A 101164-nucleotide genomic window follows, 5' to 3' on the forward strand; every position below is an offset into this window, starting at 1 on the left:
CAAAGGTGAGATCATGTCTTGATGATGCATCAAAAGCAAATCCTGATGACGATGACATCATTAAGACATAATAATGGGTTAATGTCGTCGGTGGAAAAAAGAAAGGACGACTATATGGGCGCAGGAAAACTTACTACCAATTACACTGAAGTACCTGAAAAACACTAGAAGGGTAGGGGGCGTTGAATAGTATTAATGACAAACTTTTCGCAACCCTTCTTATATAACATGTTATCGAGCTTTTCTTTTTAAGTTCTTAAGATGCTCGACTTGATAAATATGTATAAACATTTTGATCTGTTATTCAAAATACTGTAGCATTTATTAAAAACTTAAATTGTTAAAAATAAACATTTAGCTTGGAAGATTCTTATGTTTGGAAAATAAAGCGTGATTGTAGGTTTTCACAAGAGGATTGTTTAGGCAAGAGAAGAGATAATTGAACAAAAGATTTTATACTTGTTCACTCCAATGAGCTACGTCAAGTCTCCGCAGAGGATTCCACTATAATCTTCACACAATTACAAATGAGTATTAGCACCATTGTTGGTACTTAAGAACCCCGCCGAGATTTCCTTTGAGTAGTATTCCGACCGCTCCTAGTACTCAGCCCTAGATTTCCTTTAAGTATTCGCACCACAACTGGTAGTCAGCAACCTTGCTAAGATTAATCAACTCAAACATAGTTCAATTACAAGTATTTTAATTCTCTTCATAATTGCAATCAATGATTGCTTGCAAGATGTTCAGACTATATTTTTTGTAGAGAGGATTTGATTACAATACAAAGTTGTCTAAACACTTGTAGGTGTTTCTCTCTTCTCTCTTACAATAGTAAGAAATATGACAATGAAGCTTGAGTGTATTTCTTTCTCTTTTTCTCTTCTCTTCTCTTTTCTTCAACTTAAATGTATTATTTTTCTTGAGCTCTTTCTCTTGTTTCTCAGGATAAATATCCTATTAAGATATCCTTTTAATTTTCTTTTTGAGAGATCTTCTATTTATAGGCTTCATGGATATTTGTCCATTTGATTGAGCTTGTAGCCTTGATACTCGTGCTTTCACTTTCTTCTTCGTACAACAGCCGTTTGGTAAGTCAACTTGGTAGAGCAGACATGCTTTTTCACTACTTTGCTTGAAGTAGGTTTTACGATCGTTTTAGGTATGACTTCAAGTGAAGAACATTCTATGAACATTCTTAGAGTAAATTGTGCATGTAGTATATATGTAGTTTCTTATCACTTTTGTTGTTTTTGAACGTTGAGCATTTAATGTGATTTAATGCTTACTCAGAACAACAAAGTGCTTTTTGAATTTCTACCGTTAGGTAGCATTCTGCAATTAAGTTTTTTTTCTAAAGGTACCAAACGTATATAGTTACTTCATTGTTATACGAGGTACTAGTTAAGCTTATGGTATCACTAGTCAAGTAAACGCTTCTTTTGGTTTTGTCTCCTTTTAGACAGATAACATTTAACTTGTTTAAGCTTTCTTTTATGTTTTGATTTTGTGTCTTTTAATATGTTTTGTCAGAGGCATCGTCTCGACCTGTTCTCTTTTCTAGACCTACACTGAATACCTTTTTCAGGTATTATGAGCATCAAACATTTGACTTCAACTCTCTTAAATGCTTCAGGCACAATAACCTTTAACCATGTGTCTAGGTGTTTTGACCTAAATATTTTTCTATTTCCTAAGAACCTAAGTGTTTTCCTAAGTTTTTCTATGTTGGGGATTCTGGTTCTAGGTTTTGTGTGTTTGGGATTTAGGTTCTAAGTTTTGTGTTTTCACCCTAAGTTATTTTCTGAATACCTTTTTCAGGTATTATGAGCATCAAGCATTTGGCTTCAACTCTCTTAGACGCTTAAGGCACAATAATGTTTAGTCATGCGTCTGGGTGTTTTGACCTAGATGTTTTTCTATTTCCTAAGAATTTAAGTGTTTTTCTAAGTTTTTCTATGTTGGGGATTCTGGTTCTAGGTTTTGTGTGTTTGAGATTTAGGCTAAGTCTTGTGTTTTCATCCTAAGTTATTTTCTGATTATTATCTCTTTTTAATGTTATTTGATTAAACTTCAAAACATGGGAGCGTTTAGGCGCATAGACGACTTTGTCTTTAACATACACTACTAGAAGAGGTATATTGAAAGATCAACCATCTGCATCCAACAGTTCTGACAACACTGTTGTCCAGCTCAAACAACAATTACAAGCTCATGACCATGAAAAATCCGTTCAGAAATTCGTTGGTAAAAACCATGATCTGGCTCACCTTCTTCCTCTCTCTCATTCGTCTTCTTTCTCAGATTTTCATTTTTTTATCAATGTCCTCCTTCATTCTTAAAGCAAAACAAAAATGCATCTTCTTTCCAAAACCAAAACCAAAATAAAAATCTCAACCTTGGTGCCTTAATTGTTTTAGAAACCCTAAAATTGGAAAAAATTTCCAATCTATTTTTTGAACAACGATCTTTTCTTCATCTCCAACAGCACACCAGGCCACGACCATGCTAATCAAGAAATTCCAACTATGAGATTTTGTTCTTTCTTGTAAGTTTTGAAACACATATGTGGTCAATTCAATATTTGTGCTGCTCCTTCATCATTCCTAAATAACTCCTTGTGTCGCAACAAAGACATTCTCCCTTTATCACATGTGGTGGTTATATGCGCTTGAAAAAGGATATTGTGGCGTGAAATAATGCTCCAAGTGGTGCTCCGAGAGCTTTGAGTTGAGATGGGAGAAGTGTGAGAAGATGGGACTGCCTTACGCGAGAGAGAGAAAAGAAAATGAAGGCCTCACGTGAAAAAGAGAAAGAAATATTGTGGCTCTCGAAAAGAGAGAAAAAGTGGGTAGGAAATTTTCGCATTTTTTTGTCTAATTTACCAACAAATTTTGTTTATCGGTAATGCATATTTCATATTTTTCTGTCGATAAGTGAAATACACATTATCGATAGATTTATCGATGAATTTTTTCGTTGATAATGCAACCGTCGATAAATTTGTAAAATCTGTTGGTAATTTATATTTACTGACATATTTATTTTCGTTAGTTCATCGATGTTTTCATGAATTTTGATAATGCTTTTTTGTGTGCTGTTTTGATTGTGTGTTTCTTTCTTTTATGATAATCACTTATTGATGTGGGGAGAAGAAAAGTAGTTGTTGAAGCATATTTGATAAAGAAATTTGATCTGTGAGATATTTTTCTTGATAGTCTAGTCGATTTTTTAAATTGTTTTCGATATATTTTATTGTTTTCGATATATTTTACATGTCTAAAGTGATAAAATTGAGATGTTATATGACCAATTGTTGATATAAATAAACTTATTTTTATATTAAAATTTTCTTTTGAACTTAAACCTTTTTTTTTACTATTGACATTTAAAAATATTTAATTTCAAATTTTCTTTTTAAAAGTTTTCCCTCTTAAATTTAATATATTACTCTATTAATATTAAAAATATTCGGTCAGTGTAAGTCGTATTAATTAATTTGTCTTTCTTTTATTATTTTAGATTTGACTATTTATATTTAAAAATTTTTATTTTCAGTTCATTTTCTATGTCCGTTTTTCTTCTTATACTTGAGTTATTTATAAAACTCTATTAATGCTAAAAAGCACTCAATCAATATGTCAATTAATTTGTTATTTATTGGTAATTATAACTGCCATAATTTATTCCTCGTTCAAAATAAACATTGTATAAAATTGAGTCAAAGAAAGAAAAATACCAAATAGTTAATATAATAAATGAAAATTTTAAAACAATTAAACATTATCATCAGTGCTTTGGTATCCATAACCCCTATATATATATATTTGCCTATGTCTCTATCTTTTGTTCTAGGAAAACTCCACAACTAAAACTTCACTCTGGTATTTCTCATACCATGAAGCAGTTTCTGCATCTCAGAAATATTAATCATGTAATTCTTTTCTCTTATCTCTAGATTTTCTTAACACAGTTTTTGGGATGCATTTATACACTTTCATTTGGATTCTGATAACTTTTATAGCAAACTTTTTGTTAGTGTTGTTAGTATATATATTTTTCAGATGCATATTGTTCAATCAGATGCTTTAAGTTGAACTGATCTGATGAGTTTGGTGATATATGTGTAGGTCCTTGGTGTGATCTCTTTAATTCTGATATTGGGATCAGTGAATGTGAAGGTAGCAGAAAGTAGGGTTCACAGTGAATTGGGCAAGATTGAATATCCTGCCATCAATTGCAGAAAGCACAGTGCAAGTTTGAAAGATTTTGGAGGAGTTGGTGATGGGAAAACATCAAACACAAAGGTTTTTCAATCTGCAATAAGCAAACTCAGCCAATATGCTTCTGATGGAGGTGCAACACTTATTGTGCCACCAGGAAAATGGCTAACAGGACCCTTTAATCTCACAAGCCATTTCACTCTTTTTCTTCAGAAGGATGCTGTTATTCTTGCTTCTCAGGTATACATAACCTAGATATATATATATATATATATATATATATATATATATATATATATAATATATATATATATATGTATGTATGTATATATATATATATATATATATGTATGTATGTATGCATTCTAATTTATCATGTCTTATTTGTTTCATAATTAAATTTCAATAGATAAAAGAAATTATTTCTTTCAATACCATTTTCTTAAAGTCATCTAATTTAAATTGTCATAATTTTTTTTTGTTGCTGTTTTAGTACATGTCACACATTCCCCTTTTGTTTCTCAAATTATATATAGAATCTTTTAATTTGGTAATAATAATAAAAATTAAATTAAGTTGATATTAAAAGATAGACTTAATACCACTTTAATTTTTATTGACTTTATTCAAGACTTATTTACTTTTTTTTCTCAGTGTAGATGATTTCAATTTTCATAATTTATGTTAAATCAACATCTAAATAGTTAATGATAGATAAACAGTGTGTCACACACGTGTTAATTTATGATTTTTTAAAATTTCTTTTAAATTATTTATTTTAGATTTTTCTTATTTTAAAAAAAATTGGCAAAATTGTCACTTACATTCATCACATTAACAGAACGAATTAGAATGGCCTCATCTTGCTGTGCTACCTTCTTATGGAAGAGGAAGAGATGCTCCTGGTGGAAGATTTAGCAGTCTAATTTTTGGGACTAATCTCACTGATGTTGTAATTACTGGTAATCATTTACACAAACAATATTCTATTATTTAAAGATTGTTAAGTTCTTCTGAAATTACTGGCTAAGTCATTTCTGAATTGGATTTCTTTAAAATTGGTAATTAGGTCAAAATGGTACAATTGATGGACAAGGATCTTATTGGTGGGACAAGTTCCACAAGAATCAGTTGACTCTCACAAGGCCCTACATGATTGAGATCATGTACTCTGATCAAATCCAAATATCAGATCTCACTTTGGTCAATTCCCCAACTTGGTTTGTCCATCCAATTTACAGCAGGTTTGATAAGATTCTCATTTTTTTCTCACCAAATTTCTTAAAACTGCTTATTCTTTTTCCTTCATGTATAGTCTGCATCACTATTCTGATCAAGCTTTACATCTTCAGTAACATAATCGTAAAAGGGCTTACCATTCTTGCCCCAGTGGATTCTCCTAACACAGATGGCATAAACCCAGGTATATATAATTGTTTCTTTTCTGTTCTATACTATGACAAAGACACAGAAACACAACATCTAAGGAATGTGTCAGTTTCGTATGTTGTATATGCAGTGAAAATAAGGGCATTCATGTTGCAAAACTTTGATTAGGTAACAAGCACTATGAAATTGTTGTTAAGTTTTGTGTTCTCCACAGATTCGTGCACAAACACTAGGATTGAAGACTGCTACATTGTTTCTGGTGATGATTGCATTTCGGCAAAAAGCGGGTGGGATGAGTATGGTATTAAATTTGGAAGGCCAACCCAACACTTAGTGATCAGAAGAGTGACTTGTATATCCCCAGACAGTGCCATGGTTGCACTAGGCAGTGAAATGTCTGGTGGAATTGAAGATGTTAGAGTTGAAGATCTCACTGCCATCAACACAGAATCAGCTGTTAGAATCAAAACAGCAGTTGGTAGAGGTGGATTTGTGAAGAACATATTTGTGAGAGGATTGAATCTGAATACCATGAAATATGTATTTTGGATGACTGGTTCTTATGGACAACACCCTGACTCTCACTATGACCCCAAAGCACTTCCTACCATTACCGGAATAAATTTCAAAGATGTTGTTGCCAAGAATGTTACATATTCTGCAAAACTTGAAGGAATCTCCAACGACCCTTTTACTGGAATCTGCATTTCTAATGTGACTATCGAAGTGAGTGCACTGAAGAAGAAGAAGCTTCAATGGAATTGCACTGATGTTGCTGGAGTTACCAATAATGTCACTCCTCCACCTTGTGCATTGCTGCCACAGAAAGATAAAACTGATTGTGCTTTTCCAAATGACAAACTACCCATTGAAGCTGTTCAATTCAAGACATGTTCCTTATAAAACAGCCTTGACAAATCTATTTGAATCTATGTATTACATACAGTAGAAAAATAGAAAATAATGTGTTAGAGAAAAAAAGGGTTCAGTTATTATGAGCTAAAGGTCATTATTTTTTGTTTGAATTTGTGAAGCCCTAAATAATAATTAACGCACCAAAATCCACTCTTTAATCACCATTAAACACGTTTTGACACGTCAAAACCAATCTGCATGCGCCTGCCATGTGTCACTGAGGGAGCGTTCCGGAAAGCTTGGTGGGAAACAAGTGGCATGCAGTGGATTGGACGTTGGTTCTGCGTAGAGGAAGGAAATTTTTACCCTCTGCATGCGCTGTCACTCTACTGTCACGACAGAAGCTTCTAAAACGTTAGTGGAAAACCATGTGGCAGTGCGTGAATGCATGGCTGGCTGGCGAGGAAGAGAAAATAATTTCTCTGATACGCTTCACTTCAATTCAAGCTTTCATCTTCTTCCTCACGAAACCCTAACCATTTTTTTCTCCAACTTCTCTCTAAACCCTTTCCATCTTCTCTCTACGATCACTCACCACCAGCACCTCTGTTTCCATTTCAGAAACCGTAGGATCATTCTCGGAGCTGTAAGCTTTCAGTTGAACCGATCAAGTTTGCATTCTGTGACTGGTGAGTTCTCTTCCCTGGAACGTTCTTCTCTTCTGTTCCTGCAAACCAAAATTCTGGTTGCATGCGTGGGTTAGGGGTCTGATCTGTCTATGGTTTCGTGATATTAGGTTAAGTGGATTTGGTTGTGTAAGTTGCTGGATAGAAATCTGTGAGAGCAAGAGCGAAACCTTAGCATTTGGAAGTCACTGCTGAACCAGGTAAGGGAAGCTTGAGTAATTTGATTTAATACTTGGTTGATGTTTATGACAGTAAGGAAGTGTGTTGGATGTGAATTGTATGAAATATATGAATTTTGAAGTATGCATGTACGTGTATGTTGTACTGGTTGTATATGATGGTAAATGCTTTGAACTGTATGTTTATGATGTTATTGGTTGAACTGTACGCAGAGAAGTAGAAGCATGATTTAGGATATGATTAAATTTTCTGTATGATTTGGAATGTTAATGTTTTGAACTGGATGTTGATGATGATATGTTAGAACTGGAAAATTTTATATTGATGAGATGATAATATGAATTCTGGAATGTATGAGAATTATGGTGGAGAGAAATCGTAAGTTATGAAAATCTGTAAAGTCATTGTAAAACGAGAAGTCTGGAAAAATATTCTGTCTCTGATTGATCAATTACGCTCGTCCTTGTGCGGTCATTTACCGTTCGTCTTCTCTAAATTTGAATTAGAGTTAAATTCTTTCGTTTTGGAAAGGATGCTGTCTTAGAACGAGCGTCCCCATTTGAAATCCTAAATTTAGTGTCAGTACTAAGTGGCGTTCGGTCTTAGACCGAACGTTCGTTCACAAGAATAAATGATTTGCTAGCGTTCGACCTTATGTCGAGCGTGCGTCTTTGCTAGCGTTCGACCTTATGTCGAGCGTACGTCTTTGCTAGCGTTCGACCTTTTGTCGAGCGTTCGTTGTTGATAGCGTTCGACTTTATAATGAGCGTACGTTCTAAATCACGCAAGGTCTCCTATTCAGCACGCGTATAAATAGCGTTCGTCCTGCTTTCTAAATAGCTTTCGTCCTGCTTTCTAAATAGCGTTCGTCCTGCTTTCTAAATAGCTTTCATCCTGCTTTCTAAATAGCGTTCGTCCTGCTTTCTAAATAGCTTTCGTCCTACTTTCGAAATAGCGTTCGTCCTGTTATCCAAATAGCGTCCGTCTATACAGTGAATTAACGTTCGTATTTTAAAGAAGTGTAACTAAGAATGAAAGTATGATGTTGAGGGAATTGTGAAGTATGCGAACCATATTTGAGATGAAGTTGTGAAATTGGAATTTGAACGAGCGTTCCAAGGAGGAACGTCTCTATGAATGATTATGTTGAATGGTAAAGTGTGACCAAGGAAAAATCGCTGATGGCTGATCATCCTGATATTCCGTGAGTGCTCTCCTCATGTAGAGGGAGTAGGTCATGCGTGGGAATGGCAGGAGGCCATTAGGGTTAACCTCGGTTGGCAGCTGATGGGAATGCCAGTTACTACACCAACCGGGTGCATGAACGCCTGCGGTTACTTGGATTCACACAGTCCGGACGGTCTGTCTTAGGGTAGTTGGATGATTTATATTTTGCTTATACGTATTGGTGCATGTCTTGTGTGTTAAATGCTTGTGTTAAAAATTGTATGTGATATGTATGAATTAAATTACCTAAGCTTACCCTTGCACTCTCCTTGTGTTGTCTACTGTTGATGTATGTCCGTCTTGTCAATGCAATGATCATCCGTTGTGGATGTGAGCAGATGGGGAGGCGCCACTTGATGCTATGTTGGAAGAAGAAAATTTGGAGGACGCCAACCTGGTCGAAGTGGAAGTTAAAGCCGAGCAGTAGCTCGCTCGTTCTTAGTAGCTGTTAGTAGTTTTATTAGCGTTTTGGACGTTCGGTTATTGTATTGTAAAACCGTTCGTTTTTAGCTTTCGTTGTTTACTTTGGGGCTCGACTTTGTAATCGCTGGAACTTATAGCCGTTCGGTTTCTGTCTCTTGTTTAGTTGTAAAGACTGATGACTGATTACTGTTAATTGTAATTAATTCTAATTAATGGTAGTTACTATTTATTGGGATGTTACATTTATTGGTATCAGAGCAGTTTTGTTCTATCAAAGGACATGTAGGGTTATGAGCATACTTTGCTTTCGTTGTGTGCTTGTTATGTACTGGATGAGTTATTGCTCATTTAACTTTTGAACAATTCTGACGCTAGTTTTCTGATGAATCAGAGGACGAATGGCGCCTAGACTCCCTCCACCTCCCCAACCGAGTGAGTCCGATACGTCCAGCAGCACTAGGTTGTTGGAAACCGTAGTTGAACGGCTGCATCAACAGAACACCACGTTGCTGGAACAGAACGCCACCCTGATGCAGCAAAACCAAGCTGCTATGCAAGGTTTGGAGGCCTCGCGTGTCAACTCTGAAAACACGCAAAGGCAGTTGATGGAGATCTTGGCTGCAACTAGAGGTGCGCCTGGAGCATCCTCTTCAAACGTTGCCCAACCGAATGCTGAATGGAGTTTGGAGAGTTTCCTTCAGCATCACCCTGCCAAGTTTAGTGGAAAGTGTCTTCCGGACGAAGCTGACCAGTGGCTGAGGGATATGGAAAGGATATTCAATGCCAAGAGGTGTCCAGATGAGAACCGCTTGGCCTACACTGAATACTTGTTAACTGGAGAGGCGAGCCATTGGTGGGCGAGTGCCAGAGCCATTCTGATGGACGCTCAACAGCAGATTACTTGGGAAGTATTTAGAAACAAGTTCTATGAGGAATATTTCCCTGACAGTGTCCGTTTTGCCAAGGAGGTTGAGTTTCTACAGCTCGTCCAAGGAGGAATGTCAGTTTCGGAATATACGAACAAGTTTAAACACTTGATTCGCTTCAATACAATGGCCACTAGTGAGGAGTGGCAGTGCAGAAAATTTGAGAACGGTCTACGCAGTGACCTGAAGGTGGTAATTTCCAGTTTGTGTATCCGAACATTCCCTGCCATGGTTGAGAGGGCTAAGGTGTTGGAGAAGAATTTGGCAGAGGCGGAACGTTTGAAGAAACAACAAACAGTAAGGGGGCCGATTGTCTCGAAGGGGAATGTAAATCAGAGAGGATCCCCTTACGCTCGTCCAGCAGGCAACGCGAGTGGATCCCAAGCCTTGACTACTGTCGGACAGTCTGGACAGTCAAGGAATGTAGCATGTTTTCAGTGTGGAGGACCACATCTTCGGTGGGCTTGTCCTCAACTGAATGGGGGAAAATACTGTACTAAGTGCAGAAGGAATGGGCACTTGGAGAACGAGTGCAGTGTGGGAGGACGTGCGGCAATGAGACCGCCGAACGCTGGGAGAGCTCAACAAGGCAGAGGTGGACGTGCACAAGCTACGGGGAGAGTGTATGCGATTACTGGTGCTGAGGCCGCTCGTTCAGGTACGCTCATCACCAGCACTTGCTTGTTGTTTGGAAAGCCTTGTGGTGTGTTGTATGATTCGGGTGCAACTCATTCCTTCATCTCGAAGGCATGTGTTGAGAAGCTTGGGTTAGTGGAGAGTGAATTACAGTTCGACCTGGTGGTGTCAACCCCAGCGGCTGGTGGGATTAAGACGTCCACAGTTTGTGTGAGATGTCCAATAGAAGTTGAGGGGCGTAGATATAAGGTCAACCTCATTTGCTTACCCCTTCAAGACTTAGAAGTAATTCTGGGGATGGATTGGTTGGCCACCAATCGGATCATCATTGATTGTGGAAATAAGGAGTTGGTCTTTCCAGGAGAGGAGGAGGAAGAATTATCTGTTGATCGTGGTCAGTTGAAGGAGGACATCATGGAAGGAGCGAGCTGTTTTCTGATCCTGACGTATGAAGACAGCGAAATTGAGCGTTCGTCCAATAACGAGAGCAGTGGAGGACGAACGGTAGTAGATGAATTCCCGGATGTCTTTCCGGATGAAGTTCCTGGTCTACCTCCTATCCGTGAGGTCGAGTTCACGATCGACTTGGTGACCACTGCTGCACCCATCTCGGTTCAACCTTATAGGATGGCACCAGCAGAATTGGCTGAGTTAAAAATGCAGATTGAAGAATTGATGGATAAGAAGTTCATCAGGCCAAGTGCTTCACCATGGGGAGCGCCTGTGTTGTTAGTTAAGAAGAAGGATGGCAGCTCTCGACTCTGCATTGATTATAGGCAACTGAATAAGCTGACCATCAAGAACAAGTATCCCCTTCCAAGGATAGACGACCTGCTGGATCAGTTGCAAGGTGCGTGCATATTTTCGAAGATTGATCTACGTTCGGGCTACCACCAGATTAGAGTGAAGGAGGGAGATATTCATAAGACAGCGTTTCGGTCTCGTTATGGTCATTATGAATATGTGGTGATGCCCTTTGGAGTGACGAACGCACCTGCAATCTTCATGGACTACATGAACAGGATTTTCAGACCGTATCTGGACAAATTTGTAGTGGTGTTTATTGATGACATCCTGATCTATTCTAAGAACGTTGAGGAGCATGAAGACCACTTGAGAATTGTCTTGGGCGTGTTGAGGGAGAAAGAATTGTATGCCAAGCGTTCAAAGTGTGAATTCTGGATGAAGGAAATCCAGTTCTTGGGGCACGTCGTTTCTGCAGGAGGGATTGCAGTGGATCCAGCCAAGGTGAAAGCAGTGCTGGATTGGGAGCGCCCACGTTCGGTCACAGAGGTTAGAAGCTTCGTGGGGCTCGCGGGCTACTATAGACGGTTCATTGAGGGATTTTCTAAGATAGCAGCCCCTCTGACTTATCTCACCAGGAAAGATCAGCCGTTTGCATGGACTGATCGTTGTGAGGAGAGTTTCCAGGAATTGAAGAGGAGATTAACGAGCGCCCCAGTGTTGGTCATTCCAGACACGACCAAACCTTTTGAAGTATATTGTGATGCGTCGTTTCAAGGTTTGGGCTGTGTACTGATGCAGGAAAGGAAGGTAGTAGCGTACGCTTCTAGGCAGTTGAAGATCCACGAGAAGAATTACCCCACCCACGACTTGGAGCTGGCAGCAGTCGTGTTTGCATTGAAAATATGGAGACATCATCTGTATGGAGCAACGTTTCAAGTATTTAGTGATCACAAGAGTCTCAAGTATCTCTTTGATCAAAAGGAATTGAATATGAGGCAAAGGAGGTGGCTGGAGTTCTTGAAAGATTATGAGTTCGAGCTGTTATATCATCCTGGAAAAGCAAACGTGGTGGCTGATGCCTTGAGTAGGAAGGCTGTGAGAGTCTCGGCAATGATGGTGAAGGAGCTGAGTTTGGTAGAAAGTTTTAGAGATCTAAGGTTACGGTTCGATTTGGGAGCGAACGTGATTAGATGCTGTAACCTGGTACTTTCCAGTGATGTGTTTGAGCAGATCAGAGTGAAGCAGCGTGAAGATGAGGAATTGACTAAGATATTGAGTGCGCTCGGCACAGATCAGGCTAAAGAATTCAATATTGGTACGGATGGCTTACTGCGCTATATGGATAGAACTTGCGTTCCAAACGATGGTGAGCTGAAGAGGATTATAATGGAGGAAGGACATCATAGCCGTCTTAGCATGCATCCAGGCATGACTAAGATGTATCAGGATCTCCGTTCATCATTCTGGTGGCCTGGAATGAAAAGTGACATTGCACGTTTTGTAGCTTCTTGTTTAACCTGTCAACGTGCAAAGGCGGAACACCAAAGACCAGGTGGATTGCTGCAGCCATTGGAGATTCCAGAATGGAAGTGGGACAGTATTTCTATGGATTTTGTGACCCATCTACCGCGCACAGTCAGAAACCATGACTCGATTTGGGTGATCATAGATAGGTTAACTAAGAGCGCTCACTTCCTAGCAGTTAACTTGAAAATGTCAATGACGAATCTGGCAAAGTTGTACGTGAAGGAGATCGTTCGCTTGCATGGAGTTCCTTCGAGTATCATTTCAGACCGAGACACGAGATTCACGTCTCGTTTTTGGCAATCGTTGCAAGGCGAGTTGGGAAGTCAACTACGAATGAGTTCTGCATATCACCCACAGACGGATGGCCAATCTGAGCGAACCATCCAGACACTTGAGGATTTATTGAGGACGTGCGTCCTAGATCATGTGGGAGTTTGGGATGAAGTTCTGCCGCTCGTTGAATTCACGTACAACAACAGCTTTCAAGCAAGCATAGGGATGGCTCCGTTTGAAGCTCTTTATGGAAGGAAGTGTCGAACACCTTTGTGTTGGTTCCAAGAAGGCGAGAACGTTTTCACTGGACCAGAGTTAATTCAGCAAACAACCGAGAAGGTGAAACTAATTCAAGAACGACTGAAGACGTCTCAAAGCAGGCAGAAATCCTATGCTGATAAGAGGAGAAGACCCTTGGAGTTCGCTGCTGGAGATCACGTGTTTCTCAGATTAAATCCAATCACTGGAGTGGGAAGAGTTCTCCGTCCAAAGAAGCTTTCACCCAAGTTCGTAGGGCCTTATCAGATTCTGAAGAAGATTGGATCAGTTGCGTATGAACTAGCCCTACCACCTCAACTGTCCAACCTGCATCCAGTCTTTCACGTTTCTCAGCTCCGCAGATACATATCTGATCCATCACACGTACTGGAGTTGGAAGACGTTCAGCTTCGTCCAAACCGAACCCTGGAAATGCAACCAGTCCGAGTGGAAGATAGTCGTATCCAGCTCTACAAGGGAAAACAAGTTAATCTGGTGAAGGTGGTGTGGGATGCGAGGACTGGAGACTCAACATGGGAGGTTGAAGAGGCCATGAAGGAGCTGTACCCTCAATTGTTTAACTGGTAAGTTTTAGAATTTTCGAGGACGAAAATTTTTGTAGTTAGGGAGATTGTGAAGCCCTAAATAATTAACGCACCAAAATCCACTCTTTAATCACCATTAAACACGTTTTGACACGTCAAAACCAATCTGCATGCGCCTGCCATGTGTCACTGAGGGAGCGTTCCGGAAAGCTTGGTGGGAAACAAGTGGCATGCAGTGGATTGGACGTTGGTTCTGCGTAGAGGAAGGAAATTTTTACCCTCTGCATGCGCTGTCACTCTACTGTCACGACAGAAGCTTCTAAAACGTTAGTGGAAAACCATGTGGCAGTGCGTGAATGCATGGCTGGCTGGCGAGGAAGAGAAAATAATTTCTCTGATACGCTTCACTTCAATTCAAGCTTTCATCTTCTTCCTCACGAAACCCTAACCATTTTTTTCTCCAACTTCTCTCTAAACCCTTTCCATCTTCTCTCTACGATCACTCACCACCAGCACCTCTGTTTCCATTTCAGAAACCGTAGGATCATTCTCGGAGCTGTAAGCTTTCAGTTGAACCGATCAAGTTTGCATTCTGTGACTGGTGAGTTCTCTTCCCTGGAACGTTCTTCTCTTCTGTTCCTGCAAACCAAAATTCTGGTTGCATGCGTGGGTTAGGGGTCTGATCTGTCTATGGTTTCGTGATATTAGGTTAAGTGGATTTGGTTGTGTAAGTTGCTGGATAGAAATCTGTGAGAGCAAGAGCGAAACCTTAGCATTTGGAAGTCACTGCTGAACCAGGTAAGGGAAGCTTGAGTAATTTGATTTAATACTTGGTTGATGTTTATGACAGTAAGGAAGTGTGTTGGATGTGAATTGTATGAAATATATGAATTTTGAAGTATGCATGTACGTGTATGTTGTACTGGTTGTATATGATGGTAAATGCTTTGAACTGTATGTTTATGATGTTATTGGTTGAACTGTACGCAGAGAAGTAGAAGCATGATTTAGGATATGATTAAATTTTCTGTATGATTTGGAATGTTAATGTTTTGAACTGGATGTTGATGATGATATGTTAGAACTGGAAAATTTTATATTGATGAGATGATAATATGAATTCTGGAATGTATGAGAATTATGGTGGAGAGAAATCGTAAGTTATGAAAATCTGTAAAGTCATTGTAAAACGAGAAGTCTGGAAAAATATTCTGTCTCTGATTGATCAATTACGCTCGTCCTTGTGCGGTCATTTACCGTTCGTCTTCTCTAAATTTGAATTAGAGTTAAATTCTTTCGTTTTGGAAAGGATGCTGTCTTAGAACGAGCGTCCCCATTTGAAATCCTAAATTTAGTGTCAGTACTAAGTGGCGTTCGGTCTTAGACCGAACGTTCGTTCACAAGAATAAATGATTTGCTAGCGTTCGACCTTATGTCGAGCGTGCGTCTTTGCTAGCGTTCGACCTTATGTCGAGCGTACGTCTTTGCTAGCGTTCGACCTTTTGTCGAGCGTTCGTTGTTGATAGCGTTCGACTTTATAATGAGCGTACGTTCTAAATCACGCAAGGTCTCCTATTCAGCACGCGTATAAATAGCGTTCGTCCTGCTTTCTAAATAGCTTTCGTCCTGCTTTCTAAATAGCGTTCGTCCTGCTTTCTAAATAGCTTTCATCCTGCTTTCTAAATAGCGTTCGTCCTGCTTTCTAAATAGCTTTCGTCCTACTTTCGAAATAGCGTTCGTCCTGTTATCCAAATAGCGTCCGTCTATACAGTGAATTAACGTTCGTATTTTAAAGAAGTGTAACTAAGAATGAAAGTATGATGTTGAGGGAATTGTGAAGTATGCGAACCATATTTGAGATGAAGTTGTGAAATTGGAATTTGAACGAGCGTTCCAAGGAGGAACGTCTCTATGAATGATTATGTTGAATGGTAAAGTGTGACCAAGGAAAAATCGCTGATGGCTGATCATCCTGATATTCCGTGAGTGCTCTCCTCATGTAGAGGGAGTAGGTCATGCGTGGGAATGGCAGGAGGCCATTAGGGTTAACCTCGGTTGGCAGCTGATGGGAATGCCAGTTACTACACCAACCGGGTGCATGAACGCCTGCGGTTACTTGGATTCACACAGTCCGGACGGTCTGTCTTAGGGTAGTTGGATGATTTATATTTTGCTTATACGTATTGGTGCATGTCTTGTGTGTTAAATGCTTGTGTTAAAAATTGTATGTGATATGTATGAATTAAATTACCTAAGCTTACCCTTGCACTCTCCTTGTGTTGTCTACTGTTGATGTATGTCCGTCTTGTCAATGCAATGATCATCCGTTGTGGATGTGAGCAGATGGGGAGGCGCCACTTGATGCTATGTTGGAAGAAGAAAATTTGGAGGACGCCAACCTGGTCGAAGTGGAAGTTAAAGCCGAGCAGTAGCTCGCTCGTTCTTAGTAGCTGTTAGTAGTTTTATTAGCGTTTTGGACGTTCGGTTATTGTATTGTAAAACCGTTCGTTTTTAGCTTTCGTTGTTTACTTTGGGGCTCGACTTTGTAATCGCTGGAACTTATAGCCGTTCGGTTTCTGTCTCTTGTTTAGTTGTAAAGACTGATGACTGATTACTGTTAATTGTAATTAATTCTAATTAATGGTAGTTACTATTTATTGGGATGTTACAGAATTATGCTTTTAATACAGAACAAACTATTAATATCAATAGTTGGATCACTAAAAGAAAAAATAAATTATAAAATTTATTACAACAATTTTAATTTCATTAATTTTGTTTGAATTCCGTTAGAACTTAAGATAATTTATATTATATTTAAATTATAGTAATTATTATATGTTTATTAAAGCAAAAATTACCATCAATATGCACAAACTTTGAAGGAACTTATGTTTTTTTCTTTCCAAGTTTAAAATAAAACGTACTTAATTACTTTAACCATTAAGAAAGTTCAAACAAGTTAAAGTTGTGAATTAAGATTATAATTAATTTTTTATTTTACTGAAAGAATTAAATTTTTTGTCTTAAGATTATAACTTTTTTGTTATTATAATAAAAACAAAATATATTAATATTTATTGTACTGAATCAACTATTTACATTATCTTTAATAAAAGATACATGAAGAAGAACAAAATTTCTCACATTTTAAAGTTAAATTGTTTATAAATTAAAATACATAATTAAATGAATTAAACGATTATATTTTCTTTAGCAAGGCAACATTTGTGAATAGTATAATATACAATATATAAGTATTTGTACTTTATAAAATCATTTAAATACTCTTACTTACAGGTATTTTAAGGATGGATTATCAAGGTGATATAATATTAAGAAAATATGAATTCAAAATATATATATATATATATATATATATATATATATAGATAAATTGATACCACTTCCAATCCTATATATTAAAATAATAAAATTTATTGGTCCTAATTCCTCTATGGTGTTTAATTTTATTTTTCTTTTATATATATCTTTAAAATAACTTAATTATCTTATTTAATTATATTTGTTTTCGTTGATAGAAGGATACTTGATAAATATGTTTTGATTTTTTAAATTAATGAATTATGGCATAGCTTAGATAAATCAATGAATGAGTTAATGAATTGATTATTTACCTAATTACTAATTACATAATTAATTATTAATTAATTAGTGTAAAAATGAATTCATAAATCAGTTAATAACTTCATAAATGAAAAAATGTGTATTATAATGATACATTTTACACACTAAAATTTTATGTTTTTTACACTAAACATAGCTTAGAGGAATTAAACTTACACTAAGGGAGTTACTCCCTCCACCACCTCTATCTTTTCCACCACTCCAATTTTTTCTAAATTCCAATTTTACCTTTTTTACTTTTTATTTTATTCAGCCATAAGTCTCCACCCCACTCTCACATTCTCTCTTTCTCTTCATTTTCATTTCCATTAACACACTAGTCTCCACTTCCGTTGTTTCTTCTTTCTTTCTTCTTTCTTTCTTCTTTGCGTTGGTGGTGCGTCATTTGTGATGGTGGTGGTTCGATCCGGTGGTGGTTCGTGCGTTTGATGCCGGAAGGGGAAGAGTTGATGCCACATCGGGTTGTAAAATCGGAAGTAAGATTGTTGTGGTTGTTTGTTGTTGGGGATGTTCTGTATTGAAAAGCGGAACTTGGGTTCTCATTGGATTGTGAATTTGGTGTGAGATTAGTGTGAATTGGAAGATTATGGAGAGGGGGATTGAGAAATGAGCATTGTCTATCATCATGATGATTTGTATGAATCTCTAGTTGTTGCAGGTTTAGTCTCTAATTATATCTTGATGTACTAAGAACTTTAATAATTGTTGTAACTGCTAGGCAAATGCGACAGAAGTTTTGAATACGGGACTCTCACGCTCTATTATGTATACCTTTATTGTATTGCCTTTCTCACCTTTTTCTTTTGTCTTAATTGAAAATAAAAATCTTGCTCCGATTATTCTTCATGTATTGTAAACCATATAAAGGAGAATCGTTTAAGATCCTATGAATAGTGACAACTTGGGAAGCATTTGAAAGGTTAGATCACTCACTAACAAAAACAACAAACACTGATTTGTTGAGCACCCAAGCCTATGTGTCAAAAGGATGTGGTTGATGCAAAGGATGTCCTGCAACAGACGTCCATATGCGTTCACGGACATCCACACGGATGTCCATATGCATTTAAGAATGCAATGCATATTCAAAGCCATTATAGTATTGGACTGTGGGGGTGTTGGTAAAAGTTAAAATCAGAAATTAAACATTACTGAAGGGCAAAGGAGGAATAAGGAGGTGCAGAGAGCTGTCTATGGTGGTAGAGGAAGTAACTCCCTTACACTAAACATAGCTTAGAAAAACATATACAAAATCCAATAAATATGTTTTTTTGTCACTAAACTTTTTGATGTGAAATTAATATTCACTAGTTTTCAAAATTTTGGTATATTTTGATTTATAAACTTTAAAAATGAATGGATATAATCTTATTAATCCAATTATATTAATCTTTTTTTAGTGTCAGACATTTTACAACTGAGCCATAACATATCAAACAGTGTAAACAAATCAAATGCTAACATAAAATGTGTTTAACAGTTCAATAAAGATTTTCATAATTTGGTTAAAATGATGATATTAATTTTTTTAAAAGTTTAGAAACCAAACTATATCAAAGTTTTGGACAATAACAAATTCTAATTTTGTATTAAAGTTCATAAATTAAAAACATATTTAACTTTAAAATATCATAATTATTTAGGTTGTTGTTGGTGTCTATACATTACATGACATGGATATATATATATATATATATATATATATATATATATATATATATATATATATATATATATATATATATATATAAGTTTAAGAAAAATTTAAGCATCAATTTTTTTTCATTTCATTTCAAATTTATTAACAAACATATTTGTTTAAAAAAATGTAATAATTATTATTAATACAATTTCTTTCTAAACCTTTATTCTAGTGTTTGCAATATTACATATATATTAATTTTAATTATACCTAAAACAATTCGAGATCAAGTGAGCACAACAAAGTAATTTTAACTAAATCTAAAATTGTGACAGCTATGCACAAATTTACAAACAAATCCAAAACTGATTATAGTTACGGGATTATCTTGGAAAAAACCTTGACAACAACGCCAAACACTTGTCAAATGTTAATTCAATTTTTAACAAGTACAATATATTCAATTATAGTACAACTGATTTTAGTGTTGGAATGTCTTTTATAAGTGTTCATCTACTTGGATCCCAATGTTAAAGAAGAAAACTCAATAAAATCTTAAGAGAGAGAAATAAGTTAAGGAAAGTGAAGTAACTTAACATATATTTCTTCACCTAACAACCGAAACAAGTTTCAAAAATTTAAACAATTAGTCCATATAAACATGAACATTGGTTTTCAAATAAACGAAAGGCTTCAAATGAAAAAAAAAAAATAAACAAATGCAAAGGATTCACCATAAATTATAATCATTCACCCCTTAAAATCAATCCCTAAAAAAACGTAATGTAATAGGCTGCTATTCTAGGCTCGCTTCGCTTCTTCGAAACAGAAAACACAAATAATTTTTGAACGAAACAAAAGTATAAATAACAGAAAACACAAAACCTTCACAAGTCTTTTAGGTTATGGAATCAAAACCCAAGAAAAGTTTAATGTTGATTAAAGATATAATTTTTGAAGAGACTTTTGTTAGAAGTTTAAGTCAAAGATGTTTTGACAGTTTTATCAGTTAAAATTGTTTGTACTGTTTCATTAACTTTCCTTTTCCTGTTTTGTGTGAACTAAGCTATATAAATACTTTTGTTATTCTTTTTGTACAGTGTTGAATAACAGAACCCTTTTTCTGTATGTTTGTGTGTCCACCTTGTTCTTTTTACAAATTGGTATCAAGAGCTAGGTTCATCTAGACCCTATGTGTGTGAGAAACAGAGAACCCAGTTTCTGTGTATCTTGAAACCACTGTACCGCAACAGAGAAGTAGTGTGTGAGAGTTTCTTCAAAAGGGAGAGTTTCTTGTGATATCAAGAACGAAAGGAGAACCTTAGGCTGGGCAGTGATTTAAGAAAAGATTCAAGAATATGGCTGGAACTGGGAGTATTGTACAAGGTGTGCTACCAATCTTTGAAGGGGAGTTGTTTAATGATTGGAAGATCAAGACGTTGACAATCTTTGGCTTCCAGGACGTGGCAAAGGTGATAGAGTGTGGTCTTGTGGAACCAGGCAGCAAGGTAACTGATGAAGAGAAAAATAATTATAAGTTGTAGCAGAAACTGGAAATCAAAGCAAGGTTTCCGATATATCAGTGTGTGAATTCAAAGATCTTTAATAAGATTTTTAAGGCTGCTACTGCCAAAGAAGTGTGGGAAATGTTGATAAAGATATGGTGATGGAGACAAGAACAAGTTAAGCTGCAAACATTGAGAAGGAGGTGTTAAGAAAATGTTTTAGGAATATTTTATTTTTAATTTTAATTGAGTCAAAGTCTATTGTTTATTTTTATGATTTAGTTAATTTTTTAATTATGGGTTAGAGTAGTGAATTAAAATTAGGATAAAAAGTTAGTGGGTAGTTACTTTTTAAGTTTTAAATATTGGAACAGTTTCTCATTATTTTATAGTGAATAATACAAAAGCATTTTAGCTTCTAAGCGTGCTTACTACTTTTATTCTAAAATCCAACAGGAGGTTTGAATTTCTTACCATGGAAGAGAACAAGACCATTGCTGAATGGCTATGAGAGAAGAATATGGGATTATCTCAAAGAAGAATATGATGGAGATGATCGAATTAAAGGCATGAAGGTGTTGAATCTCGTTAGAAAGTTTGAATTGCAGAAGATGAAGGAATCTGAAACTATTAAGGAGTACTCTGAAAAGCTTCTAAACGTAGCAAACATAATAAGATTGTTTGGTTCTGAATTTAAGAACTCTCGTATTGTTGAAAAAATTCTAGTTATCATACCTAAAAGATTTGAAGCTACATGTTACGATCTAAGGTAGGGGTAATAATAAGGGTTGGAAAGTATATGAGCATAGAGAATATTTAGTATAAGTTAATTAGAGTAAATAAATATAGTATAAGTTAATTAGAGTAAATAAATATAGTATATGTTAATTAGAGTAAATAAATATATATTTAGGGAAATATTCAATATAAGATATTTATAATTAAGGATATATGCTAGGATAATATACGGAGAGATATTTATATTAAATATAGGGATATTTATATTAAATATTAAATATAAGGATATTTATATTAAATGCAGATATATTCTAGATGAATATTTAATAAGAGATGGACGGGAAATAATTAATATAAATAAGGTTAGAGTCCAGGTTTAAAAAGAAGCTTTTGATTATTGAGTTTTGTAACATATATTATTGTCTTGTGAGGGAGGTTATGCTCTCAAAGTAATTGAAGGAGGTTATGCTCCCAATTATTGTTTACCCTTGTTTATTGATATATTACCATCAATAAAAGAGATCCATTCATCCATTGTTATTTGTTTATTGTTCTATTACGTGTGAGAGAGAGTGAAAGGTTGTATTTGGCTAGTTTACAGGTACGTAACACTACCATAACCACCTTAGAAAACACTAAGGATTTTACCAAGATCACCTTGGCAAAGTTGTTGAATTCCTTACAGGCACAAGAACAACGAAGGGTTACGAGAGAAGAAGGATTTCTTGAAGAAGCCTTGCCTGCTAAACATGAAGACAGTTGGAAAAACAAAAAAAGGAACCAACAACCAAATAGAGAAGGTGTTGTGAGAAATGAAAGCAAAGCATGAAGCTCCAAGGGAAAGTATCCTCCTTGCAAGCATTGCAACAAGATGGGTCATCCTCCATTCAAGTGTTGGAGAAGGTCTGGCACTAAATGCAACAAGTGCAATCAACTTGGGCATGAAGCTGTCATATGCAAGAACCAAAATCAGTAGCACGAAGAAGATGCTCAAATTGCAAATGAAGAGAAGGAAGATCAACTTTTTATTGCAACCTGTTTTTCAACCAATGCTTCAAGTGAATCTTGGCTAATTGATAGTGGTTGTACTAACCACATGACCTTTGACAAGGCACTCTTTAAAGATATGAAACCAACTGATGTCACCAAAGTCAGAATAGACAATGGTGATTATATCTCAGTCAAAGGAAAGGGGACATTTGTAATTACAAGCTGTGCAGGCACAAAATGTATTCCATACGTTCTTTTCATTCCAGAAATTGACCAAAATTTGTTAAGTGTTGGTCAATTGATTGAAAGAGGATTTAAAGTTATTTTTGAAGACAAAAATTGCTTAATTAAAGATGCAGTTGGTCAATGTATGTTCAAGGTGAAAATGAAAGGAAAAAACTTTGCTCTAAAACCATTGGAGGAGGAGCAAATTGTATTCTCATTCAAGGAAAATGTGAAAGAAATCTGGCACAAAAGACATCCTCATCATATGTTGGGTGCAAAAAGTTTCTCTTATTTTGTAGCAATGGTTGCAACATTGGTTTTGATCCTTCTCAATGTAGTTGTGGTTTGCCATGGATGCAAAACAATTTCATTCATTAATTAGGAAGGTCAATAGGACTAAGGACATGCTTCTACAAAGTGATGTATTTGCCATCCCATCTAGTTATAATGCTCCTCAGCAGGTTCATATAACAATAGGTGACCATGTGGAAAGGGCCATGATCGTATCATGGATGACCATGGATGAACTAGGAAACAATTTAGTACGTTATTCGAACGTGACGTACGAGGAAGACCTTCTTGACTATGAAAACGAAGAAGAAAAAGAGTATGAAGGTGCTAATAAAATCAACGGTGAAGTTATCAAGAAGGGTTGTGCTGGAATTCATAGTTCAGGATTCAAAGATTTTTTACTGAAGTCGGATTGACACTTCATGGACTTTTGCAATTCCTAAAGTAATAAGGAGTGTTAAGAAAATTCTTTAGGAATGTTTTATTTTTAATTTTAATTGAGTCAAAGTTTGTTCCTTATTTTTAGGATATAGTTAATTTTTTAATTATGGGTTAGAGTAGTGGATTAAAATTAGGATAAAAATGTTAGGGGTAGTTATTTTAAGTTTTAAATATTGGAACAGTTTCTCATTATTTTATAGTCAATAATACAGAAGCATTTTAGCTTCAAGCGTGCTTACTGCTTTTATTCTAAAATCCAACAGGAGGTTTGAATTTCTTACCATGGAAAAGAACAAGACCATTGCTGAATATTTTGATAAAATTCAAGAGTTGGTGAATGTTATGAGAGCGTGCAATGATACTGTGACATATCAAAATGTGGTAAACAAGATCTTGAGGAATCTCCCTCAAAGATTTGATCATGTGGTGGTAACTATCGAAGAAACTAAAGATCTAGAAACATTGGAGATTGAGGCACTCCAACACTCATTATAAACACACGAATACAGAATGAATGAAAGAAAGTTCAGCCAAGAACAAGCGTTGCAGGCTAGAACAAATTACAAAGGAAAGTATAAAGGTGTGAAGAAAGGAAGGAAAGAATCTGAAGGGGCATAAGACTCAAGAAAATGATTCTGGAGAACCTGTGAAGGGAAAGAATCATAGGGCTGCAAATTCCACTGGTGAGAAAAGTTGGAAATTTGATAAGAAAAAATAAGGTGCTACAATTGTCAAAAGCTGGGGCACTTTGCTCATGAATGTTGGGATGGAGAAGGAGCAAAGAACAAGCTGAATAACGAAGCAAATCTTGCACAAGACGAGTCCGATTCAGAGGCAGTGATGTTGATGGCCAAAACAAGCTTGGAAGTAGCAGATGACACATCCTGGTATCTTAATTTTGGATGTTCAACACACATGACTGGTAAGAGAGATTGGTTTGTGAAGATGAGTGAGTCATCCCATGGCAAGATTAGATTTGTTGATAACAACAGCCTATCAGCAGAAGGAATTGGAAAAGTAGTTTTGAGAGCTGATGATGGAAGAGAAATCATGGTGGAGGACGTATTGTATGTACCAGGTTTGAAGGCTAATCATTTTAGCCTGGGACAACTGCTACAGAAGGAGTTTAACATCACTATGAAGGACAATTGCCTAAGTGTGTTTGATCAATACGAGAAACTGATCCTTCAGGCAAATCTGTCACATAATAGAATCTTTCGTGTAGGAATGAGTGCACAGAAACATCAATACTTTGCCACCACAGTAAGCAAAACTGAATGGATTTGGCATCAATAGTTCGGTCATCTAAACTTCAAAGATTTATGTCTGCTGGAAAGTCAGAACATGGTTGAAGGATTCCCAAAATTGGAAATTTCAGAAGATGTGTGCAAAGAGTGTGTGCAGTGCAAGCAAACCAGGAGCTTCAGCAAATTTGTGCCCCAAAAGGTGACAGAAAAGTTGGAATTAGTGCACTCAGATATTTGTGGTCTTATCCAAGTTGAAACCCCTGGTGGGAGCATATATATCATCACTTATATTGATGATCTTTCTAGGAAGATGTGGATAGATTTGCTGAAGAGGAAGAGTGAAGCATTACAGGTGTTCAAAAAGTTTAAAAATTTGGTTGAGAGGCAGAGTGAAAAGGCACTAAAAGTGCTTAGAACCGATGGAGGTGGAGAATACACATCAACAGAATTCTGTGAGTTCTATGGAGCTGCTGGAATTGAACATGAGATCACACCCCCATACACACTTCAGCACAATGGTACAGTTGAGAGAAGAAATAGAACGCTTTTGAACATGGTGAGATCTATGTTGAGAAGCAAAGGTCTAGCAAATTATTTATGGGGAGAGGCTGCACTAACAGCCTCATATCTGTTTAATAGGTCTCCTACAAATAGGCTTAAAGGTGTAACACCTGAAGAGGGACAAAGCCGAATGTTGCACATTTGAGAGTTTCTGGCTCTCTTTGTTTCAAGCATGTACCTGAACAGGAGCGGAGAAAGCTTGATGACAAAGGAGTTGAACTGATTTTGATTGGTTTTCATTCAACAGGTGGATACAAACTACTGGATCAAGAAACCAATCAAGAGCATATCAGCAGAGATGTTGTAATTGATGAAACCTCTGGCTGGACGTGGAAAAACAACAATCAGGAGACACCTCAGTCAACAATTATGCTGGAAGAGGAATGTGCTGCTAGTGTTATAGCATCTGCTTATTAGAATGTTCATGTGAGAAGATCATCTGGAACAGTTCAGAGAGCATCACGTTTGAGGGATTATGAACTGCTACATGAGGTAGATATCACAGCAGAAGGTAATCATATGCAGTTTGATCTGATTGCTAAAGCCAAGCCTTTTAATTTTGATGAAGGCGCAACTGATGAAAATTGTGGAGAGCAATGAAGTAAGAGATAGCTTCCATAGAGAAAAATCAAAACTGGGATTGGTTGATCCTCCGTGTGACAAAAGACCTATTGCTCTAAAATGGGTTTAAAATGTGAAAGGAAATCCAAAAGGAGAGATAGTGAGTTACAAGGCCAGACTTGTAGCCAAGGGGTTTACTAAAACGAAACATGTGTGATAATGCATCAAACCAAATATGCTCAGGAGTTATTAGAAAGACTCAGAATGAAGCAAAGTATATTGTAGCTGAGTATATTGGAGCTTGTTTGGCTGGAAACTGTGTTGCAGGAATTGAAGGTGGATTTCTCAAGCAAAGCCAACTAAGCCAGTAATTGAAGATTTGAAATGAATTTTGAAAGAATCCAAAGGATCCAAAGGACAACACAATATCTAAATCTCAGTCAAATGTTATATGTTAATTAAATCTCAAGCACAGTTACAATATATAAATTAATTTTGTAAGATCGATTTAAACTTAAATTTACCTTTTAATATAATATTAAAATTATGAATAACAAAATTTGTTGTTTGCTTGATATTAATGTACATTATATATTTATCCAATAAAAGCCATTCAACTTAACAACTTACGAGATAAGGAAGTACTTAAAAAACACAACGAATTGCCCTTACAAGCAAAATATATTTCTGGGATGGTCAAATCTAAAACCAATATATCAATTATTTATTCACGTTCTTTTTTCCAATCCCAACTTTGACTTCAGAATGATGTTAAGCTTATTAAAATTCATAAAATACACAGAAAAGTTTCAGTGTTAGATTTAACCAAGGTATAACTACACTTGCTACACTCATCTCCTGGATTATACATTCCACATAAATTTAATTATTACTTTTCGATTCTAAGTTATTATTAATAAACGTATTTTAAAACCATAATTAGTATGAAATACACTAACCACAGTGCACAAAGTAATAAATCTTCGTATATCAATATATTAAGGGTTACAAGAACAAATTCAATGAGCAGAAACAAGGTTTATTGAAGGGAAGTGAAGTTCAACATAATTAACGATCCATTGAGCTTCATTAGTTCTTTGAATTCAAAGCACTCTTGATAGAATCAGCAGCTCCTTGTGCCTTTTCCTGCATTTGTTGTCCAGCCTATACACAACAAAATACACTTACTTTTATCATACATCTTAATTTCTAATTCAACAACCAAACAAAACTCTTTACACTCATATATCAATATGAATATTATTGTAAGTATGGTTTAAACATGAAATTTACAACATATGATTTGATTGGGTAAAATTTTAGAAACAAAACATGGAAGAACCTGTTGCATGGAGTCTTGAGCAGACTGAGCAACATTGCTAGCCTTGTCCATCATGTTGCTAGCCTTTTCCTGCAATACAATACAAAACCTTGTCAATGATTTCTAAATATTGACCACGCAAGAACGTCGACACAGTACAAAGAGAAGAGGTTGAAGGTAGACCTGAGCTTGGCCCTTGGCTTGCCCAGCATTGTAGCTCGCGTTTTGGGAGTCCATCTTTTGTTTTAAATTGTGAATGAAAAATCAAGTGTTGTTAATCAATGTTAATTTTTCTGATGCATATTTTCCCACTCTTTGTTGTAGTTTATATAGTTTCTCAATGCATCGCGTCTTTCAACAAGTGTTTGTTCTTTTCACATTTTCTTGTGTAAATTGTGATTCGCATTTTTCTCCTAAAGCTTGTATTTCCACGGTACATGTCTCATGATCAATAGATATACATGTGTGTGGAGGAGACTCATTCTTCTATCATTTGAATCTCCCATACCTTAGTTTGGACAAGCTTTAATCTTATGTACTAATAATAGGAAAATTTTAATTTGAATACAATATTTAATATAAATAAGGAAAAAAAATATATGTTAAATTAAACTATCCAAGATAGGTATAATTAGTGGTCGAGCTCGTATATGCTTGGTGGTCTTGGTCTTGTTTTGTTTATATATATATATATATATATATATATATATATATATATATATATATATATATATATAACCATACCATCAAATTTTTCATATGAAATAAGGTGATGTGTACAATTTGTCACAAATAAACCATCAAATATATAACCATACCACACTATCATAAACCATACCCACCACCCTTTTGTATTGTGAAAGGAACTTGATGAATGGTAGACTAAGACAACCATAAGACTCAATTTCACACAAAGAGAGAAGAAAATCAAGGAACTTGATGAATGGTAAAATAGGACAACCACAAGACTCAATTTCACACAAAGAGAGGAGAAAATCATAAGGGATAGTAGTCATGATAATCAAACATAGATAACAAGATAAGAACTAAACTTTTTGAATAATCTTGTAAGAAAAATATGCAAAACAAGAATAACCTTGTCAAGAAACATTTATAAATCATCACCTAAAATCATAAAACTAGTGGCTTAATATTTAATATTAATCTTTTTATGTACTTGACTATTTAGATCTATTAAGTACTTTATTATAAGTTCCCTCCAATTTTAATCTAAATTTTACATTGAGCCTCTAACTTTCATAGAATTTGAATTATCTTTTGCAAAATTTTCTTTTGAAAGTACTTAAAGTCACTTGCTTGTATATTGAAATCACTATTTAAATGGTCAAATTAATAAATTCCATTGAAATTTTCTATTACCATCTGAACTTTTGTAAATTACTTAAGGAAATTCGAATTTACACTTTTATATTCTTAACTTCTTGTTCTATTATTAAGTACAATTATCTCGAACTAACACATTTTTTTCTATGCAAAATCAAGTTTTCCAAAAAGTTTAGTTAGGCTAGGATGGTAATATATTGGAAATAATAATAGAAATGAAAAGAGAAGTGTAAGACCCTAGAAAAGTTCACTAAGTAAAATAATAAAAAACATGAGTTAAGCTTAAGTTATAATTTTTTCGATGAGTAAAATGATTAAATAAGTTAAATAATTCATTTGGTTAAAGTACTTTGGTTTTGTAACATATGAAAGGTATTCAATTAAACTCCTACCAATAAATTTTTTTTGGACAATTTCTATAAAAAATTTGGATTATTTTTTAAGTTGGACTTGTTTCTTTGAGCTTTGAAAAAAGTAATAAATGTGAAATAAGACCTAAATTGGTGATAGGATTTTTCTTAAGTATAGACTTTGGGATAGTCTATATTTTTGGGATGGTTTCGTTTGGGATTCGATAGAGTAAAAGGAAATACAAAGTACCATGGATTAGATCAGGAATAACAATCCATGTAGGGAGAGTTAATGGTTTAACTGTTTAGTTGTTTTAATCGTTTTAATTGTTTTAATTTGTTTAAACTTATTTTGTTTATGTGTGACTCTGATGATCGTATTTTTATACGAAAGCAGATGAATGTATAGGTCATGAGGAAGATACACAACACTAAAGAGAGTGGTTAATATCGAGATATACTTGGAATAGTGTTTTAGTCTTAGGTTTTCCTTTCAACAGTGTTTGTGTTTGTAAAACAATGTTTATTTATTTATTTACTTGAGATTTCAAATAAGAGATGAATAAAGTTTTTTTTAATTATGTAATTAGTGTTAATTATAGATTTTAGGAAGCTTTGGGTGTTACATTTTGGTATCAAAGTGTCTAATAATTTAAGAGCGTTTAACATATAATAAGCGCTAAAAGTTATAAGGTTTATAATAGATCATCTAATCGTGATAACATCTAATAATAAGTTAGACCATTTAGGATACATGTAACCTACGTTAAACACTATATATCATAAACACTTAATGTTACTCAAAACAGACATGTGTTACACAATAGTACATGTTTAGGATCGTCTAACAGTTTAATGCATGTACGTTCTAGTACTCTTTTTTATATTGTGTTGTGCTCTCTTTGACAGAAATTATTCCTCTTTATGGAGTCTCAGTCAACCACTTTCATTTCGACCAGCATGGTCTCGACATGAATCTTGTTTTTATACTCCTCAATTGGTCCATGTTTACAAGCAGCATCATGCACAAGTCGGCTATAAAAGGTTTCGACCTTACCATTATGATCATGTAGTGTAGAACTACCTAGGCGTTCAGATTCTTGATCTTCAAATAAACTTTACCGAACCTGCTAATGAAGGTTCATAAAGACTCTCCCTTTTCTTGCCTGACATTGAGAAGTGTTAGGGAAGTGAGATGGTGGTGTCGGCTATTAGCAAACTGCATTATGAAGGACAATGTCAGGGTATCAAAGAAGTCAATGGAGTAGGGGGAAGGTTGGTGAACCACTCCAGAGTAGGTTCTTTCAAGGTCGTTAGGAAGGCCTTGCACATGACATCATCATCAATCAAGTAGAGATTGACTTGTGTGATGTATATGACCACATGTTCATTAGGGTTAGTGTTTCCATCATAACGATCTAGGGTGAGGGCCTTCCACTGCTTAGGGAGCAAAGTCTTTGTGATGTCGTCAATGAAGGGATGTCGATGATTTCCTCCTGGTGTTGAGGAGTTGTTCATTGCTCCTGTAGTCCTAGGGGTATGGTTGTACTAGTTTTCTTCTTCAATTTCATGAAATGAGAGGGAGTCTTCTACACTGAATTTATGTTATCAGGGGTTTCCTTCTCCTTCCCCTTGACAGTTGCTCCTTCAGTCTCAACCCTCTATTTCCTCGACATTTCTTTTCTTAAACTCAGCAAACTTCTGCTGCATTTTTGTCTAGGCCTCTAAGATAGCGGTTATGTTGATCAAGAATGTTCATGCTTCTTTCGCTCCAACCATCATACTTCTCAAGACACCTTAAACCTTCTCCTTACAAAATATAATTCGGCCCCACGGTGGGTGTGAATTGTTCTAACGAGGCCAAATACATTTTGTAAGAGCTCCAACAAACATTCCAAACGCTTCAAGCTTCAAACTCTAGGAGTATTCATCCTCTCCAATGCTTGTCCTCTTCAAGTAGGGTTTGTGCCTGTAGAAGGCACTCCAACACTCAAGTTAGCAAAGTGCGCTAGCAAATAATAAATGCGGTAATTAATAAATGTAATCAACATATCTCGTAAATGTGTTATTTATACTACTTTTCATGAGTCCTTATCTGGACGAGCTCAGGCCACGTGGACTAATTACTTGTTAATATTACATTATTGTAGTTAATTATGAGTTATTGTGACTAATATGTAGTTTAAATAATCTTGTCTTGGTCGAATAAGTAAGGTCAGGTACATGTCGAATTAGTAGACCAACATAAGATTTGATCGTACAATGTCATGCTTAAGGGGACTTGGACATAAACAATACACCAAACATTTTATGATAGTTTATAATAAAAATTCATATAAAGTAGCATTTTTCGAGATAGGTATAGTTTTAATTATTATAGAATGTATTATACTTTATGACAATTATACATATTATCATAAAAAAAGCATTTTTCTCTCTAAATTTTTTTTTTTATTTCATCAATTCTCTGCTTACATAATAAAAAATGCATTTTTCTTTTTAAATTTTATTTATTTATTCAATTTTCTACTTGCGTAACAAATACCTTGTATATAAAATATATTTATATGGCAAAGATTTTTGAACAAAAATTTTAATGATTTAATACATGAATTATAATAAAACTTTACTTAAATATAATGTATTCAAATACATATAAAATTTTTTACTATACAAATTTCTTAATTCAATCAATGATTATTTACAACAAATATTTAAAAGAATAAAGGTTCACTATCCTAAACTTCATGTAACATTTAATTCTTTAACAGGGATACGTAATTGAGTATCTACATAATCAAATATTTATTCAATCAAGAAAAGATAAAACTAATTAATTTTTAAATATTTAAGATATTTGAACTAGTTGCATATTATCTCTTTTTAAGAGTAACTAATGTTTACGGTATGAAACACCCATATATCTATGCTGATCAAAAGTTTAAAAATCAGTCTCCAAATTGACTTAACATGTGTCCTTGGAAACGTAAGTGAAGGAGAAAACTGTGGATCACAATTTGTGCAAGAAAACGTATGAACAACAAACACTTGTTGAAAGATGCAATGCATCGAGAAACTATATAAACTACAATAAAGAGTGGCAAAATATGCATCAGAAAAATTAACATTGAATAACAATACCTAATTTTTCATTCAACATAAGATGGATTCCCAAAACGCAAGCTATAATGCTGGACAAGCCAAGGGCCAAGCTCAGGTCTACCTTCAACCTCTTTATAGCATGTTGATATTCATGCATGCATGCTCTATATTCAGAAAACATTGACATGTTTTTTATGGTATTACAGGAAAAGGCTAGCAACATGATGGACAAGGCTAGTGATGTTGCTCATTCTGCTCAAGACTCCATGCAACAGGTTCTTCTATGCTTTATTTCTCAACTTTTACTCAAATCATGTTGTAACATTCATGTTTAATCCATATTTACAATAACATTTATATTGATATATGAATGCAAAATAAGATGCATGATAAAAGTGAGTGTATTTTGTTGTGTACAGGGTGGGCAACAAATGAAAGAAAAGGCACAAGGAGCTGCTGATTCTATCAAGAGTGCTTTGAATTCAAAGAATTAATGAAACTAAATGGATCGTAATGCTCGACTTTCCTTCCCTTCAATAAACCTTGTTTTGTTCGTCTACATATTTTGTATGTAGAAACAACATTCTTTTTTATTTCATCTTATTTTTATTTGTAGAAGCATCATTCCATTTTATTTCGAATATAATCATTTTCCTTTGATTTGGGTAACCAGATTATTTGATGATCAAATACTCAAGTTATAAATTTGAATCGTTCTAAAGGAGACAATAAGATCTAACCATTTATAATTGATAGTATATACTAGTTCATGCTGAGTTCCTTTCAACAAAAAAACAAGTTTATCTATCAGTTCAATTACTTCTCAATCTTACTATTTGTTTTAAATTCTGTTAGGCAAGCAATTGGATGAATTGAATCATTTTTAACTTAATCAAAATTACAATTTTAACTTAACATAAAAAAATAGTCTTTTAATTATTTTATTCAGTTTGATTTATCTTTTAATAAAAAAAACTCAATTTAGTTTCTTATATTTAAGAACTTTAACGTGAAATTTTCTTCAATTTACACCGAAAGGAGTGAGGTTATGTTTTATTTTTTTTAATTGAAAATTATAATATACTTAATATGAGTTTCTTAAATTAATAAAAAAAAAACTAAGCAATTAAAAGTAGAACTCAGTCACAACAATTATTTTTTTATTTTGTGTTAGACTAATGGTTTTTCTTAAACAGTTTAACATTAATAACCTAATATAACATTTTTCATTGTCTGGTCTTAATGAGATACATTTGTGTTTTTGTCATAATAAATAATATTAAATCATGATAAACTATTATTTTAATTTTTTAATTTTTTAATTTAAGTTTGACAAATGAAACAATTCAGTTGAAAAATAATCATTAGACGATCAAGCTTTAGCTTGTTGAACGTCACTCAAAATTCATATAATATAAAAAGTTTTATTAGTTAAAGATAACACTCAACACATGCTTTCATTATATAGAAGAGACGAATTCTTTTTTGTTTTGTAAACTGTATAAAATATACAAAAGTTGACTTACTGATTTCAATGAAGATTTTAATACAATAAATCAAATATCTTCTAAAAGTTTACTTTTAAATTTGGTATTATCAATATAAATAAATTAAATATTTTCTAAAAGTGTATTTTAAATTTGGTATATAACAAGTGACTGCAAAAAAGAAAGTTATTAGTTAAAAGCTGTCACCAATTGATAAAGATAATTTTTTATAATGATTTAAATGGATTGTTTATATGAATTTTAAAGCTGACGATACAACTAACACAGAAAAATGTTAGTTTTTATGATATAGTTGAATAATAGTTACTGAAAAGTATTGAAATACATATCATTTATACTATAGTTAAAATTTCAGTTGTCTAGAAATTCTACTTTCTAAGATCGATTTGGTTATAATAGTCATAAAAATAGCATTTTCCGGGATATGAATATTTTTACCATCTTAGAATGCATATTTTTTTTTATGAAAGGTATATATATTGTCATATAAAATGCATTTTTCTCTTAAAAATTTTCTTTATTTATTTAATTTCCTATATATTTGTCTAACAAGTATGCATGCTTATCACTTAATATTTACATTTATAATTTTCTAATTGAGACGTGCACAAGTTCAATACAAATAATATAGTATAATTTATGTATTGAAATTGAATATATTTCATAATAAAAAGGCTAACTTATTATTTAGAATATTTAAAAAAATTTACCTTAATCAATCTCAATTAACTCAACATAATAATTCCAATACTATATTAGTGTCTTATTAAACTATTAATTACATAATACCATTTTGCGTCACTGACCCAAGTAGCATCATTGAATGTAAGTCAAATAGTTTCAAAGTTGAATAGATTAATACTAAATATACAAAATTGAGTTCAAAAATAAAGTTTTAATCTTATATATATCAAAAGTCTTGATGAAATGAGATATATAAGAATTGAAGTAAAGTAAACAATAAATTTAGTCTTTTTTTATTATTATTAATTTATGTGTATCATATGAATAATTTAAATATCTTTTAAATTTAATTTTTAGAAAATAATTAAAAAAGGAAACAAAAATAATTTTTCTATTTTGAAGAAATACTAATCCAAGAATATTTTCTTTTATAAAATCTTATTTGACCTTTAAGGACATTTTGCACAGAAAAAGAAAAGGATATATTTTAATTAATCTTATTTGACCTTTAAAGACATTTTGCAATACAAAAACTTCTAAACTTTGTTAAAACTAATAAAGACACAAACTACAAAACATCGATAACATTATGTTACCATATACTTCTTTTTATATTAAAAGGTGAAAAAAGTTGAAAGTTAAAAAGAAAATATTTCTAGCGAGTTAGTATAGCCATTAAATAATTTGACGATAATTTTTTTTTTTTTTACAGTGAAGGGCAACATTCCAAAATTGGCATGAATGTGTTGTTTGAAATGTAAGTGAAGGAGGAAAATTTGAATCTCATTTAGTTTGTGTGGTAAAACATGAGAAGAAGCAAAACACGTTAAAAGTTGCAACACATTGATAAACTATATATAAGTTACACTAGAAAATGAGAAAATGAATAAGTACTAAATTAAACAAATCTTCGTTTTCTATCACAATTTAATACATAAGAATATCGAATATGGACTCTTAAAATGCGAGTTATATTGCTCAACAAGTCAAGCATCAAGCTCAGGTGTATCTTCAATCTCTTCTCTTCGTTGTTTAAAATTGAATATTATTAAAGTACAATTCTAGCTTTAAAAGCTTACTTTATTCAATGTAAACAGAGTATAATTAAACATGGTTGAATATAATTGAACGTTGCTAATTTTATGGAACAGAAAAACTAAGCATTTTATTTCTAGGGAATAATATTTATTAACAAATAACTAAAGGATATGAGTCAAAACGTGGCTGACATTCCTCCCTTAAACTGAACTGTTATTTTAGTAAATACGGTCAGTTTATCTCCTCAATATGACATATACCAAGTCTTTCTCTTAATTACATAAATACTTCCAACTTCAAGACTTTGGTCATGATGTCAACTAGTTGATCCTTAGTTCCGCAGTATACTAATTCAACTTTTCCTTGGTTTGTCAACTCCCGAAGAAAATGAAATTGAACATCAATATGCTTACTTCAACCATGCATGATTGGATTCTTTGAGAGTTTAATTGTTGAGCTCTTATCACAATAAATGATACATTTATTTTGCTTAATCCCCAAATTCTCAAGCACACGCTTCATCCAGATACTCTGAGTAGCACAAGCTATTGCAGAGATATATTCAGCTTCGGTGGTGGAAATGATACCACAGGTTGCTTCTTAGAACTCCAAGCAACCAATCCATTTGACATCTTAAAAACATACCCTAAGGTACTCCTTCGGTCATCACAATCTCCAGCATAGTTATTATCACATAATGCTACCAACTTCTCTCTTCCTTCAATAGTTCCTCTCAAATAGCGTAGGACCCTATTTATTGCTTGTTGATGCATGGCAATTGGTGCTTTCATGAAACGAGCCACTAAACTTACACTATACATTAAGTCTGGCCTAGTGACAGTTAAATACATAAGGCTTCCCACCATTTGCTTATATGTAGTAGCATCAACCTTCAATCCTCTAGCATCCTTTATGAGCTTACACCCTGGAACAATTGGATTTTTTACAGCTGCACAGTTTTGGAAACCAAATCTTTCAAGTATTTGATTAGCATATTTTCTCTAACAAATAAAAATGCCATTTGAAGTATGCGTGACTTCCACACCAAGAAAATATCTCATCCTGCTCAAATCGGTCATCTCAAATTCCTTTTTCATTAAGTTTCTGAATTCTTGGAACAGTTTTTCACTATTTCCTGTATAGATAAGATCATCTACATACAAGTTCACAATAAGAACATCTATTGCTCCTTCTTTCTTTGTAAATAACGTGTGATCACTCGTGCTTCTTTCAAAACCTTCCTTGAGGAAGTATGATTCTATCTTGTTGAACCATGCTCTAGGTGCCTGTCTCAACCCATAGAGAACTTTCTTCAGTTTATACACCTTGTCTTCTTCACCGATTACCTCATATTCCTTTGGTTGTTCCACATACACATCTTCTACTAACTCTCCGTGTAGGAATGCACTTTTGACAACTAGTTGATAAACTGTCGAACCTTGACTGGCTGCAATGGATAAAGTCAATCGAATGGTATCCCATCTTGCCACAGGTGCAAATACTTTAGTGTAATCAATTCTAGTTTCTTGAGAATACCCTTTTGCTACAAGACGGGCCTTGCATTTGTCTACTTTTCCCTTTTTGTTTATCTTCATCTTAAATACCCACTTCACACCAACTTTCTTTGCTCTTGTCGGTAATGTTGTTAGTTCCCACGTTCCATTTTTGTTGATCGCTGATATCTCATTCTCCATTGCATCCCTCCATATCTGACTTTTGGATGCTTCCTCAAAGGTAGTGGGATCAATTGAATCATATGATGTGAACATGGCAAGTTGTTGCATCTCTTGAGTGAGTTGTTCCACTTCCTATGCCATTCCTTCTTCGTCTTCTTCTTCTGACAGTCCAGCTCCAGATTCATAGTCCCTCATCCATACTGATGGTTGTCTTCTCCTTTCTGGGAGTTTGGTTCTTTCATCTTCTGTACTTTCTTCTGCATGCTTATTATCTTGATTTGTCATTGTTGAATCTTTATTTCCCTTACTTTCTTCCTCTTCTTCACACTTTATTTCAAGAGAATTAGCTCCTTCTGACTTCTTCCAGTCCCACTTTTTCATTTCATCAAAAACTACAGGCTAATAATAATTCTCTTTGTTTCTGGATCATACATTCGGAAAGCTTTGGACTCTTCACTGACTCCCATATGTACACACTTGATGCTTTTTTCATCCAGCTTCTTCCTTGTAGCATCAGGAACGTGAACATATCATATGCATCTAAACACCTTGAGATGTGTGACTGAAGGTTTTCTCTCTTTCCAAGCTTCTTTAGGTGTCATATTTGGAAGGACTGAGGTTGGGCATCTATTCAGAATATGAGTGGCCAGGTTTGCTACTTCAGGCCAATATTTCTTTGGAACATCTTGTGCTATGAGCATGCATCTCACCATATTCATCAAGGTTCAGTTTCTTCTTTCTGCCACTCCATTCTGTTGTAGTGAGTAAGGCGCAGTGAGTTGTCTTGTGATTCCATTATTACTACAATAGTCATTGAATTATGATGAGTTGAACTCTCCTCCTCTATCAGTGCGCAAACAGGCTATGTTGTATCCTGTTGCTTTTTCAATCAATGATTTAAACCTTTTGAATGTATCAAAGGCTTCATGCTTGGCATATAAGAAATAAGACCATATTTTTTGACTATAATCATCTATAAAGGTAAGGATATACCTTTTATGACTGTGAGATTTAGGAGTAATTGGACCACATATATCTGAATGAATGAGTTATAGAGGTTTAGAAGCTCTCCAAGTGCTTTTCTGTGGAAAGGAAAGTCGTTGTTGTTTTCCAGTCATACATATGGAGCACAACTTGGATTGATTCCTCAATATTGGCAGGCCTTGAACCATCTTCCTGTGTGCAAGAGTCTGTAGTCCTTTCATGTTCAGGTGACCAAACCTCTGATGTCACAAGCTTGTAATATTTTCAGAAGTTACATTTAAACATGTTGCCTTTGATATATTAGTATCAACAACAGCGATAGATGCCATAAGCACAAACATACGATTTGCAGATATCATAGTTCGTATAATTAGACCTTCAGTATCATGATAAATGCTACAACATCCATTCTTAATTAGTATAGACAAATTTCATTCTTGAAGCTGACCAATGCTAAGCAAATTTGTTTTGAGATCAGGAATGTAAAATACCTCTATGATGGTCACAATTCGTCCTTCTAATTTCATTCGAACATTGCCTTTTCCCATGACATTCAATTTGAAGTCATTTCCTAGTTTAACACTATGTCTGAATATCAAGTTCAATGAACCATTTCTTGTCTCCACTCATGTGATTGCTACATCCAGAGTCCAGAAACCACATTTCATCTTGTTTGACTCCTTGCATTTCCACATATGACATAAGTAACATCTTCTTTCCTTCATCCAACTCTGTGTGTTTTGCACAGTTGGCATATGTGGGACATTCATATTGAAAATGTCCCAGTTTGTGACATCGATAACACTCAATTGTAGATTTATCAAAAGCTCTACCTCTGCCTCTTCCTCTACCTCTGTATCTGCCCCGTCCTCTACCTCTATTACTGAGATGTTCAGTAACTTGTGGAGCAGAGTAGTCTCTTGTGACTTTCAATGCTTGTTCAGTTATTTCCTGCCTTTTTATCTTATGTTCATGTATAAGTAATGAACTCTACAACTCATCTACCGTCATTTCATGGATGTCCTTGAATTCTTCGATTGAGCATACAATATAATTGTATTTGTCAGATAATGTACGCAAAATCTTTTCAACAATGTGTCCATCCTCCATGGTCTCTCCTGCTCCTCTCATGTCATTTGCAATGATCATGACTCTAGAAATGTAATCATTCACGCATTCACTGTTTTGTATTTCTAGAATTTCAAACTCCCTTCGAAGTCGTTGAAGTTGTGCGTGTTGAACTCGAGCATTCCCTTGATACTTTTGCTTCATTGAATCCCAAAGTGCTTTGGAGGTAGCTTTGTTGGTGATGGTTTTCAAAATATTCTTGTCAATGGATTGAAACAGATAGTTCTTTGCTTGTAGATTGTTCAGTTTCTGCTCTTCCAGAATTCTACGTTTTGCTCTTGTGAGTGACTCTAGTATTTTGGGTTCTTCATAACCTTGCTCCACCACGCTCCAATATTCCTTGGATCTCAGCAAATTTTCCATTAGCATGGACCGACGATCATAGTCTCCATCAAACTTTGGAATGCTAATGAAGCTATTGTCGTCAGCCATATGTTTCTACTCACCTCTTTTCTCTCGTGTTTTGCTAATATATGTATCAGGCCCGTGAGTGAGCTCTGATACTAGTGTTTAAAATTGAATATTATCAAAGCACAATTCTATCTTTAAAAGCTTACTTTATTCAATGTAGTAAATGGCTTTATATAGCCAATACAGTAACTGATATAAAAGAAAGAGATACCACGTAAATAGAGCATAACTAAACATGGTTGAACATAATTTAACGTGGCTAATTTTATGGAACAGAAAAACTAAGCATCCTATTTCTAGGGGATAATATTTATTAAAAAATAACTAAAAGGATTAAGTCAAAATGTGGCTGACATTCCTCCCTTAAACTGAACTGTTATTTTAGTAAATACAGTCAGTTTATCTCCTCAATATGGCATATATAACGTATTGATGTTAAAGCATGTTTGATATTCAGAAAACATTGACAAGTTTTTTTATGATATCACACATGATGAACAATCTTTACAAAAATTATTGGAATTATCGCCATAACTTTACAAACATAAATAAATTTAAACTATCGATAGATTTTATAGACGAATTTTAAAATTTTAATTACCGACAGATTTATTACTAACAGACATAATACATATTTTATATATCGACAATTTTTTTCCGTCGATGAAATATGTCTTAAATGAAATATGTATTATCGACAAAATAAATTGTTAATAAAATTTGTCGATAAAAAAAGTGGCAAATTTCTCGCTCAAATCTCGTGTTTAATGTCTAAACATAAAATCATTTCTTGATCTTCTCCCACATCACACAACCCATCAACATTGGAACCTAGGTCAAGCCTCTTCATCTTCATTTCCTTTTCATGCCCAAACCATAGGACCACTGAGCTACCTTGTTAATCGAGACACCACATGCATTCTCCACTACCTTAGCCTTTTTTAATATAACCAACATTTTACCACACGAGTACAACATAGAGAAGAAAAAGCAGACAAAAGAAGAGGAAGAAAAGGAAAAGTGGAGTGAGTGTGATCATGGTGGCTCTATCGGTGTCATTGGACCTTGAGATGGCATGGAAAAGATGGTCGCAACTTGGAATGCAGAGTTTTCTATGTCATATGAGCACCAAAATCAAAATAGAGAATGAATGTGTTGTATTTGGTGAAGTGTTTGTCAATGAACAACTTGGGTAGCGAGGCTCCTAGTCGAATGAGTGGCTTGGTGAATGTAAGGTTCAATTGTCACATGATTTGGTTGTGAAGGTGTGGCAAAGGTTTAAGTATGCTAGGAAGCCGACTTTTCAGTTCTTTTGTTGGGCGAGCAAAAGGCATGGGTTTGATCATGATTTAAGAACTTATAATTACATAATGAGTGTTCTTGGGAGGACTTCACAGTTTTAGATAGTAGTGGTTGAGATACCAATTGACTGAGTTGCCAACTAGGTGAGTTGTCGATTGGCCAAGCTGTTGAATGGTCCAGTAACTGAACAACTGAGTTGCCGACTACCTGAGTTGTCGACTAGCTGAGTTGCTCACTGGTCAAGCTGCTGACTAGTCAAGCTGCCGACTAACCCAGCTAGCGAATTGCCAAGCTGTCGACTGACCAAACTACCAACCAAGCTCCTAAATTGGCTGAGCTTGAGAAGATTGGTGTTTACTAAAGGATTTTTCCTTTGGTAGTTATCATGGATTTTTCCTTCGGTTATCGACAATTTTTTCCTTCAGTAATCATTGATGGATATAAAATTTTGTCTAGCTGCTACTCGGCCGACCTATTGAGCTATCATGCTTCTAAGAAGTTAAGATTGGGCTATCAAGCTTCTGTGTCGTTAAGTTGTGGGGCTTTGAGAGTTGTGCTGATTAGGGCCATGTAGAATGGTCAAAACTCGAGCAACAAAGGAGAAGCTCCAGAATTTGGGGAAACTTGGCCAGAGAAAGATTTTCTCTACAGGTTCCCAAATAGAGCTAAGTTAGGGTTGTAAATTACCACATCGGCAAATAAAATAGAAACAAAGTTTTCTATGCCAGCAACACACTCTCACACAAAAAGCAGACAAAAGGGAGATTAAAGGTCGACCTTTATCGATTTGGCTAAAGGACGAGACAAGCTTATTCAGACTGAAAGTTAAGATGGATTGGCCTAAACTGAAAGTCTAATAATATATTTAAAAATAATAATTCTTTTTCATGTTTAAAATGAAAGCTCATGGTTGACTTTGATCCACAAGACTTTTGTGAATATTTTGACCCTGTGGGCTTTTTCAATAATGAGCTTTTTGATCGTGTGAATTTGTTTGCCCCAATCAACGTGGATCAAGGTCAAGGGATGGACCAAATTGACAGCTCTAATCAAACACTAGCTAATTATATTAATATAATTTTATTCTCTATACATCCATTAAAAGTCTTAATTTCTATAACTAAACATATATTTTCTCTATATACATAATCAATTAGGTATTTTTTTCATCCATTATGTTTGCTATTTAAATTATTGTAAGGTATCCTTTTATCCATTAGGGACCAAATTTAAAATTCCTTAGAAACTATGAATACATAAAACTATTTTTCTTCCATTATAGTGACTTAGCTACATTGTATATCACTCCATAATATATGAATGTCATATTCTTTGCATCTTTATTATTATAAAGGTTACATATATTTGTTTTTAGTCTTTAAACTTAGACTTAAAAATTGAAATTAATCTTTGTCTTAAATTTTGATATATTTTAGTTTCCAAACTTTTAAAATAAATAAATATAATAATGGGTGGACAATAATATATTAATATTTCATTCGACAACTTTAACAATAATACAGTGAAACATTAATAGTTATGAAACTTATACAACCTCACACACAAAGGCTTCTTTGAGTATTTTTCAAGGTATTGTACATATGTATATGCTGAAAGCATTTTTGTCCAACTTCGGTGATCATTTTCTCCAAGCAATTTTTCCATAACCCAATCAAAATGTTGAGATTCAAACACACTTAGAATGCTTAACAAATTCAGCATGGCAACTCCTTATTGTGTAACTCTTAAAGAAATCATCATACAAAAAATTTTCAAATATCCACTCATCGTGTAGCTATCTATCACACAAACAATTAACACATGAAAAATAATAATATCTTTTATTAGCAGTTATCATATTTCATTGGTCAAATCATAGAAACTTTTTAAGTCCATTCTCATTCTTCTCAATAATTCTACTTTAATTCGATTAACCTTGATATTGGTTTATGAGTTAATATCTCACTTTTACTTTTAATTTTGATTTTATCTCATTAAAAAAAATCTCTGATAAGTATATATTTTAATCAACATTTTCTTATAATTTATAAATTTTCAATTGTATTTTGCATTTGGTTTTCATGTTATACAAAATAAAAATAATAACATCTAATCAATCACAATTAAATATACATTCACAAATTAACACAGATGTAATCAAGGCATAATATACATTAAATGTTGATTAAAAGATAAGTACTTAAAATAAAAAGTCAAAAACATTATAAATTGTCGACAATTCAAAATTTAATATATTGACTATCAGTCTTCGTTGAATTACATTAGTTTGCTTGGATTAAACTTAGATATATAAACCAATTTGCATTAACTATATTAGTTTAGTTTGATATTTTTTTTTTTAGTTTATCCGAGTTATTCAAAATTAATGGACTAACTCCTTATATCAAATTACGACCATTATTTTCTACTAGTAACACGCAACCTCTAAGATTTTGTTATATGTATTTAAGAAGGCAATTAATGTTTGAAATTTTACAGAACAAAGTTATATAATTTGCTAATGTACCTTTTATCTCTCTACTTAAGTATTTGTTTAGTCCTAAAAATGTTTAATGCATCTCTAATTTTATAAAATGGTAAGTAATTTAGAATAAATTATTTCTTTAACACGTCATATAAAATGGAATAAACTATTTCCTGTAAAACATAGTACAAAAGGGGTTTACATTATTTTATCAATTAATAATGCTAAGTATCCAAACATCATTTGCTATATATATCTATCTCACTTTGTCATACGTAGACTTTTCTACTCCAATATTTCAGCAATAAGATAGAACAAAAAATCACTATTATTAGTAAAAATGATAAGAACTAGTCCAAATGTATGAGATTAAAACAACGAATGAATGTCGTCCACATGCATACATGTTCATCAACAAGAATGCCATGACATGTGTCCTTGAAAACGCATGTGAAGGAGGAAAATGTGAATCTCATAATCATGATAAGAAATTATGCAATGAATTGAGAAACTATATAAGTGACAAGAGTTTGAGACAAAATATATTAGCATTTGATCAAAACCTAAAACAACACTTGATTTTCACAAACAAACACTTTAGTATAAGAATCAAGATGGACTCCCAAAACATGAGCTACAAAGCTGGACAAGCCAAGGGTGAAGCTCAGGTCTTTCCTTAACTGTTTCTCTCTAACTCAACCAAACTTAAACATTAACCCTTTTTTATTTCAAAATTATCTAATAATTTCTCTAACATATATGGAAACATCATTACATGTGTTACTTTCTATCTCATTTTTAAAGTATAGTTGTTTTATCTTTAACTTTTTTTCAAAATTTTAGTTGCTTTAGAATTTTAGTACAAAAATTGTATAAGTTTTTAGTTATGCATCTACATGTGGGTGATTAATTAAACCCATATTTAGAAGAATATTAATATATTTTTTTATGCAGTGTATGTATAAAAGTATTTCTTAGAAATTTGAATTCTTTAGTTTTTGGTGTTATTCCTTTCCTATGATGATTTGAAATATATTAAAAACTTTTTTAACATGTCAACGTCAATATATTTTAAAAAATCAACGTAGATACAACATAAAAAAACTCACATAATCACTTCATTTCTTAGTGAAATTTACAACATTAATGAGAACAAAATTTATTACTAGACACTTTTTTAAGACTATCTAATAATTTTGAGGACACTCACACAAGGTTTTTGGTGGCATTAATTGCAGGAAAAGACGAACACCATGATGGACAAGGCTTCCAATGCTGCTCAATCTGCTCAAGAATCCTTGCAAGAGGTTATTATTTTCCAACATTAATTATTCTATTAAAATAAATTTATAATGATGTGATTATCTATAATTTACATGCAATTACTAAAAGAAAGTGTATTTTGTTATGTATATAGGTTGGAAACCAAATGCAGGCTAAAGCACAAGAAGCTGCTGAGGCTGTGAAGAATGCAACAGGGATGAACAACAACAAATGAAGATGAATGGTTCTTTTTAGTTTCTCTTCAAATAAACCCTGTTGTGCCGATGCATGTATTTTACAGGAATATTATTTCATTCTTTTTCAAATGTAATTGCTTTCTATGTTGAGTTCAGCTCAATCAAATATTAGTAATTAATGTTGTTTCAGAGTTGAATGGTTGTGATTTTCTCTCATTGCTGAAATGAGATAATCCGTGGTTAAAGTTTTTTTTAAAATAAAGATTAAAATATGATAAATATAAACTATTTATTGAAACAATTAATTAAAATGTATAGCTTTATTTCTTCAACAAATGCATCATTCTTTTTATGTTGCAAATGACTTAGCAATCGTTTATTTGAAGGAAAAATCTGAATGAAATAATTAACATTTCATTAAAAATTTAAAATATCAATCAATAACAGTAACTATAACCAGAACAATGCAAATCTTGTTACAGACCAAGCTCATCGATACATGTGCCTCATTAGCATAATTAAGTTTAAAAGCTTAATGTTAAATTTTAGTGTATCTATTTGTGTCTAATATAGGCCTCAAATTTTACTTTAATATATCTCAACTTCTTAAACTTTTTTTTATTTTTAAAGCATGTCAGCAAATTTATAACATTTATATTCCTTCATTAACATTGTGTTTGTTTTGGTAACTTGAGAAAAAAAATTAGGAAGGAAAGATTTAAAATGGATATTGATTAATATTCTATGTTTGGAGAGAGATTTTAAAATACAAAATTAGGAAGGAAAGATTTTAAAATGGTCACAAACTAACTTTCCCAATACTCTCTAAGACCTGTTAGGACAAAAGAGGAACTACATTCTTCACAATTTTGATTTAACAAACAAAACATGAAGTTTTTCAAAACAACATTAAAAGTTATGACAGAATAACAATAGTTCAATTCATTAACAATGAACTTCACTTATATTAATTTATTAAAAGATTTGGAATTTGAAATTTATTTAACAAACCTCCCAAAATATAACATAATTTACTCAATAAGAAATAGTAATTCCCAACTATCTCTATTTGTCGCTTTTTTGGTGAGAACATATTCATTCCTCTACAAACAGTTGAAAACTGATTCCTTTCTCAGTTTCACTCAAACAGACACAATGTCTTACAACAAAAGCACTTTCTCCTTAATATTAACAATAACAACAATTTCTGAAACAACATTATCTTTATAGAGTAGTACAAGAGAAAAAGAAATGAGACCCATGAGCCTCTAGGCATGCAACAGATTTTCATCTTTATTAAAGCCTCTTTTTAACTCTGAAAACAACTACTACAACTGTACATAGTATGCAACATACATGGTCCCAACATACAATTTGAGGGCATGATTTTCACACTGGATTAGCACCCAGCATGAAAGAGAAACCTTCACTAAGAGGTTCTCCTCTCAGGTTTACCAATAGTGCAACATGTCTAACAAATGCTCTCACTTCAGCTGCTCTCACCAGGAAGCATTGGTTTTTCAGAAACCTCTCTAGCTCGTCTAATCTTTCCGGTCTTCGTCTCATACTCTTGTTTCAATTCCTCCAAACGCTTTGATATCTGATGATGACAACCATATTACAGACTTGTAATCTTAAAATTATACAAAAGAACTATACAGTGTAATAACATCACAGCCATGTAATACTGTAATGACCATTATGTAGTGTGCAACACATGTATTTAGTCAGTATATGGTAAAGAACTAGTTAAACAAAAGTGTAAATGTTGAAGTAGGAGTTCTACTATTTAGACAGAGGAACAGAACCATAAATAGCACATGATGATCTGGTTATATGGCTTTGACCAAACAAGATACTTATTCATATGTTCCAAGTCTAATTCAATTATGCATCATCATATGATAGAAGGACAGCGTAAGAAAATTGAACATTGTTACGACAGAACGTATCATATTGCCATGTTCTGATTTAATTTAACTATAACTGCTCTAAATTATTAGGTGACACTAAAAGAAAATGTAATAATCATTTAGTCGCTAAAGCATTGTTTCCAGACACCAAATTTCCAAGACGCCTAAGAAAAATTCCCAAGTGACAAGACAATATAGATTTTGTTTGTCACCTACAACCGATCAAAGAAATTCCCTTACATCCTCTTCATCTCCCAGGCCATTCCAGAGGTGATCCAGAAAGAGAGAGCATATGGGCCAATAAATAAGTTAAGATAAGGGTAATCCAACAACCCAAGTATATACTATTTAAGTCCTGGAGTTAAGAAAATCTAATGAATCACTTAAGGTTTAGGGTTCTCAATGCATTTTCACTTTATCTAAATCTTCTATTTTTCTTTTACATTCCAATAAACTGCCATACAACCTGCTTGTTTACAGGAATTTTGACAAGTTTTATTTCAATGATTTACTTTAGATACCTAATTTTCACATAAATTTGCCTATATTGGCAGAGTTAAAGGTTTGGACGGCAGACAAACAAATCAAAAGGAAGTCATTTTCGTGAGACTTTATCTAGAAATTTCAAAGTACTGGGCACATGCCTGGGGTTGCAATGCTGTACATAAGGTATTACACCAGGTAATTCAAAATTGCACGCCTTTAAAAGTGTTGAGATGCTTGATAGCACTATATTTGAGATGCTTGATACCCATGTCAAGGAGATTGGAGAAGAAAATGTTACTTCAAGTTATCACATACTGGAAGAATTTGATAGGTTCAAGGGGAAGGTTTATACTAGAAGGAATAAAAACTGACAGACAATTATAACTGTCTAAGGGGTAGTTTAGTTGTTACAGACTTTTATAAAGTGTGCATGGGAAGTTTTTAACAGTTTTTTATCTAGTTTTTGGAAGTTCTGTAAATCTAGGGAAGTGGAGAGTCTGGTTCTCTCGAATAACCAGAAGTTGTATGTTTGTTTCAGTTTCTCTATTTGGTGGAAATTTAGTGTATTGTTGGAATAAATATATACAGTTTTAAGGTTGTTTCGTATAGGTCTGTAATACCTATCCGAATTATGTCTTAGTTGATAAATTATTGGAACTAAGAAGATCCATATATAGTTCGTTACCTCTTATTTATCATTGCAAAGGTAGTATCAAGAGAAAGGAAATTTGAACGAGATGTTCACTTCAAATGAATTGAACAAGAACAAATTGTCCAAGAACAAATTGTCTACGTGCCCATAATTCTTCCACCATTTTGTTATAAAAGCAAAGAAAGTGATTTAAAATGTAAAAATTGTAACTTAATGCAATATAGAAAGCAGTTAGATATCTCCCCTGTGGTTATGGTTTTCCTTGATTCTTTGGCAAAGTCATCACTAAAGAGTCCACTTACACTCTTATATAGTAGAAAACCAATCAATTTTTTTTGTTGCACATCTTTACATGGCACCAACCATTTGATGTAAGCATACAACTCATTTGTAACCTCTAAATCATATTCCCTTTTTGGGTTAGAATAATAAAACATGGGATTCAAAAAGTGACTAGTTGCAAGCAAAGGGCGATGAAATTGACATGTCTATTTATTATTAATGATTATAAATAATACATCCTTGCATTTACTTTCATTATTATTGAAAGATTTCATTATTATTTCCTTGGCTATCTCCATTATTTCATATATGTGGCTCATAGCTACTTTTCTTTCCCTATCCACAAGACTCTACATAGAGTAAAAACCACATGATTCCAAAATGATGACATAAGAATAACTTTTTTAGGTTCCCTCCACTTAGCTTCCAAAGACAAATAGAGTGAGTGGGGCAGTGCTGAGTAAACAGGAAATTGAAAGAAAAAAAAATAAGAAAAGAAAAGAGGACTTGCATTCAGCAATGGTAGGGTGAAACTTCACAAAAAAATAAGTTGGATGATAGGTGGATTCCTTCAAGTTGGGTACGGTTCATAGATTAAAATTTTGCTCTAAATGTTTGGTTTGGCCCCAGTTGTATGGCCTAACCCCCTTTTTAAGAAAAAAGAACACTTGGACAGCCAGGAAAAAAAGGGAGAGAGAATATTAAGGCTTCTCCTTCATTTCACAAAGGACCACCAAGCCGCCAAGTCACCACTCTCCAATGTCCGATGCAACTGCCATGTGAAACACGATTTGTTGGGGTCAAGCTGTGGCTACCAGTGAAAAATACACCATGCTTGTTTTTTTATAACACCACTTCTCACAATAGAATTTCAATCTCTGGTGTCATCAAAATCCTTCATTTCATCCTAGATTTTGAGGTTACTTTCATTTTTTGTATCAATACTATGATTACCACTTAATCAGCCAAATCAATAAATCAGAGTTTTATAAGTAACAGATAGTACAACATTCAATTTTACAAGTAACTTGGAGTTTGGCAAACAAAAATGCATGTTAAAGTTTACGAAGTGAAGGAAAAATGACAAGGACGCATGTGTTTTTGGGTATGTAGAACTTAAAGAAAAAAAAAACAGAAAGGAAGAGAACCTTGATGGAATAAGCAAGTGGTAACAACATATCTGGATTCATTGCATTCCCAGGGAAGTTTTTCAAAGCATGTATGAGTTTTTCAAAAGGTAGTTTAACCTGATAAACAAACAAACACAAACAGTGAGTAGATGTTTGCTTTGGTTTACAACGGAGACAGATCAAATGATACTAACCAAGTCATCATGGCAGTACTTTAATAGGGCCAAGCCAACTTTGAAGACAATTTTAACACCCTGAAGGATAAGAAAGTGATCATTATAGGCTTATATTTCTAACCAATATATGGTTCTTCAGACAGAAAGCACTGCTAACCTCGTAGAGAAAGACATCCCAAATTCGAAGAGCCAAATGAAATGGAAAGGAATATGAAAATACAGTTATGAACCACTGGCTAGCATACATGCTAGGATTTATCATTTCATTGGAAAAATGTTCGCCCAACTTCGGGAGATGCTCTCTCACCAAGCATTCAAATTGAAAGAGGTATTGTTGTACCAGAGGCAATCCTGCCTGCAATCAATATAACAGCAGTTTTGCTTAGACAAGAATTATTATAATCAAAGTAAAATTTTAAAAAGAAACACACAATTCTCTGCATATCCTAATCTTTCCTCATAGAATATCATGTATCTTATATAAGAGCCATAACACATACAACATCAGTAATCCAAACAAATAAATGCATAGAATAAAACAATTACCAAATACAAGCCTTCCATTGGGGCATGAACAGCTCCTTTCAACAATGCCACCAACAACCAAAATGCATCCTCCTCACTCATATAAAGAAGCAAAAGCCCCGCTAAAAACCCCATTCCCTGGAGTTTTAAAATGATCAATATTATGAATTTCTTCAAAACAAGCACAAAAAGGTGATGAGTTCCTGTGTAAAACCTGAACATATCCAACATTTCTGTCAAAGACAGAGTAAGCCTTTAGAACATTGTAGAGAGACCGCTGTCCAGGTCCATGTCTCTGTTGGAAGAATACATGAGAAGGGAAGGTGCGAGAAATGTCTCGAATTATATCCAGTTCAGAGGCTGATGTCTCGTAGATGACAAGTTGCTGCAATAAATGCAATGTCTTGTCAAAGCAAACTCCAAAACAAGGAACAGTTGTGTCATAAAATTCAAGATAATTTCATAAAGAAAAGGAGGAAACTTCAGTATAAAAAACCACGTAATTCACACTATCTCTTCAATTTTATACAAAATTCTTAAAGATCAGAGAAACAAAAGAAGAATATTTGAATTTGAGTAAAATTGTATTCGACAAGATACAAAAGATAAGAGATCAGCAATATATATAGCGGAGTAACATTAAACATTCAGCAAGCGATACCTAACTAACTAGGAAAAGAAAACATAACATATTGCAACAGACTTAACTAAATACACAACTGCTCAATCATTACAGAACATATAACACTAACCGTTTTACATAGTAAAATACTACTCTAATAATAATAAAAATGATTCTTTAGGAAGACAACTCCAAAGTAGGATTTCAATTATTGCAATCAAATAAAAAAAAACTATCAAATAACTTCAAATATCTATACATCCATATTTAAAATACTACTCCAATAATAATAAAAGGGTTCTTTTAGGAAGATAACATTAAAGTAGGATTTCCTTGCAACAGTCAAATAAAATTGATCTAATAATTTTTCTTAAAAAGTAGACTTTGAGTCTAACTCAACCTCATAAAATCAACATATAATATGAGATATACACCCACTTATATACATGTGAGATCTTAACCACACCCTTCACAACAAGGACTGGACATCTCAAGCACATCACTACATATTTGTGAGTACCCCAATAGCAGGTGTGGTATGTCTAACAAATTTCACTAGTATAGACTCTGATACCATATTAAAAAATAGACTATAAGTCTTATTTAACTTCACAAAACTAACTTATAAAGAAAGATTTAGACCCATACTGTAATTTGGTTATATATTTGGTCAAATTCTCCAACAACTTCAAATATCTACACATCCATATTCAAAATAATTTATAGCCTACATTACTAAGAAAAATATTGTTCAACTCAAACACCACGCATACCCACCAGGGTGGTGACACTGCAACAGCAAGCACAAATATACAAAGCCGTAAAAAGAAGATGTGCAAATAAAAATGGAGAATATTCTTCAGTTCATATTTATTGGAGAACTATAACAAACAAGGGCGAGACAAGCACTGATCATAGGTAACACAGTGTTGTACAAAATGAATCATAATTTTTCATCAGTACAATTTAACTTGATTACCTCATAAACTCCGGGGTTCATCAGCAGTAGGTCTCGACTTCCAGATATCAACTGCCAAACAAGGCCCCTTAAACAATCTGGAATTCCTTTCCTTATACGTCTTTTAACAACATGAGGTTTTCTCCTCAGATAATGCTTCCAATCACTGCCACCAACCCCAATCATCTTCCTCCATTTTCTAACCCTTCTCTCCTCCCTATATCTGATGAATGATAGAGGTAACATACGTAAAAATCACTGGCTATTTATTTTATGCTCGTAACACAGAAAAACACAAATCAACAGGAGGAAAACAAAATACCTCTCATACTCATAGGCTGATCTACTTTTGACTAAACCATCAGAAGTATTATCCTGTTTTACAAAACCAAATCTATCTACCGCCTTTGGTGAAGGAACTGGACCTGGTTCATAGTCATCTAATCTTTTCTTTTCCATTCAAAAATCACAAATCAGCTCTCTCAAATCAAAAGACAAATGGCTTCCCTAATCATCACCATGAGGAAAACCTGAAAATAGATGCACAAAAATATTGATGTCACTATCAATTTACAAAATTTACTGAAAAATGTATAAGTTTCTCATACACATAATTACAGTATTTTCTCATTTAATTTTAAAGCATGCAATGCAAGTATGTAATGACTAGAATAAATGTATAGTGAGATTTCAGTTTGCTGTGCCATAACCCATAAGCATTAAATAAACAAAGCAACCAAGAACCTTATCAAATATCTTTGTATCCCAATCCTAGTTACCAACAGAATTGCATTAATTAAGGTGTCAAACAGATTGGAGTAAAAGTCTACACACTAACAATGTAATCCAATCACAGTGACAGTCACAAGCTGACATGTATGTAAATTTGATGACTTCAATAACAACTACTTTCGAGGACATACAAATAATGGTTTCTTATCGGTCAAAAGTACGAAATATTTACAGTAACAATGTATGTCTATTAAACTCGTAAATTAACTACTAAATAGAATAAAGTAAACAGTCCAACACACGCGCACACAAATCAAAGAAAAAAACTCAGGAGGAGCAAGTGGATATTGGAAATTCATTAAGATCATAAACATAAAACACACTTATTTATTCTTCATTCAGTTACATGTAAGCGAATACCTGTTCTACACAAAATAATATGTAAACGATGTGCTACCAAAGGTATATTATCTGTAAAAAAAAATTATTTTGTTCATTCAAAATTAATCAAAACTCAATACCACGATAACATTTACTGTGCCAAATTCGTGGAAATTTAAATTATACAGAGTAGAAGTAGCTAGAATTGATGATGTAATTTAAGAATTTAAACAACATTACTATGCCCAATACACAACCAAATTACATTTTTCATATATCATTTTCCGTACCATCATTCCGCTCGAACCCTATGCCCATTGCTTTCAATTTGAAGAAAACGCAGATTATTGGACCCAATGGTGAGATAAGAAACAGAAGGGGCACCCAAATTGAGAATCCCCCGATCAAACAAGAAAATGGGTGGAAAGATCAAAGATCAAAGGTTGAATTGGTGAAAAGTGGTAAATGAAGGGAGGGTGTTATTGAAATTGTGGAATTTCGAAGGGACACAGAAACAAAAAATAGGAGGAATTGGGCTAGCCGGCAAAAGGCAATAACCTCGGAAGTGGGAAATGAGATTGAGATGGGCGTTTTCAACAAGAAGAAAAAATGGAAGAAAAATAGTCATTTTTATTTTTCAGTTTTCTTTTATTTTTCAGTTTTCTTTTATATTTCAGTTTCCAACAATTCTGTTATTTATTCATTTATTTATTTAGGAATTAGTATAAGAAAAAAGTTGGAATAAAAGAAAAAAGAAAGGCCAATCTCATATGACCTACTGTCTAAAATCAATTCGCCTTAATGTAAGGATTAATGTTTTCTTTTATTTTTCAGTTTTCAACAATTCTGTTATTTATTCATTTATTTATTTAGGAATTCGGGTAAGAAAAAAGTTTAAATCAAAGAGAGAACAAAAGCGAATCTCATGTGACCTACTGTTTAAAAGCAATTCTCTTTAATGTAAGGATAAGCATAGAAAAGAAATCATGACAAAAAAAATTAATTAATGAAAATAAAATATCACATTGTCTATAATCTATCGATTACACACCGTCATAAAAATTATTTATCCATTTATAATAAAAATGAATATGGTGATATTGGTAAATTAAAAAGAAAATTATCATTATAAATTAAAAGCAATAACATTGATCGAATAAGACAATAATTCTTGTCGTGTTGCAAAATTCAATATATAAATTAATCTATTATGTGGTTTTCATCAATTAATTTGAGGACAGTTTAGAAAAAATAATAATAATTTGAGGACAACTGAGAAAGAAATAATAATTTACTGAAATGTAAAAATAGTAATCACGTTCAAAAAAATCTATACAGCTAACAGTACAAAAATTATGGAATTAGTGGACTGAAGAAAGAAATTGATAATAAATAATAGAAGGCAAACGTAGGGCCATGAAAACCATTAGGTCTTCATTAGCTTTACGATACTCAATTATTTTAAGGTCTAATTTTTCATATCTTTAAACAAATTTTATTATTAATCTACATTATTAAATTGTAATATTAATTATTTGTGTAAGGTCCTGAAAATTATGGGCTAGGAGATCCTATTTTCTAAGGCAGCCAGGCCCAAAGGGCTAAAGGTACCAAGACCTTAGGAGAGGTTTCCTCTTTTTCCCAACTCTGAACCTATTTCCAGTTTCCCTTTCTCTCTCTAAAACTCAGTTCCACTTCTCTTCTCCTTGCTCTGACTTCTCTCTACTTTTCCACCACTTTCCACCGTTTAAATTTCAAATAGGTGGTGTCCTTTCGCTCACGGAGTTGAGAGCTTCCATCCTATCAGATTAGATTTTCATTTGGACGGGTAAGTCAAATTCTCAACTTTCTGGATATTAGGGCATGCAACTTTACTGGTTGCATGGAGCTCATTTTGATTCTCTGTTTATTCGAGCTCTAAGAGCTATGTTCTATCACCAATTTGGTGATCTGTAGGTTCTGTCAAGTTCTGCGCTGTGTGGAGGATACTGTTAGGGCATTTTATTGAGCTGTACTATTTGACTTTCAGGTAAGGGGAGCTAGTTACAATTTTAGATGATGTATGATATGCTTGTCTAATTTATTTTGTTTTTTTACTGTTATGTTGTTTTGGTGATGAACATGTTTAAATTGTGTTGGTTGAAAATGAAGAAATTGTGTGATCATGCTGTACGGATGTTGATTTTACCTGGATATATTTGTTGGTTGTACTGACTGTTGTTGGAGAGAACTGGAGTATGAAATGTTGGTATTGGGGTTAATAAATAGGTGTGCAGGTACTGTGTCAGCTTACGGTAAAGGGAAGTGAGATAAAGGAAATTGGGCAGTGGGGCTGGCTCGTATGAGTCTATTAGAACTGGCTAAGGTCATAAAATTGAGGAAAGCCATTAGCAACATGGTAGGATTGAAATTGGGTCCTGAGTTAATAAAAAATTGTGTTTGGGTCCTCTAGTTATTGAGTTAGATGTTTTGGAGTAGAAATTGAGTTGGTTTAGTACATCTAATTCTTATCCAAATGACCAATGCAATGCTTTACTTTCATATATAAACATGTTTCATATCAATATTAGAGTTACAGATTTTTATTTGTTCATTTGGATATGTCTAAGATGCGCCGAAACCAGAAAAATCACGTTGTTGTCAAAAACTGAAAAGCATAATCGATTATCTCACTTGATAATCGATTATCTCACTTGATAATCGATTATTTCTAGTCAGAAAGTTGTATCTTCTTCAAAGCTCTCGCAAATAATCGATTATCACTTATGATAATCGATTATTGTTGTCGGAAAATCATCCAGGACAGTTTTTGGTAGTTTTTGGGGTTTCGGATATCATTTTTGGACGTTCTCTAGGTCATTTTAGGGGTTTTAGACCTTTCCGGAACTGTTGGTGATGGTTTCAAAGTTGTTTTCCTTGTCTAAGTATGAGTTTAAGGGGTTTTGTGTTGTTTAGTGGTTCTTCTTGGACTGCTATTGCCTATTAATGTACATGGAATGGTTTCATGTGATTTTGATGACTTATTAAGTTGTTTGTGGTCTTTTGAAGTATAATTAGTATTATATCTACGTTTGTATGCAATGTAAAAGTGAAAGTATGTGGTTTTTGAAAAGTATGATGGATGGACGTAATTCCATGATCCTCAAGGAGAGGATACATGGTGGTGTTTTGGGGTTGTATAGAATGATTACATGGTAGCTCAGTTTTGGGGGTCATCCTGAAACTCCAATGGTCTTTCTTCTCATGTAGAGAGGATTGAACATGTGGTGAGGAGTAGCAGGAGGTCCTAGTCTTGGATGCTTCCATATGATCCAAGGTGAGTGATAACGGATTAACCTCGTGACTGTGGCCGGGCGGTAGTGCCCAAAGTTCCACCGGGCGGTAGTGCCCAAGTTTCACAAGGCGGTAGTGCCAGGGCGGTAGTGCCCAAGTTTCATAAAGCCACAACGAGTGCATGACCCGCCATAGCTCGGTAATCATTCTAGTCCGGACGAGTCGGTCTATAAAGTAACAGGTCGGGGTATAAAGTAACAAGTCTTGTAATGCCAATTTACCATGATTGATGAACTTTTACATGTCGTGTGAGTGTGTGAACTATGGTTTAATGAGTATGCTTTAATTGTTCTTTTATATGAATCTATGTATGATAACATGAATTAACTGTGCTATCTGTATAACATGTTTTTTTTTATATCTAGCTCACCCTTGCTTGTTTGTGTGTTTGTTGCATGCTTTTTCTTTTGCAATGATCATCCACTTGGATGTGAGCAGATGAAGAGGAGGTATCTGTGGAGCAAGTGTTGGAAGACGGTGATGCTGCAGTTTAGTATGCTTAGAGTTTTGATTAATAGACTGTTAGGAAGAAAATTTCCAGTGGTCCTCTGTGGTTAAGGGACCAACTCTGATCTTATTTTTGGATGACTGTAACTCTTATAGTTTACCTTATGTCTCTAACTGCTTTCCAATATTATGACTGAATGACGTCTTTATCATATATGCCTGCCGTATATTTTGAGGATGTCACAATTTGTTTAAACAAAATTTCATATTCAAATTTCGTAGATAAGAAAAATGTAATTACACGAAGAGATTCCGAAAAAGTTCATCGGTATGAACTTTTCTCATATTAAAGTTCGCTTTAATTAAAATTCGATTTAAATAACTGTTAAAATATGAAATTGCAATGTACGAAAAACTTCTAACTAACTGATTAAACGGGGAAAAGAAAAAAAATAAAGAATATAAATAATTTGCTATATACATAAATGTTAGCTGGAACCATATGTTAGTAAAAGCTATATAAAATGAATATTGGCATAATAATTAATAATTTTTCTAGTTTTGTTTAATTTTTTATGTTCATATAGAATTTCATAGATTTGTATTAAGGAATATGTCAATAGTTTATATTATGTTATATATTATTATATATTAGAATAAATCAATTTAAAGATTATAATCTCAAAGCAATACAAGTTCGCATTTATATAAAAATCCCATAAATCACCATTTGTATCAGGTACCAATATTATTTCTCCAACTAGAGAACAAAAATGACAAACTATTATGAAATTACCTCTACCTAAGATATAGGATTATCAATTACATTCCAATGAATCAAAACTAATTTGTTATATTCCAATGTTTTTTTTTCAAAGACTCAAGTATTTCTATTAAAAATTTATATATGTTTTTAGTGTATGAATTTTGATTCACGAAATTTATTTTTTTCCAAAATTTTAATATATTTTAATTTTCAAATTTTAAAAATAAATTGATATAATTTATTTAATTTAATTATGTTAAAAAATTTATTTATTTATTTTACAGTTTTCAATTGCTATTGAAGTTGAAATATATCAAACAATATAAACAATTTAAATATTAATATGAAATGTATTTGACAATTTATTTAAAAGATTAAAAACCAAAAATATTAAAGTTTCATACATTAATGAATTCAAAATTTGTATCAAATTTAGTATATTAAAAACATATTTAATCTATATCAAAATTATCACATATAAAATCTAACATTGGAATCTTAAGTCAATATAGATGTTTACATCAGATGAAAAAAAAGTATTTATACAAAAGTCTCCTATAATTTTGCATCCCTGGTGTCTTATTTTTGTATTAGATTTTCAATGAAATTACGATATTTTCTTTTCATTAAGTTTCAAGTCTAATTCTACAAAATAGCATCCCAAAAATCATCCCATCATCACACACACAAATGGGCAACATATCCATAAAAGGCAACCAACATATCCATTAATAGTCATAATACCTTTGACACATACCATCACATATCACATAATAATTATACATTTATATTTATATATGTACACAACACCATCTTTACACTAATTTCAAAATATCATAGATTACATAATCATAATATACTTAGTCATTTAATAAAAACACAAACTCTTCGTACTCTTTGCCACATAAAATATATCATAGCTTATCGTCAATAAAACGCATCACATTTCACATTTTTTTCATATTACTTACATATATTTTTAGTGTGTATGAAATTAAAAACATGTCAATTTAATTATATAAAAGTCGTTTGACCAACAAAATCTCTTATGAATAAAATCCAACAAAAGAAAAGAAAATTTGATTTTGTCAATATTTCTTGCTTGGGCAAGAGTATTAGCTTGAGTAACATCGGTAAAAATGGTTTTTTCGTTTCAAGCCATTCTTCATGTCTACAAGTTTTCATGTTCTTAACTTCCCTTTCCTCTTTCTTAAGCTTCTCGAGAAAAATATTTCAAAAATAAGTTAAGGTAGGAACTGTCATGAAACTCGACACCAAAATATGATCAAATTAGATAATTTTAATATTTATTGTCTTCTAACAAAAAACTTATGACTCGATAAAAGAAAAGAAATAAAGTAAAAAATTTTAAGGAAAAAAAGTGTGTGAGACCAGTCTCAAAATATTCAAATTGATGCATCGTTTCTAAATAATTATTGACAAAGTATATAACCGTTATAATGAAAATTATTTTTGAACATGTCAATTATTCAAAACCAGTCTTAAATCACTTTATGTTAAAGATTAAATTAAATGAATTAATCATTTATTAAGAATGAAATATTAAGAGAATTTCTTTTGGTTTTGGCGACTACCTATCGCTTAATGATACATGATGGTTTAAATTAATGCATTAGTTAATCCACTACCAATATCCCATAGAAAGTTAGTTTTGAAATTAGAGTCCCCTTCAGTAGACATAACACAAACATAAATTTGAAAAATATATCTACATACCATACACTAACTAAAAAAAAGCATTGTAGTATTGAAAGATAACTATGATCTTTTGGCTTTACATAGATAGATAAGAAAAATATAGCATTACATATGCAAAACTTCGAAGCAAATAAAAATTATGGGTCAAAGTAATAAAGAAACATGTCCAATGTGTAATTTGACAGAAAATAAAACATTATGAATCAATGAAATGAAAATAAGATACATATAATAAGATGTCCCTTTAGATGCAATTTTCTTGAACTTTTTAATATTATTTCAAATTAAAATTAAAAAATTTACCCAACAATTAAGACAAAAAAAAAAGAACTATAGTTATCAAGGTGAAACGTTAGCTAAAACAAATAAATAAATATATATATATATATATATATATATTAAAAGGCTTATAAATTATTAAGAAAAGAGACAAGCACACATAATGTAAGAAGCTTATTTTCCCATGGAAAATGACACTTAAACAACCATTTTTGACAACATTTAGACACGCGCACACGTGTCAAAATCTGAGTGGTCCATTTTCATTTAATTTTTCCAACTGGACCACTCAGATTTTGACACGTGTGCGCGTGTCTAAATGTTGTCAAAAATGGTTGTTCAAGTATCATTTTCCTTTTCCCATTAACTACGTTTCCCATTAACTACGGGTTATGATAACTTAAGCTTGCTTGAACACAACCAAATAAGCTGTGTTTGGCTTCAAGTAACAAACCTGCAAACAGTCAAAAGAGAAAATAAAAAACAAAAAAAAGATACAATTTCTTGCTCCCTAATTTAGTACTTGGAAAGTGTGAACTTCAGTTTGCAGTTTCAAAATACATCTGTAAATATCAGTCACAGTTCTAGTCTTCAAAAGGATGTTCTCCAATACATGCTAACTCTTGACTCTCAAGAACTAAATGGTAAAATCCACTCACAATGACAAATTTGTACCAACAAAACACAATGAGATGACAGATTCATGGCTTATATGAGCTAAAAAAATGTTACACTTAACCAGAATAACTTACGCTTATACCTATTAACAGTCAAGATAAGTAAACACTAATAAACTGTTTTGTTGGCTCTAATATGCTAAGAATGAACCAGTGCCAGTATAACTAGCTGCTAATGCCTTTCCAGCAGAGGTAGGCTGGGAAAATGCTAACTGAGAACGTTCAAGCTCAAGACCGGGGCAGAAACTCTTCCTGCAACCAATTTAACACAGGAAATTCAAATCACTAGGCAAGCAAATGGTTGAAAAAATAGTTAAGTGTACGTCTAGATGAGTGTTAAAAACAATAAATTTGAGATAGGAAAAAGATATTGAGATAAAATTATTTGTTTTATGTTTTTATTCTAAAAGTAACTTTGATATATCCTTTTTAATCCAACGGAGAACTATTTTAAATCACTTCTTGTTAAATTAGAAAACAACTGAGCGTGTATATATTTTCTAAAACCACATTTGAAATGAAGCAAAAACAATTATGATACTTCCTTTTGTAAAATCAAACACATTTTCCCAACCACTTAGCACCCATTCCATGCGGTTAGTATTAGGACTTGTAGATAAATAAGGTCTTTCATTACCTATGAACTTATTGATTTTATATAAAATACTTGAAGTTCCTCAGAGTCAATTAAAGCCAAATTTAATTTAAGCTACCTCATTGCGTCTAGCAACTGGGTGGCAATGCCTTTTCTTCTGTTGGAGGGAGTAACCCAAATGGCCCTAATGCCACCAGCAGCAGCGGTTGGTTCGCTGGAACAGAAGATTGCCCCTTCCATCTTTTCAGAATCACTCACATTAGCAACTTTTCTATGGACCTCCCTTTGGAAAATAACATTCCCAAATTGAAGAGTGGTAGAGCGTGTCGTTACTCCCCTTTTCTTCGCACTGTGAACAGATCCAGAAACAGAGCCAGACACAACTCTGAATGCCTTTTCAATTGGTTCCGCAACGAGACACCCAGCAACCCTGTTCAGAGAAACAAACAGATACACCTTACAGCGCTCGTGAAGTATCCACCCACTTCCAATCTCAATTTCCATCATCCTCACCACCTCTTCAACTTTCTTCCTGTGAGAAGACCGGTCGGTCTCCAAGAATAAAACGACTCGACCCGAATCCAAACTGGGTAGAGGAATAACATTTTCTTTGGTCCAACCCTGCAGAATACAGTAGGAAATAAGATAAAATTGGGAATAAAAAACCACCAAAGAGAGTGTAGGAAATAAGATTTAGGAATAAAAAACCGTAAAAGAAGAGAGTGTAGAATGAGAGCTAACTCTGAATAGGATTCCCTGCGTGTATGATTTGTGAAATTCATTGTGTGATTTCTCGTCCTGTGGATCACCGGGAGTGAACTTTATGCCACATGTAGAACACGAGCGTAAGAGGAAATCGGATTGGCCAAAATCAAGATGAAACTGCGCGTAGCTTCTCTTCTTGTTTTTGGCGAGTGTTACCGGTTGGGGATCCGAAGTACCGGGCCTAGGATTTACGCGCCTTCGGGTGTAGGTGTTGATGATGTGATGTTGCTGATTCTCCCAGGTTGACAAATCATGGTCGTTGTTGGGAGAAGAGGAATCTTGGGTGGATGTGAAGAAAGCACTGATCTTGGACTGCATTTGTGATTCAGTAATGGACGTTTCTTTCTTCCTTATGTGACAGTGTTATTGATGGTCCGTTTCATTTGCCGCCAAACTTTTCATTTTTTTTCTTTAAATTTCCCGCTTGAACAAATCAATGTAAAAAGTATGAAAATTATTCAAAAATATAAATATTTACATAATATTTTAATGTAAGAATGATAAATACAATATTTTATTGATAATTTTTTATAAAAGAAAAAGTATTATATGAAATTTTGTTTATAATAATTTATATTACTAATAAATACGTATGGTGACAATTTAGTACTGATTTGTGAAAAATTGATGTATTTTCTTCTTGTTAAATTTTCTGGAATGGATCAAAGATTTGACATCAAATTTTGAAATTGTTAATAAGGATGATGAGTTTTGTTTGTGTAATTAACATAGTCAATGTTGCTGAAAAATTATATATCCCTTTTAAGAAATTTAAGGAAACTATCAAATTACATCAAATTTTCATAAATGAAGACTAAATTCCATAATTTTTATATGAAATTAGAATCAAATTGCAAAATTTTTCACAAATCAATACCAAATTGAGACTAAAAATACTAGATGACTAAATTGACATTTTTTGAAAAAAGCAAACGCCAAATGAGTAATTATAGATATTCTTTAATATTTAATATGTTCAAAATACATTAGAAAATTTTAATGATGGTTAAAATATATTTATAACATTCCAAAAATATAGTCCAAACTATATGTCTAAGAGTCATCACATCATAATATTGTAGAACAGTTTCTAGAAATAAAGTTAACTTACAGTTATCCACAAAAATAACTATAAATTTAAACTTTACAAAAGTCTATCTTAGATGCAAAACTATATACATGACCAAGCAGTCTGTACATACTATATTTATTTAACCGAACAGTCTACACCATTGGGTCCTCGCCATCCAGTGCTTGCTCTAGCAAACACTCACATCTCTCTGCTCACACCCACAAGGTGATAATTGTAAATAAAGAATACCGAACGGGAAACATGAACAAGATAGAAAAGAAGGATAAGCTAGAGTAATTTAATTGATTACAATTATCATGCAAATTAAACAAATACATAAGCATATGTCAACCAAACACTTTAAAGCATACAATGAACGACCATACATTACAAGAAATGACTGAACACTTGACTTGATCATCCAGATTGTATAAATATGTAGCTTGAGGTCGTTTGTGCACCCGGGGTATAGTAACTAGAAAATCATCAGCTGCCACCCGGGGTTAATCCGTTATAACTCACCTAAGACCATATAGGCTAGGACCTCCTTACATTCTCACACAAAGCATTACTCAACTCTACTTGAGAATTTGTAATGATCAGAATTTCAGGATGAACGTCGTGGATTTCATTGTCCATATTCATACTTTACCACCTTCATAACCAGTTCGAGATCTCCCCCTTGGAATTCTTTCATACCAATTGGAACATAATACCTTAATAGAAAACCACACCATCACTTATGCACAAAAAATTCATATAACTAAATTTATTAAGTTCTCAAACCACCATATTTGTAATCATCAGAATTCCAGGATGAACGTCGTGGATTTCGCTGTCCATATTCATACTTTACCACCTTGATAATCAGTACCGAGATATCCCTCCTTGGAATTCTCTTTCATACCAATTGGAACATAATACCTTAATAAAATAACCACACCATCACTTATGCACAAAAGATTCATATAATTAAATTTATTAAGTTCTCAAACCCCCATAGAAAATATCATGTAAGACCGAACCTCCTGTGAACGTTGGAGACCGAACACTTGTGGTTTAGGCCGAACACTTAAAGTTGATACCGAATAATAATATAAGATCAATTTCTAAAATATCACCGAACGATCATTAACAGGTAAGGCCCATTAGAGGCCGAACGTAGTTAAGATCGAATACAAGTACGAGATTGAGCACTCTGGACTTAGACAAAATACTCAAGTAGGACCGATCACTAAAGTGACCGAACACCTATACAAACCGAGTACTAGTGTAAGACCGAAAACCTAGACTATACCAGATACTTTATCTAGGCCGAATACTAGGTTAAGACCAAAGGCTATGACTAGATCGAACGCTATATTCAATTAAATACTAGTACAAGACTGATCGGTCATTAACTGAAAGCTCTACAAAAATATAAATTAATTAAGACCGAACACCAGAAGAAAGTCGAACGGTCAATGAATGACACTCGGTGATCTGCACAATTATGCAGAATAACTACAGAATTATGATCAACAACTATCTTCACACATTTACTACAACTTCCAAACTTCTAATCCTCCAAACATGATTCATATACCAATTTACGCCTATCCAAAGGTACCTAAAATTGTTTTGACATCATCCCAAAGAGTCTCATACCAGATTTCACTCTCAACCCCAAACTCTCATTTTCGCATACCCACTTCCTTAAGATCAGAACAAACCGAACACTTATGCGAAGAAACTCCAACCAGTTCAAGGTTCCAACATTAAAAAATTCAACACAATTCAACCAAACATTCAAGTTACACATATGCAATCATCCATGCAATAATTTCATACATAGAAAATCACAATTAAATTAACTAGCTTCCTTTACATCTAACTGAACCGGATAACTGCTACAACCTTCAGAAATTTGCTTACACCTCTAGAAATCCTAAGAACACCTATAATTCGCCGATTGGTGAGAAGAGACCAACCAAAGGACAAGGAATAAAGTCAGAAATGGAAGAAGGAGAATGCGGAACACATGCAAACAGACTTGTTCCTTGCATGCAGCAAAACCAGAAATTACTAAAAACCAGAGAACGAGACTTACCAGTTCTAAACGCTAAACCAAACGATGAAACAGGAAGCCCTTGACACCAGGATCACTTAGGTGTCTCCTGATCGTCGAACAAATGAACCTCTAGTGAGAAAATCTAAAGAGAAGGGAGAGGAAGAGTAGAGAATAATGTTTTTAGAGTGATAGAAAGTATTTAGATAATGAACAAGTGTTATAAATTTCTATTTATACTGTTTGCTTATTTTAGCACAAATGTTCGGTCTCATTACTTTAATACATCTATCTACTCTTAACATGCTATTTTCTTGGTTCTTACAAGATACACATTAAAAGAAACAATTATTTATTTATTTTGAAAAGTAACTAAATTTTAAAATAATCAATCTTTAATATAAGTTATTCTTTAATAATTTATTAAATGAACACGTAATTAATAATTATAAAAGAATATAAAATTAATAGTAAAAATAAAATACAAAATGAATTTCCATTTTTACAACAAATCTTTTTAAAAATTAAATAAATAAATAAAATAACTCCTATATACACATAACAAAAGTCATCTATGTCAGAAAAAATATATATGGACGAATCAAACATAATGGTAACAAAAAGGATGTTAGAAAAGACGACAGTGAGAGAAGCCATGGATGAACACGAAAAATAACGCATAAAAAATTCAAGATTCTCCAATTAAAGCAGCTGAAAAAGGAAAAAGAGAAATCTTGATGCTCTGAATAATTGTCTAAAAGGAGACGGGACGTGCGATAGCGCACGGAAAAGAGCCACGTCGTCGTTCTAAATCGTTGTCTTAGAGGAGACGAGACGTGTCACCATGTATGAGAGAAAAAAAGAAGCAAATCCACAACTTAAAAAGACGTTGAGAACGCGTAAGAGCTTTGATGAAGACGTTGTTGATGGCATGGTAATTGCTTAGTCGACACGATCAAAACCATGTGATCGTCGATCGAATCTAGAAATCTAGTACTATCAACGATAAACGATGGTGCCACCGGTAGTGATGGGTGTAGCGGTAGAGGCAACAAAAAATTTTCCTCAAAAAAACCTAGCTTAGATACCATGTTGAATATAGTGAAAACTATATATGAAATTTATCTCCCTTGTGTTGAATATACACATAGGATCCTCTATTTATAATAGAAGAAATATGGACTAAGCCTAAAATATAAATAAAAAAATAACAAACTAATTAAAGATAAAAGATAAATATAAAATAAAGATAATATATTTAATAATTATAAACCATGAATCTCAACCACAATCATGAAAACAACAAGTCATATTATTGTCACTCTAGTAATTCTAAAACAGTTATGTCATTCTCCCCATAACCTACCATTACACAACCTGTTTACCAAAACAAGACAGTACGAAATGTCTTGCCACCTCAAAAAGGACTTGTCTCTTCTGCTCGTCAAGGACTTACGAGTAAAAACTTCAATGCATCTCACACCGAGCATTATACTCAACAATAAGCCAGAAATCTATAGGTGAAACATCATTCCCTTCTCCACTGTCTGACATAGGCAAGAAAACACTAAAACCTCTCAGTTTCCTTAACTTACCAATGCCTTAGGTAAAAAGCAACAAAACTCAACTTTACAAGTTATAGAAAGAAGACATAGAAACCAAACTTGTCTCCTAATACCAATTGAGACATATGAGACAACACACAAACTGATCTCCCAATACAATTTGAGACATACAAGATAACACACGAACTCATCTCCCAATACCAATTGAGACGAACAAGACAACACACAAACTTGTCTCCTAATACCAATTGAGATGGATGAGATAACACACAAACACATCTCCTAATACCAATTAAGACGGACAAGTCACATTACACCAACCAACATAACAAATCAGTCAACTGTACAACACAATCCAAACAAAATATCAACAACCAACCATAAAATTGGCCAACCACATACAACTCAACAATAATCACAAGCATATTGAAAATCTTCCCAAATCATCATCAATCACTCAACCAAGGTAAAAAACTTACAAACCGACCTTTAAAACACACAAAACAACATTACCAACAACACATGCAACCCAACAACATATGAAACAAAAATAAGCATGACAACAATCCAAGACATCCTAACCAACATGGCAACCGTCTATAAACATACAAAAACATGACAAGCATTAAAGCAACATGACAACACATTTAAATAGCATAGTAATAGTCCAAAAACACACTTAACATGACAATCAATAACATTAAAATGACAACATAAAATGCACTTTGATAAATCCTAAACATCAATTCTCGAATCTCTACTCCTATAATATATTACAACATTATAAACCATTTATTTATTCTATAAAATCCTAATTCACTTGATTTTCTAATTAAATTATTTAAAACCTTCTAATTAAATTATACAAATCATACATGTTAACATTTTACATCATGATAGAAAATATACATTAGAATGATATAAAAACTACAGTTAGGTAAATATGAAAAAACTCACAATTAACATAATTATTTTACAAAATGTATATTTAATGTGTATATCACAAATAACAACATGCTAATATATATATATATATATATATATATATATATATATATATATTTTCCATGAAACCTTTAAGAATCCTAGTGCAACTATAATTCATTCACCAATTTAAGTGATTTCATTAACATGTTAAAATAAAATAATAAAAAATTAGTACACACATTTAATTTACACTGCCTATGAAAATCATGATAAGACATATAATTGAAAAAGTGCACCATGTAATAATTATGATCCATGGCATGGGAGTATTAGTGAAAAGGGCAAAACAGGGAATTCAGAGAGTGGAGGGGTAAAACAGAGAAAAGTACTCTTTCAGTGTTTAATTAAAACACCCGTGTTCGTAGCAAGAGAGAGAAAGCTTGTAAGAGAGAGAGTTTCTAGAAAGAGAAAGAGATCAGAGAATGAAAATGGAGAAGCTCTGCTAGGGCACACACACACCAAGGATGAAGATGATCAGAGAGTAGAGAAAAACCGGAAAAGCATGCACACACAAGGTACTGAGTAACATCTAACTGTATTTCTGTTTCAAGTTTGCTTTTATACTGTTCTGATACATTGAACTTGTTCTGTTTTTGTTTATTCTAACACTCCTCCTAAACAAAAACGTTTAATCGAACAAAAACACGATTTTATTGAAGAAAAACACTCGTTTCACCGATTCAATCGGTGAAAATTCTTCTCCTGTGATTCTGAGCCTTTTGGACCGATTAAAATCGGTACAAACACTTTCTCTGTAGTATACGAGCACTTTCCACCGATTAAACTCGGAGAAAGCTCTTCCTAGGTTGATCTCCTCCTCTCCGGCGGAAACCCTAGGTTTTCGCCTTCCTCCTGGTGCGATCTTCACTGATCTCAGCTCGCACCATCCCAATCTGTTTTCTGAGCGACTGAAAACGCTCACTTTTGAGTGCTTTGGTGAGTATATCTGCTAGTTGGTCTTCGGATCTGCAGTGTACTACATCCAGTCTACCACTACTGACTTGTTCTCTGATGTAGTGAAATCGGGTCTCGATATGCTTGCTCCTGCCGTGAGATGCAGGGTGCTTAGCAAGATCTATGGCTGACTTGTTGTCAACAAGCAGCTTCACTCTTCCAGTTAGCTCGATTTTCAACCCTTCCAATAGGAATCCCAGCCAAGTTGCTTGGCAAGTAGCTTCACAGGCAGCTATGTACTCTGCCTCACATGATGACAAGGCAACCACTGGTTCCTTTCTGGAACTCCATGAAATTGGTGTTCCTCCCATGAAGAAGATGTAACCAGCAGTGCTCTTCCTATCCTCCTTATCACCACACCAATTTGCATCTGAGTAAGAAGTGATTTGCACTTCTTCCTCAGTCTCTCCTCTTCCCAACAGTATTCCATAAGAGTGAGTGCCCTGCAAGTATCTTAGAATGCGTTTGACAGCATTCAAGTGTGACAATCTGGGGCATTCCATATACCTACTCACCACTCCAACACTGTAACTCAAGTCAGGCCTTGTGTTACAAAGGTATCTCAAACTCCCAACAATACTTCTGTAAGCTGTTGGATCTACAGCTTCCTCATCTGGCTCTTTCTCAAGTCTCAACCCCACTTCTGCTGGGGTGTTGGCAGCATTGCAGTCAACCATTTCAAACCTTTTAGTAAATCTAGAACATATCTGGACTGATGCATCACAATTCCACTTTCAGTCTCAGTAAATTCTATCCCAAGGAAATAGCTAAGCTTTCCCAAATCACTCATCTCAAACTCACTCAGCATTTGAAGTTTGAAATCTGAAATTAACTCCTCACAGCTCCCAGTAATTAATAGGTCATCAACATATAGGCATACAATTAGCTTCTCTTGTCTGCCACTGTGTTGGCAGACCTTCACATACAATCCGTGTTCTGACACACACTTCTCAAAGCCAATACTGCTCATGAACCCATCAATTCTCTGGTTCCAAGCTCTTGGAGCCTGTTTAAGCCCATAGAGAGCCTTTCTCAGCCTGTACACCTTGTCATGTTGCCCTCTAACCTCAAATCCCAGTGGCTGTTCAACATACACTTCCTCTTCCAGCCTTCCATTTAGAAAAGCTGACTTCACATCCAACTGGTGTAGGGACCAGTGAAATTTAGTAGCTAGAGACACCACCAACCTGATTGTCTCTACCCTGGCCACAGGAGCAAAAACTTCACCATAATCAACTCCAGCTTTTTGTAGAAACCCCTTAGCAACCAGCCTTGCCTTGTGCCTTACAACAACACCTTGTGGATTTATTTTTGACTTATAAACCCACTTTAATGCTATGGGTCTCTTATTAGAGGGCAGATCAACCAACTCCCAGGTCTGATTTCTCTCTATAGAGTCAATCTCTTCCTGCATTGCCTTATACCACCTTTCATCCTTCACTGCATCATCAAATTCAACTGGTTCTGCTTCTGCTATTAAAGCAAAGTGAACAAAGTTACCTTCTGATGTGAGTGTGGCCTCATAGGATAAGTCATAGTCTCTTAGATGTGCTGGCAGTTGTGAAACTCTTGATGACCTTCTCCTGCTGTCATCTCTTCTCTCCCCTGTCTCCACTGTTTCCACTGTTTCTTCTCCAGCAGTGACATCTTCCAGATTAATGGTTGATGCTTCCTGCTCACTTGTCTCCCACTGCCACACTCCAGCTTCATCCACTACCACATCTCTACTGATGCACACTGCTCCTCCTTCTGGATTATACAGTTTGTAACCTCCAGTGGCATTGTACCCAATCAAAATCAGTGGCACTCCCTTGTCATCCAGCTTCTTTCTCAACTGGTCAGGTATATGCTTGTAGCATATAGAGCCAAAAATTTTCAGATGCTTAACATCTGGTTTCACCCCTGTCCAAGCTTCCTCGGGTGTCAAGCCATTTAGTCTCTTTGTTGGAGACAGATTAAGGACATATGTGGCTGTCAACACAGCCTCTCCCCACAGAAAATTAGGCAACTTTTTACTCTTCAGCATACACCTAACCATATTTAATATGGTTCTGTTTTTCCTCTCTGCTGCACCATTGTGCTGTGGTGTATAAGGAGGGGTAACTTCATGCACTATCCCTTCCTTTTCACACAACTCTTTAAACTCAGTGGAGGTATACTCTCCTCCTCCATCTGTCCTCAACACCTTAATCTTCTTCTCACACTGCCTCTCAACAAGAGATTTAAATTTCACAAATGTCTGCAGCACCTCCCCCTTTCTCCTAATCAAATAGACCCAACATTTCCTGGTCCAGTCATCAATAAAAAGTAGAAAATACCTGCTGCCTCCAGGTGTTTCTACTTGGATAGGGCCACACACATCTGAATACACCACTCCCAATTTCTCTGTTGACTTCTGGGGTAAGATTTTCTGAAAACTGCCCCTAGTCTGCTTGCATTGGACACACTCCTTGCACACTGTTTCAGGAATTTCCACTGTAGGCAAGCCACTCACCATATTTTTCTGGCTTAACAGTGATAAATCTCTGAAATTTAGGTGTCCAAATCTGAGATGCCATAGCCATTCTTCTCTGTTTTCTGTTGCAGTAAAACAGTGGTGTTTTACTGCACTCATTACTACCCGAAAGGTCCTGTTTTGTGACAGCTGAGCCTGCACCACCATCTTCTTATGCTGATTGAAAATGCTGAGACAGTTATTCTCCATTTTCATCACATATCCCTTCTGTAACAGCTGTCCCAAGCTTAGCAGATTCGTTTTCAGCCCTGGTACATACAGTACCTCTTCAATTATCACTTCTTTTCCCTCTGCATCTCTCAGAACAACTCTCCCAGATCCTTCTGCAGTCAAACTCCTGTCATCTGCAAACCGGATCTTCCCTTGTGCAGCACCTTGCATTTTCACAAACCAGTCCTTCCTCCCTGTCATGTGGGTAGAGCAGCCAGAATCCAAATACCATGTTGTGCTCTCTGGCTGCTCCTCTCCTGTATTGGCCATCAACATCACAGCCTCTGAATCAGACTCCTCCTCCTGGGCCAGATTAGCCCTCTTCTTGGGTTTGTTTTTAGCACCTTCCCCTTTCCAGCACTCTTTTGCATAATGCCCAAGTTTTTGGCAATTATAGCATTTCACCTTCTTCTTGTCAAACTTCCAATCTCCACCAGATTTCTGGTTTTTCACTGGTGCAGATTCACTGGAATCTTCACCTTGCTGTTCCTGTGAATCTTTACCTTTCTTGCTGCCCTTATTCCACTTCTTGAACCCCTTTTTCCCTTTAAACTGAGATCTGGCCTGTAGGGCCTGTTCTTGGCACTGCTTGCGCTCATTGATGCGATACTCATGAGCTTCTAATGAGTGCAGCAGCTCCTCAATCTCCATAGACTCCAGATTACGTGCTTCTTCAATAGCCACTACCACATGATCAAATCTGGGGGTTAGAGTTCTTAGGATCTTGTCAACAATGTACTCATCCGAAATTGTATCCTTGCATGCTCTCATTTTATTCACCAGTTCTTGGACTTTGTCAAAGTATTCTGCCACAGTTTCACCCTCATCCATGATCAGAATCTCAAACTGCCTCCTTAGGGCCTGTAATTTCACTTTCTTGTTTTTATCTCCATCACCATACATCTTCACAAGGATATCCCACACTTCCTTAGCAGTAGAAGCCTTAGAAATCTTGTTAAAGATTTTTGGGCTGACACATTGGTACAGCAAGAATCTGGCCTTGCTGTCCAACTTCACCTGCAGTTTATAACTTCTCTTCTCCTCTTCAGTAGCTCTTTCACTCAAATCTGGTAACCCATCTTCTATAACTTCTGACACGTCTTGAAAACCAAAGATGGCTTGCATCTTGATGCGCCAGTCATCAAATAGTTGCCCATCAAATACAGGCAGTTGCCCCTGTATCCCTCCAATACCTGCCATCACTTTCTTGCTAGTTTCTTGATTTACCCACACACAAAGGAACCTCCTTTCTCCACTTCTGGATATGCACACTTCCAGTTACCAATCACACACCCACTGTACACACCAGGAACACCAAGCACCTATGCTCTTGATACCATATTAGTGAAAAGGGCAAAACAGGGAATTCAGAGAGTGGAGGGGTAAAACAGAGAAAAGTACTCTTTCAGTGTTTAATTAAAACACCCGTGTTCGTAGCAAGAGAGAGAAAGCTTGTAAGAGAGAGAGTTTCTAGAAAGAGAAAGAGATCAGAGAATGAAAATGGAGAAGCTCTGCTAGGGCACACACACACCAAGGATGAAGATGATCAGAGAGTAGAGAAAAACCGGAAAAGCATGCACACACAAGGTACTGAGTAACATCTAACTGTATTTTTGTTTCAAGTTTGCTTTTATACTGTTCTGATACATTGAACTTGTTCTGTTTTTGTTTATTCTAACAGGGAGAAACAAAATGTAACCAATGAATAGGCACAAAATGGCAAAAACTAGCTTAGAGAAAATTAATGGTTGCATTGCAAATCCTACCTAATGAGTGGTATAATGTTTTAATGAAAACAAAGATGTATGGTGATGACATAGTAAATCAAAGAGAGACAAAAAAAAATGTACCACAACTAAGAATAATTATTTTTTATAATTATTTTTTCTGGGTTTTACACTTTCCAAACGTGTTCTTCCTTAAACCAAATAGTGTTAAATTCAAGATTGATTACTACTTCTTATATAGAGTGAGTCAATAATATAAAAACTACACTATAAGCTTCTAGATAAAATATTCTTACTATATTTGCGAGAATATGCTTACACAATTGTGCACTCATACATTTGCACATGTAATTATTTTTTTTTTAAATATGACTGTTAGAATGTGATAAGGAAATAAATATAAACATTCTATTACATCCAAATTTAAAGTCTTTAACTCTGAGAAGGTAAAAGTCTTTAACTTTGAGAAGGTAGCATAATTTTTCTTTTTCTTTTTATTTAAATAAAAAAAGTACCATGGTACGATATGAAATATGTGTCCAACATTTTCACTTTCTAAAACCATGCTACTTATGATTCACCTGTCTAAAAAATGTAGGGTGATAATTATGACTTAATTTACCACATTTCATTCCTACCTTTATACAGTCTTTAAATATATTCATCTAAGACATTATATGCTTGAATCTAAATAAATTCTATACAAACCACTTACGTATGCATGATATATACTCCAGTAGTTAACACTTTTCATCTTTTTTTTTTCTTTAGCAATCATCGGAATATCTTTAACAGATACACCCCCGAACGGACGAGCAAATAAGAGACACAGGGAGCGAGACCAGACGGTGAGAAAGGACAAATTGTGAAGGTATTCAGTGACTTAACTCCATAACCAAAACAATTTACATCACACATTTACATTTCACTTTGTTATCATAATTAGACAACCAATTCCAATCTCCAATATTTAGTTATATTCTTTATCATTAGTTAACTATTAGATGATATTTGGAGATAAAATAAAGTAAATAGCTTATTATTCTACTCAATAAAATAATTTTTGTATGATATATGACCACTATCATTGTCGATAGTCTAATTTCTAGACCAACACGGGGCAACTTTAGGAGAAAAAGGTATCCTTTCATTGTTCAAAATTTGTTTACCACCAAGATCATAATGAAAGAAACCAAAATCATGTACCTATAAATGTGAATATATTTAGTTGGTTGAATCAACATACACACAGAGAAAAAGATTGTGGGTTTGTTCTAGGACAAAAGTATTTATTCAAATAATTATACATACACAAGCATACAAGATGTGATAATGAGGAAAAAATGTAAGATAAAACTTAAACGAATCTACCTATAAACGACCTAATGTTAAACAAGGTAAGTTTCTCATAAAGTTAATTTGAGTATAGAAATTACACCATACTCAAGTACATTGCTAATGATGCAAACACTTCAAAATAAAATAACCAATATACTAATGATGCAAACACAACCAAGGCAATATGAATTGAACCTGATGCAAACACAATTACGGCAATGTGAATTGAACCTAAAAACATCTAATTAACACAGTTTAACAAAACAAAAAATCTCAAATTAAGGTATGAAATTGAATCAGAACTGGATATTTATAAGTTTAATAAGCAAAAGCAGAAGGTAAACCTAAAAGATGAATGCAAAGCTGCCAACAAATCTAATTGATGCTTAAGCAAGTAAAGTGAATGCAAGAACAAAATTTGTATGCAAAATTAAAATTCATTATCTAAAGCTTCAATCAATGGAACTAAACTAATGCATATCAGAAAATGATATACCAATTAAAGGATGACTTACAACATGTAGTGAAAGAAAGATGTAAAGATCAAAATCATAATATCAAAGAGAAGATAAAAAAGAACCGAAAACATGGGGTCCTTGGATTCAACTTCAACTCTACTTAAAAAGACATCCTGTTTTTAGGGTCCTTGGATTCTAAAATAGAAGCATAATTATGCAAAGTTCACAAGTTCAATTCTTCCAAACAGATTAAAAAAATCAATTTTGAAATAACAATCCAAATTGAAGAAATTAACACGAACAAGTAAATGGTTAAAAAGCTAAAGTAGTAAGTAAAAAACAATTAAATCATGTACTCTTATAGTAAAGTGCATCGCCAAGAATTAAAAAGAAAATAGCAAAACTGAATTTTAATGGAGTAGAAACATTAGAATCAACAAAGAATAGTAAAAGGGTGCATATTGGGGAAATTAGGGAAAAAAGAGGAAGCGAAAATGAATTGTAATGATTAAAATTGAAAACCCAAATTGTGAGAGGGTAGATAAAGATATTACCTTACAGTCCAAGGGCCTTCGTTGGTGGTAGAGCCTTTGTCGACGGTAGGGCCTTTGACGACAACAGGACCTTCAACAGAAACTCTCGATCATTGTGAGGGTGGTGATTCAAAAAGAAATGGGATGAGTAGGACATGATTCACACAAAGATAAAATTAAAGACATAGTTCAAACATAATTACAAATATAAAAGGTTCACGTACAATTCAGTTTTTGGTAAAATTAGTTTAGTTTTTCTAGTATAATATATTATAGATAATCCATACTTTAGTGTAGTTAAGTTAATTATGTCCAATCCTTTTATATTATTATTTTTGGTAAGATATCACTTTTTTATTATTATCTATTTGAGATAGATATTATTTCAGTGATATTATTTAATATTATATGTTAATCCAATAAATGTACTTTTTTTTATGTTTTAATTCTCAAAAATACACATCAAATACTACAAACCACTCACTAACCACGTTTAATATTATGGTAAAAACAACTTCCAAGAATTTGAAACTAATAACTACATTCTGAATTTTTTAATTTGAAAACAGTTTTGAAGTTTTGGATCACACAATCCGAAGGTTAAAATTGAATTTCACATTACATAATCTTGAATACAATTTCTAACGTCAAATCATTGATTTGAATTATATAATTTAGAATAATATTTTCAAATTGTAGATATAATCTAGAATAAACCACTTTTTTTTCTTTCAAATTGTACAGTTCAGACGACTTCTAAATTATACAACTCTTAAAAAGATTTTGCCTTGCACAACGTGAAAGAACTTCGAATCAAAAATCCAAAACCCAAAACGCTAATACCGAATCAACTACCAACTTTCAAGCTTCAAAGTATAATAATCTTCAATTCTTTTGATTAATGTGTCAAAATCTTGCTGTCAGCACCTCATCCGTGAAGAAGACAGAAGCCGAATGAACAAAAGTGTTGCTAAGAAAAACTTTCACTTCCATTTAAAAGAAGGGTAAAAATGGAAGTTTAAAATTAGTAGGGTGTAGAAAGAAATTATAAGGGTGAAAAAAACAATTGCAATGCAATATGAATCTTGGCGTCCCAAAGACCCAGGTACGAGATTGAATATGTAATAGGCTAATACTTGATATACCGAAAATAAATAATCTTCAAACAGATATATCAACATTGAAGAAGCACTCTCTTCATCTTCCACTTGATACGATTGCTGTCTGCGTTTTACATGACATAATAATATGAGATTAGGTAATAAATGTTTTCTTGTTAATGTTCTTTTTCATGTTTATTCTACTCTATACATGTTTCTGTGCAATTATGTATCTCCCCGTCCTCCTATGTTTTGAATTCTTGTTAATGTTCTTTTTCATGTTAATGCTGTTTATGTGGCACTGGCAGGTACTATGAGTGTGTAGTTTGATTGTGGAAGAGGTATGGCTTGTTTTTCTATACCCTGTAATACTGGGTCATTTGTTATTGTTACCCCTTCTATGCCCCAAAGAACATATCTTGGGGTGTGTGGAGGTTTGGGTACTAGGTCATTTGTTTTGTCTTCTTTAGGGTTTAAGCAATGCTACAAGTTTCCATATGAGTTTGTTTGGGACAAGAAGCTAGGGTATTGTGGTGGTAGAAGTAGAGTTCCCTCATTAAGGGTTCCTTATTGTTGCAAGACTCCACACGGTGTTTCAAGAAGCAATAAAATTCAGCCATTTGTGAGTAGAAGCAAGGGTGAGAAGAAAACTCGCTATGGTAAGGGTGAAGGTAATAGGTTGAAGAAGAGGTTTTCATTGAGATTGCGGCCAAGGTTACGGTTATTGGCTAGGAGAATTAAAAGGGCTTCTATTAAGTCCATTTTGAATGAATTAGAGGTACTTATTCGTAAGAACATTAGAGCAGTAGCATTTTCTGCCTCAGTTTCTGTTGTGTTCAGCCTTTGTTTCCTGTTTCTAAAATTGACTGCACTCCCCCCTCCGAAATCTGTTCCATATTCCGACTTGATCAGCAGCCTTCAGAATGGATATGTTGAAAAGGTTTTAGTTGAAGAGGGGTCGCGGCGTATATATTACAACATGAAGTCCCAAAATGTTGAAAATGATCATGTTTCCGGTGAAGAATCTCAAGCTGTAGATGTTTCCATTGATGTGGATGTTGATAAGATAGGGAGTGAGGGTGCTTCTAGGGCTGGCCAAACTCCAGTGGTGAATGTACAAAAGAAATTCTCTAAGACAAGGGCTTCAATTCCTGAATGGCAGTATTCCACTAGAAAAATAGATCATGATGAAAAATTCCTTGTTAGTTTGATGAGAGAAAAAGGGGTTACATATAGCTCTTCCCCTCAATCTGTGTTGATGTCAATGAGGAGTACTTTGATCACTGTGATAACACTGTGGATACCTTTAATTCCACTGATGTGGCTTCTATATCGGCAACTTTCTACTGCTAATAGTCCTGCAAGGAAGCAGAGGCCTAATAGTCAGACAGTTGGATTTGATGATGTGGAAGGTGTTGATTCTGCAAAAGTAGAGCTCATGGAGGTAATTATCTCATACTAGAATGTTTATAAATAATTATGTAATAAAAGTGATTTTCATGTTTTGCTACTTTTGGTTAACAAGTGACCGTTATCCTCCGGTAATTTCTTTGCACCAATAGAGAAATATCCTCTTTCGTTCACCAATAAATATGAGTTGGCTGTACAGTTACCAACCCTTGTGTACTTGTTTTTAGACAGATTCAGAATGTTGGGTGTACTGTGCTAATTTGTTATTTGTGCAAGTAGTATCAGAATCTGAACTATTGCTCTATTTTTCCCTTTTAATTCGTGTGAGCTGGAATATTATCATCTTCGGTTTATAAAATAGCAAGAAGAAATACGGGAACATGTTGGAGAAGATCAGTAAGGCCTGGCAGGGTCGTATAATAGACTGAATAATAGTGTTGTTACGTAGTTAGTAGTACTTTGCTAGAGATAATCAACATCTTTTGTTTTTTAATTACATTTTTTTATTTCTATTTATTTATCTCTTGGAAGTTAGAATTAGTGACCAGTGGTTCAGTTTTTAGCTTAATACATGAGAAGAGGTGTAAAAGCTTTAGTATTTATAGATAATACTCTAGCTTTCGTATAAACAAATTCTGAATTTATTTTATCAAAATTATTATGTTCAAATCCATTTGACTCTTTTCAGATAAAGAAAACTTTGATCAGGCAATTGTTTTGTGTCAAAAGCAAAACAATTTTTTTAAGGTTCTGTAATGCACTTATTTTAGATCTTTTCAATCATTAATGACTTGTAGTTCTGTGCATTGATATTCTCTGCTTTACTGTTTAAATATTATAGGATTAGCTCATACTCCTCGCTGTTGCTGTATGGGCATACTAATTCAGGGTTGGACAATTAAGACATTGAAACAACGTTTCCCTGCCAATTAGATATGCTTAACTTACAGGTTAAAGTTATGCCTCTTATAAGTTTAGCCTGTGGCAATTGGGTGCATTATCTTGAAAGTAGTCACGATTGCATCAAAATATTTTAGATTGAAAACTAACATTTGTATGAACTATGAGCTGAATATGACGGATATTAGACAGTTGGCCCTTTGGTTAGTTTATTTAGAAGAGTTAATTAGATAAATGAGGGAAATTGGATTAGAGGGATTCGTTCTGTAAAAGGAGAATCCTTACTGAAGTTGGAAAAGGAATAATTGGATAAGAGACCCCTCTCTTAGTCTAAAAATTTAATGAAATTGTTATTTTTTTTTTTCATTTGTTTCTATCTATTTTCCATTTCTTTTCTACATCTTCAATGATTAATATCCAATTTGAGATATGTAACCATTTTGTTAAAAAGATTTCTCAGAGATAGGACAAAACACATGAAAAGTTTATGATGAAGCATGAAAGAATATTACATCATATTCTGTGGATTGGTTGGTCCCTTCTAATCATTTAATATGGAGTATTATATTGTAACAACTGGAAAATGAATTCTAATCAATTTTAGTAGAACTTTTCTTGTCAGTAAGCAAGCAACTTGATTGTGTTATTGTTTTTGATACAGTCCTTTTTTGTAGATAGTTTCATGTCTTCAAGGGGATATAAATTACCGCAAGCTAGGGGCAAAGTTACCTAGAGGGGTGCTGCTGGTGGGTCCTCCTGGAACTGGGAAGACATTACTTGCACGAGCAGTGGCAGGGGAAGCAGGTGTACCCTTTTTCACTGTATCTGCTAGTGAGTTTGTGGAGTTGTTTGTTGGAAGAGGGGCGGCTAGAATCAGAGACCTTTTCAATGCGGCGAGAAAATTTGCACCATCAATCATATTCATTGATGAACTTGATGCCGTAGGAGGCAAGCGTGGAAGAAGTTTTAATGATGAGCGTGACCAGACACTAAACCAGGCAAGTTTTTACATATTATGTTGTATTTCGTTATCAGATACAAATTATCAATAATTGGTTTTATGTTTATGGCTCACTAGTCACTGCTGACTGTAATATAGTAATGTGGGGTGGGAAGATAATGTGCAAAAGTCCAGTTTCTTCAATTACTTCACAGTATTAGTATATACTTTCTATGTTAAAGAAAAATACTTCATATGCTAATTTGAATTTTAAGTATGAAACTGAGAAACAAATCATATTGTTTTAATAGGTGTCGTATGCTCTTAGCTGAATTTTTAAAGTATCTTCTGTGTGTGTAGTTGCTGACAGAAATGGATGGATTTGAATCTGAGATGAGAGTGGTAGTGATTGCAGCAACTAACCGGCCGGAAGCCTTGGATCCGGCTTTATGTCGGCCTGGTCGTTTCTCAAGAAAAGTATATGTAGGTGAACCTGATGAAGAAGGAAGGAGAAAAATATTGGCTGTGCATCTGAGAGGAGTTCCTTTGGAGGAGGACACTAACATCATTTGCCATTTAATTGCTTCTCTTACTACTGGTTTTGTAGGTGCTGATTTGGCAAATATTGTCAATGAATCCGCTTTGCTTGCTGCTCGTAGAGGTAAAACCAACTTACAACTTTTATATTTAATGTGTGATGAGTTTAAGAGTGACCTTATACTTGGATTCTGCAGGTACTGAAACTGTGGCAAGGGAAGACATAATGGAAGCTATTGAAAGAGCAAAATTCGGAATCAATGATAAGCAATTCAGGTCTAGTAAAATAAGCAAGGAGCTAACCAAGCTATTCCCTTGGATGCCATCACTTATGGGAAAAAATGAAAGAAGACAGGATGACCTGAAAGGACCATTAGGTTATCAATCACTGAGTTCATGATTTTTCCTGTTCAATTTTCTTATATGTCTTCCTCTATTTTTTTCATTTCATTGTTACCCTTTACGTAATGCCTGAGAATATACACTGTCAGCAGAAAGGGAAGACCTAATATAGCCGTCAAAAGGCCAAGTTTATGGTCACTGATTACTTGATTCTGCCTGCAATTTGAGGTTGCAAAATTTGACCCTAAATTTGAACTTCAATTCAGCAACACATGTGCATAACTTAGAAATCCTTTATGAAAATAGATCAGATGTTATACATGTAATAGGATATACACGAACACACAATATCTATCTATCTATCTATATCTATATATATATATATATATATATATATATATATATATATATATATATATATATATATATATATATAAATGAAATGCAAGAAATAATGAAAGATTTCCATAAAATTAATGATAAATACAAGTCGAGACTTTAGATTTTCAAGTTTTAAGAATTAAAATAAGAATTAAACATATGATTAATATCTTAAATTTGTAATCATGTTACTCTTAATCTTAACACAATATCTTCAATGTTATCCCATAGGGTATATTTTTCTTCCTCTGTTTTGCAGAAAATTTAATTAAAGTTAAATAGTTTTTTAATATTTTTAGAAGTTAAAATTTTCAAATCTGAATTCATTATCAACCTTAACTTGAATAGTCTTTTTGTTCTTCTTGTGGAGACCAAAGTTACATGGTTTTTTTTTTTAACTTGAGAAAATCTGATAGTAATACCATCATTTAATGGTTGTTTTTTTTTCTTCCCTTTATTGTTTGCTTTTCTCCTTGTATAAATCATTGACCCACCAACACCTAAAGCTTCATAAATAGTTTCGCAATTAAGAGTGCAATCTTCATAAAAACCCATCTTCATTATCATTATCATCTACTTGTCCTGCCAACCATTCATTGCACTTATCAATTTCATTAAGTACAACAAAATCAATTTCATCTCTAATATTATATCTTTGGGCAAATTGTTGGTTATGCTTGATGTAAATTAAATCATGCAAGCTTATTTCTTTCTTGTGAATGAATCTGCATTATAAATAAATAAAGTAATAATTAGCTTTGTCCTATTTTTGTGAGAATATACCTATGAAATGAGGCATGAATAACAAATATTACTTGTCCAAATACACTCCAATTATATTCATATCTTGATGAGCTAAATATCAAACTTAAAATCATGATTTCTAGCTTTTGTAGGTTTGAAGCTACGTAACTGTAATTTCTCCACCATTAATTTATAAAAACATATAAATTAACTTAAATTTTATAACTTATAACTTAAACTAATTTAAAATACTTGAAATTGTTTAAGTATCTCACCAGGAGTTGTGGTCATGATTATTTGACGAAATTACCCCCAAATAGTCCACTTTCACTTTTATAAAGAGACAACTCACTTAAATTTTTGTTGTTGTGCATCTTTACTTGGCACCCACCTCTTCATGCAAGCCTACAACTTATTATCAAAATTAGAGTCATAGAATTCTAGATTCAAATTCTCTGCCAAGATTAGAGTAATATAATTCTAGATTCAAAAGTGCATGAAGTTGGCAAGTCCATTCATTATCAATGATTGTAATTACATCCTTGCATTTACTTTCATTGGTATCTAAAGACTTCATTATGGTTTCTTTGGGCTTCTCCACTTTTTCATAGATATATCTCATTGTTGTTTTTCTTTCTTCACTTGCAAGACGAAGTAAACGAATAAGAGGAGTTATGACTTTCAAAGTAAAAACCACATGGTTCCTAGAAGTGAACATCTTTTTCAATTTTTCTTATAGCAAATCTTATCACAACATACCTTACTAATTCCTTCTTATTTCTAAATTGTCTCAACAAACTCAAGGTATTAGAATGGGCAATATATAAAACCAATGTCTTCAAGCATTAAGTCTATGCACTGGGCAATATAGGGAGTCCAATATAGATTGGATCCTTTCTCCTCCAACATCTTCCCAACTAATACATAATTACTTTCATTATTTGTGATGGCTTGAACAACATTTCTTTCTCTAATCTCCTCTCCAAAGGTATCAAGCATCTCACACGATTTCTCACATGTCTTTTCACATGTTGTTAATTATCAACGGACATCAAAACATTAAAATCCCTGCAAGAGAGTTCACCAAAAAAATTAATCATTATCCAAGCAAGAGAGTTCACAAAAAAAATTAATCAAACATCTTTATGATTTGTTCATGCATCTTACATAATAGAAAGATGACCATGTATAGTCCATTACACTTATGATCTTTCAACTACCATTAAGTGTATTCCATCTTCATATTAAGAAGTGCAACCATAATTTCATATAACATTTAAAGTTTTAAAATATAATACTTTTTACGATATAATACTTTCCATATATAATGTATTATGATTTTTTTTTTTTTGTGTGTGGCACAACTCACATAACTTACATATATGTATAACTTTTTATCTTCTTTTCACTTAATTCATAGTCATGACATTTACCAATATATCTAAAACAATGTTATAGGCATTAATGGTTTATATTTGAATCCTTAACTATTTTTGTACTTGATATTTTCATAATCATTCTCATCTCATGAATCCTCAAAGACATAATTGACATAGTCATAATGAAAGTAATAATGATTCACGATTCACGACTCTGTATTTTGGTGAGTAATAATTATTTCTTCTTCATATGGATTTTGATATTGAGGATTCATGTGATAAGAATGATAACGATAACATAAAATTGAGAAAATGGTTGAGGAGATATTGTTCACTATTATGCCTATAACATATGTTTGGACTTAAAAAATGTTATATGCAAAATCCATCTATACATACATATATACATACGTGTGTATATATATATGTATATATATATATATATATATATATGCGCATGTACATACATACACATATATATACATACATATTATATATATATATATATGGTAACGTACCACAAATCTTATTCTTTAAAATATGTAATATAAATTAAAAATATTAATATTAGTGTTAATTATTATTATTTCTTCGCCCATGATATCTTCTACATTACATAAAACTAAAAAAAATAGAATAATGAATGTATCTTTATTTTGATGATAAATATGGACTAAATGTGAATGAAAGAAAGAGTTATAAGTATTGAGCATATGTCACGTATTAAAGGGGAATCATGTCTTTTATTGTTTCCAAATTTATAACTACCAAAAGTAAAAGCTAAAGGGGATACAACTTTCCACATTAAATATATATAAAAAAAATATTGTACGTGTAAGAAGATTATTTTCTTGTAACCAAAAATCAATATTCATTTTATCTCCTTGTTGAAAATATAGCAAGTTGGTAGATGTATGTATTTGAGTCATCTCAATAATTACCTAAAACTCCATAAATCCACTTATTTTGATTTTATTTAGAAAATTGATTGGAGAAGAGGTGAACTCATAACTATGAATATAAACATAAGAAACATACACAATTAGAAACGAATGATCAAAATAACAAAAAAAAACATGATAATAAATAAAATATATACTTTTATTTCTTCTTTCACCACCACTCTATTTCTACCCGTCACCTACCAGATTTTTAACCATGGTCAATATTTAGTACAAAAATCTTACATATGAAAACTTTGTTCTTAAAAAATTAATGCGTTTGAAAATCGTAAAAAGTAAATGAAACTGTATTAAAACCAGAGTCAAACTTAAAGAAAATAAATAAAATCGATATGATTTATGAAACATCAATCACTATTACGATTTGACCTTAATCATCTCTAACGACGACTTATGAAAATAACAAACTCGTCTTCTTATTGTTTTTCTTTTCACACACTCTATTTGTGGCTTACAATTTTTCCACCAACACTAAATGAACAACTACTACACCACTCTCTGAAAACCTTTACAACTACATGAGATTGTTTTTGTATTGTTTTAGTATTCTCCATTTCTTGTGTATTTATAGCATTAGACTACTAATTGTTAATACAATAGAAGACGACCGCATCCAACAATTATGTGAATTAGGGTTTTGAATTAGGTTTTGTGTGGATATTTAACCTTAATGGGCTTAGCCTAATTTATGATGGACTCTTTTATTTTAATTCCTAGTGTCTGTTTTATATAAATTAGAACATTTATAAATCATTTTTTAAATAGATTCTAAATTTATAAAAGTTATATTTTTGTGAGCCTATACTTAATTACTACAATATTATCAAATAAATGTGTATGCCATAAAGAAAATTTACACCAAATTCAAGTCATGATGAATTCATGGTATAATAATTGGTCATGGTATAGTAAACACTCTATTTATAGTAGTAATATTTATATTGTAACTAAATAAAAAAAAACTAACTATTTATATTTAAGTAGTGAAATGCAAACAAAAATAATATTTTATTATTAATAATGACTTTTTATAAAATGTAAACTATTAACCAACTTGTATGCCTTAATTAAAGTTAACAATGAGTTTTGTTTGGTTAAAATTTCCTTTTTGTTATTAGATTAAAGTTTGTTCGTTTAAATCTCTTTAATTTTTATTATGTAGTTTCTTAGAAATGAGTTTATTTTGTATGTTTTTTTAATATGGATTTAGTTTGATCTTCCATGTTTTTTTTAATGGATTGTTTTATATGATGTCATATGTCAAAGTTGATAGTAATACTTAACATAAATTCTTAAAAAAATAAACAAGTTTCATGCCTTAATTAAAATTAATGATGAAATTTTTAAATAGAAAATGATTTCAAGTAATTACTTTTAAAATTATAAAATTTAATAATGCATGTTATTATAACTAGGTTTAAATACCTTTTGATTTCTATTTTTGTGGATTTGTTTAGTGTGAAACTCATTTTTTTTCGGATGTTCATTGTGATCCTAATTTTGGTAATTTATGTTCAATTTGGTCTTTTTTTTCATTATGTCTAAATTATTATGGAGAAACTATACACATTAATGACATGTTGAATTTTTGCTTTCAGGGTCTATCTAGTGTGAGATGAAACTAATTTAATTAATTAACCCTAATTACAGTGACACAATCTCGACTTCTTCTTTTCCAAAGCAAACACTCCATCTATTTCCCTCATTCCTTCCACTCCAATCACTTCATTAACACAAATAACTCATTGCTCAGCCCTAATTTCTTCTTCCCCAATCTCCTTTTCTTCACCAGACCCCATAACTTTGTTTATCCATCTCCATTCTCCACTTTCCAACGACAATGATAACGACGACACCACATATGAGGAAGCTTCTTCTACCAACAATGATGACGAAATTTGTTGCGCGACTCCCCTAGGTTGTTGTCGCTCCTATAGGCCTCTGTTCCCTGCCATTGACGAGGCTTCTATTTTTGGCGAGACTTTTGGAATCGTGATGAACTTCACCAATGTTATGCTATATTTTGATTCTGTGGTTGAATTAATGTTATTCACTCCGGCAAAATGACACCAATTTTAAGGTTTGTGAGAAGAAGAATGAAGAAAGAGGGCAAAGTAAAAGATGGTAGAGGGTCTCGAGCATTGATGTAGTGAAGGGGTGTTCTGGTTGTTTATGAAAAATGATAACGGAGGTCAAATGTGGGTGTTGAATACACACTCGACAGGGTACACCATATTTGTTGTTTGTTTGAACCAATGAGGTATATATTCTTCAATATTTAAATTTAAGAGAAATTTCATGTACCATGTCCAAAATCTACCACATGACACTGACTTGCACGCAATTTTCACGAACACTCAAATTAGGGTGGAGCGATGAGTTATGTGTGTTGACGAAGGTGATTGGAGTGGAAGGAACGAGGGAAATGGGTGTAGGAGAAGAGTGTGTTTGCTTTGGAAGAGAAGAAGTCGAGACCATGTGCCACTGTAATTAGGGTTAATTAATTAAATTAGTTCAACTCACACGAGCTACGTAATCAAAATTGAACATGCCATTCAAACACTGCAAACGTAATCTGCCATTAACAATTTAGATGACATCATAAAAAAAAACCAAATTAAACATAAATTACCAAAATTGAGATCAGATTGAACATTCAGAAAAAAATAATTCCTCCACTGAACAAAATCGACGAAAATAAGAACCATATTTAAGCCTAATAATTATTAAAGTCTTCCTCAAAACTTAAAATTTTAAAAATTAAAATAATAATAATAATAATAATAATAAAGTATTATGATATATTAATTTAGATATACATCTCTATCTATTTTCTTTTAGATGTGTGAACTACAATATTTTAAAAATATTAAAACTTAATAAAACAAAGATAACTTAAAATATTACCACATAAATATATTGCTAAAAAGCTTTCATCAAAATCAAATGTAATCACACCAATAACTTATAATATATATATATATATATATATATATATATATATATATATATATATATATATATATATATATATATTATGAGAATCTTTTGTATACAAATTATCAAAGATAGAACTTGATATTAACAAACTTCGGCCTTTACTAATGAAACAGTCCATCTGTTGTTATAGACAGATTCGTAAGTTTGCAAGATTAATTATGAACTTTTTTTTTTTTGCATATAATCTAAATAGTAATTACAAACACAAGACAATAAAAACACCACAAGATCAACTTTTGAACACACTCAACAACATAAGTCATATCATTGGAACACTCTAATAAGAGGATACAAACCCAATAAACTCTTGATTCCATATAAAGATATGCACTGAAACACTCCAACAACTAGGAAAAGAAAAGAATGTACCAAAATTCATAGTAAAAACATAAAGGTTAATGTCATTTATTTTGTTTTGGGATATAATTAAGTTTTGATTACATGTATTATTAACTAGTAATAAAGTTTGTTTGAATGTTGAAAGGGTGTTAAGAAGAAGGCACAAGCCATCTAGGCACGTAATGCTAATTTCATGTAAGTATCTAACTAAGATTAATGAGGTGGAGACACAATTAAGTGGTAAATATAAGATAAAAGATTAGGATCCTTCACGTAGAATTCTTGGCATGGAAATCATATAAGATTTGAAAGCTGGAAGATTACACATGTTTATCTCATAAGAGTTATATCGAGAAAGTTCTACAGAGATTTACAATGTTAATTTCAAAAGTATTTCATGCACCGTTTGTAGCTCATTTTAACTTATATGTAAAATTGTCACCACAAAAAGAGAGGAAGAGGAGGAGTTTATCTCAGCTTAAATCTGCATAATGTAGGAGAAATAAAGTTTTGTGAATTATAATAATATCATGTTATTTTGTAGTGAAAATAGAGAAAATAGCCAGCATGAAGTTGAGCCACGGTTATTGGCACTAAGCCATGGAAGAAGAAAAGATAGGACAATACATTTGAATTTTCTAGATGAGTACAGCAAGTGGAGCTGAGCCACATGAGAAAACCTTCTTCACTAAGAAAGCTGAAGCATCAAGACTTGAATCTAAAGCTACCAAGGAAACCCTCTTAAGAGGGAAAACTCAATTGTTAAGCACCAGGATAAGGGTTAAACTGATAAGGAAATCAACCCATGAAGGATCCTTATGGTTGAGCATAGAAAGTTAGGCTGAGTATTGACCAAATTGTTCTATAAAAATAAGGCTCTACCTTTGCTTTAGGAATTCAATTATGACAGCGTTAGGCATTTACTTCCTGTAATACTTATAATATATCTAGAAAGAAGCAGAAACTTGATGAAGTTCTTGTAGCAACCAATTCCAGCAATTGTATTGGTTTGGTTGTAGTATCACCAAGTGTCCTATTCACAAGGATTTGTTAAGATTTCCACTATTTACTTTTAGATTCAATGGAACAGTGTTTTTATGAAGAAATTTTGATTATATAAATAGGCAAGTTTTAATTTAGAAAATTGTAATACGGAAATGTGTGGAGAGGTTGGATTTCATTTCCTCTTCTTTAACTATACTGCTACCAATCTTTTCTACTGGTTTACTTGTTGTATGTTGTTTCAATATGTTTTGGAAGTGCTCTTTAAGGTAGCTCTAAGAGTTATTGATCTTCTCTCGTTCTTCTCTATATATATCCTAATTATTACAAGAAGAAAAGGCTTAACACTATCAGAATTGAATGTCTAAACCAAGGTATAGCCTTATTTTTATATAATAGTTTGGTTGATGCTCAACTTCACTTTTTGTGTTCAATAGGGTGTTAAAACAATATCGTCTAGGAACCCTTTATCTTGAGGTTTAACAAAAGTATCCAACGAAATAATGTCTATTAAAATAACCGTCTAGGATAACGAGCTAAACACTATATGTCATATCCTAAATGCAATATCTATCATAAAGACTAAAGAGAAGAGTCTAACATAAACACAATAGATTTGATAAACAAAATAGCATAAACGTTATAGTACACGGACCTTGCTAAACAATATAAATATAATGAACATCTAACATTATAAATCCAAATATACAAATAATACTCTTTTGTCTATTTTGTTATTTATCTTTATCTGTGCAGATACATAAAGAACAAATACTTTATTCAAATGTTCTACACTAATTCAGAAAAACATTAAGAGATATGAAGACAATCTAGAAATGTTTCTTCAATGCGTTATGAGCCTAATCCATACATGCAACATAGTTGCCTCTACAAAAACAAAGTAACATTTGTCGTAGTACAAAAGGCTACAATACCTACATCAAAGTCAATGTTTTTGAGTAACGAATCTTTTCGAAATTACTTATATAAAGAAGACCGCATGAATATAAAAATAAAAAAAAATTGCATAAATTCTTACGTTGTCATTCTCATGTCTTCTAGCTCTTTGAAAAAGAAAACTCTTTATAACACGTTTTCCAGATATAATTTATATTGATTTAAATCCTCTCTAAGAGAGCTTCTCAATTTGTACTTCCTTTTAAAAACACTTTTGTTGTGTTTAGATAATCATAAGTGATTTAAAACACTTGGTTGTTTAACTTAGAAGGAGTTAAACATTATAGTGTGTTGGACTATTTTATACCAAGAGTGGTTATACTCGTTGTAAACCAAGAGTAATAAAACTGGTTGTATCTTCTCCAAGATAGTGTAACCTTTAAGAGTGCTTAAAGGAAAACTGGATGTAGCTTTGTGTGTGTGTGAACCTTGGGGTTTTAGTATATTTAAGATGTGCATTATTAGGTAAGTATTTTTTTACTCGTAAGAATTTAATATAATATTATTATTATAATAAATTATTTAGAAATTAGAAAAATAACTTTAAATATAAAATCATGAAAGGTTGAAAATGCCTATGAACAACGTATCCCACGTCGTCATATCGATCTAATCATCCAATTCGAATGACTTATAACTTCTTCTAAATGCAAGAAACGAAGAGGCTTGAGTCCCAAAACCTCCCCAAAAACGACTATATTTTCAAAATAAGAACTGGGCAACAACCCTTAACTCTTGAGCGAACGATCGGGCCGACCAATCCTCTTAAACCCCTTCATTGGTTAGTACTGATTCGGGCTTGGAAGGTTTGTGTACCATATAAACTGCCCGGTCAACGCACCCACCACTTGATCGGTCGATCAATCCTCACCATAATGTTTTCTAGGACCTTAGAGACAAAGCTGACCAATCGATCCCATTTTCTCTGATGACATCTTGGTCACAATCTGATTAGAAGCTTCAGCACAAGCTCAATAGAATTAACAAAATAAAGAATATTTATGAGCTATTAGGCTCTAATTGGGTCAATCCTAACCAAAAGTTCATTCCAAAACTTATAAATACAGATGTAAGGTAAGAAGGTAGGTGATTACATATCTTATATATTTAAGACTTAATTGTGATAACAGATCGATATAATTAACTAATTTGAACATAAGAATGTTTTTAGTATGTACCCATCCATTCGGTTCAAACTTTTAATGGTTCGGACTTTGAAGAAGTAAGAAATAGAAAAACCTTATAAGAGAAACTCCGAATAAGACAAAGAAAATTCTTAACCCATTATTCCAAACATAATATATATATATATATATAATAAAAATGGAAATATCCCACTCATATCCTACTTGGGTTGGTGCTAAGGCCGGTAAATAAAGTAAAAAATAAAAGCACAACAAGAAAAAAGAAAAAGGCCTATGAAAAATTTGCACATGAAGAAACCTATGGTTCTTAACAAGTGGTTTTGTGATTGAGAAGCGTTGAGATCTTTGTCTAATTTGTTGTTGGTATAAGGATCATCAAACCGAATGTCTTCCATCATGCTGTTTTCCTTTTTGAATACATGAATTCCTGTTGCTTTAACAATTGAGGACTCTATCACACCTTCATATGTAACCTTCACATGCTTCCATTCCTTTTGTAAAGGTTGTTCAAACAAATTACTATAGGTAGGTAGCTTTTGTAGATCAAAAAGGTATGTTTGATCGAATTCAAACATCCTCTCTATCTCCTTGAAATAAAAGGCTCGTGATTCTTGAACTTTGCCATCAATGAACACCATAGGTCTAATGAAACCAAACTCATCTTTATCACCCACAGGTGCTATAAGAAGAGAAAGAACTTTGGCAGGAAACTTATTACGAAACCAGAAAGAACAAGAAGGTCCACTGCTCTGGAGATCAACCCACTCTGGAAAACTTGCTCCTGGAAACCAGAACTCAGTTTTTCTAGCTTCATGCAGTTGCTGCTAATCATACATAATTCATAAAGAACTCATTAGCTTACCAACATTAAGAGCACTACGTATTATCAATAAAAAATTTTAAGAGCAAGACAAAATTAACCTTATTTAGCAACATGCTTAAGCTGGAGGAAGTCAAGGATATACAGTTTATTGCCTTGAAAAGTTTTAATTTTGGTGGAAACCCTCTGATTTCCTGAAGATGCTTGCAATGACTCACATCAAGAGTGCAGAGGTTGTGAAATTCTTTGAGGCATTCGGGAAGCTGTGTGAAGTTATTGTTCCGTAGAAATAAACTACGCACTTGTGCCAACCGCATGAAACCTACTGAAAAGAAGTCATCATCCAGGTTGCAAGAAAAGGCCGAAAACCAATCTACCTTTGAAGGAACCATTGAGCCTACATTATCTTCAGCATCTTCTGATTTTACCCATTGCCACCCCTTGCAATTAGTAACAGTAAAGTCAAACAAGTTAGGCATCGTTGCAATGCTACTTGGTAAGTGAACAATTTCACATGACAAGAATAAGTCTTCGAGTCCAATAAGATTTTGAAACGACAGTGGCAATTCTTTAATGGGAAGCTCCTCCAATTGAAGTACCCTTATGTTTCCCATCTTTCCTAGTATTTCTGGAAATTTCTCAAGATTCGAACAAAATGAAAGTTCTAGTCTTTCAAGAGTGGGCAAGTTGAGAGGTGGAAAACTCATAAGCTTGATGCAACCTTCCGCATTCAATATTTTAAGTTTACTCATAAAACCAACTGAGTCGTGAACTTCAACTAAACTCTCACAATCTTTAAATGAAACTTCCTCTAAATTTCCGAGATCAGACATATCGGGTGTCTGTGTTAAAAATTTGCACCGGTCAAAATTCAAGACCGTTAGATTCTCGAACTTCTGCAAAGAAAATAAAAAGAAAAAAAGTTAAGATATTTATGTTGTTTTTAATGATTTACAAGATGAGGAAAACACTGTTTAAGCTTGCCTTTGATGAGCCAAGGAATCCAAATGACGTAAAATAACTGTGAGGTAACTTGCATGTCACAAGCTTGTTCGGATCAAAATTTGATGGTAAACAATTTGAAGGGTATCCATGCCATTCCAGTACTCTCAAACTTTCCGGAAAATAATTGGGACCTTTGAAAAATTTACCATTTCTAATGATAAGTATTTTAAGGTTTTTCATCCTTCTGAAGGCGTTGGCATTCCATTCTATCGTTTCTTCTTTTTCAGATATAGACAAATCCAGGCATATGATTTCAGTTTCGCTAGTTCCCTGTTAATGCAAAACTCACATTCACGAATCAAAAAATTCCCGTGTTAAAAGAACTTTGCAATTTGTTAAGAGAAAAAAAAATACTATGATAAAAATATTAAATCATCGATGAAACTTACTTACCTTGTTGTCTTTTAAAACATGAATGATATCTTTCCCTAACCATAATCTCCTGCGCTTCCCTACCTCTTTGGGTGACTTTTGCAGGTCAATTTGTCTACCCATGTCCTCAATCAAGTCGTGCATTTCAATTACATTAAACCTTTCACGCCCAACCTTTATGAGAGATTTTTTCACCAACACCCCAATGTGATGTTTCATGTTGTTATCATAAAGAACACCAAGTATTTGTTCAACTTCTTTCAAACTACTTCCTTTCAAGCAACAGGCGATGTCAAGAAAGACATTCTTTTCTTCTTCCCCCAAAGCATCAAAGCTTACTTTAAGTATCTCTATAATTTCACCGTTTGGAATTCTTTTGTAATGTTCAATCGCAGACTCCCATTCTTCTACACTTTTTCCAACCAAGTTGGAACCTATTACTTCTAAAGCCAATGGAAGACCAGAAGCATAAGTCACTACACGTTTCAACACGTCCTTGTAACTTGGATCGACCTTTTCCCTTTTGAAAGCATTCCATATAAGCAATTGAAGAGAATCATTCTTATTCAATTCCTTCACCTCATAAGTTCTTTCAATCTCATGACATTTTAGCAGCTGTTCGTCCCGAGTGGTAACGATAACTCTGCTGCCAGGAGCAAACCAATCAGATCTTCCAGCAAATGCCTGTAACTGCTTTCTGTTGTCAACATCGTCTAGAATCAAGAGAACTTTCTTTCTACCAAGCCTTTGTTGTATCACTGAAATTCCTCTTTGCACACTTGCTAAGTTGATGTCCTTCTCTCCAAGTAGTTCAGAAAGAAGGACGGTCTGGAGGTGTTTTTGTTGGGTAAACTTTAAAAGGGTCCACACGGTTTTATTTGTTTGTTTGTGATGATTGTAAATACCACTACACCGAAAGTAGCCATCCACTTCACTAACCACTATTTGGCTTTTTGTGTGCAACTCACTTATAAAAGTGATTGAAGAAGTGGTTGTAAAATACCCACCACCGAGAAGAAAGAACATAGAAGGGAAGGTGTGGTCGGGTGACACACTACAAGTGTGTGCACCGTGGAGAATGGGCAGTGAGAAAGGAGAGAGTCTCCATGTTTGTGTATTGTGTGAGAGAAAGAGTGAAAATGGGTTGTGTGTTGTGAGTTGTATGTTGTGAGTTTGAGAGATTAATGTGTTGTGTTTGTATTTGTATGTTCTGGATAGTTTGTCCAGAAAATTTATATATATACATAATGAAGAGTATATTTCCCGGATAATACAAATTGGTATTATACCTCCCAATTCGATTTCTACAAATTGGTATCAGAGCCACGGACGGAGGATGTCTTCAGACGGTGTCCAGCTACAGGTAGCAGCATGTCACGGGCTGGAGGTGTGCACGGGAACGTGAAAGCAGAGAGGAGAACTGTGACGTCCAGCGGGTTCACGTCCAACCTTGGGAAGCACACAACAGCTTTGGAGTTGCACACGGTCACAGCCCACGAAGAAGCGTTCCAGCAGAAGCTGGCAGCGCGTACGGAGAGAGACGGAGGAGAAGCTGGCGTGCGTGGTACCTGTGCCGGTGGCGGCAATGATGGAAGACTCTGGCGGAGCAGATGACGGCGCGTCCACAGGCGAGCCAGCTGGAGTGTCTCCCGCAGGTGCCGGGGGAGACGCTGGAAGTGGCGAAGGCGTTTCCGCAGGAGTTGGTGCCGAAGATGGAGAAGGCGAGCAAGCTGGTTCCGGGGCTGGAGCGGGCGACAGCGACGTTGGAGGCTAACGTGTTGATGGCGTCTTCCGCACATGAAGTCCAGCAGCCAAGAGAGTTGGTGTGTTGGTGTGCAAAGAGAGGGGGCTGGAACGTATTGGAGCAGCCACCAAACAGCAGGGAAAAGAAGAAGCAACAGCGTTTTAGAAGTGCACACGGCAGCAAGCAAAGAAGGAGAGCATAGCTCTCGGTCGTGGCCATTGAAGAAAAGAAGAAGGCATGGGTCCCATTGTTTAAGGGTGTATACCTTACTTGAAGTGGAAAGCCGTGTGGGAATAAAAGAGGGGGCCGTGAGGTGAAGAGGAAGCCCGTGAGAGAGGGTTTCACTTAGATTCATTTGAAAGGAGCAATAAGAAATGGAGGGCCTCTCCATGTGTTTTGGAAAATGTGGAAGAGAAGGACAAAAGAATAAAGATGTAGCTTTTGAGAAAAGTGGAGGGCCACCCCTTATTTTTAGCATGCGTCCAGGAGCACTACAAAAGATGGATTCAAGAAAGTTATATAAAAAAAAATCTTTAAAAAAAACATGCACATGAGAACGGCCAAAGAAAAAAGGATCCATCTTTCATTTTGAAAGGCAGTGTGCACAAGGGAAGGAGAGCCGAGAGGTGCTGAGAATTCATTCTTGTGGGTTAAAAAAAATGTAGCTGATTTAATTGGGAGAACTTTGAGTGTCCGAAAAAAAAGGATAGTGAAAAAGAGAGAGAGTTTGAGTATTCGAAAAAATAGAGAGATTAAGAGATGACTAATCTTGCTAACAGTGTCCTTAATTAAGTTGACAGAGTGTGTCGACTATGGTGATTGGAGTCTGCAGATGAAAGCTTTTGTTGGATCCCGGTGTTTGGGATGTTGTGGATTGTGGGAAACGAGTACCCACAGAGAAGGAAGAGCAAATCTGTGACCCATATTGTTGAGTTGAAAAGGACGCCTGTGAAGGAGGAGTCCAGCGGTGAGAAGATAGCAAAGGAGGCATCTTCAAGAGACGCGAGTGAAGGACAGAGAAGTCCAGCGGTGAGAAGATAGCAAAGGAGGCATCTTCAATAGACGCGTGCAGGGGACAACTGTGTTAGGCAAGACGAAGTTTGAAAATTTGAAGGAGAAAGTGGCAGATCAACTCGGCAGAAATGGAGAGTCGCTGCCTGTCAGCCGAGTTGTGGAGAAGAGTTTGAAATCATGAACGAATGATTTCGAAAGTTTTGTGTGCGTCATCGAGGAGTGGAAGGACCTATCAAAGCTCTTGGGTAAAGAGGTTGATCGGGTTCTAGAGACGCACCAGCAGCGGAGATTTGAGCCACTAGATCGAATGCTTCGGGAAAAGTTTGATTTGAAGAGGAGGAATTCAGAACACTCAAGACCTAGACGATCCAGGGAGAAGAGATCGAGAACAGGGAGCAGAAGATCTGGGAGAAAAGAAAAAAATCGAGATGATGGGATATAGTGTAAGAAGACCAATTTAAAGTTTACGGGGGAGTTTTGTTGGGTAAACTTTAAAAGGGTCCACACGGTTTTATTTGTTTGTTTGTGATGATTGTAACTACCACACTACACCGAAAGTAGCCATCCACTTCACTAACCACTATTTGGCTTTTTGTGTGCAACTCACTTATAAAAGTGATTGAAGAAGTGGTTGTAAAATACCCACCACCGAGAAGAAAGAACATACAAGGGAAGGTGTGGTCGGGTGACACACTACAAGTGTGTGCACCGTGGAGAATGGGCAGTGAGAAAGGAGAGAGTCTCCATGTTTGTGTATTGTGTGAGAGAAAGAGTGAAAATGGGTTGTGTGTTGTGAGTTGTATGTTGTGAGTTTGAGAGATTAATGTGTTGTGTTTGTATTTGTATGTTCTGGATAGTTTGTCCAGAAAATTTATATATATACATAATGAAGAGTATATTTCCCGGATAATACAAATTGGTATTATACCTCCCAATTCGATTTCTACAGTTTTAACCCATGTTTATTTGATTCTTCTCTTACATTTTGAAGAAAACATGAACTATCAAAATCATCAGCAATCAAATTATAAACTGCTAGAGAAAGTGTTGTTTTTCCTAACCCACCCATTCCATGGATCCCTATCATGTGGACAACATCATCCGATCCAACATCCAAAAGTTTCTTGACTTGCAGCACCTGTGACAGTAGGCCAACTGGGTAATCCGCAACATGTAAAGGAGCACGATTAATCTCCCTGGAAACCCGTTCAACAATTCTCTCAGTAAACTCGTACTGGTATTCATGCCTGTTCCAAAAATTGAAGTTTTAATCAAGTTAAACTAGAGGCATTGTATCCATGTCTTGATACGTATACTGATTTTCAATAAAATAAAAAGATCGGCAAGGTGGGTACCCATCTTTGAAGTGATAGCCAGAGAAGTCAGCAACTTGACGCAGAGCAATCTTCCATTTCTGTAACTTCTCCTTCTGCGCTTTGAACCTCTTTTGATGCTTAGCCAATGCTTCTTCGTAGGTACCTTTCTGGTGTCTGACATAAGAAGGATCCACCTTATAAAACACTGGTATAACCAACAGCCCTTCACTTTGGCAGTGAAGGATTGTTGTGAGTTCATCCAAGCAGAAGGAGGAAGAAGCATAGTTGTGAGAGAGTACAACGATGGCAATCCTAGACTCTTCAATTGCTTTCAGAAGTGCTGGTGTGATTTCGTCTCCGCTTTGAAGTTTGTCATCATCGATGAAAGTGTGAAGTCCCCTGTCACAGAGAGCTCTGTAGAGATTACCGGTGAAACCATAACGCGTGTCTTCCCCTCTAAAGCTGAGGAACACATCGTACGTGAATCTACGGGAACTTAGAGTTGCCATTAGAACAAATTGTTAGCGTGTTGGGACTGTAAATGGAATCAAACTTTGAATAAACATGAAATTCCAAGATTGAAATGTAAGGTAATGCAGAGTCAAGAGCCAAGCAGGAATTAGCGTACTGTCCTCTCGTACGTTAAAGCGCGTGAAACTTTTGGAAATATCTTTGTTTCGGTCTTTCTGAAACCTTTGGAAAATATCTTTGTTTCGGTCTTTCTGATTTGTCTCACTGTATTGGTCAATTGTGAATGCTTTTTAGTTTTTCTCAATTTCAATCTTTCTTCTCTTTGGTCATCTAAAAGTTGATTATATGTTTATTGTTATTTTTAATTAATTTTCTATCAATTTTAAACTTAATTTATTACATAATATTTTAAAAAATAAAAGTAGTTTCTCTTGATTTAAAATTTTGATTCTAGAATTTGATAATGATTCTATGGATAACTTCAATTTTATAGCAAAAATCCAACCTATTGGCCCCACCTAATCGTAATTCATATGGGACTTTTGCTTCCTGTACTCTAATATTGTATTGGGGTTTGTCTATATTTAAATTTAAATCTAGATACATTTTAATGACAAACAACATTAAGAAGAGGATCCCATGTTGTAGAAAAAGATATAAAACTTCAAGGAATTATTAAAGCACTGAAGTTTTACTTTCATCTAGTTTATAAAAAAATACTAAAAATACCTTATAAGTTAATCCAAAAAAATCTCTTTATTTTGATATTCTAAAAATTCTAAATTTTTTTCAGCGAAAATAAATACTATAGAATTGATAATGATTAATTGACAGAGGTCATGAATTGAATTGAGAAAATATTTTAAAAGTAATGTAAAATGGAATTAGTTAAAATTTTAAAGATTTGATAGGTCAGGTACTCGTATTAAAAGTTTGCAGTCGTCAAAATTCAAGGCGGTTAGATTCTCAAACTTCTGCAAATAAAAACAAGTAAAAGAAATAAGAAGGCAATGAAGAAACTTAGAGTGCATTATAAATTTAAAAGATGAGGAAAATGTACTCTTTTTAAACTTAAAAAGTAAAAAATATATAACTTTAAAATTGAGTTCATAAAATATATTCTTTATTTTATGCTTCTATTCTTTCTTGAATAAGAACTGAAAACCTATTTTTATATTATTTTTTAAGAAAATCTAATTTCTTTTTATTTTTATATATTTTAAGTTATAAAATATGTGTTACTATCAAGGGCAGACAACCGACCGGGAAGGTTTTAGAGAGGGCCGATCGGGTAGAAGCATAGCTAATCTATCCGATCGGGCGCCTCGGCCTGATACGTCCGATCGGTTCTCTTAGGGGTAATACGACCAAGCTGGGCGAACACCTAAAGTTATGGGCGGGCACTAGTACAAAAAGGAGAAATGGCATCGGTTAAATTTGCTTTTATGCATCGGTTCTACAACCGAGGTATATACGGACGAGGTAAAAAGAAGCAGGTTTATACCTCGGTTCTGAACCGGGGTAATACGAGAGAGGATTATGCCTCGGTTCTTGATAACCGAGGCAATTGCGTGTTTTTTTGTATGCAGGATTATATTGGTTTTTTGTATGCATTTGGATTATTTTGGTTGCACAGAAGCAAAAGGGTTATTTTTTCCTTTCCTTTCACAAAACCAAATCGCAGATTCACAAAACCAAATCGTAGAATATCAACAAGAAGCAATTACTTTCCCAGTCGTGGTTCAACAAGAAGCAATTATTTTGGTCCAACGTGATTCAATCACTTTCCCAGTCCAGCCTTAACAAAATCACTCCCAAAATAACAAAGAAAAAAATAACACTTGTAAGAATCAATTGAGAACGATTTGGGTTTTGAAGCAATGAGAACGATTTGGGTTTAGTTGGCGGAGGTTGTCATCACCAACTCTGAGAACGATTTGGGGGAAGAACGGATGCTCCTGCAAGCCCAAACCAGAACAGAGAAAAGAAAAGATGAAGGTTGATGCCTCCCCTCTTCGTGACTTCGCCAACGCTGCAGAAACGCCACCGCTGCAATGCAGAAACGCCACTGCTGCAGGACCGCGACTTCGCCACCACCTCGCCGCCACCTCTTCGTGCCTCGCCAATGCCACCGCTGCCACCGCTGCAGGACGCCCTTGCCGCTACTCGCCACCACCTCACCGCGACCTCACTACGGTCTCGCTGCGGCCTCGTCACGTTCTCGCTACCTCCTCCGGCCCTCAATGACGCTGCCTCCGCCGTTTCTCCTCCTCCTCTGTCGCGCCGTTCGTCCCCGTCATTCGCTTCCTCCCCCGCCACCTCAATCGATGCTTCCTCCGCCGTTTCTCCTCCTCCTCTGTCGCGTCGTTCGTCCCCGCGCCGTTCGCTTCCTCCCCCGCCACCTCAATCGACGCTTCCTCCGCCGTTTCTCCTCGTCCTCTGTCGTGTCGTTCGTCCCCGCGTCGTTCGCTTCCTCCCCAGCCACCTCAATCGACGCTTCCTCCGCCGTTTCTCCTTGTCCTCTATCGCGTCGTCCCCCCTGTTCGTCATGCGCCGCTCTTCCTCTGCCACCGCCGACTGCAGGGTCTGCCTCTCCAAGTTCCGTCACCATATTTGGGGTTGGCAGTGGTGTGGTTTAGTTGTGGGAAAGGTAGGTGGCGAAGAAGTGAGCAGGGTTTGAGAGAAAGGTAGGGTTTGAGAGAAAGGTAGAGTTTTAGAGAAAGGTAGGTTTTGAGAGCAGCAGTAGTTCAGGTAAAAAAGCTGTGAAATTTTAGGCCTCGGTCCTATTTTAACCGAAGCATAAACCTATTTCAACACCACTTCTTTTTAGAACCGAAGCGTATCAGGACAAAACACATAGTATTAGGCCTCGGTCCTATTTAAACGAGGCATAAACTTATTTCAACACCAGTTTTTTCAGAACCGGAGTATATAAGTTCGTCTAAATTACAAGTTTGCCACCGCTTATGTATATGCTTCGGTTTTCCTTTAACCGAAGCCTATTAGGCGAGTTAAAAAGCCTATTTTTTACTAGTGGGGGGACAGCAGTTGAAGGTTCATGAATAATTAGTTAATGAGGTAACGGTCATTGTCGAGTATTTAAGGTACGCATTGAAAGTCATTAAAAGGTAAATTAATGGGGAATATTCTCTGAAATCATATAAATAGCAGTCAAAGGAGAAGGTAAACTCTCTGTTCTTTCTGTGATAATTACATAGACTTGCTAAAAGCCCATTCTGACTTGAGCGTCGGAGTGTTTCCTGCAGGTCAACCCCTTTGCGTGGAGGACGAGCATGGAGAGAGGAAGAGAGCGAGCGTTAGGAACGAAGGAAGAAGGAACCGATTGGAGGCGGATGAGTGTTTCCGGGCGGAGGCAGCAGGAGTTTCCCCAGTCCCATTCAGCAGAAACAACATGTTTTCTATTAAGAAATAGAGTCATCACTAACTTTTTCACTTCCACATTAAATAAAAGAGATTAGAAAAAGTATTTTCATTGGGAACAACAAATTATGAAATAGAAAATAAAATACAAGACAAAAGAACGAACTTTTAACCGTTTTCGAAATGGGAAGAAAAGGGATGCTTATAGTGTCAATGCGGCGACACACTTCGAGAAAGGGAAGGAAAGAGAGTGAAAGAATGATGACTAAAGTGACAATGTAGTTCGTGTTTGGCGATGAGGAAGGGAGCAAAGTAGATCTTATAGTGAAAAATTGATGTGACACAAATGAAAAAAAATTCGATGAAAATGTAATTTTAATCTTAGGAGATGAATAAGACTCGATTCTTTAAAGAACCAAGACATATAGTTGTGTAAATATTTATAAAAATGCCACAAGTAAAAATTTTAAAATTATTTGCAAAAATTATAAACATTGATTCTTTAAAAAATCAAATCATATACCAAAATATGATTGAATTATTTTATAGTGGAAGCTTATAGTTGTACAAAAATTTCAAAAATGTCACTATTGAATAGATTTTGTTTTTTTTTTAAATCGAAATATATTAAACAATATCAAAAGCTTTTTTTAGAATAATGAGATATAATATAATAAAATGCATTATGTAAAGATGTAACGTTCAATGTACACATTACTTTTTCAACGGGTAAGTATGTATAAAATGCACAAAAGATTGACTCATGAATTTCAATGAAGATTCTAACACAGCAAACTAAACTTCTTCTTTTTTGAAAAATGTATTTTCAGTTTGTTGTCATCAATACAAGAAAGGGATGTTCATAATACAAGGTATTTTATATATATAACATATGAGTGCCAAAAAAAAAGTTTTTACCTTAAAAGGCTACCACCAACTCATCAAAATCACTAATATAGCAAACACTTTGAAAATTAAAATGAACTTTTTGTGTTGATTTTAGAGTCAATATATAGATACAATAAACATATAAAATCGTTAATTTCTATGATAGTTGAAGAATCATTATAGAAAATTCATTTTCTATGTTGGTTTTAAGGATTTGTTATGTAAAAAGTATTGAAATGTTATTTACATGTCTTTCACCCTACATTTTGTGACAGTTAAAATTATACTCGCAGTAAAATGTATTTGTTTTCTGTAACAGTTATATATAATGACATAACAATTTCTTTTAAAAAAGATATTTTTTTATTCAATTTTCTACTTGCGTAACAAAAAATGTATTTTTTCTCTTAAAAAAATTTATTTATTTATTTATTCATTTCTCCACTTGCATGACAAAGACCTTATATAAAAAATTCACTTCTATGACAGATTTTCAAATAATATCTTTAATGATTTAAATACATAAACTATTCTAAACTTATATATTTAATAATACATAAACTATTTACTAAACTAAAAGTTAATGTGATCAAATACATATAAAATTGTTAACTATAAATATTTTCTAATTCGA

At 34.0% G+C, this 101164-nt stretch overlaps 11 protein-coding genes and 1 long non-coding RNA gene across 13 annotated transcripts; 6 read left to right on the plus strand and 6 right to left on the minus strand.

Annotated features, from left to right (window-relative positions):
* Positions 1-3825: 3825 nt before the first annotated feature.
* Positions 3826-6557, plus strand: LOC124837237 (putative polygalacturonase). The gene is made up of 6 exons (XM_088098873.1): positions 3826-3934; positions 4131-4463; positions 5065-5185; positions 5293-5467; positions 5576-5646; positions 5827-6557. Exons 1-6 carry the CDS (start codon positions 3899-3901, stop codon positions 6513-6515), a joined length of 1425 nt encoding a protein of 474 aa, XP_087954999.1. The 5' UTR covers positions 3826-3898; the 3' UTR covers positions 6516-6557.
* Positions 6558-8514: 1957 nt separating this feature from the next.
* On the plus strand, positions 8515-13938 carry LOC148193196 (uncharacterized). The gene is made up of 6 exons (XM_088099379.1): positions 8515-8537; positions 9612-10007; positions 10113-11157; positions 11734-12107; positions 12294-13263; positions 13618-13938. Exons 1-6 carry the CDS (start codon positions 8515-8517, stop codon positions 13936-13938), a joined length of 3129 nt encoding a protein of 1042 aa, XP_087955505.1.
* Positions 13939-23657: 9719 nt separating this feature from the next.
* LOC124841095 (uncharacterized) lies at positions 23658-24671 on the plus strand. Its single transcript, XM_088099380.1, has 2 exons — positions 23658-23849; positions 24114-24671. The coding sequence occupies exons 1-2, from the start codon at positions 23658-23660 to the stop codon at positions 24669-24671; spliced, it is 750 nt and encodes a 249-aa protein (XP_087955506.1).
* Positions 24672-26762: 2091 nt separating this feature from the next.
* Positions 26763-27339, minus strand: LOC148193197 (uncharacterized). Its single transcript, XM_088098060.1, has 3 exons — positions 27249-27339; positions 27087-27155; positions 26763-26908 (listed from the first exon to the last, which is right to left on the minus strand). Exons 1-3 carry the CDS (start codon positions 27300-27302, stop codon positions 26834-26836), a joined length of 198 nt encoding a protein of 65 aa, XP_087954186.1. The 5' UTR covers positions 27303-27339; the 3' UTR covers positions 26763-26833.
* A 4583-nt stretch (positions 27340-31922) lies between these two features.
* On the plus strand, positions 31923-32510 carry LOC148193198 (uncharacterized). The gene is made up of 3 exons (XM_088097929.1): positions 31923-31976; positions 32068-32136; positions 32281-32510. Exons 1-3 carry the CDS (start codon positions 31923-31925, stop codon positions 32353-32355), a joined length of 198 nt encoding a protein of 65 aa, XP_087954055.1. The 3' UTR covers positions 32356-32510.
* Positions 32511-38333: 5823 nt separating this feature from the next.
* LOC148193199 (uncharacterized) lies at positions 38334-39311 on the minus strand. The gene is made up of 2 exons (XM_088099381.1): positions 38799-39311; positions 38334-38702 (listed from the first exon to the last, which is right to left on the minus strand). Exons 1-2 carry the CDS (start codon positions 39309-39311, stop codon positions 38334-38336), a joined length of 882 nt encoding a protein of 293 aa, XP_087955507.1.
* Positions 39312-43641: 4330 nt separating this feature from the next.
* LOC124848897 (uncharacterized) lies at positions 43642-44633 on the plus strand. The gene is made up of 3 exons (XM_047326723.2): positions 43642-43745; positions 44316-44384; positions 44495-44633. The coding sequence occupies exons 1-3, from the start codon at positions 43692-43694 to the stop codon at positions 44573-44575; spliced, it is 204 nt and encodes a 67-aa protein (XP_047182679.2). The 5' UTR covers positions 43642-43691; the 3' UTR covers positions 44576-44633.
* A 1064-nt stretch (positions 44634-45697) lies between these two features.
* On the minus strand, positions 45698-53004 carry LOC124828791 (uncharacterized). The gene is made up of 9 exons (XM_088097943.1): positions 52685-53004; positions 51604-51811; positions 51303-51504; positions 49916-50086; positions 49723-49839; positions 49334-49531; positions 49195-49254; positions 49019-49117; positions 45698-46137 (listed from the first exon to the last, which is right to left on the minus strand). The coding sequence occupies exons 2-9, from the start codon at positions 51738-51740 to the stop codon at positions 46027-46029; spliced, it is 1095 nt and encodes a 364-aa protein (XP_087954069.1). The 5' UTR covers positions 51741-51811; positions 52685-53004; the 3' UTR covers positions 45698-46026.
* A 6445-nt stretch (positions 53005-59449) lies between these two features.
* LOC124843501 (protein CHROMOSOME TRANSMISSION FIDELITY 7-like) lies at positions 59450-61402 on the minus strand. Its single transcript, XM_088099571.1, has 3 exons — positions 60952-61402; positions 60329-60831; positions 59450-59867 (listed from the first exon to the last, which is right to left on the minus strand). Exons 1-3 carry the CDS (start codon positions 61291-61293, stop codon positions 59747-59749), a joined length of 966 nt encoding a protein of 321 aa, XP_087955697.1. The 5' UTR covers positions 61294-61402; the 3' UTR covers positions 59450-59746.
* Positions 61403-65333: 3931 nt separating this feature from the next.
* LOC148193200 (uncharacterized) lies at positions 65334-74569 on the minus strand. Its single transcript, XR_015782085.1, has 2 exons — positions 74403-74569; positions 65334-65641 (listed from the first exon to the last, which is right to left on the minus strand). It is a non-coding gene; the product is annotated as an uncharacterized LOC148193200 (long non-coding RNA).
* A 934-nt stretch (positions 74570-75503) lies between these two features.
* On the plus strand, positions 75504-79832 carry LOC148193201 (putative inactive ATP-dependent zinc metalloprotease FTSHI 3, chloroplastic). The gene is made up of 5 exons (XM_088099836.1): positions 75504-75639; positions 75790-76925; positions 78466-78789; positions 79092-79392; positions 79466-79832. Exons 2-5 carry the CDS (start codon positions 75825-75827, stop codon positions 79666-79668), a joined length of 1929 nt encoding a protein of 642 aa, XP_087955962.1. The 5' UTR covers positions 75504-75639; positions 75790-75824; the 3' UTR covers positions 79669-79832.
* Positions 79833-89658: 9826 nt separating this feature from the next.
* On the minus strand, positions 89659-96612 carry LOC124827343 (TMV resistance protein N-like). Of its 2 annotated transcripts, XM_088098810.1 has the most exons (6): positions 95830-96612; positions 95428-95721; positions 91738-92557; positions 91324-91614; positions 90441-91235; positions 89659-90340 (listed from the first exon to the last, which is right to left on the minus strand). In XM_088098810.1, exons 1-6 carry the CDS (start codon positions 96297-96299, stop codon positions 89735-89737), a joined length of 3276 nt encoding a protein of 1091 aa, XP_087954936.1. In that variant the 5' UTR covers positions 96300-96612; the 3' UTR covers positions 89659-89734. The 2 variants fall into 2 exon arrangements, with proteins under 2 accessions (XP_087954936.1, XP_087954935.1); XM_088098809.1 differs by lacking the exons at positions 95428-95721; positions 95830-96612 and having other exon boundaries at positions 89659-90343; positions 91738-92742.
* Positions 96613-101164: the final 4552 nt, after the last annotated feature.

Source organism: Vigna umbellata, chromosome 9, assembly GCF_029865625.1.
Source record: "Vigna umbellata cultivar VRB3 chromosome 9, Vumbellata_1.0, whole genome shotgun sequence".
Classification (NCBI taxonomy): domain Eukaryota; kingdom Viridiplantae; phylum Streptophyta; class Magnoliopsida; order Fabales; family Fabaceae; genus Vigna; species Vigna umbellata.

Excerpts from the sequence above, each read along its gene's own strand:
- LOC124837237 (XM_088098873.1), top strand. The coding sequence starts at position 3,899 with ATGAAGCAGTTTCTGCATCTCAGAAATATTAATCAT. Across the intron at positions 4,464-5,064 it reads CTGTTATTCTTGCTTCTCAG|AACGAATTAGAATGGCCTCA; the intron begins GTATACATAACC and ends TCACATTAACAG. Across the intron at positions 5,647-5,826 it reads CACAGATGGCATAAACCCAG|ATTCGTGCACAAACACTAGG; the intron begins GTATATATAATT and ends TGTTCTCCACAG.
- LOC148193196 (XM_088099379.1), top strand. The coding sequence starts at position 8,515 with ATGGCTGATCATCCTGATATTCC. Across the intron at positions 12,108-12,293 it reads CAGGAAAGGAAGGTAGTAGC|GAGGTGGCTGGAGTTCTTGA; the intron begins GTACGCTTCTAG and ends TATGAGGCAAAG. Across the intron at positions 13,264-13,617 it reads ATGTGGGAGTTTGGGATGAA|ATTCTGAAGAAGATTGGATC; the intron begins GTTCTGCCGCTC and ends GGGCCTTATCAG.
- LOC124841095 (XM_088099380.1), top strand. The coding sequence starts at position 23,658 with ATGGAAAAGAACAAGACCATTGCTGAATATTTTGATAAAATTCAAGAG. Across the intron at positions 23,850-24,113 it reads TAGAAACATTGGAGATTGAG|CTGGGGCACTTTGCTCATGA; the intron begins GCACTCCAACAC and ends AATTGTCAAAAG.
- LOC148193197 (XM_088098060.1), bottom strand. The coding sequence starts at position 27,302 with ATGGACTCCCAAAACGCGAGCTACAATGCTGGGCAAGCCAAGGGCCAA. Across the intron at positions 27,156-27,248 it reads AAGCCAAGGGCCAAGCTCAG|GAAAAGGCTAGCAACATGAT; the intron begins GTCTACCTTCAA and ends ATTGTATTGCAG. Across the intron at positions 26,909-27,086 it reads CTCAAGACTCCATGCAACAG|GCTGGACAACAAATGCAGGA; the intron begins GTTCTTCCATGT and ends TGTTGTGTATAG.
- LOC148193198 (XM_088097929.1), top strand. The coding sequence starts at position 31,923 with ATGGATTCCCAAAACGCAAGCTATAATGCTGGACAAGCCAAGGGCCAA. Across the intron at positions 31,977-32,067 it reads AAGCCAAGGGCCAAGCTCAG|GAAAAGGCTAGCAACATGAT; the intron begins GTCTACCTTCAA and ends ATGGTATTACAG. Across the intron at positions 32,137-32,280 it reads CTCAAGACTCCATGCAACAG|GGTGGGCAACAAATGAAAGA; the intron begins GTTCTTCTATGC and ends TGTTGTGTACAG.
- LOC148193199 (XM_088099381.1), bottom strand. The coding sequence starts at position 39,311 with ATGGCTGACGACAATAGCTTCATTAGCATTCCAAAGTTTGATGGAGAC. Across the intron at positions 38,703-38,798 it reads CTGACAAATACAATTATATT|GAAATAACTGAACAAGCATT; the intron begins GTATGCTCAATC and ends ATAAAAAGGCAG.
- LOC124848897 (XM_047326723.2), top strand. The coding sequence starts at position 43,692 with ATGGACTCCCAAAACATGAGCTACAAAGCTGGACAAGCCAAGGGTGAA. Across the intron at positions 43,746-44,315 it reads AAGCCAAGGGTGAAGCTCAG|GAAAAGACGAACACCATGAT; the intron begins GTCTTTCCTTAA and ends CATTAATTGCAG. Across the intron at positions 44,385-44,494 it reads CTCAAGAATCCTTGCAAGAG|GTTGGAAACCAAATGCAGGC; the intron begins GTTATTATTTTC and ends TTATGTATATAG.
- LOC124828791 (XM_088097943.1), bottom strand. The coding sequence starts at position 51,740 with ATGGAAAAGAAAAGATTAGATGACTATGAACCAGGTCCAGTTCCTTCA. Across the intron at positions 49,532-49,722 it reads CAATGGAAGGCTTGTATTTG|GCAGGATTGCCTCTGGTACA; the intron begins GTAATTGTTTTA and ends TATTGATTGCAG. Across the intron at positions 46,138-49,018 it reads CACTTGCTTATTCCATCAAG|ATATCAAAGCGTTTGGAGGA; the intron begins GTTCTCTTCCTT and ends TGTCATCATCAG.
- LOC124843501 (XM_088099571.1), bottom strand. The coding sequence starts at position 61,293 with ATGCAGTCCAAGATCAGTGCTTTCTTCACATCCACCCAAGATTCCTCT. Across the intron at positions 60,832-60,951 it reads CGCAGGGAATCCTATTCAGA|GGTTGGACCAAAGAAAATGT; the intron begins GTTAGCTCTCAT and ends TGTATTCTGCAG. Across the intron at positions 59,868-60,328 it reads CAGTTGCTAGACGCAATGAG|GAAGAGTTTCTGCCCCGGTC; the intron begins GTAGCTTAAATT and ends AATTGGTTGCAG.
- LOC148193201 (XM_088099836.1), top strand. The coding sequence starts at position 75,825 with ATGGCTTGTTTTTCTATACCCTGTAATACTGGGTCATTTGTTATTGTT. Across the intron at positions 76,926-78,465 it reads CAAAAGTAGAGCTCATGGAG|ATAGTTTCATGTCTTCAAGG; the intron begins GTAATTATCTCA and ends CCTTTTTTGTAG. Across the intron at positions 78,790-79,091 it reads GTGACCAGACACTAAACCAG|TTGCTGACAGAAATGGATGG; the intron begins GCAAGTTTTTAC and ends CTGTGTGTGTAG.
- LOC124827343 (XM_088098810.1), bottom strand. The coding sequence starts at position 96,299 with ATGGCAACTCTAAGTTCCCGTAGATTCACGTACGATGTGTTCCTCAGC. Across the intron at positions 92,558-95,427 it reads GAATCAAATAAACATGGGTT|AAAACACCTCCAGACCGTCC; the intron begins AAAACTGTAGAA and ends GTTTACCCAACA. Across the intron at positions 91,615-91,737 it reads ATGTTTTAAAAGACAACAAG|GGAACTAGCGAAACTGAAAT; the intron begins GTAAGTAAGTTT and ends TTGCATTAACAG.